The 137,939-nt window shown below is 60.4% G+C and overlaps 2 protein-coding genes and 1 long non-coding RNA gene across 6 annotated transcripts in view; all 3 read left to right on the top strand.

The window, feature by feature from the left end:
• The window catches only part of LOC142821033 (uncharacterized), a 15,929-nt gene extending 2,696 nt beyond the window's left edge, over nt 1–13,233 (top strand). Inside the window, exons 2-3 of the long non-coding RNA XR_012898084.1 lie at nt 11,462–11,785; nt 12,950–13,233. This is a non-coding gene — a long non-coding RNA (uncharacterized LOC142821033). The remainder of the gene's footprint in view (nt 1–11,461; nt 11,786–12,949) is intronic.
• A 13,027-nt stretch (nt 13,234–26,260) lies between these two features.
• On the top strand, nt 26,261–87,888 carry C1QL1 (complement C1q like 1). Its single transcript, XM_075911420.1, has 2 exons — nt 26,261–26,927; nt 85,743–87,888. The coding sequence occupies exons 1-2, from the start codon at nt 26,394–26,396 to the stop codon at nt 85,920–85,922; spliced, it is 714 nt and encodes a 237-aa protein (XP_075767535.1). The 5' UTR covers nt 26,261–26,393; the 3' UTR covers nt 85,923–87,888.
• A 12,794-nt stretch (nt 87,889–100,682) lies between these two features.
• KIF18B (kinesin family member 18B) lies at nt 100,683–137,544 on the top strand. Of its 4 annotated transcripts, none has more exons than XM_075911234.1 (16): nt 100,683–100,798; nt 103,994–104,344; nt 105,424–105,581; nt 105,864–105,968; nt 110,067–110,177; nt 120,469–120,666; nt 121,022–121,198; nt 121,656–121,730; nt 125,546–125,658; nt 126,081–126,213; nt 126,757–126,845; nt 128,094–128,311; nt 133,804–134,371; nt 135,817–135,930; nt 136,136–136,221; nt 136,775–137,544. In XM_075911234.1, exons 2-16 carry the CDS (start codon nt 104,023–104,025, stop codon nt 136,879–136,881), a joined length of 2,574 nt encoding a protein of 857 aa, XP_075767349.1. In that variant the 5' UTR covers nt 100,683–100,798; nt 103,994–104,022; the 3' UTR covers nt 136,882–137,544. The 4 variants fall into 4 exon arrangements, with proteins under 4 accessions (XP_075767349.1, XP_075767347.1, XP_075767350.1 ...); XM_075911232.1 differs by having other exon boundaries at nt 128,064–128,311; XM_075911233.1 differs by lacking the exon at nt 100,683–100,798 and adding an exon at nt 100,908–101,050 and having other exon boundaries at nt 128,064–128,311.
• Nucleotides 137,545–137,939: the final 395 nt, after the last annotated feature.

Raw genomic sequence — 137,939 nt, 5'->3', positions numbered from 1 at the left:
TCCTGCCCTGCACTGCTGCCCACGGTTCGCAGGAAAGCCTCTTGCGTGGCCGAGAGGAGACCCTGCCCCTGCCCGGCGCTGGCTGGCGGAGGGGCGGGGCAGGATGCACAGTGCACCCCAACAGCGTACCCAGCCCGGCCCCCAGAGCCGCACCCCGACAGCCAGAGGTCCACGGCCCGGCGGTTGGGACCCGCTGCGTTAACCCACCACACTCAGCCCGCCAGACCAGGCCCCGCGGGTGCCTGAGTCCCCTGAGCTTCCAGCCATGCGGCTCCGACCCTGCAGGCATGAGGGGCCGAGGCCTGGGGCTGCCTCTGTTCCGGGCTCTGCCGGTGACCTGGGCGGGTCCCAGCACCTGTTCCCCTCCCCCCTCGTGCCCCGGCAGGGTAGGCAGCACCGTGCCCTGGCTCTCGAGCGGCCATAGAACCCCCTGGGCCCGGCGACTCACATCCCCTGCCACGGCCCGTCACACTGAATCAGCCCCCGGGATCTCGTCTCCAGCAGCGTCCAGGGCAGCCTGTGCAAACCCGTCTGCCCTCCCTGCCCGGCGATGAGACGGGGCTTAGCTGGCATTCGGCCAGTGAGCATCCTGGGCCAGGCCTGTCTCCTGGCATTGATTCACCTCCATGTGAAACTTCCCGCCCAGCTCCGGCGACCCTGCCCACGGCTGGGACCTCTGCAGCTGGCTCCCGCCGCAGGGAGGCGACCGGCCCCCGCATGCCACCCAGAGCCCCGGGCACAGGGTCTGGCAGCACCGTCCCGGCCGTGGCCACCGCGTGGAGGCTGCGCCCCGCAGAGCGATGTGCAGACCCGCGTGGGACCCGGCCAGGGCGGCCCCTGGGCTCACCGCTCCTCTGGGGCTGCGGGTTCTCGCGGCGGGAGGCGTTCACCCGCCACTGGCAGCTCTGCCAAGGGAAGGGTGTTGGCCCCTAGGGACCAGCAGCTTCCCAGGTGCCCTTGGCTGCCCACCTGCTGCCCCCCCGCGGATTCCCGGCATGTGCTGAGGGTGGGTTGCCAAGGGGGAGGGGTGACACCTACCCCATGGCTCTGCCTCCTGACCGGACCGGATGAAGGCAGGGCCTAGCCGGGCAGCTGCCCGGGGCGCCAACCTATGGGGGGTGCCTGATGGCAACTGCAAGCAGCTCCCAGTGACACCCTGCAGCGGCTGCCTGGGGTGGGGGTCGCGTTAACCCCTGCAGCGCCGGCCAGCAGCGCCCTTCCCCCCGCGGCCGCAGGGCCTGCATGGCCAGGCTCGGTCTGCCCCGGGCCACGCACCAGCTCCACGTGCCCTCCCCACGCGCCGGCGCAGGGGCAGGGCCAAGCACGCGTCCTCCCCCAACCCGGGGCGCAATTAAACTGTCTGCCCGGGGCGCCGGAATGGCTCGGTCCAGCCCTGCTCCTGACAACCACCTGCCACCTCTGCAGCACCCGCTGAGCCCAGCCCGGCGCTAGGCTGGCCCAGGCAGCTCGCTGTCCGGCCCGCAAAGGGCAGGAGGTGACTGGCAGCCGGAGAGGTGCAGCGAGCGCCCGGGCCGCCCAGCAGGCAAGGGGGAGGGTGGGGCCCAGACCCCAGCTCTCCTGGCCCCCAGCCCGGTGCCCTGCCTGTAGGCCAGGCTGTAACCCACAGGCGCAGGGCACGGAGGCGGCTGAGTGGTCAGCGCTCGCCAGCTGACACCTGCTGTGACCCCAAGCCCGGCTGCTGCCTGGAACCAGCTCTGCCCTCGGGCCATGCAGAGGGGCACTGGCTTGTCCTGCGGCCTCGCTCTGCACTGGCACCAGCCGCAGGGAGCCGGGGAGCAGCGCCAGGCGAAGAGCAGGGCAGCAGAGTCATCCCCACGGGCCACCCCAGTGGCAGCTGCAAACCTGGGCTGGACTCTGGAGGCTGGAGTCAGGTCCCTTTGCCTCCTGCTCCAGAGCGGGAATCGCGAAGGGTTCGCCGGGCGAGGGCTGCAGCCCAGGGAGCTTTCCCTAAGCCCAGACCGAGAGCACGGGGGCTGCACCTCCCTCCAGCCATGATCTCCACCGCCCCTCGCGACACTGCAGTGTCCAACCGGACACTCGCTGTCCTCTCGCTGCCAGCAGCTCCTGCCCTGTGCAAGGTGCAGTGCGCCGACCCTGTGATCCCCTCACTGCCAGTGTCCCTGCCCTGTGCAAGGTGCAGTGCGCCGACCCTGTGATCCCCTCACTGCCAGTGTCCCTGCCCTGTGCGAGGTGCAGTGCACCGACCCTGTGATCCCCTCACTGCCAGTGTCCCTGCCCTGTGCAAGGTGCAGTGCGCCGACCCTGTGATCCCCTCACTGCCAGTGTCGCTGCCCTGTGCGAGGTGCAGTGCGCCGATCCTGTGATCCCCTCACTGCCAGTGTCGCTGCCCTGTGCGAGGTGCAGTGTACCAACCCTGTGAACCCCTCACTGCCAGTGTCCCTGTCCTATGCGAGGTGCAGTGCACAGACCCCGTGATCCCCTCACTGCCAGTGTCGCTGCCCTGTGCGAGGTGCAGTGTACCAACCCTGTGAACCCCTCACTGCCAGTGTCCCTGTCCTATGCGAGGTGCAGTGCACAGACCCCATGATCCCCTCCCTGCCAGTGTCCCTGCCCTGTGCAAGGTGCAGTGCGCCGATCCTGTGATCCCCTCACTGCCAGTGTCGCTGCCCTGTGCGAGGTGCAGTGTACCAACCCTGTGAACCCCTCACTGCCAGTGTCCCTGTCCTATGCGAGGTGCAGTGCACAGACCCCGTGATCCCCTCCCTGCCAGTGTCCCTGCCCTGTGCAAGGTGCAGTGCGCCGACCCTGTGATCCCCTCACTGCCAGTGTCGCTGCCCTGTGCGAGGTGCAGTGCGCCGATCCTGTGATCCCCTCACTGCCAGTGTCGCTGCCCTGTGCGAGGTGCAGTGTACCAACCCTGTGAACCCCTCACTGCCAGTGTCCCTGTCCTATGCGAGGTGCAGTGCACAGACCCCGTGATCCCCTCACTGCCAGTGTCGCTGCCCTGTGCGAGGTGCAGTGTACCAACCCTGTGAACCCCTCACTGCCAGTGTCCCTGTCCTATGCGAGGTGCAGTGCACAGACCCCATGATCCCCTCCCTGCCAGTGTCCCTGCCCTGTGCAAGGTGCAGTGCGCCGATCCTGTGATCCCCTCACTGCCAGTGTCGCTGCCCTGTGCGAGGTGCAGTGTACCAACCCTGTGAACCCCTCACTGCCAGTGTCCCTGTCCTATGCGAGGTGCAGTGCACAGACCCCGTGATCCCCTCCCTGCCAGTGTCCCTGCCCTGTGCAAGGTGCAGTGCGCCGACCCTGTGATCCCCTCACTGCCAGTGTCGCTGCCCTGTGCGAGGTGCAGTGTACCAACCCTGTGAACCCCTCACTGCCAGTGTCCCTGTCCTATGCGAGGTGCAGTGCACAGACCCCATGATCCCCTCCCTGCCAGTGTCCCTGCCCTGTGCAAGGTGCAGTGCGCCGATCCTGTGATCCCCTCACTGCCAGTGTCGCTGCCCTGTGCGAGGTGCAGTGTACCAACCCTGTGAACCCCTCACTGCCAGTGTCCCTGTCCTATGCGAGGTGCAGTGCACAGACCCCGTGATCCCCTCCCTGCCAGTGTCCCTGCCCTGTGCAAGGTGCAGTGCGCCGACCCCGTGATCCCCTCACTGCCAGTGTCCCTGCCCTGTGCGAGGTGCAGTGCACAGACCCCATGATCCCCTCACTGCCAGTGTCCCTGCCCTGTGCGAGGTGCAGTGCACAGACCCCATGATCCCCTCACTGCCAGTGTCCCTGCCCTGTGCGAGGTGCAGTGCGCCGACCCCATGATCCCCTCACTGCCAGTGTCCCTGCCCTGTGCGAGGTGCAGTGCACCGACCCTGTGATCCCCTCACAGCCAGTGTCCTGCCCTGTGCGAGGTGCAGTGCGCCGACCCCGTGATCCCCTCCCTGCCAGTGTCCCTGCCCTGTGTGAGGTGCAGTGCGCCGACCCCGTGATCCCCTCCCTGCCAGTGTCCCTGCCCTGTGCGAGGTGCAGTGCACCAACCCCGTGATCCCCTCACTGCCAGTGTCCCTGCCCTGTGCGAGGTGCAGTGCGCCGACCCCGTGATCCCCTCCCTGCCAGTGTCCCTGCCCTGTGCGAGGTGCAGTGCACAGACCCCGTGATCCCCTCACTGCCAGTGTCCTGCCCTGTGCGAGGTGCAGTGCGCCGACCTCGTGATCCCCTCCCTGCCAGTGTCCTGCCCTGTGCGAGGTGCAGTGCACCGACCCCGTGATCCCCTCCCTGCCAGTGTCCCTGCCCTGTGCGAGGTGCAGTGCACCGACCCTGTGATCCCCTCCCTGCCAGTGTCCCTGCCCTGTGCGAGGTGCAGTGCACAGACCCCGTGATCCCCTCACTGCCAGTGTCCCTGCCCTGTGCAAGGTGCAGTGCACCGACCTCGTGATCCCCTCCCTGCCAGTGTCCTGCCCTGTGCGAGGTGTAGTGCACCGACCCCGTGATCCCCTCCCTGCCAGTGTCCCTGCCCTGTGCGAGGTGCAGTGCACCAACCCTGGGATCCCCTCCCTGCCAGTGTCCCTGCCCTGTGCGAGGTGCAGTGCACAGACCCTGTGATCCCCTCACTGCCAGTGTCCTGCCCTGTGCGAGGTGCAGTGCACAGACCCCGTGATCCCCTCACTGCCAGTGTCCTGCCCTGTGCGAGGTGCAGTGCACCGACCCTGAGATCCCCTCACTGCCAGTGTCCTGCCCTGTGCGAGGTGCAGTGCACAGACCCCGTGATCCCCTCCCTGCCAGTGTCCCTGCCCTGTGCGAGGTGCAGTGCACAGACCATGCCCTAGATCTCCTTGCAGCTGCCCACTGCCCTCCCTTGTGGCAGAGCGCTGCCATGCAGAGGACAGTGTCTAGCAGCAGTGCCAGGCGTCAGTGGGGCAGTGTGAGCAGTGCTGTGCCCCCCGGCTGTGCCCCACAGCTGTGATTCCCACCCCCATCCCCCGGGCAGTGCACTGGCCCCTCGTGCCCGCTCTGTCTCCTCCCCTCTCGTTTTCTTCTCTCCCCCCCTGCACCCTGGTGCTGCGGCAGAGCCTGCGTCTCCCAGGCCCATCTGGCAGCAGGCAGGGACGGGGAGTCAGCGCTCCCGGCTCCCGGCACGCCCAGCTGTCACTTTGGCTCAGGCAGGGCAGCCGGATCTGGGAGGTAAACGAGCCACCTGTAAAGGCCGCGGCTCGGCTCCCTTGCCACGGCGCCCGGGAACGCTCCCGCAGTGTAAGCGAGCCTAACAACTCCAGGGCCTCGCTCCGTGGGGAGCCCTGCTCCGTGTCCCCAGCTGCCTCCGTCCCTTCTTCACTGACGGAATCAAAGCTGCTTGCCGGGCGTGAGGCTGCGGCTGTCGCGTCCGATGAGCCGCGTGGAGGACGAGGCCCCGGCGGCTGCCAGCCGCGCTTGCCGGGATGAGGCTGGGATCAGCTGGCTTTAGGAGCGGCTGGATGGTTGATGGGAAAAGGGCCTGGTGGCCTTGCGGCGGGCGCTGCGGGCGCTGCCCACGATGGGTTTGCTCCTGCCCAGGCTTGGTGCCAGGGCGGGGGGGGGCAGGTTTCCGCCCCCAGTAACCAGCCCTTAGACCAGGAAGTGGCTGGTGAAGGCTCCGTCACAGCCGCACGCCTGGCTCCCTCTGCCTTTTGCGGGCAGGCTCTCAGGAGACGCCCCTGGGCGTAGCCGAGATGGGATAGATCCCGGACACAGGGAACGGCCATTCGCAGGGCCAGGCCGCGGCTGGCGAGTCCGTTTCCTAGCGAACGAGCCACAGCAAAGGGGGGAGGGAAGGCGCAAAAGGAGAAAGCGCAGCGGCTGGCTCTGGGGTGGCTCCTCGCTCTGCTGAGAATCCTAGAGGCCCAGGGCGGGCAGAGCCCTCAGGCGGCACCGAGTCCAGCCCCCGCCCGGAGCAGGCCCAGCCCCGACTCGGTCAGCCCGGCCGGGGTGTGGTCATGCTGGGACTCAGCGCTAGGCTGGAGATTCCACCTGTCCCCAGGGAACCAGCCAGGGCTGCCCCACCCCCAAGGGAAAGAGATTTTCCTACTGTCCAACCTAGACCCCCCCCCCGCAACCTGCCCCCATTGCTCCTCGTTCTGCCACCCGCCCCCGCTGAGACCAGCCTCTCGCCAGCCCCTTGGGACCCCCCTGCAGGGAGCTGCCGGCTGCTCTCGAATCCCCCCTCCCTCTGCTCTGCTGCAGACTGAACAAGCCCAGCTCCCCCAGCCTCCCCCCACAGGCCATGCGCTCCAGCCCCCGCACCGTTTTTCTTGCCCTCCGCTGGCCCCTCTCCAATGTGCCACATCCCCTCTGTACCGGGGCCCCAGACCTGGGCGCAATGCGCCAGACATGGCCTCCCCAGAGCCGAATAAAGGGGAATAATCGCATGGCAGCTGCACCTTCTCCTGGGGAGCCCGGCTGTGGCTAAGGGCTTGGCCAGCAGCAGTAAGAGAGTGCCCAGAGCAGCAGCCAGCGGCGGTGAGGGGGCTGTGGGGTGGCCCGGAGCAGCAGCCAGCGGCGGTGAGGGGGCTGTGGGGTGGCCCGGAGCAGCAGCCAGCGGCGGTGAGGGGGCTGTGGGGTGGCCCGGAGCAGCAGCCAGCGGCGGTGAGGGGGCTGTGGGGTGGCCCAGAGCAGCAGCCAGCGGCGGTGAGGGGGCTGTGGGGTGGCCCGGAGCAGCAGCCAGCGGCGGTGAGGGGGCTGTGGGGTGGCCCGGAGCAGCAGCCAGCGGCGGTGAGGGGGCTGTGGGGTGGCCCAGAGCAGCAGCCAGCGGCGGTGAGGGGGCTGTGGGGTGGCCCGGAGCAGCAGCCAGCGGCGGTGAGGGGGCTGTGGGGTGGCCCAGAGCAGCAGCCAGCGGCGGTGAGGGGGCTGTGGGGTGGCCCGGAGCAGCAGCCAGCGGCGGTGAGGGGGCTGTGGGGTGGCCCAGAGCAGCAGCCAGCGGCGGTGAGGGGGCTGTGGGGTGGCCCAGAGCAGCAGCCAGCGGCGGTGAGGGGGCTGTGGGGTGGCCCGGAGCAACAGCCAGCGGCGGTGAGGGGGCTGTGGGGTGGCCCGGAGCAGCAGCCAGCGGCGGAGGCTGCCCAGCCAGGGGCCCGTGTGCGAAGGCCCAGGGCTCAAACCCCCACCCCTGGCTCTGGGCCCTGCCTGCCTCTCCAGCCACACGCCTCCTGCTGCTCCAAGCCCTGGCCCCCTCCCGCGGCTGCTCCTGGCCAGGTGTCCGAGGCCGGCCCAGCTCTGGGGCCGTGAGCAGGGCTCCTGGGGATGGCTCAGGTGCTGCTTGGTGAGTCCATCAAGCAGGGGCGCAGGCTCCGGGCGGGGGTGGTCTCCTAGCCACATGGGGCAGACACTCGCCCTGTCCCCCGAGCTGGGGAGGGCCCAGCTGGGGCAGGCGTCCGTGGTGCTGTGCCGGCCCGGGGGTCCCAGCACTGATGTGATCGGGAGCGATGGGCGGGCGCGGAGCCGGGCCAGCTGGCATCGTTTCTCCTGCCTTCAGCTGTTTTGCTCCTGCGCTGTCACCACTCCTGGGCTGCCCCGTTGGAGGCTGGGAAGCCGGAGTGACAGGCTGCAGAGCGAAGGGGGCAAGGCACATGGCGGGGGGCTGGGCGCTGGGGGGGGGGTGGCTGGCAGCCCTGAGCTGACAGCTCAGCGTCTCCTCTGCAGGGCACTGTCTGTTGGCAGCGAGCAGCCAGAGAAGGCGGCTGGGGAACGTTTAACCCCTGGCTGTCCGGGACGGCCCAGCTAGCCAGGCCTGGCCGCGGCAGCAGGGCAGAGGCTAGGAGGGGTGGGTGGCTCCCTGGGTGGGGGCAGTGTGGGGGGGGCACTTTCCCGAAGGCCCCGCTCGCAGCCCTGGCCTCAGCCCTCTCCGGGAGCCCCAGGCCCAACAAGCAGACACGGGGCTTCGAACCGGCCAACTTGCGGGTCGCTGAGGAGTCTGCCCAGAGAGTGGGGGATGGGCAGGGGAGTCTCTGGTGAGCCACCTCTCAGGGCAGGCAGCAGGGGCTTGTGGGGCAGGCGCTGGCAGGGGAGCCGGGTCCCCTGGGGTCTGATCCTGCTGCCGGGTACGTTGGGCAGGGCCGCCGGGGCTGGTGTCAATGGGTGTCACTCCACTGGAGTCAGTGGGCGCAGTGCTGATTTGGATCGGGCCCGCGCTGCACTGGGAGCGGCTCCTTTAACACCCAGCCCCTCTCGGCAGCCGGGGCCTGCAGGGACGTCGTGTCACGGGCTCGCCCGGCCGGTGATGGGGACGTGGCGCGCCCCGGGCGCTGGCTGGAGAGGGAGCTCTTGTCCCACTCCCCCCGGACACTGGTGTGTTTCACAAGGGGTGGGAGCTGGCGGACGTGCCCTTGAGGGGGCGGCCGGGCGGTGGGGCAGGGACTAGATGGAAATAACTGGATGAGCCGGGGGGGGGGGCGGGGCTGGGACTCTGCCGCCCACGAGGCGCGTAATCGCTTGTGTCCCGGAGCACTGAGCTGCCTGAGCCGGGCTCGCCTGGGAAAACCCACCGGAGTCCAAGGAAGCCGGGAAGGTGCCTGGGCCAATACGAACCCTCTGTCCTTCCTCAGCTCCCCCAAGCACTTGGCAAAGACTAAGGTCACGACCCCCACCAGGGCACAGGTGTGGAAACTGAGGCACGGGTGGAGCCGTGCCACGCGCAGTGAGCGCGCACAGCAGGGAACGATTTTCTCACTGGGGCCATGGGGCGCCTGCAGGAGCAGCTGGTGTCCGGGGGAGCAGGGCAGATGCAGAGGAAGGATGAGAAGGGCAGCGAGAGTCCTGGGGGGCTGCCTAGGGGCTTGTTAGCTGAATGGAGGGAGGGGCAGGCACAGGGGAGCCCAGGCCAGCCACAGCTGCCTAGGACAGGGAGTGACAGTGGCGGGGGGGGGTCCAAGGAGGCTGCGGGGGGGGGGGGGGGTCAGACAAAGAAGATCAAAGCCGGGGGGGGGGGGGGGGCTCGAGGGAGCAGCTGAGCTGAGGCCAGGAAATCGGAGCTGTTCAGTGGCTACTTCGCTTCAGTCTCCTCCCGAAGCCTCCCCTGGGACGGGCAGAGCAGCGAGGGGGCCCAGACGGGGTGGGGGAGCGAGGCTGAGCGGGGCAGGGAGAGCCCCATGGCCAGGCTGGAGAACTCAAGTCAGGGGGCAGGTGCTGAAGGAATCAAGGAGCCCGTGGTGCGAGCAGTTGCAAACTGAGGCCTGGGCACCGATTCTGCGGGTGCTGGAGCAGCCAAGGAAAAACAGCCAGCAGTGCCGCCTCCTGTGGCTTCTCAGGGCCCAGGGGAGGTGGAGAGGCCCTGGGGGGAGGGCAGGCAGAGGCGGGGCAGGGTGGGTGGTGGCGGGGCCTGGAGCAGCGCAGGGGTCGAGCAGTCCCCGGGGACATCAGACAGCCCCAGGTGACAGGAGAGGTCCGGGCAGGCTGCAGCAGGGCTACCGAGGTGCCCAGCTTCACAGAGGCGGAAAGGAAGCGCTGGGGAACCCTGGCGGGCTGGCCTGAGCTCGGCACCCAGGAAACTACTAGCCCAGGGGTGGGCAAGTCACCTCTCGTGGGCCAGATCTGGCCTGCCAAGCCCCCTGATCCGGCCCATGGACCCCCTGACGGGACCCTCTGGCACGCAGCAGCAGCTGCTTTAAGCACAGGGCTGCTCCAGGTGGCTCTCTGCTCTGCTCCAGTGGGAGGGGCAGGCTTCCAGTGATCTCCCCGCCCCCAGCCTAATCCTCAGCTCCTATTGGCTGGAAACGACCGGCCAATCTCTCGGCTCCTATTGGCTGGAAACAACCAGCCAATAGGAGCTGAGAGATTGACCTGAAGGGATGGGGGCAGCATAAACCCCTCCCCCTCTCAGAGATGAGAGCCACGTGAAGGGAGCAGCCTGCAGTTTCAAGTGGTCTAGAGCTGCAGCAGGCAAGGAGCCCAACCTGCCTTGGGGGTGCTGCAGGGCTGCTGGCCGGGAGACACTTAGGTAAGTGCCTCCCAGCCAGAGCCTGCCTCTGGCACCCCAACCCCTCCTGCACCCCAACTCCCTCCCCCAGGTCGCCACCCCCTCCTGCACCCCTCCCCCAGGCCAGAATCCTCTCCTGCACCCAAACCCTGGACCCAATCCCTGACCCAGGTCACAGCCCCCTCCTTCCTCGGGGAGCCTGGCCAGCCTGAGGTGTGCGTTTGTGCTTGGCCAGGCAGTGAGGCTCAGTGGGGAGTGACGGAGGCATTCGCGGGCCCACCACGCAGACCCTGTGTCACTCCGCCAGGCCGCGGGGGGAGGGCTGTGCCCGGGGTCGGCCCCACCGTGCAGCAAGGATGAGCTGGTTCTGGCATGGAGCCAGGGCGTGCGATGATGACCAGAGGGGCAAAGGCTGAGGGAGCCAGGGATGTTTGGGTTGGGAAGGAGGCGCCCCGAGGAGCTGACTCTGTGGTGCTCCGGGGCTGGTGGGCACTGAGCAGGCCCTGGCAGCCCCCCCCCCATCGGCTCCCCCACCCAGTACCTGCCACCTCCCTGGCAGCCCGCCATCGGCTCAGCAGCAATCCCCCCCCCCCCCGCCCGCTGCAATCAGCACTGGAGAGGCGCGGGGGAGGGGCAGCACGAGGATGGGAAGAGGCGGGTGGGGCCTTGGGGGGCAGAGCCGGGGGGAGGGATGTTAAATTTAGATTCATCAGCTAATCGAGTGGTCGATGGGATTTGCATCGATTAGTCGATAAGGGGGGCGCTCGCTATCCTGCTGCACCGCTGCTTTTGGAAGGGACACGAGCCGCATGCACAGCAGGGACCCCGCGCGGGGTCCCCGCTCGCGCCATTTCCCCTCTGTGCCGCTGCCTCCCCTGCCCCCCCACGGAGAGGGTGCAGGGGGAACCCCAGGACTGGCTCCTGCTCCCCTCCCCCGTGCCTCTGATACAAAGGCAGCAGGGCAAGGGGGGAGGGGGAAGCAACTAGTCAAGTAGTTACTCAGCTACCTTGAGTCGCTTGCATCCCTAGCCGGGGGCGGGCACCCTGAGAGTCGGTGCCCATGGACATGGTTTCAGGAGCCACCCGGTCGCGCTGCAGCCTCCAGACGCTGGCCAGGCACCCTGGGCAAATGGGAAAGCGGCTCTCTCGCGGCACGGAGGGCAGCACAGGGGCACCACCCTTGTGCCTGCCACTTGTTGAACCTAGTTTCGTCTGTAGCTGTGGTACTGGCCAGCTCCACTCTTGCCAAATGCCAAGCGCCGTGGAGTAGAACTGGATGCTGGGCGGTTGGAGCAGAAACGGTGGAAGCAGAACGCAAGCGACGGTTCATTCGGCCACCCCAGACAGGACGGAACTCTGGGTTCACGGCTGTGCGGAGAATTCGGCGCGAACCAAATGAAGAAGGGGCCGCAAGAAATGTGTTTGCAGCCCTCACAATTAACATGCAAGTCGCGGCACTTTGCTTTCTGCTTTTCTTTTTGTTAAAAAACTTGATCATGCTGCATTTAACTTAATTAACAATGTCTATTAACGGCTCTGCAGGCTGAATCCGGCAGAGCTGGCCTTCCTGGCCGAACATGCCATGGTCACGGGCCCAGTGGCGAAGGCACTAAATATTCTCCAACAGAGACCAGTGCACAAATGGGATGGCTGCTTCCTACAGACCTGCACTACGCCAGTTGGATTCAAAACTGCCAAGGCTCGAGATGTCTTCCACGCTCTGTAGGCCACTGGTAGATGCGCTTCAGTGTGGCATTGAGAAGTGCTTTGGTGAAATGTTTGAGGACCCGGAGTTGATCACAGCTGCCAACTTGCTGCCAAAGTTTAAATCTGCTTGGACCAGGGACGATGCTGTGATTAGAAAAGGTAAGAGACTGTGTTAAAGCAGCCCAGTCTGTCAGTACAAGTTCTCCCATGTAATACAGCTGCAGGAGGCTGAACAAGTTTTCAGTCTGACTGGTTGTTTTTAGGTGAGAAAGTTTTTTACCTACCAGCTAATATGTATATGTTAAAAATAAACCGTGTATGTTTAATTAATTTGTCACATGTTTAGTTCCACACTGAAATGTTGAAGCAAAATGCAGGACAATGTAGCACTTTAAAGACTAACAAGATGGTTTATTAGATGATGAGCTTTCCTGGGCCAGACCCACTTCCTCAGATCAAATAGTGGAAGAAAATAGTCACAACCATATATACCAAAGGATACAATTAAAAAAATGAACACATATGAAAAGGACAAATCACATTTCAGAACAGGAGGGGGATGCAGGGGGGCGGGGAGGAAGGAAGGTAAGTGTCTGTGAATTGATGATATTAGAGGTGGGGAGAGTGGGATGTCTGTGAGCTAATGGTATTAGAGGTTATAATTGGGGAAGCTATCTTGGTAATGGGTAAGATAGTTTGAGTATTTGTTCATTCCTTCCCGGAGAGTGTCGAATTTTAACATGAATGACAGTTCAGAGGATTCCCTTTCAAGTGCAGATGTAAAAGGTCTTTGTAGCAGAATGCAGGTGGTTAAGTCATTGAGAGAGTGTCCTTTGTGGTTAAAATGGCAAGAAACTGTTTTTTCTTTGTGATCTTGTCTGATATCTGTTTTGTGGGCATTGATCCTTTGGCGAAGTGTCTGAGATGTTTGTCCAATGTACATAGCAGACGGACACTTTCTGCACATGATAGCATAGATTATATTTCTGGATGCGCAGGAATATGTGTTCTTGATCTTATAACTCACTTGGTTAGGTCCAATAATGGTATCAGCAGAGTGAATATGTGGACAAAGCTGGCAACGGGGTTTGTTGCAAGGGAAGGTACCAGGGTTGGTATTAGTGTGGTATGTCCTGTGGTTGTTGGTAAGAATCATCTTGAGGTTAGGTTGTGAGGGAAAGCAGGTTCATCCTTGGATTGATTTAAAAGAGCCAATCAGATCTGATGGCTCATTAGTTGGCAGCACAATTTTTCTGTAACTTTATATATTAAGTTGCACCCCAGTTTTTATATTAGTTCTCATTAATTTATTTTCCAATACAGGTCCTGACTACCTCAGACAACAGATGGAGCCCCTGCTGGACCCGCCTGCTCCTCTGATGAAGAAGACTTCTTTGCTGTATTGAAATCCTCTTGCACAAATGACACTGCCAGGCAGCTTGATGGGTATTTAGCCTGCTCAGCAGACACCAGGATCTGCTGTGGTCCTCTCGTACAATCAGAGAGGTGTCCATCAGGGCCAACACACCTCTGCCTGCCTCGCCTGCCTGTGAGACTCTTCAGTGTTGCTGGACTCATATTTTGTCCGAGGAGAGCAAGGCTGGACTCTGATCATTTTGAAAATCAATTGCTTCTAAAAAACAAATAGAGTAAAAATCAAAGTATCACAAAAATAAATTACTTGAGTAAAGTACAAATACTGAAAAACTGTGCTTGAGTAGTGTACCGAAGTATTTCTAGTTCCACTAGGTTACTTTCCACCTCTGATTTTGACTGGCTAAATACAGAGCCAGCCTTAAGAATACAAGGAATACAAGCAGGCAGTGTTACTAGTCTGACACGCCGAAGGGTTTCCTCCCTGTCTCCCTTTCCTCTCTTGCTTTTTGTTTGTTTTGTCTGATCAGACAGTTTAGGGCAGGGACTGCCTCCCGGGGTGTCTGTGCCCCCCCATCGCTCAACGGGGCCCTGATCTCCAGTGGGCTGTGGAATGCAAATACGAAATAACAGTGCTAATCAATGCATCAAAATCCCTGTGTGGGACACTTAGAAACCCCTCAGCCGGGCTAGGGGACGTGATGCTCCATGTGACGTCCACTCCCCGCATGCCAGCTGGGCTGGTGCTGATGCCCCGTTACCAGGTCACCCCTTGTGTCAGGGGCCGTGCTGTGTAATCTCCCCTCCAGCAGCGGTGACCCCGCCCTCCCCGCCATGCAGTGCGCTGGCTCGACTGGCTGGTAAGACAAACGGGTCAGTTACTTGGCTCCTGCTGGCTTGGCAGGCTCCGGAGGAAAGGAAACGTTTCACCAGGGAGGCGCTGGGGTGAAGTGGTCTCTGAGTGCAGAGGGGACTCGCTCTCTCCCCGCCAGGTGTACTGGGGGGTAGGGCGGAGAAGCGCCTGTTGCCCTGGCGCACTGAGCATGCTCGGTTTCCCGTGCTTACGGGGGGGGTCTGGGTGCAAAGCCCGGCAGAGTTGGGTTAAATCGCAGGGAAATCTCCCCGGCTGCCAGCAGGGTAGGACAACGGCCCAGACCCCGGAGGGTCAGGCAAGCGCCTTGGCTGGAGGCTGGACAGCCACGTTCCGGGGGGGGCTTAGACCCCACAAGCCTGCATCTTGCAAGGGCCTTGGGCTACACGATCGTGTGTCCCCATCCAATCCTATGGGGTGGGGTCAGCGCTGTGGGGGGTAAGGGAAGTTGGCTATGCAGAGGGGGGAGGGCGGGGGGGCAGTGCTGTAGGACGGGTAGGTGGGGGTTGGTGCCTGGGGGGGGTCAGCGCTGTGGGGGGTAAGGGAAGTTGGCTATGCAGAGGGGGGAGGGGGGGGGGCAGTGCTGTAGGACGGGTAGGTGGGGGTTGGTGCCTGTGGGGGGGGGTCAGCGCTGTGGGGGGTAAGGGAAGTTGGCTATGCAGAGGGGGGAGGGTGGGGGGGCAGTGCTGTAGGACGGGTAGGTGGGGGTTGGTGCCTGTGGGGGGGGGGGTCAGCGCTGTGGGGGTTAAGGGAAGTTGGCTATGCAGAGGGGGGAGGGCGGGGGGGCAGTGCTGTAGGACGGGTAGGTGGGGGTTGGTGCCTGTGGGGGGAGGTCAGCGCTGTGGGGGTTAAGGGAAGTTGGCTATGCAGAGGGGGGAGGGCGGGGGGGCAGTGCTGTAGGACGGGTAGGTGGGGGTTGGTGCCTGTGGGGGGGGGTCAGCGCTGTGGGGGTTAAGGGAAGTTGGCTATGCAGAGGGGGGAGGGCGGGGGGGCAGTGCTGTAGGACGGGTAGGTGGGGGTTGGTGCCTGTGGGGGGGGTCAGCGCTGTGGGGGTTAAGGGAAGTTGGCTATGCAGAGGGGGGAGGGCGGGGGGGCAGTGCTGTAGGACGGGTAGGTGGGGGTTGGTGCCTGTGGGGGGGTTCAGTGCTGTAGGGGGGATGGGTGGGGAGGTCAGGGCTGATGGGGGGGTTAGTCAGGGCTGCAGAGGAGTCAGGGCTGTAGGGGGGAAGGGCGGGAGAGCCTGGTGTCCCTAGTGTCTGTCTGTCCGGAGGTGGGTGACAGGGGAGGGATCACGTGAGGATTCCCTGTTGTGTCCCCCCTCTGGGGCATCTGGCGCTGGCCACTGTGGGCAGACAGGACGCTGGGCTGGGTGGATCTTTGGTCTGACCCAGCCTGGCGGTTCTCATGAGGTCAGGGCTGGCGGGGGGATCAGAGCTGCAGGGGGAAGGGATGGGGGCAGGGCTGTCCAGGGAAGGGATGTGTGGGGGGGGTCAGGGCTGCAGGGGGGGTCAGAGCTGGCGGGGGGAAGGACAGGAGGGCAGGGCTGTTGGGGGAAGGGATGCGGGGTCAGGGCTGCAGGAAGAAGGACGGGGGGGCAGGGCTGTTGGGGGAAGGGATGTGGGGGGGTCAGAGCTGCAGGGGGAAGGGATGGGGGGGTCAGAGCTGGCGGGGGGAAGGACAGGAGGGCAGGGCTGTTGGGGGAAGGGATGCAGGGTCAGGGCTGCAGGGGGAAGGGAAGGGATGAGGGGGTCAGGGCTGGCAGGGGGGAAGGACAGGAGGGCAGGGCTGTTGGGGGAAGGGATGTGGGGGGTCAGGGCTGCAGGGGGAAGGGATGTGGGGGGGTCAGGGCTGCAGGGGGAAGGGATGGGGGGCAGAGCTGTCGGGGAAAGGGATGGGGGGGGTCAGGGCTGCAGGGGGAAGGGATGGGGGGCAGAGCTGTCGGGGAAAGGGATGGGGGGGTCAGGGCTGCAGGGCGAAGGGATGGGGGGCAGAGCTGTCAGGGAAGGGATGGGGGGAGGCAGGACTGCAGGGGGGCAGGGCTGTCGGGGGTGGGCAGCAGATCTGGCTGGGTCTTTCCCCATGGACTCAGCTCCCAGGCTCCTGGCCGGCCGCGGGGTCAGGAAGGCCTTTCCCCTGACGGGACACGCGAACCTGGGTTCAAGGCGCCACCCCGAGGAGCCTTCCGGAGCCGGGGGCGGTGCCGGGCGGGGGGTTCGACTGAGCGCCCGGAGCCAGCGAGCTGCCAGCCCCGCTCCCGCGGGCAGGGCCCAGGCCGCCATCGGGGGGAGCGCCCGGAGCCGCGGGCGGTTCTGTGAGGCCGGGGCCAAGCCCCCCTTTCACCCGGGCGGCTTGTGCCCTGCGCGCTCCCCGGGACTCTGAGCCTGGCGGACACCTCCCCCGCCGGGCCCGGGGCGCGACCCCATGGGCCTGAGGCTCCAGTCTGACCCAGCGGGGGCAGGTCGCTTGTGCGCGCAGCTCCAGGACTCGGGCCGCGCACGAACCCAGCCGCCCCCCCCCCCCCGGGCTTCGGCAGGCAATTGGCTATTCCCCCCACCGGCCCCGGCCCCCTCCCTGCCGCGCCTCGGTCCAGAGCAGCGCCCAGAGGGGATTCCCAGCCAGCAGGGTCTTTGGGGCACAGGGAGACCAGACTTGCCAGCCCAGGACCCAGGAGCAGCCGGTACAATCCGTCCGGGGCAGGGGGCAGCGACTCCCGCAGCCGGGGGCCCCTGCAGCCAGCCCCGCCTCCAGCCTCCCTTGCGGGTACTTGGCTAATCCAATAGACGAGCCATTTCGCATGGAGGGCGCCTCTACCTCTGAGGTGTGGAACCAGCCCTAGGCCTGTTGCTGCGCTTTAAAGGCGAAAGCGATGTGGGGGGAGGGGAGGAGCTGAGGACTCCCCCGTGACGCCAGGCTCCCTTCCGTGCTGCCGCTTTGAAACGCCTCCCGCAGCCAGCTGGGGAAGGATGCAAGCTCAGGCTGGTGGTAGCTTGTGGGGCCAAGGGAGAGAATGCTGGAGCAGGCTGAGCGCAGGATGTGGGGCCAAGGGGGAGGGTGCAGGAGCAAGGTGGGAGTAGGTGTCTGGCTGGGGGGAGGGGACAGGAGTGGGCTGGGGGTGCAGGGTCTTGGAGAGGAGGGGGTGGAGGGTGCAGGGGTCTCGGCAGGGGGGGATATGAGGGGTGGGGGTCTTGACTTGGAGGGTGGGCGGCACTTGCTTGCTTTCATGCAACATCCAGGCTTTGCCTCCCACTGCTCCCATTGGCCGGATTCTGGCCAATAGGAGCAGTGGGAAAAGCCTCCAGGAAGTGCATCGCTGCAAGGCTGCTCCCCCAGGGGGAAGGGAAGCGGCAGCACGTGGCCCCGCCTCGGCCCTGCAAGCCAGATCCAGCGGGTGGCTCAGGGCTTTCTCGCCACCCCTCCCCCCCAGCATACAGGAAGGTGGTGCTGGTGCTCCAATCTCGTGGGGCGGAGGGGGGGCATGAGGCTGGAGCACCAGCGCGGGCTCCCTGCTCTGGGGGAGCAACGGGGGGCTGAGCTCCAGCTGCCAAAGAGCCATGTCTGGCTCCCTACTGAGCCACGTTTGGTTCACAAACCGTAGGTTGCAGGGCCCTGATCCAGGTCATGCCTGGCAGGTGTGTGCCTAGCCTGCGCTAAACGTCTCCAGAGGTGGAGATTCCACAGCCTCCCTAGGGAACCCCTCCCGGCGCTTCCCCACCCACCTAGGGAAATCGTTTTTCCTAATGTCCAACCTAAACTTCCCTTGCTGCAATTTAAACCCATTGTCACCTGGTCTCACACCCCCTACCGGGCTCAGGTTACAGAAAGCATCAGCTGCTGTGTACCCAAGGGAGACATTCTCACCCAAATTCCCACCACCATCTCGCTATTGGTGCAAAGTCAGGGAAACTAAGGCACACACCCGGGGTTACCACAGGACAGCAGAAATCACATGCAGTATAACACAGTCAACAGAGTGAATTCAGCCCCCACTTTGTCACAACAGTCCTTGGGCTTGGCCAGTTGTTATGGTCCCCAAAACAGTGGGGCCATAAGGCTCTGTGCTGGCTGCAGAACGCATAACGCTGTCGCAGCTCCCAGTGCCCAGAATGGCTAACATGCCAGGTACATCGGGCAGGGCAAGTCCCTGAGCCCGGCGCGCAGTGGAAGTGCCCAACGGTATGATGGGGGCAGCAAAAGTCCCTTTCGGGGGGAGGAGCAATTTGCTTGGCTCCCTTGTCAGTGGAATCCATGGACTGGCCTTTCCCCCGAACCAAAAAGCAGTCCCTGGGCATGGCTAATTACTGCAGCCATCTGTGAGGCTCATGACAGCAGCAGGCTGCGCACCAAGGCCCAGGCGGCCCGCAGTGCGGAGGGCAGCGTGGCAGGTGGGCCAGGCCAGAGTCTGACAGGTCTGAGCTGCGCACAGATGCAGCTGACACTGGGTGCGGAACAGTGCGAGAGACAGGAACAAACAGCTGCTCCGAGCAAACACCTGAACCTGCTGAGCAGCAGCCTGCCTGGCGGACAGCGCCCGTGATGGGGGCGGGGTTGTGTGGCGCAGACCCTCCCTGCTTCATTGCGGGTTCAGTGTCCTAACCCACCATGCTCCGGTGGGCTGGCTCCACAGGGCCAAAGGTACCACCCGGCTGCATTGGAGAGTCCCCGCCCAGACCGGGATGTTAAGACAACGTGGCCCGGAAAGCCCATCTGTGCATCAGCCATTGGCTGACCCGACGGCATCCGTGTGCGGGGGGTGACAGGGGTGTCTTGGTGCCAACCTGCAGAGGGCCCGGGGTCTGGCCTCTCCGTACCAGTTCACAGGGAGGGCTGGAGAAGGTCTCCAATGGAAGCCCATGTCACACTGCCTTAGCCTGCCTGGGCACTCATTAGTGCATTGAACTGTAGCCGTTCTCTGACAAAGCAAAGTCAGGAACCAGCCGGAGAGAGAGCCACAGAACCGGCTGCAGTTGCAGATTTGACACTGTCTCCCAGGGACTGAACAGAGGCGTGAACTGGGTGGGCTGTTACATTCAACACCCGCGGGATAGCGAAAGCTAAGTAAGCATGGGACACTTCCAGCCCACTCACTTAGCCCCCGTTAGCACCGGCCCTGCAACTGGCTGGGTTTTCCTCCCCTCCCTCCTTTTCCTGCTTTACATTTGGGGTTTCCCTCCCGCTTGCTCCACTCCTCCGAGGAAGCGGCTTGCGCCCACGAAAGCTCATGACGCCGCGCAGATCGATGTGTTTGTCTCTGAGGTGCTACAGGACGGCCCTTCTCTCTTTTGGTCTTAACCATGGGGTGAGATGCACCAGAACAACATTCCCAAGGTCTGTGACTGCGGGCTGCTCACCGGAAAAGGGGAAACACGTTTCTTTCAGGCCAGGGGTGTCTGTCTGTCTGTCTGCCTGTCTACAGGCAAATGGAGTTTTGTGCGGTTCACAATGGGCACCATTGACAATGATTGCAAAGAGATGCCAAAGGCTACAGGGGTGAGCCTGGCCAAGAACAACCAGACAGCAGGGGAGTCCCCTGGGGCAAGTGTAGACGGTGGATTTCTGGACTCTAACTGCAGGGACAGGGATGCACTGGGCAGCTGTCCATGGAGGAGGCATGAGGGCAGCAGGCTTCTCTCCTGGATGGAAGATCCCAGCCACGCCTGGCCATGAGCCACTGGAAGGAGCTGGGGTGACTGCCCCGAATTTTCTATTTGTATTTGTGTGCAGAATACATTTTGTTGTGTGCACCAAGGCATGTGTGGATGTGCACCACCAGTAGAAACACAGGCTGTGGCTCTGGGTGCTCTGCCAGTCATCTGGGCGGCATTTGAATCTCTTCTGGGTGGCCACCCAAGCACTCAGCTTACAGGGAACACTGTAGCGAGGTGTCACACCGCTGGGCCCCTCGGTGGAGCAGTGCGGTGGCAGGATCACACCCAGCTGAGTCGTTAGCTCAGAGTCACGCTCCAGGCACTTCTGTCCCAGCGATTTTAAATACCGAGAGATTCAGCAGTGAGGCAGCTGGAAACAAAAGCAAACGGCTCCGGTTTGCTACTTTCTCTTTATTTCTAGTACGGGAAACAGAAGCCAAGGAGGCCGGGACGAGCAGAGCAGAGACAAGTGCCGGGCAGCGTGGGAAAGCTGTGTGAGAGCAGAGCGAGGGTTGAGTGCCGCAGGGATGAATCGCTGCTCCTGGAGCAGGAGAAGCAGCAAGGGGATGCGCATGGTCCGTCCCGGGGCTGGATCTACAGGCAGAGACCAGGGCTGACCCCATGCTCACGGAGGCAGCAATGAACTGGAGCAGGCTGAGTTCGGAGCCCCATGGCGGGAGCTGAAGGGAGCGGGAAGCCGCGCGGCCCAAGCAGGAGGTGGGAAAGCAAAACGCGGGAGGAGAGAAGGCTTGAAGCAGAGAAGCAGGAGCAGGCAGCCAGGGACAGAGACGGCTAGGCAGGACACGGAGTATTTCTGGACGAATAAAACCAGATTCCCTCCAGGAACGATGCCCCAGCTGGGACACGCTGGGCTCTAGGTACTGGGAGGAGAGCGTGAAGGCCATTTCACTGCCGTGGGGGAACAATCGCCGACTGGCTGCTCTGCAAGCCGGCGGGGGCTTAACGAGTGTGTCTAACGGACAGCTCCCTGCCCCACGCCCAGCAGGGGCTCTGCTCGGAGCACAGGGCGAGGGGCTCGGAGGAGTCAGACGTTGGAGCAAGGGAATGGGGCCGGCAGGCAGTGCTGGGGGAGAAACGGCAGCTGCTACAGAGGAGGGTTCATACCAGCAAGACCTTTCCTCGGCTTAGGCCCCAGGGGAGGGCAAAGGCCTGAAGTACAAGGGAGGGTTGCGGTTTGCTCTGGGGAGGAGCGGGGACTAGCGCCATCTCTGCAGGCCCAGCCCCCGCCTGCTACCCTGCTGCTCCGAGCCCAGCAAGGCCCAAGGCAGCACCGCTCCGGGCGAAGCAGTGCCCTGCGCGCGAGGCACCCACACGGCCCAGCTCGTGCAGCTGGAGCCCTCCTCAGCTTGTCTGGGGCAGAGGCCTGGTGCAGGCCCTGGGGCGGCAGGCCGGCCACGCTGGAGCACTCGTGTCTCTAGGCCGGAGATGGGACCAGGGGGTATATGCCCAGGGCAGGAGGTAAAGTCCTGGCCTCGGGGCAGTGTAAAGCCACGAACCACGCGAGGTGCATTCCGTGTGGCAGCCTTAACCCTTTCCCTGCCGCTGCGCTGGCTGGAAACGCCGGAACATCCCGGCCAGGAGCGCTGTGGGGGGGTTGCAGCAGGTGCTGCTCAGCCTGGCCAGAGCAGCCCCCCCCGTGGCAGAGCGCAGGCAGGGTGAGGGCTGCTCCAACCCGGCCGAGCTGGAGTGCCGCCCTCCCTTACCCACAGGTAACTGGTCAACCCCCAACCAGGATTTCACATCCCTCAAAGACAGCCGCGTAGCCAGGCCCAGGTTACGGCAGGCGGGCGGGCAGCAGGGTCTCACACCCAGGCGCCTTGCCCCTCAGGCCACGAGGTCACAGTGCAGTCAAGGTTTCCATGTAAACCTGATGGGAAGTTTGAAAACCTGCCTTGGGTGGGATGGTTGCAGCCGAGGCTGGGAGTGAGGAGAGATGGCCCTGGGCATGCCGGGGGCCTCGGCTCCCAGCCCTGGTACCGGGGGCAGCCTGCAGCCCAGCAGAGACTGTGCGTGAGAGCCGGGAGAAGAGGAGGAAAGCAGGCCCGGTCCCCTGTCCACGCTGACAGGCCGTGGCTGCTGGGAGACCCACCGAGGGACACCCCGCAGGCCCGGTCCCCTGTCCACGCTGACAGGCCGTGGCTGCTGGGAGACCCACCGAGGGACACCCCGCAGGCCCGGTCCCCTGTCCACGCTGACAGGCCGTGGCTGCTGGGAGACCCACCGAGGGACACCCCGCAGGCCCGGTCCCCTGTCCACGCTGACAGGCCGTGGCTGCTGGGAGACCCACCGAGGGACACCCCGCAGGCCCGGTCCCCTGTCCACGCTGACAGGCCGTGGCTGCTGGGAGACCCACCGAGGGACACCCCGCAGGCCCGGTCCCCTGTCCACGCTGACAGGCCGTGGCTGCTGGGAGACCCATCGAGGGACACCCCGCAGGCCCGGTCCCCCGTCCACGCTGACAGGCCGTGGCTGTTGGGAGACCCACCGAGGGACACCCCGCAGGCCCGGTCCCCCGTCCACGCTGACAGGCCGTGGCTGCTGGGAGACCCACCGAGGGACACCCCGCAGGCCCGGTCCCCCGTCCACGCTGACAGGCCGTGGCTGTTGGGAGACCCACCGAGGGACACCCCGCAGGCCCGGTCCCCCGTCCACGCTGACAGGCCGTGGCTGCTGGGAGACCCACCGAGGGACACCCCGCAGGCCCGGTCCCCTGTCCACGCTGACAGGCCGTGGCTGCTGGGAGACCCACCGAGGGACACCCCGCAGGCCCGGTCCCCCGTCCACGCTGACAGGCCGTGGCTGCTGGGAGACCTACCAGGTCACCCCTCTTCCGGAGGAGTAAAAGGGCCTTGCGCAGAGGTGGAAGTGTGGGGCAGGCCTGCAATGTGGGGCAGGAACCCAGTGTTGGGGTGAGCCAAGGAGCCACATCTGCTTTTGCACCCACCCCTTTGGGCACACAGCTCAGTGGGGGGTTGATGCGCCGTAGGGCGCCTGCCCCCCATGCGCACTGATTCAACACCCACTCTGCTGTTTCGTTGGTAGGAGCTGGGTGCTGCTGCAGCCGAGAAACACGCCCGGCTCGGAGCCCCTGCACGCTGCCTCCGGGGGGACGTGTGCAGCCATATTTGTGTGTCTATATTCATCTCGCCACATTAAGGACTGGATATTCCTTTCATAAGTTTGTCCCTTATATTTCAATGTATAATTGGGTTGCCTGTCACTCGTTCAGAGCTGCTATCTATCTCTGCGCCTGACCCAGTGGCTTTAAGCGCGATATTGGCTGATGCTTTGAATGGAGGTGCAGCTTTATTATTTATACATGCAGCGCTGGGCGCCTGGAGGGGGGGCCGGGGGCTTTTGATTATTACATTTTCTAATTTAGTGTCTTTCACTTACAGGGTATTAAAAAGCCATAACATTGTTCTCCAAATTGGCCTTAATAGAACATTATTGGGTTAGAAGCTGGTGATTTGGGATTTTCTTTTCCTCCACTGGTGCTGATTATTAGAGGGTGTCAGGCAAAATTATCCAGCAGAAAGGGACATATTCAGAGCTGTTCCCATTGCCGCCCAAATGAGCCCCCGGCTCCAAAGGCCTCACGGGAGCGGAGCAGCCCTGGCAATTAGGAGCGAGGGAGCAGAGAAAAGGCAAATGGAAAGGAAAATTCTGTGGCCAAACACCCCTCAGCTCTCCTTGGCCAGTGAAAGAGCCCCTGCCCTCCCGGCCCCCCGGGCCCCCGGCGCTCAACACAGCCTCTTTGCACAGCCCTCCCAGCACCCCCGTCTGTCCTCACCGGCTGCCCCTCCCCAGCCACGGCCCCTCTCTGTGCCCTGTTCATAGCGCAACAGGTGTCACCGAGGCGGGGGAGTCACCGGGCCCTGCAGCCCCATCTGCAGCCAGACGTGCGACTTAGCCAGCAGGTAGAACAGAAGGTTTATTAGTCGACAGGGACGTGGTGTAAACAGACTCGTTAGCGCAGGAACCAGGAGCAGCCAGCACCATCCATCTCGGGGAGAGGGGCCCAGAGCCAGGGCCCCGGCCCAGCCCCCGCCTCCCAAGCCAGCCGAAACTGACCCACTCCCAGCTCCTGGTCCCAGCCAGGCACCTCCTCTGGCCTTTGTCCTGCCTCCCGGGGAAAAGGTGTCACCTGGTCGCACCCCCTTGCAGCTCAGGGCCGTTGTGTACCTGCAGGAGGCGGTCACACCGAAACGCCCATCACCATCGAGGCATGAGTCCAGGGAAACTGAGGCACGCACACGGCATCATTTCAGGACAGGAGAACTCGCATGCAGCGTAACAAGGTGAACGCAACCCCCACTGCGTCACACAGGGCCCGGGTGCAACACAGCTGGGGGCTGCTCTCCTGGCCCGAGCGCCACAGGCATGTACTGGGCGCCCGCCAGGGATGTAAAATCCGGGTTAATTGGGTAACCAGTTACCCCATTAAAGGGGGGGTATCTCTGAGTGCCTCCCTCGGAAGCTGGGGAAAGTCTGGGCTGGGAACCCGCCACAGATAGGCCCTGCCAACGAGCAAGGGGCTGAGGTTGGCCCTCGCTCTGGGATCCTGAGAGCGGCTGAGAACTTGCTGGCGCCCAGGACCAGGGCTCAGGCGGCAGCAGGGCCTTGGGGAGGTGACTGGTCAAGGCACAAAGCGCCGTTCGCTGGAGTGGGGATGGGCAGGTGCCTATGGGCAGGTGGCTCCCGTAGGGCCCATCCCCAGGGCGCAAGCGCCGGGCTAGTGGGTCCCACAGCTGGGGCAGGATCCCAGGGCACACGGGGGGTGGAGGGGAGGGATGGACTCTACCCCCCGAGTTAGGGGAGTGGCACCGGGGTGGGATGGCAGATGCGAAAGGAGCGTCAGGTCCCGCGCCTGCCCCCCGTGACGGCTGAACTCACCCGCACCGAGCTCTGAGCAGAGGGTCGTGGGGTCCGAGGACAGGCTGGGCCTGGGGGCTGCGGGGCCTCAGGGGAACCGGGAGCCCTCGGGGCCGGAAGAGCATGCCCAGCTCTGGGCGGCTGCGCCAGCCACATGCCAGGCGCTTGGCCAGTTCCTGGGCTCGGGCGCAGCGCTGGGGCCGGGCGGACAGTCAGCTCTAGGGCCAGGCTGGACGCAGGCTTCCTGGTGACGATAAGCGGGGGTGGGGGCAGGCCCCATTACCGGGCGAGCTGTGACTCGGGCGTGCCTGGGCTGGAACCTGCTGCCGAACCCGGGGGGGGGGGGGGTTCTGGCACTGAGGGGCCACCCCTGCGGGTCTCCAGAGGGGCCTCTGGTTTGAATCCACCCGCCGCTGCCTCTCCCCCCAGTCCAGCCCAGGCAGCGAGCTGAGCCCCACTGAGACAGCTGCAGGCTGCCCATGAGCAGAGCCCCCGCCCCCAGCAGCAGACCCCCGCGGCGGGCCTGGCAGGCGCTCGGCTCCCTGGGGGTGACTCACGCGAACCTGCCTCGTAATTACTGGAGGGAGGGAGCAGCCCCCCGCCCCTTCCCTTCCCGTGAAACTCGCCTCAGCGCCTGGCCAAGGTGGCTTTAATTGACGGGCTGGCGCCTTCCCCTGCGAAGCTGGGAGCGGTTATTTTCCACGCCAGCGGAGCGCGGAGCATCCATCTGGGGCTGACAGCGACGGCGCTGGGTGGCGAGGGGACCCCGGGTGCTTCCAGCGCAGCTCGGGGCACCGGCGGCTCCGGGCTGCGGGGAGGCGAGGGAAGGGGGAGGCTGAGGCCGAGCCGGGATCGGACCTGCCCCGGCCGCACTGCGCGCTGGCCCCGGTCACCCTGCTCGTGGCGCTCCGAGTCCGGCCTGGCCCCGCCACCTCGCGGGCTGGACACGCTGCCGGGGGCCGCTGGGCCCAGGCGGGGCTCGCTCCCGGGCCTCCCTCCCGCTGGCAAACGTCCCGAGGGCAGGAGACGCCGCCGCTTTCGGCCCCCTCCTCGCTTGACGCAGCCGGGGCACTGGGGGAAAAGCCACCGGGCTGGGCGGGGGAGCAGGGACCCCGGCACCCCCCCCCCGACAGGCGCCAGCTGCAGGCTCTGGGCTGGGGGGGGGCGGACTCTCGGGGGCTGCCCGCGGCTGCAATTCGAAGGCGGCGCTCTCGGGCCGGGTCCTGCACCGGCAGTAATGGGCGGCGCCCCCGAAATCCGCCCCAGCAACGAGACCCCAGGCTGCCGCAGCCCCATCGGCAGGGACCAGCGAGCCCCGGGCCAGACGAGGGACCGCCCTGCGGGGGGCGGGCGGGGCCGGAGCGGCTGGTCGGGAGCTGGACCCGCGGCTGGCTCCGGCGGCAGGGAGGGCGCAGAGCCCCGGGCACGAGCCTGCCGGGTCCTTGTTTGTCAACAGAGGCAGCCCCCCCCCCCGCTAGTGGTCCCCGACCCCCAACCACTCCCCGCCAGCCAGCGGCTCCCGGGGCTCCCCCTCGCCCCCCGGATCTTCCCCCCGCAGCTCCGCCTCCGCCAGCCCGGGAGTCTCCCCGGGACGCAGGGGGCTCCCCGGCCGAAGGCGAAGGTGACGTCCCGGCCCCCGCCCCGGCTGGGAACTTAGCGGGGCGGGGCAGCTGCCGGCAGGTAGCGGCGGGCGCCGGGCGGCCAGTCCCGGGCGCGATCCGCCCCCCTCCCCGCGCGGTTGCGGCAGCCGAGCCTATCCGGGCCGCGCTCCGGCGCGGGGGGCGTGGGGGGTCCGTGGGCAGGGCCCAGCCTCCCGCGGCTGCCGCGCAGACAGGCGGCGAGCGGCGCCCAGCAGCCCCGCGTCTCCGCCTCGCTGCGCCCCCGGGCCCCGCCCGCCGGCACCATTCCCCCGCCGGGGCGGCCGCTGGCGCGGCTGGGCGCGGGCCGGAAAACTTTGCTGGCGGCGGCGCTGGGCGTGCTCATGCTGCTGGCGCTGGTCATCCTCATCCCGGCGCTGGTGAGCTCGGCGGGCGGGCGCTACGAGATGCTGGGCGCCTGCCGCATGGTCTGCGAGCCCTACCGGGGCCGGGCGCCCGCCAGCGCCAGCGCCGCGCCCGACGCGCTGCTGCAGGGCCCGCAGGGCAAGCCGGGCCGGCCGGGCAAGCAGGGCGAGCCGGGCCCGCCGGGCGCCGCGGGGCCGCCGGGGGCGCGGGGCGAGCCGGGCCAGCAGGGGCCCCCCGGGCCGCCGGGGCCCGCGGGCGGCAGCGGCGCCTTCAGCACGGCCACGTACAGCACCGCGCCGCGCGTGGCCTTCTACGCGGGGCTCAAGAACCCGCACGAGGGCTACGAGGTGCTCAAGTTCGACGACGTGGTGACCAACCTGGGCAACAGCTACGAGGCGGCCACGGGCAAGTTCACGTGCAGCGTCCCGGGCACCTACTTCTTCACCTACCACGTGCTGATGCGCGGCGGGGACGGCACCAGCATGTGGGCGGACCTGTGCAAGAACGGCCAGGTGGGTGCGGGCCGGGCCGGGGGCGCGGGACGGGGACGGGTCCTCGTGGGCTCCAGCCGAGCGCCGGGGGCTGCGGCCCCGAATGGATGTTTAGCGCCCCCCCCCCCATGTAAAGTTTCTGGGCTAAGAGCGGGGCGGCGGCGAAGGGACACTGGGGTCCGCAGGTGCGGGGCGGGCGGGGGCCGAGGAGGGGGGCCCCGGGGCGGGCCCCGGGGCGGGCGGGGCCCGAGGAGGGGGGGCCCGGGGCGGGCGGGGCCCGAGGAGGGGGGGCCCGGGGCGGGCGGGAGCCGAGGAGGGGGGGCCGGGGCGGGCGGGGGCCGAGGAGGGGGGCCCGGGGCGGGCGGGGGCCGAGGAGGGGGGGCCCGAGGAGGGGGGGGCCGGGGCGGGCGGGGCCAGGGAGGGGGGGCCCGAGGAGGAGGGGCCGGGGCGGGCGGGGGCCGAGGAGGGGGGGCCCGGGGCGGTCCCTCGCGTCCCCTGGCTGCGGCGGGGCCAGGCTGTGGCTGGCGGGGCCCCGCGGGGGGGGGACGCCCGGTTGGGGCCCGATTCGGGGGCTGCGACAGCGGCGGGTCCCTGGCCCGGCCCGCTTGGGGCTGGGGAATCCTCCGCGCCCCGAGCGGGACTCTGCCCCGATCGCCTGGCCCGGCGGCTCCCGCCTGCTCAGCGAGTCCACCGGGCACCGAGTCCGCCCCGCGAGCGCGCAGGGGTCGCGGGGCTGCGGGATCCGGGGCCAGTTTACAAGTGCTCAGAACATGGGCCACTGCGCATGTGCAGCACGGCCGAGCTGGGAGATGTGACGAGTTGGGGGGGTCTCGGTAGCTCCGGGGTTTTCACTTCGCCCAACTCGGAGCCGCGGGGGCCGGGACCTGGGAGCGGGATGCAGCCGGCTGCGCTGCAGATCGCTGTGTTGGCTGCGTGCGGGCTGGGGCAGGAGGTCCTGGCTGCGGGTCTCCAGCCTGGGGTAGGCAGCACCGGTCGGGATGATCCGATTTTTCCATCCTTATCTCGAGGGCCGTGTCCCTTGGCCGGGCAGTGCCAGGCAGGGCAGCCCGAGCCCTGGACGCACAGGCCCTGGCCAACCCAGCATCTGTACCAGAGCTGAGTTTCCTCCCCAGCGGAGACTTGTTCACTCTCCTGCCACTGGGCAAGCTGGCCTCTGCCCTCGCTCGCTGCCTGGGCTGGGCCCAGCTGCCTCGCTCCACCCCAGAGGTGGCTGCTTGGAGGTGGTTCTCAGTTTGTAAGGCTCCTTCGGATCCCACTTGGAATGCCCTGAGGCCTCCCAGAAATGTCAGACTGTTTTATGCACTGAAATCTGCTCTGCCTCCCTCTCTCCCGTCCCTGGAATCCCTCCCCCCTCCCTCCCAGAGAAAACCCGCCAGTGATTTAACGCACCCATCACCAGCCTGAGCAGCGACTCTCCCGTCGCACCTTAAATGTCACCTGAGCGTCATTTTCTTCGGTGTCACCCGCTGTGGCAGTGGAGCAGCCGCGCCGCCCTCGTTACGGGCGAGGCTCAGGGAATCGGCCGGCAGGGAGGGAAGCCTGCGGGTTGCCCCTTCCCCTTTGCAGCGTGTGCCGGGGCTTTACGGAGCTGCCACCTTCCAGCCAGGGCCGGGTGTCTGCTCCAGTCGCTTCCCTGCATGGCCCGAGCCTGGGAGCGGCAGGCCCCAGGGAGCCCGCTCTGGCCGAGGGCCTGATGGGTTTTGCCATGCTGGGCTTTGCGCCGGCTCCTCCCTGCTGTGGCTGACAAATGGCTCCTTGTGGCTCAGGAGCCTCTAGGGTGCAGCTGAGCTCGGGCCTTGTGAGGGGCATGGCACCGACCAGCGAGATGGACAAGAGAGACCGGGCCAGAGGGGAAACTGAGGCAGGAGGCAGTTGCTTGCCAAGGTCACGGAGCCCGCCAGAGGCACGAGGGGACCTCAGCGTTGGTGGCTCCCTTGGCCGTCCCTGTACCTGAGTCCCTCTTGTCAGATGCTTTTAGCAGCACAGGCCATGCAGCCTGACAGCTCCGGTGTCTGGGCTGGAGGGGCCAGGTGCTGAGTGCTCCCCCCCCCCAGCACTTAGCAGGTGCCAAGTGGAAGCCTGGGGCCACTGAAGCAGGGCCCTGAGTCATGTCATTAAAACTAATCATCTGCCCGGGTCCTGGAGCTGAGCAGGCTGAGCACGTGTCTGGTGGGGGGAGATGCCCCTGCCCCCTCCGCTGGGCCAGGAACTGGCCTGTGACCCGCCTCTTCAGCCACGGGCCCGCAGGCCCTTCCCCCGGCCGAGCGCAGGCCAGGCTGTGGCGGGGAGGGTTCTGTGGGCGCGGGGGGGCGCTCGCGGCGGCGCCGTGTGGCTGTTCGCTCTCGGCCGCGCCGGCTCCTCGCGCATGCATCAGGACGCAGGGTCCTCCATACAGCTGCCAGGCAGGGGGTTAGCCGCCCCCCAGAGCCATGGGCCGATCCCTGCGCTCGTAGACATTTGCGCACCCTAAGGGCGATTCTGCGCCGTCCGGCCGACCGCTGCTGCCCCTGAAATCGGTGGGGACCTCTCCGGGGTGGAATAAGTCCAGAGTCCCCGCTGAGCCAGGCCTCCCTCCCCCACTTGGGCAGCGCCAAGTCTGCATTTGGCTGATGCAGGACGCTTTGGGGCAGACCCCCGAACTGCTGTTTCCTGCTCCCGCAGACCCAGCCGCACGGGGCGGAGAGCGGGGCCCTGCCAGCGTGGGAAGCTCCGACGCGGCCGCTGCTAGCTACATGCGGGAGGGGGGCTGCAGGCCGTGGGCTCAGGGAAGGCCAGGGGAGCGTGTGGGGGAAGGGAAGGGTGTGGGTCCATGTGACCCTGGAGCGGGGCCTAGACTGGTGGCTCTGCCGTGTGCGTGAGCCTGTCCAGCCAGCGCCGGCCTTTCCGTCAGTAGGGGGCGCCCGTCCTGCACCCCGCTTCCCGATCCCTAGCCCCAGGGTGCTGCCAGCGGCCTTACGGACACAGCGCGCCCCGTGGCTGGGCTGGTCGCTGGGGGGCTCAGTCCAGTGGAAAGTGTCTCCAAGGACAATCTGCCGTCTTTCGTTTTCCTATTGTACAAAACGCCCAAATCCCTCCAATAAACCCCTCTGGGAACCAAGGGTGGGGGTCAGGGTCCTGCCCCGCCCCCGTATCCAGCGTGGGGCCCTCCCCACCCCTGCCCCATCGAGAGTGGCATGTGGGTGAGGAGGGGGTTCTTCCCACGCCTGGCTGCCCTGGCTGTCCCGGAGCCCAGTGCCTGCGTGGGAGCCGTGGCAGCTCTGGGCATGACGCCAGCGCCTGGGTCTCCTGGGTCCGGGTCCCGCCTCTTCTCAGATCTTGTGCAAATTCTTTAACCTCTCCACCGCCCAGGGAGCCGGGCTTTGTGCCCCGACCTGCCGCCTCCTGCCACAAGCAGCCGGACTCCACCGCCTGCCACAGGCTGCGCGGGAGGGGCCGGGGGCAGGGCGGCTGAGCGAGGACGCCCCCGCAGTGGAGAGCTCGGCGCTGCAATGGGAACGCCTCCTCTGCCCCTCCCCTCATCTCCCCCGCCCCCCGTTCTCTCTGCCCCCTGCCCTGCCCCTATTCTCCCTGCCCCCGCCCCCCGTTCTCCCTGCCCCCTCGGCCTGCCCCCACTCTCCCTCCCCCCTGTTCTCCCTCCCTCCTCGGCCTGCCCCCGTTCTCCCTGCCCCCCGCCTCCCATTCTCCTTACCCGCTCGGCCTCCCCCTCGTTCTCCCTGCCCCCCGCCCCCCGTTCTCCCTCCCCCCTCGGCCTGCCCCGGTTCTCCCTGCCCCCCGCTTCCCATTCTCCTTACCCCCTCGGCCTCCCCCTCGTTCTCCCTGCCCCCCATTCTCCCTCCCCCCTCGGCCTACCCCCCACATTCCCCTGCCCCCCTCAGTCTGCTTCTGCTCCCCATTTGTCCCCCGAGTTTCCTGCTCCCTACCTCTGTGTTCTCATGCCAGGCACCTCCACGTTCCCGCTGCCGACCGGCCATGGTGGCAGCAACCAGTGAAACCTGGGCTGGGGCAGATGGCGCCAGAGCAGCCCTTAGGACCATGTCCTGCGGCAGGCACTGGAGCGCGGGGTGGGGAGCAGGGGGCGGGGGGCTGCAGGGCCCAGGCTCGCGGTGCTTTCCACCGCAGGCTGGGTTTGCAGCTGGGGTCAGTGGCTCGCAGCCTTCCCATGTTGCTCCAGCCGCCCGGCCATGGGGAGACCGAGCGGAATGATCCGCGTGGCCTGGCCGCCGGCCGGATTAATCCTGCCTGTCCTGGGGGGCGAGGGGGCTGATACAAATGCAGAGCCCCCAGTTCCCCTCATGCAACCTCAGCAGCTGCTCCCCGTCCGGCTGCGAGCGCTGAGCGGGGCCCCGGGCTGCCCGACTGGGCCCGGATGTTTCTGACCGAACCCAGCAATGGAGGAGCGGGTCAGACTCCCCCCCATTCCAGACCGTAGCAGGGGAAGGCCAGGGCTGAGCCCCGGAGTGGGAGGAAACGGAGCGTGGGCAGCCCAGGTCTCGCGCTCCGCCCCCGTGGGAGAGGCGCAGCTCCCAGCGTTCCCAGAGCCCCGAGTGCGCCTGCTGCTCCGCTCGGAGCCCAGGAGACACTGCACCCGGCAGGATCCGTCCCCGCCGGCGTGTTCCCGCGGCCCCCCCACACGCTGCACGGGGGGCACACCGCTCTGAGGAAGGGCGCCAGGTGGGAAAGCACCAGCTGGGGGCTCCCCGAGAGCAGTGCAGGGAGCGCTGGGCTCCCGACCCCCGGGCGTGACCCCTCCCGATTCCCAGCGCTGGGCGTGCGAACGGCAGACCCAGCACGTGTGGCTTGGCGCCCGTTGGAGGGTGCTGATTCCCACGAGGGGCACCGGGCACGGCAGGAGCTCAGAGGCTGGAAGCTGTGGAGCCGATGGTTCTCTGCTGGACTGCAGCCTCTCGAATTGCCGTGTGGGACCCTCCTCCCTCCAGCCGAGCGTTTACCCTGGTGTTTCGGAGCCCTGCCGGCTGCCGTCAGCAGTCCCCTCACTCGGGACCTCATGGGCGTCTCCTCTAGCGCACGTGGCCTCGTGCAAGCGAGCACTGATGCGTGTGACCCCCGTTTTACACGTGCAGCCGCAACACACGCACAAGCCGTAGCAGGGTCCTCCAGAACACGAGTGACAGTTTCACGGCAGGAATCCGAAGGGCAGGACGCGGGCGGCTGGAGGGGTGTGCCCAGATTAGAAGGCCCGGGGGGAGGACATTGAGCCTCGAGGGTGCCTCTCGCAGTGCAGCCGCTGAACACTTTGACCCGTGCTCAGCACGGCCCCACGCCAGCTGAGCTGCGTCTTTTGTTCCAGGGGAAGCAGCTGACTGCAACTGGTCCCTCCCCGCGGTGGTGGGGGGGCCGTTTAGCTCAGCAGGTGGGAGGGCTGAAGGAATCTCCCTTTGGTGCCGGCACCGAAGCTCAGCCTTGCAGCACAGGGCAGGTTCTGCCCGTTAGCGTCGCCACCCCCAAGGGAAGGGGACGCTCCCGAGTTCCGCTCTCGGTGCCTCTGTCTTGCATAGATCCTCAGGGCTTAGGAGTGAGCCCTTTCTGAACGGGCTCGGCCAATCAGGCCACAGTAGCTGATCCTGCACGGCCTTACGCCCGCCTTACGGCTGGGAAGGTTTTCGCGGGGGGGGGAGGGATCACGGAACGCAGGGCGACTGGTGCTGCTCGTGCAAATTCCTTTGCCTTTCAAGACGTACAGAACGGTTTTGCATTGGAAACGTAACCACGGCCCGGCTGGACCAGCACATAAGAACCAGCAAGTGAAACTTCCTGTGACGGCGCGTTGAGGTTCTCCAGTCTCCTGCACCCCCGTAATGGCACAGACAGACTCCACCAGCCAGTAGAACAGAGGGAGTTTATTGCTTCTCCAGGATACAGCACAGATGTAATCTGGTTCCAGGGCAGGCCTAGGATGCCTCAGTCCCCCTTGAGATGAGAAAGACTGGGCCCCTAAATCCCAGCCCGTTGCCTAGGCTGTCTCCTCCATGATCCCAGCCAGAAACCTCCCTCCCCCACTTCCAGCCCTGCCCCCAGCCAGGACTCCACTCCCCTTCTTCCCATTGTTCCGCTCCCTGGGAGATCACTCGTCAGACTGGTTCAGAGCCCCCTTGCATAATGACTCACCCCCGGCCCTGCTGGGCCGTGCTGCAGCCAGCAGCCAGTGGGGGTCACCCACAGCTCACTGCCCAGCACAGCAACCAGCAAGGTACCCCCCACTACGTCCCACTTACTAGAAAAAACCATTGAAGCTGCCCAATCTGCTTTCCAGTATTGCCCACCCCAAGTATTCAGAAATCACGAGCCAGACCCCCCAGAACCATGAAGCTGACTTCACCGGCTTGGTGTCCGAGCCATGAGGGTCACACTGACGAGGCTTTTCATGCAGCCAGGAAATGCTAGAGGACAAACACCAAATCTCACAAGACTTGTGCTAAAAATGGTGAGACTTGGCCAGGCCTCGTGGGACTCGTCCGGGCACCCTTCGCTGACGATGCCCAGGGAGCGGGAGCACAGAGACGCCAGGCAGCTGCCAACCAGCTTTCAGATTTTGCCCTGTTCTGCGGATACTGCGGCGAGCGGGTAACGTTCTAGTGGCATGAGCTGAGCAGGCCCTGACTGCCGGGTGTCAGACGTGCCCCGTGCCGAGGGACGCAGCATCAAGCCCGACGGGGTCCCCAGACACACAAGTCAGGAGGTTTTGTTGAAGTAGCAACGTTGGTTTCCCGAGAGCTCAGCACCCTGCTCAGGCTGCAATGGGGGCGCCCGGCTCTCTGGGCCCGACCGGCTCTGCCCTTGGGCATGTGCCAGCCGCTGAACTTGGGGTGTCCATGTCAGAGCAGACTCTGTCCCTCGTGTCTAAGCCATTCTGATGTCCCCCCCCCCCCCCCCCGGCTCCTTAGCATTTCTGCTTGGGATCGGCAGGGTTCTGCAGGAGCCGGGGCATCGGGGCAGCTGCATTTGCAGGCGACACGGATTCATTTGGGGTGACAGCCCGGATCGGGGAACTTCCAGGCCCGGTGCCGTTAGCCGAGAGGCAGAGGAAATGCGACGCGAAGGATGGAAGTTAATGCACTTTGGGCAGGGTCGTTTGCACCCTTCCCCCGTCCGTTTGGCCTCAGTTAACTGAGGCACCAGCGAAAGCCACGGCAGCCAACATGATGGGCGAAGATTGGGACAGAGGAATGATCCTAGAAGTGGTAACCCCAGGGGCACCCTCCCCTGGCACCAACAGCCTGGCCCTGGCCCCGTCTCCACAGGGCAGAGGGGTCGGATACTGGCCCTACCCTGGACCGATCCCTCTGATGCAGTGACTTTGCCGGAACTGCTGAGTGTAGGGAGGGGGCAAACGAGAGGCGCTGGGGTAGGGGTTGAGGAAGCTAGACGGGGCTCAGCCGCTCACCTCTGGGCAGGGGATCCGTAACGGCTCACACGGGCTTTCCTGGGCCTCCCTCTGAGCCCTCCAGCGCCAGGCAGGAGCACGGCCTCGCTGCCCCCCGGTGTGGTCCACACCGGCAGTTCCTACACCCCTAGTCGTGGGGGGAAGGGCGTGCACTCTGCAGGGCCGTGGGGGTGTGACGTGTGGGGCGTCCCTGGCGGAAAGGCCGAGACCCAGGACTTGCAGTTGGTGGGCGGATGGGGGAAGATCGGGGTTTCTATGTTTAGAAATGGGGGTGGGGATCCGGTACCGGGAGCACTGCTGAAACCACCTGGGAGTTTGGGGGACAAAACGATCTGGACAAACTGGAGAAATGGTCTGGGGTCAATCGGATGAAGTTTAATGAGGACAAATGCAAAGTGCTGCCCTTAGGAAGGAACAATCCATCTCACACACACAGGACGGGCAGCGACTGTCTAGGCAGGAGTCCTGCAGAAAGGGTGACGCTGTTGCACAAAAATCAAACCTGATTCTGGGCTGCGTTAACAGGAGCGTTGTGAGCAAGACACGAGGAGTCGTTCTTCCGCGCTGCTCTGCGCTGGTGTGACGTAGTGGGGGGACTTGCTGGGCTGTGGTGACCTCTTCTGTCTGGAGCAAGACCCGGCAGGGAAAACCTCATTATGCAAAGGTGACTCCATACCGGTTGAACCAACCCCCCCATGGGGAGAAACAAAGGGAGGTGGATGCTGCCCTGGCTGGGGGCAGGGCTTGGAGAGGGGGAGTTAGTTCCTGGCTGGAAAGCAGGGGAGAAGGAACTGGGGAGGGGGCTGGGATCCCCCCATCTCAGGGGGGCACTGAGGCCTCTTAGCCCCAGTTCCTGTAACCAGATTACATCTGTGCTGTGCTGTATCATGGAGAAGCAATAAACCACCCTCAATTCCACTGGCTGGTGAAGTCTGTTCGTGCCATTTCGGGGTGCAGGAGACGGGGGACCCCCAACGCGCCGTCACAGCTGGTTAGGCCTCAGCTGGAGTCTTGTGTCCGGTTCTGGGCATCGCATTTCAAGAAAGAGGTGGAGGAATTGGAGAGGGTCCGGAGAAGAGGGCCACAAATGATGCAAGGTCAGAGAACATGAGCTCTGAGGGAAGGCTGAAAGAATCGGGCTTGTTCAGTCTGGAAAAGAGAAGACAGAGGGGGCGTGAGAGCAGCTTTCAAGTACCTAAAAGGTTGTTACAAGGAGGGGGAAAATATCCTCCTTGATCTGTGCTAGGACAAGACGCAATGGGCTTACATTGCAGCAAGGGAGGTGGTTGGAAATCTCCCTGCCTGGCGGGGGTTAAACACTGGAATAAATTGCCGGGGGCGCGGGGGAGGGGATGTAGACTCTCCATCGCGGGAGACGTGTGGAGCAGGTTGGACAGACGCCTGCCAGGGATGGTCTGGATCGGGGTTGGCAGCCTATGGCACGCGAGCCACGCACGGCTCAGTGCAGACCCAAACCCGGCTCTTCTGCCGCTCCCAGAGCGCATGCGACATTTGAAGCTAAAATGAAAAATGAATGCAAACATAATCGCTCATGGCAGGCCGCTCTGCTTGCCTGCTCCCCGCGGCCGGGGCGCTCTGCTCGTTTAAAGGGCCAGCGGAGGGCACGCTGTCGGGGCCGTGTGCCCGCTCCCAGCCGGGATAGACGGGAGTCTCCAGCCCCCATCCGACTGCTGCGGTCTGGCCTCAGCCGCTGTGCTCCTGGGGCAGGCCCCGTGGCCCTGCCACGGCAGCTCTGTGACTGCTGCAGCAGTTTGGCCAGCCCCCATCTGGCTGCAGCATCCTGTCCCCAGCCCCACTCCTGGGGCAGGCCCCGTGGTCCGGCCCCCAGCTGGCTGCAGGACGAGGTGCCCCTCCCCCCCACGCGGCACGTGAAATCAAGTCTGAGTGTTTCCTTCCCACTATTAATCATCCGTCAGTAATACCACGTCGTGTCTTTTCAGTCATGCAAACAGGCCTTGTCCGGCTCCGTGTGGGCCGCTTGCTCCGCGTTGTCCTGCAGTCTGGCTCTTTGGCCCCAGGCTAGACGGTGCTTGGTCCAGCCATGGGGGCAGCGGACAGGACTCGATGGCCTCTCGAGGCCCCTTCCGGTCCTACGAGTCGATGCTTTCCTTTGCCTCAGTTTCCCCATCTGCTGTGAGCTCTGTGGGGGAAGAGGGCTGGCTAAGGGCTGGCGGCTCGTATTGTTCCCTGGTACCAGGCAGTCACGGCTCCCGTTAGTGTTAGGAACACACCCGGGGCAGCCTCCTCCCATGAGTCCCTGGGCACATGGTCAGCTCCGCCCCGGCCATGCTGCGGGGCCCCAGGGGCTCTCGCCAGCGGGACAGGCCGGCTTGCCAAGCAGGCTCAGGGCAGGACAGGGAGGGAGGGGCTCCGGTTAATATCCTGGCCTGAAATATTCCTGAACGGCCTCGGCAGCAGGCGGCGTGGAAGAAGCTGCCGCCTCGCTCTGCTGTGGGGCAGGGCTGACCCGTGCTCAGGGAGGGCCCAGCTGGCCTGGGCAAGGGGGGGCTAACAGGCTCCTCCCCGAGGTGCTGGGGCCTTTGGGCCCCGTTGCAGGCGGGGGTGCTGGGGGCAGCGCAGAGCCAACTGGGACTTGGGAGACTCGCCTGGCTTGGCCCTTACCTGTGAGGGGCTGGGCCACGGCCCGGCCCCTCCCCTCCCCCAGCCTTAAGGTGGGTGAGTGCTTGGGACAGGCTCCTGCCACCTGTCACAGCTCACCAGTCGGGGCGGGACCCCCCCTCCAGTGCGGCAGCCCCTTCCCGGGGAGCCCCTCCAGTGCAGAGACCCTCTCCTGGGGGGCCCACTCTCACCGGGGGGAGCTGGCCCTCTGCCTCCGGGACGGCGCCTCTCAGGGCCTCAGCCGCCTGCCTCCGCCGTGAGCCCCCTTGGGGGTCCCCTTTCTCCGGACCCCCAGGGCCTCCCCTCCCGGAGGGAAGCGCCCCCTGTTCTCCAGCCCAGAGCGACTATCAGCCAGCACCGACCGGGGCTTTATTGAGCTTTGAGCAGCAACGGGTCCCTCCGGCCAGTCGGCCTGGCCCCCCCGGCCCCGCACGTCAGTCTCCCCTGCAGCCGGCTGGGCTCTGCCTGCTCTGCCCTCGGCCCCCAAAACAGCCCCCGTCTCCCTGCAGAGCCCCCAACAACCCCAGCAACAGCCCCTCCCCCGCCAGTGTCTTCTCCCCAGGTAAGAGGGTCGCCCGGCCCCTCTTCTCCGCCTCCCTCCCCGTCCAATGTTCTCCCCTCCCTGGGGCCAGCTGGGCCGGTCCCTGGGGTCCCCTCTGCTGCCCCTTGTCTCTCTGGCCGGAACCGGCCGTGTCCTCTGAGCAGGGCTGGGGTCACCAGCGTCCCAGACCCCCCGGCTCCGACTCTGGGCTGTTCTCTGCAACAACAAACTCCCCCCCTTTGTCACATTCAACCAGTAACATCCGGGCACTGAGCCCCCCCGCATGCAGCCCCCCCTGAAGTCCCCAAACTCCCCACTTCCTCGCTCAGCTGGGCCCATAGTGGCCTTCGCCCCCCACTCGCCAGCACAGGCTGGCCTGGCGGTGCCGGTTGGCGTTTCTCTCCTGCAGGGCCCTGGTGCCACTCAATGCCCTGCACCCCGTGGGGAGGTGCCTGGGCTGCGTGTGGGCTGCCAGGCGACCCAGGGAAACCCTCTCTGCAGCCCCGGCCCCGCGGCTGCACGGATTCCCCTCTGCACGGTCCCTCGGGTAGCTGCTGCCGAGGCGCGTGGGCCGGGTGCTAGGCGCCGCACGGACACGGAGCCACGGGCCCTGCCCCGGAGAGCGGCCGAGTGGGGCTGCAGAGAAGCAGCGAGCGGGTCGGCCAGACGTGGGGGCCTGAGCTGTGGCCCCCACCCACCCTGCAGGCAGCTGACACAAGGGGGAATAAACATCCCCTCTCGTCAGGCCTTGTGGCCCCGCAGCAAGTGCAACGTGGTCGGGGAGGGGGGCTTGGACCCGGAGTTTGGAGCCAGAGGATTTCTCTGGCCGGGTGGCTAATGGGCAGTGTTAACTCCGGGCTCCGTGGGGCGGGGCAGCCCGGCTTTGCCCCCAGCTGCAGGGCGGCCGCTCAGTGCTGACGCTTTATAACCGCCCGACCCCGAGGGCCGAAATTGGCAAAGGAAACAGCCACAAGCCCCGCTCCCGGGTTTCTCCAGCAGCGTTTGCCTCCCTCTGCCTGGCCGGGCTCGCTGCCTGTGGCTGCTGGTGGTGTTTTGGCGCCAGTCTCCCGTGCCTGGGCCCGGATGGGCCGTGCGGCTCGCCGAGGCGAACGCTCTTCCCGCTCGGATCCAGCGGATGGAACGTACGGCCCGTGGCCAGCCCGCACCCGGCCGTGGGGCTCTCGATGAAGCACTGCATGCTGGGAGCTGTAGTCTGGCTCGCAGCCTGGCTCAAACAGGCACGTTGCACGGTGGGGCACGTAGCCTGTACCCACCTGGGCAGCCCCAGGCCAACCTGTAGGACTCCCGCGGGCCTGGATCTGTCTGAAGCCACGGACACGTCCTGTGTGGGACCGAAAAGGTTCCTGCCGAGCCGTGGCCGGGCCACCAGTGGGTGCCGGTTGTACCGCCTCTGCCTAGCGCCCGCATGGGACCGGGGCTTGGCTTCTCCTGTGGCCAAGAAAGGGGGATGCACTTCACGGGGCTGCTGCCTAGGGGAGGGGACTTGCTGAGGCCTGGTCCCGGCTCCTGGCCCGCGATGGGCAGCGGGCAGCCTGCAGGGCAGGGCCATACATCAGGCCCTGTTGTGGGAGAAGCTGCCGGACCAAAGCAGTGGAGGAGCCCGAGGGCTGGAGGCTGAGGCCGCGTGTGGGTTTACCAGGCGGGGTCAGAGCGAACTCCCCAGGGGAACCCAGGGGTTCTCCGGCGCCTGGCATCTCTGAGCTAGCGGGTGCCTTGCTGGGAGCTCGGTTCGGTGCAGAGCAGCTGGGGCGTGGAGGGGCCTCTGCCCCACGGACGAGCAAGCCCAGAAGGGCTGTTAGAATCTCACAACATCTGTGACCTGCCATCGATTTCAGGGCCCCGCGGTCTCAGCTGGGCACAGGATCCTCTGCCCTGCCTGTCTCGATCTGCGGTGCAGGGTGTGCCGCAAGTGGCTGCCGGGGCTCGCCCCAGAGGTGGCTGCACTCCGGTGGCGACAGAGACTGTGTCTCCCCGACAGTGCTCAGCGCCTCCCAGAGTCAAACTGGCAGAAAGATGCTTCGCGGGTGCAAGATCATGTGGCCTGCATTGTGCAGGGAGTCAGACTGGATGATAACGGTCCCTTCTGGCCTTAAAGTCTATAGCTGTGTCTAGACTGGCAAGTTTTTCCGCAAAAGCAATTGCTTTTGCGGAAAAACTTGCCAGCTGTCTACACTGGCCGCTTGAATTTCTGCAAAAGCACTGACTTCCTACTGTCTGAAATCAGTGCTTCTTGCAGAAATACTGTGCTGCTCCCGTTCGGGCAAAAGTCCTTTTGCGCAAAAGGGCCAGTGTAGACAGTTCAGATTTGTTTTCCGCAAAAAAGCCCCGATTACGAAAATGGTAATCGGGGCTTTTTTGCACAAAAGCGCGTCTAGATTGGCACGGACACTTTTCCACAAAAAGTGCTTTCGCGGAAAAGCGTCCGTGCCAATCTAGACGCTCTTTTCCGCAAATGCTTGTAACGGTAAACTTTTCTGTTAAAAGCATTTGCGGAAAATCATGCCCGTGTAGACGTAGCCACAGAGTCTATCCTGAAAGTCCGGAGCCGCTCAGGCGCTGTCATCCCGGCCGGGGGGCCGCGCGGGGAGGTTGCAGCTGTCCCAGTGCCGGGAGAGACGCGCGCAGCTTTCCCTGGCTGACGTGGGGCCCTCTGGACTCGTGGCACATCGCCCGCCCTGTTCGGAGCCCACACTCCGCCTGGGCCTGGGCTTTGAGCTGCGCAATAGCGCAGAGGGCAGCTGGGCCAAATCCTCTTTCCACACTGGGCCCTGCGAGGGGCCCTCTCTGGCCTGCTCAGCCCACGCCCTGGATCCTCCCTAGGGAAACGGCCCGTCTGCCGCAGTGGCCAGTGGAAGTGGCGGGATGGGTCCGTGTGCCAAGGGCGAGAGGGTGCGACTCAGGCAGAGCCCTGCCTCGCCATAGAACGTGTTGTGGCCAATTTGCTGTTCCCCCTCCCAGGGCGCTTGGCCTCCCCGTGACTCGGTTTCCTGTACGTGTAGCACGGGGCTGATGGCATCATGCCAGTTCTGCCTGAGCCACCCGGACAGTGCGAGACAGACAGTCGCTGCCCAGGGAACGCAGTCGGACCAGGCCCTGGGCCCCAGCTGGTCCCTGGCAGAGCTGGGAACAGAGCTCAGGTGCTGAGTCCTTGCCCCCACGCTCCAGCCACTAGGCCACAGCGCCCGTATCCCAGTCCCTCCCCTTGGCAGAGGCTAGTGCCACTCGGCAGCTGTTCCGTTTAGTAGTCGACGTTACCCGTCTTACCGACGGGGAGAGGGAGGGACAGCAAGTTGGGGCACAGCCATGATCAGAGCTTAGGAGCCCCAGTCTAGCGCGCTCATTAGCCCTATGCTGTCGCCAGCGAGCACCAGAAATAACTGTCTGTTCGCTGCTAGCAATACGTGGGCTATGACACACAGCAGATGGGCACGAGCAAACAGCCCCTAGGGCTGGGACTTTCTCCCTCTCTGTGGGTATGTCTACACTACAGCGCTAGTTCGAACTAACTTAGTTCGAATTAGTTAATTCGAACTAAGCTAGTTCGAACTAGCGCATCTAGAACTAAAAACTAGTTCGAACTAGCGTTTTGCTAGTTCGAACTAGCGCGTCCACACTGATTGGACGCAGGGGGGCATTTAAGGGCAGCTGAAACCGGTTCTGGCAGGGCATCAGGTCAGCAGTTGCTTTGTGTGGCTGCTGTCTGAGGCTATCTGAGGCTCGTGCTTAAAGGGACCCCCCCTGGACAGCCGGTTCTCAGCTTTTCCTGCTTGCTTGCCAACCTCGCCGAGGGACAGCAAAGCGTCGGTCTCTGTGCCCGTCTGTGTCGGTGCTTCCCTTCGGGGGGGACCGCCGCAGGTGGCAACATGGAGCCACGGCTCGCCCTGCACCTTCTGGTGCACGTTCTGGACTTGCTGCTGCAAGCCTGCCAGCAATGGCTCGAGGCTGCCTGGCACCACCTGGGGAACGTCAGCCCCCTGCCTCTCCGCCTGGCCGCCCTGGGGGCCGTGGAGGAGCCGCGGCGGCGCCCCGGCACCGGTGTGCCCCGCCGCATCTGGCGTCTGGACACCAGCAGCGACTGGTGGGACCGCATCGTCCTGGAGCGCTGGGACGACCGACAGTGGACCCAGAACTTTAGGATGAGGAGGGACACCTTCCTGGAGCTCTGCGAGTGGCTCGCCCCTGCCCTGCAAAGAAGGGACACTCGCATGAGGCCCGCCATCCCCCTCCAGAAGCGGGTGGCCATCGCCCTCTGGAAGCTCTCCACGCCGGACAGCTACCGATCCGTCGGGAACCAGTTCGGCGTGGGGAGATCCACTGTCGGAGCAGTGCTCATGCAGGTACGGCGCTCGTCGGCCACCGAGCCGGGGGGGAGGGGGGCTGCGAGGAGGGGATGGGCCGCCCCAGGGACAAAGGGGGGGGCGGGAGGAGGCGAAAGCGCCCCGCACCGGAGGGGTCGGGCTGTCCCGGCCGTACTACACGCCGCCAGGGGGGTTGCTTCCGGGAGTGGGGCGCGGGGCACTGCCAGGGCACGCACGCTCCCAGCCACCCGGGCGCCCCACTGATTGACGCTTTGCTGTGTCTCTCTCCGCAGGTGGTCAAGGCCATCAACCGGGTGCTGCTCCGCAGGGTGGTCCGCCTCGCCAACCCGGACGCCGTCATCCGGGGATTCGGCGCCCTCGGCTTCCCCAACTGCGGGGGGGCCATCGACGGGACGCACATCCCCATCCGTGCCCCGGAACACCAGGCGTCCCGGTACGTGAACCGCAAGGGGTACTTCTCCGTCATCCTGCAGGCCGTATGTGACCACCGGGGACAGTTGACGGACATAAATGTGGGCTGGTCCGGCAAAGCACACGACGCCCGGGTGTACCGGAACTCCTCCGTGTGCCAGCGGCTGCAGGACGGGACCTTCTTCCCCGACCGCCACATCAGGGTCGGGGACGTGGACATGCCCGTCTGCCTGGTGGGGGATGCCGCCTACCCACTGCAGCCCTGGCTCATGAAGCCCTACACGGGACACCTCAATCCCTCCCGCCAGGCCTTCAATAACAGGCTGAGCAGGGCCCGCATCGTGGTGGAGGGGGCCTTCGGGCGACTGAAAGCCCGCTTTCGATGCCTCCTCACCCGTCTGGACCTGGCCGAGCACAACATCCCTCCCGTGGTGGCGGCATGTTGTGTGCTCCACAATTTGTGTGAGCGGAAGGGGGAGGCTTTCTTGCCAGCCTGGATGGCTGAGGCTGACCGCATGGCTGGACACTACGGTCAGCCCCGCACCGCCGCCGTCCGGGAAGCCCAGCGGGGGGCCATCCGGATCCGGGAAGCCCTGCGGGAGAGCTTCCAGGTGGAGGAGGAGGAGGACTGACCTCTCCCTGCATGCCCCACCGGGGCCTTCTTCCACCCTACCCCCCCCTTCCCCTTTCCCCTCCCTACCTACTGTCAAATAAAGACACCTGTTTTTCCAACAAAAACGTCTGTTTATTTCACAGAACTGGGGTGGGGGAGGGAGGAATGAAGGTGGGAGAAGGGAGGGGGAAACCTGGGACGAGGGAGCTGGAAGGGGAGGGGAGGGAAGGGAGGAAGGGAAAGGAAAGCTCAGGGGTGGGAGTCTGGGTGCCTCTCCCGTCTCGCCACACTGCGGGTCCGGGGGCGTCGGTGGGGAATGGTTGTGGAGGGGGCGGCAGAGAGGACAGGGGGTGTGGAGGAAGCAGGAGCGGAAGCAGGAGGAGCAGGAGGAGCAGGAGGAGCAAGAGGGGGAGCAGGAGGAGCAAGAGGGGGAGCAGGGGGAGCAAGAGGGGGAGCAGGAGGAGCAAGAGGGGGAGCAAGAGGGGGAGCAGGGGGAGGAGGAAATGGAAAGCGGTCTAGCAGGCTCTGGAGGTGGCCTCGCAGGGCACGGCCCTGCTCCTCCAGGGCCTCCAGACTCCTCTGGCGCAGCCTGAGGTCCTCCTGGACCCAGTGGTCCTGGAGACGGAGCTGTCGGTCCAGGAACCGGAGATGCCGCCTCTGGTAGTCCTCCTGGTTCCTGGCTGTCCTGCTTGCCCGGGCGCGGGCGGCTGCTGCAGGCGGTGTGGTGCGCCCTGCAGTCCCCGGTGCTGCAGCTGTGGTGCAAGAAGACCAGCGGTCAATTACCCCAGGGGCCCAGGTGTGTGAAACCCAGCTCCCCTCTGCAAGGCCAGGGCCCCTGCAGGATCCCCAGCTGCTGCTCCGTGGTGGGCAAGGCCCAGGCGCACGGTCCCGGGGCTCCCTCTCGCCCCAGCCCCCCGTACACATAAGGGGAACACGAGGGTACTCACAGGTGGACGCCTCCCCGGCCTCTGATGATGCAGGCGAGCGGCTCTGTGGGGTGCCTCGGGGGTCCCGGGTCCTGGGAAGGCTGGCAGCAGGCTCCTGGCTCTCAGAGCCCTCTTGCTCCTCCTCGGTGTCCAGGAGCGGTCCCTCTGCCCCGGGGTCAATCACGTCCCGGGGGGCAGGGACGGCATGAGCCCCCAGGAGGCGGTCCAGGGCATGGAAGTGGGGGCAGGCCTCCGGGTCAGCCCCTGGCTGGCAGGCCCGGGAGTAGGACTGCCGCAAGTCCTTTATTTTGCAGCGCACCTGCTCCCGGCTGCGCTGGTGGCCCCTGGCGGCCAGGCTGGCAGCCATGCGTCCATAGACGGCCGCATTCCGGTGGCTAGTGCGGAGATCGTGGACATTGGAGGCTTCCCCCCAAACCTCGATGAGGTCCACGATCTCCGCACTTGACCAGGCGGGCGCCCGCCTTTTGCGCCCCCGGGCAGGCTCCTGGGAGCCGCCAGGCTGATCGTGGGGAGCAGTGGAGGGCTGGGAGCCCTCGGATGGCTGGCTCATTGTGTGGCAGGTGCAGGCTGTGCAGGCACGGGTGCTTGCAGCCTTGCAACTGGCACAAAGTGAGTAGCCAGCCCGTGGCCCTTTAAGGGCTCCGGGGCCGGGAGGGGGGCAATAGAGTTTCCCTGGTGTTGGCCAGAGTGGCCACCAGGGAAACCTGGGAAGCCTTAGCCTCCCACTAGTTCGAACTAAAGGGCTACACAGCCCTTAGTTCGAACTAGCTAGTTCGAACTAGGCGTTAGTCCTCGTAAAATGAGGTTTACCTAGTTCGAACTAAGCGCTCCGTTAGTTCGAATTAAGTTCGAACTAACGGAGCGCTAGTGTAGCGCATAGGAAAGTTAGTTCGAACTAACGTCCGTTAGTTCGAACTAACTTTCTAGTGTAGACATACCCTGTGTGTTTTAACTCCATCGTCTTTATGAAACACCTTGCCAAGGAGGGTTTATGTAACTGACAAGCTCATGGCGAGCACCTGCCGGGCAGCTGCTGCTGCGTCTGGCGCCAGTTGCTGAAGCGGGTGGGCTGCGTGGAGAGCCGTGCTCCTGCCGTCCGCCCCCCCCCCCCCCCCCACGAGTCCTCACTCGACCAGCACGAGGCAGATTTCTTCCCTTGTCATCAAACCGGACGGGGCCTCGCGGGCGCCAGGCAGCTCGGCACGTGCTGTGGTAGCTGGCTGGGCAGCAAACCGCCGAGCATCTTCCCTTGTCATCAAACCGTGGGGCAAAGCATCTGGCTGTAGCTCGGGCCTGAGACTGGGCCCCCGGGTCTGTTCCCAGCCCGCTGCTGGGTGAGAGGCGCTCGCCACGTGACTTGCTCCCGCCCTGACGCCGGGGTCCAGGCGCTGTCCAGAGGCGTAAGGAAGCCTGCAAGTGGGGATGGGGAAACTGAGGCAGGACAGGGGCTCAGCTGGGGCAACAACGGGGCAAGGGCTGGACTGGGCATTGGGAGTCTGGCTCGGTCCCTTCCCATTCCTGGCTGTGTCCTGTTGGGGTAAAGCCCCCCCTCACCCTGGCTAGGGGGACTTGGGCCACGCACAGTGCCCCCTGCCCCCCTTTTCTCTGGGAGCACCCCTCCCCCGCTTTCCCGCTCCTTCCCCCCGCCTGGTGGTGGTGGCCACAGGCCCGAGCTAAGGCCTTGCCATTCCCCCAGGAGTCCCAGCCAGGACTGTAGGGACAGCCCTGTCCCGGTGAATCCGCTGGCTCTGCCTGTAGCTGCGCGTGGCCCTTCCTGCCGGGGGAGCGTTGGGTTGTTAGGAGCCAGTGTGTGTCCAGCCGCAGGGACAGAGGCTGAGCAAACAAGCGCTCCGGGCCCCCGGGGCCGGCCTGTCAATACCATTTTGTGTTTGTTTCACCCTCCTGGGGGTGATTCGGTATCTCTGGTAACAGCTGTGACCACCGAGGAGCTTTACAGTCGTCACTGCAGCATGTCACAGCCGCAGACACAGACCCTCCTGAGCTGATCGTCCAGGCCTGCCGCCAGTGTGAGACTCTCTAGCAATAAGGGGGTTATGACACACAGCAGAGTAGTTCTGATTCCAGCCAGCAGGGGGCTGGTGCCAGTCGGTTACATCCCTCCGAGGGAGCAAACGGAGGCTTTGCTCTGCACACAGACCCAGGCGGCGCTGCCCTGGGCGTGGCTGGGTCTGGGTTTTCACAGCCCTTTGCTCGGCCTCGCTCCTGCCAGGCCAAGCTGCAGCAGGGGTGGGATTCTGGGGCCTGCCGGAGGAGGCACAAGTGAACAGCAGCCCGGAGCCATGACTTCATCAAATGAGCCGCCCCACCCTCGGGGTGCCGGGGTCAGTCGCGGCGCCCCCTTGTGCTCACTAGTGGGCATTGCATGCAGCTCCCACCAGTGCATCGTGGGCAGCCACCTGGCGTGGCTACGGTGGCACCTAGTGGCCCCAGCAGAGTTGAGGGCCTGTGGCACAAGGCCCTGGACACGTGTCCAGCGAGGGGCAGCCCCTTGGCAAGCTGATGAAGCAGGCAGAGGGGAAACCGAGGTGCAGTGGGTCGCCCGGCATGTTGGTAGCAGAGCCCGGGGCTCGCTGCCTCCCTCCCCTTGCCAGGAAGCCGCTGTCCAGAGGGCTCCAGCCCCGTGGTTCAGGCCCCTGGACGTGGGGGAGCGTTCCCCCGCGGGAGGTGATGCGGGCTGATGGCGGGGGCAGGGGGATCCGATAGGGACACCCAGACTCCTGGGCCCTGCGAGCGAACGGGGATGGTGGGACCGAGCGTCCCTGTTCAGTACCCAGCCCCCGCCCGGGCGGCCTCCCACTGGGGCCAAGCTTCGTGGCTGAGCGCGTCTCTGCCGTAGAGCCAGGCGCTGGGCTGTCATCGATCGCCGCTCGTTAGGGGCTGATGTCACGGCCGGCGAGCGCTGATGGGTGACCTGGATCCTGCACCATTCGTGTTCGACGGGGCTGCCGGGCCCAGGTCACAGCGGCCAAATGAGTGGCCCTTTCAGGCTCTGCCCCCCCCGCTGGGAACCCTAGGAGAGCCCCAGCAGGAGGGCAGGCTGGTCCCCCCCCCGACCTGCGTGCTCAGCGGGAGGAGAGGCACTTGTCCAAGCCCCTGCGCCTCCTGATCCCAAAGCACTGTGGCGGGGGGGGGAGATGGGCAGGGCCGGCCGGGGGTCTGGGCTCCGTGCCCGGCCCTGTCACCTGTGTGTCGGGCAGGGGGGAGGGTCAGTGTTTCCGTGTGTATCTTGGTAACTAATTGACCATTCATTATCAGTGGGAATAGGTCAATGGAGGGATGATAGGAGTTACTAGAGAGAACTTTCTGGGTGTCTGGCTGGTGAGTCTTGCCCACATGCTCAGGGTTTAGCTGATCGCCATATTTGGGGTCGGGAAGGAATTTTCCTCCAGGGTAGATTGGCAGAGACCCTGGAGGTTTTTCGCCTTCCTCTGTAGCATGGGGCACAGATCACAGCTAGAGGATCTCTGCGTCTTGGGGTCTTCAAAGTATCTGAAGGTTTCGATATCTGAGATCTAGGTGAGAGGATTATTCTAGGAGGGGTGGGTGAGATTCTGTGGCCTGCACTGTGCAGGGGGTCAGACTAGATGATCATAATGGTTCCTTCTGACCTTGGAGTCTATGAGTGTGCTCAGCACCACCCTGCCCCCAATGTCCAGAGCATCTCCGGCCCTCCTCTCCCCTCCCCTCCGTTGGCCGGTGAACTCTCCCGGCGGGGCGGGGCGGGGCGGGGCGGGGCGGGGCGGCGCGCTGGGGCCAAGTGCCGCAGGGCGCAGGGTTGGAAGGACAAGGGGGCCGTGCTGGGCCAGCGCCTTTGCAAAGAACCATTGCAGCCACTCGCCATGGGATAGTGCTTGGGGTGTGTTATAGACCACTAGGATCCAATTTGGATATGGATAGAGACCTCTTTAATGTTTTTAATGAAGTAAATACTCATGGAAACTTTCCAGATATAGACTGGAGAACAAGTGCTAGTAATAATAATAGGGCTCAGATTTTCCTAGATGTGATAGCTGATGAATTCCTGCATCAAGTAGTTGCTGGACCAACAAGGGGGGATGCTATTTTAGATTTGATTTTGGTGAGTAGCGAGGACCTCATAGATGAAATGGTTGTAGGAGACAACCTTGGCTCGAGTGATCATGAGCTAATTCAGTTTAAATTAAATGGAAGGATAAACAAAAATAAATCTGAGACTAGGGTTTTTGATTTCAAAAGGGCTAACTTTAATAAATTAAGGAAATTAGTTAGGGAAGTTGATTGGACTAGAGAAATTATGGATCTTAAAGTGGAGGAGGCCTGGAATTATTTTAAGTTAAAGTTGCAGAAGCTGTCAGAAGCCAGTATCCCTAGAAAAGGGAAAAAATTTATAGGCAGGTGTGTTAGACCAAGCAGGATGAGCAAGCATCTCAGAGAGGTGATTAAGAAAAAGCAGAAAGCATGTAAGGAGTGGAAAATGGGAGGGATCAGTAAAGAAAGCTACCTTATTGAGGTTAGAGCATGTAGGGATAAAGTGAGACAGGCTAAAAGTCAGGTAGAGTTGGACCTTGCAAAGGGAATTAAAACCAATAGTAAAAGGTTTTATAGCCATATAAATAGGAAAAAAACAAAAAAAGAAGTAGGACCGCTAATTACTAAGGATGGAGTGGAGGTTAAGGATAATCTAGGAATGGGCCAATATTTGAACAAATACTTCGCTTCAGTCTTTAATGAGGCTAATGAAGAGCTTAGGGATAATGGTAAGTTAACAAATGGGACTAAAGATAAGGAGGTAGATATTACCATATCCGAGGTAAAAGCCAAACTTGAACAGCTTAATGGGAGTAAATCGGGGGGCCCAGATAATCTTCATCCAAGAATATTAAAGGAACTGGCACATGAACTTGCAAGTCCATTAGCAAAATTTTTTTAATAAATCTCTAAACTCAGGGGTTGTACCATTTGACTGGAGAATTGCTAATATAGTTCCGATTTTTAAGAAAGGGAAAAAAAGCGACCCGGGTAATTATGGGCCCGTTAGTTTGACATCTGTAGTATGTAAAATCCTGGAAAAAATTTTGAAGGATAAAGTAGTTAGAGACATTGAGGCTAAAGGCAATTGGGACAAATTACAACATGGTTTTACAAAAGGTAGATTGTGCCAAACCAATCTGATCTCCTTTTTTGAGAAAGTAACAGATTTTTTAGATAAAGGAAATGCAGTGGATCTAATCTACCTCGACTTTAGTAAGGCATTTGATACAGTACCACATGGGGAATTATTGATTAAATTGGAAACGATAGGGATTAATATGAAAGTTGAGAGGTGGATAAGCAACTGGTTAAAGGGGAGACTACAGCGGGTCATATTGAAAGGTGAACTGTCAGGTTGGAGGAAGGTTAATAGCAGAGTTCCTCAGGGATCAGTTTTGGGGCCAATTTTATTTAATCTTTTTATTGCTGACCTTGGCACCACAAGTGGAAGTGTCCTAATAAAATCTGCGGATGACACATAGTTGGGAGCTATTGCCAATTCAGAAAAGGATCGGGATATCATACAGGAAGATCTGGATGATCTTGTAAATTGGAGTGATAGCAATAGGATGAAATTTAATAACGAGAAGGGTAAGGTTATGCATTTAGGGATTAATAACAAGAATTTTAGTTATAAGCTGGGGATACATCAGTTGGACGTAACGGAGGAGAAGGACCTTGGAGTCCTGGTTGATCATAGAATGACTATGAGCCGCCATTGTGACATGGCCGTGAAAAAGGCTAATACGATCTTGGGATGTATTAGGCGAGGTATTTCCAGTAGGGATAAGGAGGTGTTAGTGCCATTATACAAGGCATTGGTGAGACCTCATTTGGAATACTGTGTGCAGTTCTGGTCTCCCATGTTTAAGAAGGATGAATTCAAACTGGAACAGGTACAAAGAAGGGCCACTAGGATGATCCGAGGAATGGAAAACCTGTCTTATGAAAGGAGACTCAAGGAGCTTGGCTTGTTTACCTTAACCAAAAGAAGGCTGAGGGGGGACATGATTGCACTCTTTAAATATATTAGAGGGATAAATACCAGGGAGGGAGAGGAATTATTTAAGTTTAATACCAATGTGGACACAAGAACAAATGGATATAAGGGGCTAGTAGGAAGTTTAGACTTGAGATTAGACGAAGGTTTCTAACCATTAGAGGAGTGAGGTTCTGGAACGGCCTTCCAAGGGAAGTAGTGGGGGCAAAAGATCTATCTGGCTTCAAGATTAAACTAGATGGGTTTATGAAGGGGATGGTTTGATGAGATAACATGATCTTGGTAACTAATTGACCATTCATTATCAGTGGGAAATAGGTCAATGGAGGGATGATAGGAGTTACTGTAGAGAACTTTCTGGGTGTCTGGCTGGTGAGTCTTGCCCACATGCTCAGGGTTTAGCTGATCGCCATATTTGGGGTCGGGAAGGAATTTTCCTCCAGGGTAGATTGGCAGAGGCCCTGGAGGTTTTTCGCCTTCCTCTGTAGCATGGGGTACAGATCACAGCCGGAGGATTCTCTGCATCTTGGGGTCTTCAAAGTATTTGAAGGCTTCAATATCTGAGATCTAGGTGAGAAGATTATTCTAGGAGGGGTGGGTGAGATTCTGTGGCCTGCACAGTGCAGGGGGTCAGACTAGATGATCATAATGGTCCCTTCTGACCTTAAACTCTATGGCTGTGTCTACACTGGGCCACTTATTCCGGAAAATCAGCCGCTTTTCCGGAATAAGCTGCGAGCTGTCTACACTGGCCCTTGAATTTCCAGAAAAGCAACGACCTTGAACTGTACAAAATCAGCCGCTATTCCGGAAAAACTATTCTGCTCCCGCTCGGGCATAAGTCCTATTCCGGAACACTGTTCCGGAAAAGGGCCAGTGTAGACAGCCCAGTAGTCTTTTCCGGAAAAAAGCCCCGATCGTGAAAATGGTGATTGGGGCACTTTTCCGGAAAAGAGCGTCTACATTGGCCACAGACGCTTTTCCGGAAAAGGGCTTTTCCAGAAAAGCAGCCTGCCAATGTAGACGCTCCTTTTCCGGAAAAACTGAAAATGGAATAGTATTGTGTTTTAAGCAGGTCCGGAAATTCATGCCAGTGTAGACACAGCCCAGGAGTCTATGAGCCTGCTGAGAGCGCCCATCCAGCTCCAGCTGCTGGACTTGATGACCCCTCGAGGGGTCCCGGCGCGCAGCGAGGGCTGATCCCCCCCGGGGCCCCAGAGCAGGGCGGGGGGGAGGAGCAGTGCTCACGGCAGGGGCTGGAGGGGCACATGGGAAAGCTGGAAATCGCGCTCCCCCGTCCCTGGGTCTCGCTTGGCCTGGGGCTGGGGGAGCGGCAGGGCGGGCGCGGGCCAGATCAAACGGCTTGGGGGCCTGGATCCGGCCCGTGGATTCTCTTGTGCCCAGCCAGGCCCCAGGTGCCAGCCCTCGGCATTCGTGGGCACGCCCCGGCGAGGGCCAGGCAGGGTGAGCTCACCGCAGGGGGGAAAGAAGGGGGCCATTATGGGGCCCTTGCCATTGCCCCCATTCCACAGTAGGAGCCAGCTGGGCTGCGACTCTCCATGGAGGCTGCTGGCTCCAGCCAGCCCCGAGCTCCGGCGCCCAGATGCTGGCGATCGAATGGCTGCTGCAGAAACCGGAGTCGGTCGTTGGCCTGGCACGGAGCCGGAGCAGGGCCTGGGGCCAGGCCTGCAGTGTGAGGGCAGGTCGAGGGGCAGCCCGCTGGTGCGTGTCTCTACGCTCGGCCTTGTCCCAATGCCCCGCTGCTGCCAGGCAGTAAATCCGCCTCCCTGAGCGGCACGGAGCCACGGGCCGCGCCGAGTGAGTGTGGCCGCTGCCTGCCACGTGTCAGCCCAGCCGCCCTTTGGCAGGGCCCCGAGGCGCCCGTCTCTGCCAGTGACACCCGTCCGCTCCGCTGCCGGTCACGGGGCCTGCAAGCCACCCCGAGAGCCCCGGCAGGTTGTTGGAACAACCTGACTGTCGGCTTGGCCAGGATGCTCTGGCTCCGGGCACTAGTCCAACCCGGGCACTGGCCTCTGGACCAGCTGTGCAGACTGCAGGGGGTGCAGGGGAAGGGCCGCGGGGGAGCTGCAGGGGCACCAGGAAGCCAGAGAGGCCGCAGATGGCTGCTTTCCCGAGCTGCCCGTCATCCTTGGGGATTTTTTAAGCCGGCTCCCCTTGCAGACCATCTCCTTTCTGGCACCCCCCGCTCTGCTGTGCCGGATACAGAGGCAGCAGTGCAGTGTGACACGGGGCTCCTTGGGAGTGGGGCCAGATTGCACCGGCTGCCAGCCCCGCCCCTGGGGACTATAGACTAGTCGACTAACCGATAAGAATTCATGAGCTTAACCGATATTTAACATCCCTAGGTGGGAGCGCTGGCCTGTGGGTAAGAGCAGTGGCCCGGTGGAAGTGGTGGCCCGTGGGTAGGAGCAGTGGTCTGTGGGTAAGAGCGGTGGGAGCAGTGACCCGTGGGTAAGAGCGGTGGGAGCAGTGACCCGTGGGTAGGAGCAGTGGCCCGGTGGGAGTGGTGGCCCGTGGGTAGGAGCAGTGGCCCGGTGGAAGTGGTGGCCCGTGGGTAGGAGCAGTGGTCTGTGGGTAAGAGCGGTGGGAGCAGTGACCCGTGGGTAGGAGCAGTGGCCCGGTGGAAGTGGTGGCCCGTGGGTAGGAGCAGTGGCCCAGTGGGAGTGGTGGCCCGTGGGTAGGAGCAGTGGCCCGGTGGGAGTGGTGGTCCATGGGTAGGAGCAGTGGTCAGGTGGGAGCGGTGGCCCATGGGTAGGAGCAGTGGTCTGTGGGTAAGAGTGGTGGGAGCAGTGATCCGTGGGTAAGAGCGGTGGCCTGATGGGAGCGGTGGCCCGTGGGTAGGAGCAGTGGTCAGGTGGGAGCGGTGGCCCGTGGGTAACAGCGGTGGCCCGGTGGGAGTGGTGGTCCATGGGTAGGAGCAGTGGTCTGTGGGTAAGAGCGGTGGGAGCGGTGGCCCGTGGGTAAGAGCAGTGGCCCGGTGGGAGTGGTGGCCTGTGGGTAGGAGCAGTGGTCTGTGGGTAAGAGCGGTGGGAGCGGTGGCCCGTGGGTAAGAGCAGTGGCCCGGTGGGAGTGGTGGCCCATGGGTAGGAGCAGTGGCCCGGTGGGAGTGGTGGCCCATGGGTAGGAGCAGTGGTCAGGTGGGAGCGGTGACCCGTGGGTAAGAGTGGTGGCCCGATGGGAGTGGTGGCCCATGGGTAGGAGCAGTGGCCCGGTGGGAGCGGTGGCCCGTGGGTAAGAGCGGTGGCCCGATGGGAGTGTTGGCCCGTGGGTAGGAGCAGTGACCCGATGGGAGTGGTGGCCCATGGGTAGGAGCAGTGGCCCGATGGGAGCGGTGGCCCATGGGTAGGAGCAGTGGTCAGGTGGGAGCGGTGGCCCGTGGGTAGGAGCAGTGGCCTGATGGGAGTGGTGGCCCGTGGGTAGGAGCAGTGGCCCGATGGGAGTGGTGGCCCATGGGTAGGAGCAGTGGCCCGATGGGAGTGGTGGCCCGTGGGTAGGAGCAGTGGCCCGATGGGAGTGGTGGCCCATGGGTAGGAGCAGTGGTCAGGTGGGAGCGGTGGCCCGTGGGTAGGAGCAGTGGCCCGATGGGAGTGGTGGCCCATGGGTAGGAGCAGTGGTCAGGTGGGAGCGGTGGCCCGTGGGTAGGAGCAGTGGCCCGATGGGAGTGGTGGCCCATGGGTAGGAGCAGTGGTCAGGTGGGAGCGGTGGCCCGTGGGTAGGAGCAGTGGCCCGATGGGAGCGGTGGCCCATGGGTAGGAGCAGTGGCCTGGTGGGAGCGGTGGCCCATGGGTAGGAGCAGTGGTCAGGTGGGAGCGGTGGCCCGCGGGTAGGAGCAGTGGCTCGATGGGAGTGGTGGCCCATGGGTAGGAGCAGTGGCCCGGTGGGAGCGGTGGCCCGTGGGTAAGAGCGGTGGCTCGGTGGGAGTGGTGGTCCATGGGTAGGAGCAGTGGTCTGTGGGTCGTCTGTGGGTGGTCTTGGGTAAGAGCGGTGGCCCGTGGGTGGGCGCGCTGGTTGGTGGGTGTGCTGGCAGGTGCTCTGAATTCCCCTGGAGGGTGAGGCAGGCAGGGCGCGTGGCGCGCGATGTGTGTGCCTAGGGTGCCCTTTCTATCCTCCGAGAGACCTTAATCTGCCCTGGAGTCCTCTGCTGCCCTCTCCTGCTGGCTCCTGGGGGTGGTGCCAGCCACGGCTTCCTGGGTGGCAGGACGTGCTCCAGGCCCATCTGCCGTGGGCCCTAGTGACCGGGGGGCTTTGGGCCAGCGCCAGCAGCTGTGCTTCTTGGGGTGAGGTATCGGTTCAGCCCCCCCCGCCTGGGGACCTTGCTGGGCTCTGCAATTGCCCCGTGGGCAGGGGCCAATGTTTTACAGCGTCTGGTGGCGGCGAATCCTGCTGCCCAGCAGGCCGTGCTCCCGGGCTGGGCCGAGGTGCTCCGCAGCGGCAGCGCCCATCAGCGTGGGTGGGACTCCGGGAGCCTCCTGGTCCCAGTGTGACGTGAGTCCCAGGCAAGGGAGAAGGCCCCGGCAGCCCGCACTGCGCCGGCCTCTTACCAAAGGGCCCCCGGCCGCCGGCGCGGCGAAGGGCGGAGACACTAGCAAGAAGTCCTGGCAGGACGAGGCGGGAAGATGCACGAGGCCCAGTGGGTGCGTCTCTGGCAGATCCTGGTTAACCTGTGGGTTGGAGGAGGACTTGCTGGTCGCTGCTTCCTACACCCCAAACAGCGGGGCTCCATGCCAGGGACCACAGCTCCCCCGAGCCACGGCGGGTGAACGTATAGCCACCAGAGACTTCGTCTGGGCACTACCGGGCAGAACTATTTGCTTTCTTTCTAATTTTAAATTATCACCCCATTAAGTTATGTCAAAAAAATTCACGACATTGCCGGTGGGAGATTTTCTGCATTGATTTTTCCCATACAATAAAGTTCCATTTTGGGGGTGGGGGAATCAAATTATCGTTATTAGTTTGCAACACTGAATGGATGGCGGCAGTCACAGCAAATTGTACTTGCAAATGAACACCCAGCACCGCAGAATTCATAGCTTCGGGAAACCACCCGGCCATATTTATAAATGTACCAGCCCACAGCACTCGGGGTGCAAGGACACACGCACCGTGTCTTCATGCACGGCGCACGCTGCACGTTCCCAGCAGCAGCCAGAGAACGCTCCAGCCTGGAATACGGCCGCCGGCCCCGTCACGTGGCTTTTCAAAGCCTCCTTCGACCACACAGCTCCGTGCTGAGCCAGTACGCTGGCCCTGGGATCCGGCTGCTCCCAGGCAGCAGAGAGCCCCGGCCTGCCCTCCGCTCCGGCAGCAGCGTCCCCCTGGGCCCGGCAGACGTTCTGCAGAACTCCAGAAGCAGCCGCGCCGTTGGGATAGCGTCGGTGCTGAAATCCAATCTAGTGAGTAAACACCGCCAGCACCCGTCAGCCTGCCACAGGCCCTCGGAACGGCCACGCCGCGCCGCCGGAGCTGCTCCTCCAGCTGCCCCTGGTGCTCTCAAGGTGGCTGGCGAGCGGCTTGATGAGCCGGCTGGGCACCAGATCCCCCTGGGGATCCATCAGTCGGCAAGCCCTGCTCGTAGCTTCCTGTGCCAGCCTGCACCTTCCCTGCCTCGCCAAGGCTGCTGTCGGTGGAGCGTCCTTGGCCATGCACCGTGTGGCTGGGCTGGGTGCCGTGGTGCTAGACGGGGAGCCCCGAAGCTGGGCTGGGAGCAGCGTCTGAAGGGGTATGTCTACACTACTACTAACGGACGTTAGTTCGAACTAACTTTGATAGGTGCTACACTAGCGCTCCGTTAGTTCGAATTTAATTCAAACTAGCGGAGCGCTTAGTTCGAACTAGGAAAACCTCATTCCACGAGGATTAAGCCTAGTTGGAACTAGCTAGTTCGAATTAAGGAGTGTATAGCCCTTTAATTCGAACTAGTGGGAGGCTAGCCCTCCCCAGCTTTCCCTGGTGGCCACTCTGGGCACCACCAGGGAAACTCTTCTGCCCCCCTCCCGGCCCCGGATCCCTTAAAGGGGCACGGGCTGGCTACGGTGCCCGTGCCAGGTGCAAGCCTGCCAGCACCCAGCCAGCAGACCCTGCACCTGGCACGGCTCGAGCCACCCACCCGATGCCCCCCAGCCCTCCCCCTCTTCCCGGGACCAGGCTGGCGGCTCCCGGGAGCTTGCCCGGGACCGCAAGAGGCGGGCACCCGCCTGGGCTAGTGCGGACATCGTGGACCTCGTCCACGATCTCCGCACTAGGCACAGGAAAGTGGCCGTCTAGGGCAGGAGAGCTGCCAGCCTGGCCACCCAGGAGCAGGTGTGCAAGAGAATCAAGGGGGTCCAGTGAGACCCCCGACCCTGAGCCCTGAGCTTACAATGGCCGTCCTGGGTCAGACCAAAGGTCCATCTAGCCCAGTAGCCTGTCTGCCGACAGCGGCAACCCTAGAGACCCTGGAGGGGATGGACCGAAGATAGTGACCAAGCCATTTGTCTCGTGACATCCCTCTCTAGCCTTCCACAAACCTTGGGCAGGGACACCACTCCTACCCCCTGGCTAATAGCACTCCATGGACCCAGCCTCCATGACTTGATCTCACTTCCCTTTAAACTCTGTTCTAGTTGTAGCTTTCACAGCCTCCTGCAGCAAGGAGTTCCACAGGTTGACTCTTTGCTTTGTGAAGAACAACTTTCTGTTACTAGTTTGAAGCCTGCTACCCATTCCTTTCCTTTGGTGTCCTCTAGTCCTTCTTTAGGGGAACCAATGAAGAACTTTTCTTGATGCACCCTCTCCACCCCACTCATGCTTTTATAGACCTCTATCCTATTCCCCCTCGGTCTCCTCTTTTCTAAGCTGAAAAGTCCCAGTCTCTTTAGCCTCTCTTCATATGGGACCTGTTCCAAACCTCTGATCACTGTAGTTGCCCTCCCCTCTCCCAGCCTCTCTCTTCCCCTCTCCCACCTCCTTTTCCCAGTCTCCCCCAGTTTTGTTTAATAAAGAGAGATTCTATTTTTGACCACACGTTTTCTTTATTTTGTACATCAGGAAGGGGGGCTAGGGAAGGGTAAGTGGAAGGAGGTGAGGGAGGAATGGGGTACGAGCCCCCGATGGGGAGGACAGGGCTGGCTCTGCGGGCTTCTGGGGGTGGAAGCTCTCCTGCAGCCCCCCAATTGCCCCCTCTCCCCAGATGGCAGCTTGCGGCAAGTGCAGCCGGGCTGATGGCCGAGTGCTGTGATGTGCCCAGTGTGGGCACTCAGGGCACCCCAAGCCAGGACTGCTTTGCAAGTGGGGCACCCCTGAGAACTGTCTGTCCAGGGTGGGGGTTGGGTCCCTTTAAGCACAGCCCTCGGCTAGCCTGAGGCAGCAGCTACATGCTTTAAGTCCTCCTCTGATGCCCTGCCGGCACTGCTTCCGGCCATCCTTAACCTCTGTTCAGGGTCCACTTAATGTGGACATGCTAGTTCGAATTAGCAAAACGCTAATTCGAACAAGTTTTTTAGTCTGGATGCTTTAGTTTGAATTAGCGCTGTAGTGTAGACATACCCAAGGAGATTTCGAATGGGTGTCTGCTCCCGGAGCTATGATGCACCCAGCCCTGGGCCCTCTCCCTGCCTGTGGGGGTGTCCCTGCAGCCAGCCAAATGGAAATCCAGTAGCCTGGCCCATGCATCTGCCTTGAGAGCCAAGAAGCACCACGGCAGCCCCCTTCCCTGCGTGGACCTCTGGCCCCGTGATCTCTGCAGGGCTGTGTCACCTGCTGATGCCGAGATCTCTGCGGGGCCGTTTCACCCGCTGGCCCCGTCATCTCTGCGGGGCCATGTCACCTGCTGGCGCCGTGATCTGTGTCACCCCACTGGCCCCGTGATCTCTGTGGGGCTGTCACCAGGCAGGGCAACTCGCCGTTTGCTTGGCGGGGTGGGTCTGACGCCAGCCCGGTGGCATTCCCACGTGGTGTGACAGCATGGCCTTGCCTGCAGAGCATGGCCCGGGTGGGCGAGGGAAAGTCTTTGGGCTGCTCAGCTGTTGCTGGGAAACCTCGACTGTCCCGCCAGCAGTAGCTGGTGCAGTAACCGGCATCGCCTCACCCACCCCATCGCGCCCGCCCGGTGATGATACTCCCCTCCTGGGCATTCTCCGGCACCGCGGGGGCACTTTGGCAGTGGGGTAGGTAGCAGCTGGGGCGGCTGGCTCCGGGGAGGTATGGGCAGCTGCAAGTGATTGTAGGTAAGCACATGCGCGGGGGCTCTGCAGGGAGTGTTAACATCGTCCTGGTCAAAGCGTCAGTAGGTTTCAGAGGTAACATCGCCTGGGGCAGTGGGGCTGTTCCGCCTCCCAAGCTGTGGTGCCAGGCTGCAGCCTCCGGCGGGGTGGCTCCTGCTGGCTTTGCAACGAGGGACGGGGCTTTATTCCTGCCAGAGCTCGGCTCCTGTCACCTGGGGCGGCAGCCAGTGCTGGGCTGTGAGTGCTCGGAGCCTGATTAGGAGCCACGTGGCTCCATCCAAAGCCCCCTCGCCAAAGAAGCGAAACCGCCGCGGCGTTGCCAGGCCAGCCTGGGTCTGCAGCACATCTGCTGTGACGGCCCGCCAGGCAGAGCCCCTCCACACGAGTCAGCACAGTCCAGCCTTGACTCTGCCCCTCCTGGCCTGCCCCCTCGCTGCTGCCCTGCCGCTTCCGCGGGTCTTTGAAGCACCGGACGCCTCAGCACGGCTCTGGTGGCCTTACACCCGCCTGCACCCCTGCGAGCCGGCTCGGGGGCTCCAGGCGGTTCTCCAGGCCCTGCCTCACAGGCGTTGCGCCACGGACCCGGGCCCTGCCGGACACCACGTGGCCACAGCCCTGTTCACCTCTGTGGGGAGCTGCCAGCTCGCTCAGCTGAGAGCAGCCTCCCCGCGGGCTCCGGCTGTGCCAACCCCCGGCCACTTCCCAGTCGCTGGCTTTGGAGTGACACCGACCGCGGCCAGCGAGAGCCGGGCTGCGCTTTGGAACCTGGCACTGAAGCCAGAGGTGCTAAGAACACGAGAACGGCCACACTGGGGCAGAGCCAAGGTCCATCTCGCCCAGGGCCCTGCCTTCTGATGGCCAGTGCCAGGGACCCTAGGGGGGGTGAACAGAACAGGGAATCATCCAGTGATCCCTCCCATCACCCGTTCCCAGCCTGACAGGCCAAGGCTAGGGACACTAAGCCTAGCCCAGCCCGCCTGACTACCAGCCGTTGATGGACCCTGTGATGGCGCGTTGGGGGTCCCCCGTCTCCTGCACCCCGAAATGGCACAAACAGACTGCACCAGCCGGTGGAATAGAGGACGTTTATTGCCTCTCCAGGATACAGCACAGCACAGATGTAGTCTGGTCACAGAGCTGGGCTAGGATGCCTCAGGCCCCCTTGAGATGGGGGAGACTGGGCCCCTAAACTCCAGCTCCTCTCCCTAGGCTGTCTCCTCCATGCTCCCAGACAGCAACTAACCCACACTCTTCCAGCCCTGCCCCCCAGCCAGGGCAGCATCCACCTTCCTTTGTTCCTCTCCATGGGGGGTGTCTGGCCACTGGTTTGCATAGTGACTCATCCTGTTTTGCTGGGTCGTGGTACCCACGGCAGCCAGTGGGGTTACCCCAGAGCCAGCAGCATAGAAACCAGCCAGGTACCCCCACTATGTCACTGACCCATCCTCCATGACTGTATCTAGCTCCTTTTTGAACCCTGTTACAGTCCTGGTCTTCACAAGGGTGACGTAGTGGGGGTACCTTGCTGGTTGCTAGGCTGGGGCTGGGGGTGACCCCCACTGGCTGCTGTCTGTAGCACGGCCCAGCAGAGTAGCTAAAGGGACAGGGAGGTGCCTGTTCGACCGGTTACCCCCCAGGGAGAGGAACAAAGGAAGGTGGAATGCTGCCCTGGCTGGGGGGCAGGGCTGGAAGGGACGGTTTTTAGTTTCTGTCTGGGAAGCAGAGGAGAAGGAGCTAGGGAGGGGGGCTGGGATTGTAGGGCCCAGCCACCCCCCATCTCAAAGGGGGGGGGGGCACTGAGGCCTCCTAGCCCCAGTTCCTGTAACCAGATTCCATCTGTGCTGTATCCTGGAGAAGCAATAAACTCCCTCTGTTCTACTGGCTGGTGGAGTCTGTTCGTGCCATTACGGGGGTGCAGGCAGCGGAGGAACCCCGACACGCCGTCACAACAACATGCCCCCTGCAAGGAGTTCCACAGATTGGCTGTGCGCTGCGTGAAGAAAAACTTCCTTGGCTGCGTCTAGACTGGCAAGTTTTTCTGCAAAAGCAACTGCTTTTGTGCAAAAACTTGCCAGCTGTCTACACTGGCCGCTTGATTTTGCGCAAAAGCACTGACGTTCTACTGTCCGAAATCAGTGCTTCTTGCGCAAATGCTTTGACGTTCCCATTCGGGCAAAAGCCCTTTTCCGGAAATGTTTTTGCGCAAGAGGGCCAGTGTAGACGCTAAAAACTGTTTTGCGCAAAAAAGCCCCGATGGCAAAAATGGCGATTGGGACTTTCTTGCGCAAAACCGCGTCTAGATTGGCACGGACGCTTTTCTGCAAAAAGTGCTTTTGTGTTAAAGCGTCCGTGCCAATCTAGACGCTCTTTTCCGCAAATGCTTTTAATGGAAAAACTTTTCCGTTAAAAGCATTTGCAGAAAATCATGCCAGTCTGGACGTAGCCCTTGTGTTTGTTGTAAACCTGCTGCCTATTCATTTCATTGGGTGACCCCTAGTTCTTGTGTTGGGGGAACAAGTAAATAACTTTCCTTATCCACTTTCTCCACACCTGTCATGCTTTTACAGACCTCTCACATCCCCGCTTAGTCTCTTTTCCAAGATGAAAGTCCCCGTCTTTTTCATCTCTCTTCATATCGCAGCTGTTCAGGGTCAGTTGGGATGGAGCGGCCCATGAGCCCTGCACCCACAGGACGGGCCGAGTGTCACGAGCTGCTGAAAGAAGCCGTACAATCATAGGTCACTAGAGCTGGAAGGGACCTTGAGAGTCATTGAGTCCAGTCCCCGGCCCTCAGGGCAGGGCCTAGCACCCTCTGGACCAGGGGTTCTTAGCCAGTGAGGTGCGCCTCCCCAGGGGAGGTGAGAAGGGGATACAGGGGAGGTCGGAGATGCCTCCCAGAAAATGTATCGCAATTGCCTTGTCGCTCGATACAATTCTAAAGTTTAGATTTCTTCATAATTAATAGTATGAATTAAAATGATAAACCTTAATTCCTTATTAACGCCTAGAGCTCGGCACACTACGATAGCCGTGCGGATCAATCCGGCCTACGTGGCGACACGCTACAATGACAGTGTGTGAGCGTTGCCGACTTTCATCTTCAAATAGTACGTACATGTGTTAGGAAAAGGTTCCGAGTAAAAAGCTCATATTATTCATTTCGGCATCGTAACGGGGGTCATGCCCCACACAGCGCCACCAGCCGTCGGACTTGGGAACTAGCTCGGATGGCTACGTCCAGGGGGTTTGCCAGGTCCCAGGGTTCAGGCAGGCCTCGGGGTTCAAGCCGGGCCTTCAGCTCAGGCCGGTCCTCCGAATCGCCAGGCACCCGTAGAGCCTTGGGCTCCTCTAGGTCAGAGGTAGCCCTGCTGGCCGGCTTGGCCAGGCCTCAGCGGCCCAGGCAGGGAAGCCTTCACTGGCCTGAGGGAAGGCGGCTGTGGAAGGCCTGGGCCAGGTCTCAGCCTCGTCAGCCAGGAGCTCTGGGCAGGCCTCTGTCTCCCTCCAAGGCTGGGCCCCAACTGAGCTTCCTGGCAGAGTTCTTATAGTCCTAGCCACGCCCCTTAGCTTCCTGTCAGGTGAGGGGGCGGGGCTAGGCTGTGCACAAAATGGCTCCCAGGGGGGTGTGAACGTGAAGTTCACTTTCAGGGAGGTGTGATGGTAAAAAGGTTCAGAACCCCTGGTCTAGACCATCCCTGGCAGGTGTCTGTCCAACGGCTCTTGAATATCTCCAGAAATTCCACAACCTCCCTGGGCAATCTATTCCAGTGTTTGACCCCCCTGACAGGCAGGAAGTTTTTCCTAATGTCCAGCCTCAACCTCCCTGGCTGCAATCTAAGCCCATTGCTCCTTGTCCTGTCCTCAGAGGCTCAGGAGAGAAAATTTGCCCCCTCCCCCTTGTGACGTCCTTTGAGATACTTGCTCCATGAGCCAGGCCTGAGCTCTGTGCCTGATTTGCTGTGTTGGGGGAATCAGTGGGGGAACCAGGCTGGTCTTTGGGGCGTGCTGGGAAGACTTCATCTCTTCCCCCCGGGCACGGAGCTGGGAGCTGGGCAGCTCCAGGCCCCTGTCTCCCCAGAAGCAGGGTGGGGTGAGCCCCGGGCAGCGAGCTGGGAGGGAGAGGCATGGGGTGTGTCTGTGGAACTGCAATTTGCTCCTGCTCTGCTCAGGTATTCACAGCTGGCGCAGTATCCAAGTGACCAGCCTGGGCTAGTGCTAGGTCACAGATCACCAGTACTGACTAAGGGTACGTCTACACTACAGCGCTAGTTCGAACTAACTTAGTTCGAATTAGTTAATTCGAACTAAGCTAGTTCGAACTAACGCATCTAGAACTAAAAACTAGTTCGAACTAGCGTTTTGCTAGTTCGAACTAGTAAGTCCACATTGAGTGGACTCTGAACAGGGCTTAAGGATGGCCGGAAGCAGTGCCGGCAGGGCATAAAAGGAGGACTTAGAGCATGGAGATACTGTCTCAGGCTAGCCGAGGGCTGCGCTTAAAGGGTCCCGACCCCCACCCCGGACACACAGTTCTAAGGGGTGCCCCGCTTGCAAAGAAGTTCTGGCTTGGAGTGCCCTGAGTGCCCACACTGGGCACATCACACCACTCGGCCATCAGCCCGGCTGCACTTGCCGCAGGCTGCCATCTGGGGAGAGGGAGTAATTGGGGGGCTGCAGGAGAGCTTCCACCCCCAGAAGCCCGCAGAGCCAGCCCAGTCCTCCCCATCGGGGGCTCGTACCCCATTCCTCCCTCACCTCCTTCCACTTGCCCTTCCCTAGCCCCCCTTCTTCTTGATGTACAAAATAAAGATAACGTTTCTTCCAACATTGACTCTGTCTTTATTGAACAAAACTGGGGGAGACTGGGAAAAGGAGGTGGGAGAGGGGAAGAGAAAGGCTGGGAGAGGGGAGGGCAACTAACATGATCAGGGGTTGGGAACAGGTCCCAGATGAAGAGAGGCTACAGAGACTGGGACTGTTCAGCTTAGAAAAGAGGAGACAGAGGGGGGACAGGATAGAGGTCTGTAAAAGCAGGGGTTGGGTGGAGAGGGTGCATTCAGAAAAGTTCTTCCTGAGTTCCCATAAAGAAGGACTAGAGGACACCAAAGGAAAGGAATGGGTAGCAGGCTTGAAACTAGTAAGAGAAAGTTGTTCTTGACAAAGCAAATAGTTAACCTGTGGAACTCCTTGCTGCAGGAGGCTGTGAAGGCTACAACTAGAACAGAGTTTAAAGGGAAGTGAGATCAAGTCATGGACGTTGGGTCCATGGAGTCCTATTAGCCAGAGGGTAGGAGTGGTGTCCCTGCCCAAAGTTTGTGGAAGGCTGGAGAGGGATGGCACGAGACAAATGGCTTGGTCATTGTCTTCGGTCCATCCCCTCCAGGGTCCCTAGGGTTGGCCGCTGTGGGCAGACAGGCTACTGGGCTAGATGGACCTTTGGTCTGACCCAGGACGGCCATTGTAAGCTCAGGGCTCAGTGTCGGGGGTCTCAGTGGACCCCCTTGATTTTCATGCACACCTGGTCCTGGGTGGCCAGGCTGGCAGCTCTCCTGCCCTAGACGGCCACTTTCCTGTGCCTAGTGCGGAGATCGTGGACGAGGTCCACGATGTCCGCACTAGCCCAGGAAGGTGCCCGCCTCTTGCGGTCCAGGGCAAGCTCCCGGGAGCCGCCAGCCTGGTCCCGGCAAGAGGGGGTGGGCTGGGGGGCATCGGGTGGGTGGCTCTGTGCCGTGCCAGGTGCAGGGTCTGCTAGCTGGGTGCTGGCAGGCTTGCACCTGGCACGGGCACCGTAGCCAGCCCGTGCCCCTTTAAGGGGTCCGGGGCCGGGAGGGGGGCATAGAGTTTCCCTGGTGTTGGCCAGAGTGGCCACCAGGGAAACCTGGGGAGGGCTAGCCTCCCACTAGTTCGAACTAAAGGGCTACACAGCCCTTAGTTCGAACTAGCTAGTTCGAACTAGGCGTTAGTCCTCGTAAAATGAGGTTTACCTAGTTCGAACTAAGCGCTCCGCTAGTTCGATTCAAATTCGAACTAGCGGAGCGCTAGTGTAGCGCATAGGAAAGTTAGTTCGAACTAACGTCCGTTAGTTCGAACTAACTTTCTAGTGTAGACATACCCTAAGGGTGTAACATTGTAGTCAATTAACCAATTAACCGATCAGAAAAGACTGTATAGGTTAATGCTACAGACGACATGCATTTTCCCTGCCAACCTCCAGTACGTTTTTAGCAGCCTGGCCAGCAGCCCTGCTCAGTCTTGGCTTGCGATGGGTCCAGGATCTACCCCGGCCGTTGCCCTGCATGTAAAGTGTGTTAGGAGCCAGGCGGGCAGGCGGCCCGGCTCAGTTCTGGCTTGTGATGGGTCCGGGATCTACTTCAGCCGTTGCCCTGCATGTAAAGTGTGTTAGGAGCCAGGCTGGCAGGCGGCCCGGCTCAGTTCTGGCTTGCGCCAGGTCCAGGAGCTCAGACACCCCCCGCTGCCTCTTTATCAGAGGAAGCAGCGCAGGGTGACGACGGACCAGCTCCCGCCTGGCACCCCGCGGCAGAGGCAGCGGCAGGGGGCTGCTCGGGAGTGGGGCTGGAGTGCACCGTGACTCACCAATAAGAATTCATGAGGTTACTTGGGCCCCGCTCAACTCACTTTGTGTTTGGAAAATGAAATGAAAATATCCAGGTGCCATGGCTGCTGCAGTGGGCACAGCCGGGGGAGGGGCACACGTCCCCCAGCTGGGACAGGTCCAGGTTTGTCTGTACCCTGCGCTCCCCCGCCGGCGAGAGGAATACAGCAAACTGGGTGCTTTCCCCTCGCTCCCTGGCCAAGGGGAACAACCAGCAGCGCCCCCTGTGAATCAGGTGTCGGGGGGAGGCTCAGGGCTGGGGCAGTCTCAGAAAAGTGGGGGGATGCCCCCAACCAGCCCCTTTTGCCGGCCTGGTGGTCTCTTTGCTGTCTGGCTTTAAGAGAGGCAGTTCCATTCTGGGCACGCCCCATTGTCCTGGCACAACCAACCCCTGAGCTGCATCCCAAATGGGGTGGTCCTAGCGCCGACTGTTTCGGAGGAGTTCTTGAATGGACAGACAGACAATCTCTCTTAAATACATAGTAGCTTTGCGCCGCCTGCCGGAGGGCACCGAAAACCCCGCTGCCTCCCAAGGCAGACTCCCAGCGGGCACTTGACAATTGGGCCAGGCCACTGGTCTAGCGCCAGCAATCCCTGGGCAGCAGGAGGAGGGAGAATCTCGTGGGGAGCGAATGCATCCTCCGCCCACAGCTAGTGCAGGCCCACGTGCCCTGGCCCCAGCCTCTGGCAGCCGCCCTGGAGCAGCAGCCATTGACCTCCGTGGTGCCAGCGGTGCCCTCCATGGCCACGCGGGCAGGTGCCCCTTGTTCGCTGGGAGGCAGCTACGCCTGGGAACAACCTAGCAGGGGTGAGGGAGTCTCTGTTGCTAGACCCTTTGACTCCACCGCTTTGTAACACCCCTTGTGCCTGGCTGAGCAAAGGCTCTAGAAGGAGTCACCGCGTAACCGCTCACAATCTCACGCTGCAGGCTCTGCAGTGAAAAGCTTATAGTGCAGAGGCTGCAGGGTGGGGTGGCAGCCGGCACACTGGGAGCGGTGCGCACTGGGAGCCGGCTTTAAGCCTGATCCAGAGCCTGCAGAGTGCGTTGGGAACTGCTGCACACTGGGAGCCAGTGTGCACTGGGAGCGGTGTATGCTGGGAGCGGTGTGCACTGGGAGTGGAGCATGCTGGGAGCCGGTGTGCCCTAGGAGCAGTGCATACTGGGAGCCAGTGTGCACTGAGAGCGGTGTGTACTGGGAGTGATGTGTGCTGGAAACTGGTGTTCCCTAGGAGCGGTGCTTGCTGGGAGCCAGTGTGCACTGGGAGCGGTGTGTGCTGAGAGCTGGTGCACGCTGGGAGCCGGCTTTAAGTCTGACCCAGAGCCCGCAGGGTGGGTTGGGAACTGGTGCACGCTGGGAGTCAGTATGCACTGGGAGCGGTGTGTTCTGGGAGCGGTGCATGCTGGGATCCAGTGTCCACTGGGAGTGGTGCATGCTGGGAGCCCGTGTGCCCTAGGAGCGGTGTGTACTGGGAGCCAATATGCACTGGGAGTGGTGTGTACTGGGAACCAGTATGTACTGGGAGCGGTGTGTGCTAGGATCCAGTGCTGCTGCGAGCACTGCTTCTGAGAACCAATATGCACTGGGAGCGGTGTGTGCTGGGAGCGGTGCATGCTGGGAGCCAGTATGCACTGGGAGCGGTGTGTGCTGGGAGCCAGTATGCACTGGGAGCGGTGCGCGCTAGGAGCCAGTATGCACTGGGAGCGGTGCGCGCTAGGAGCCATTATGCACTGGGAGCTGGTGCGCGCTAGGAGCCAGTATGCACTGGGAGCGGTGCGCGCTAGGAGCCAGTATGCACTGGGAGCGGTGTGCGCTGAGAGCCATTATGCACTGGGAGCTGTGCGCGCTAGGAGCCAGTATGCACTGGGAGCGGTGTGCGCTGGGAGCCATTATGCACTGGGAGCGGTGCGCGGTAGGAGCCAGTATGCACTGGGAGCGGTGCGTGCTGGGAGCCATTATGCACTGGGAGCGGTGCGCGCTAGGAGCCAGTATGCACTGGGAGCGGTGCGCGGTAGGAGCCAGTATGCACTGGGAGCGGTGCACGGTAGGAGCCAGTATGTACTGGAAGCGGTGCGCGCTAGGAGCCAGTATGCACTGGGAGCGGTGCGCGCTAGGAGCCAGTATGCACTGGGAGCGGTGCGCGCTAGGAGCCAGTATGCACTGGGAGTGGTGCGTGCTAGGAGCCAGTATGCACTGGGAGCGGTGTGCGCTAGGAGCCAGTATGCACTGGGAGCGGTGCGCGGTAGGAGCCAGTATGCACTGGGAGCTGGTGCGCGGTAGGAGCCAGTATGCACTGGGAGCGGTGCGCGGTAGGGGCCAGTATGCACTGGAAGCGGTGCGCGCTGGGATCCAGTATGCACTGGGAGCAGTGCGCACTAGGAGCCAGTATGCACTGGGAGTGGTGCGTGCTAGGAGCCAGTATGCACTGGGAGCTGGTGCGCGGTAGGAGCCAGTATGCACTGGGAGCGGTGCACGGTAGGAGCCAGTAGGCACTGGGAGCGGTGCGTGCTAGGAGCCAGTATGCACTGGGAGCGGTGCACGGTAGGAGCCAGTAGGCACTGGGAGCGGTGCACGCTAGGAGCCAGTATGTACAGGGAGCGGTGCGCGCTGGGAGCCAGTATGCACTGGGAGCTGGTGCGCGCTAGGAGCCAGTATGCACTGGGAGCGGTGCGCGCTAGGAGCCAGTATGCACTGGGAGTGGTGCGTGCTAGGAGCCAGTATGCACTGGGAGTGGTGTGCGCTAGGAGCCAGTATGCACTGGGAGCGGTGCGCGGTAGGAGCCAGTATGCACTGGGAGCTGGTGCGCGGTAGGAGCCAGTATGCACTGGGAGCTGGTGCGCGGTAGGAGCCAGTATGCACTGGGAGCGGTGCGCGCTAGGAGCCAGTATGCACTGGGAGCAGTGCGCACTAGGAGCCAGTATGCACTGGGAGTGGTGCGTGCTAGGAGCCAGTATGCACTGGGAGCGGTGTGCGCTAGGAGCCAGTATGCACTGGGAGCGGTGCGCGGTAGGAGCCAGTATGCACTGGGAGCTGGTGCGCGGTAGGAGCCAGTATGCACTGGGAGCGGTGCGCGGTAGGGGCCAGTATGCACTGGAAGCGGTGCGCGCTGGGATCCAGTATGCACTGGGAGCAGTGCGCACTAGGAGCCAGTATGCACTGGGAGTGGTGCGTGCTAGGAGCCAGTATGCACTGGGAGCTGGTGCGCGGTAGGAGCCAGTATGCACTGGGAGCGGTGCACGGTAGGAGCCAGTAGGCACTGGGAGCGGTGCGTGCTAGGAGCCAGTATGCACTGGGAGCGGTGCACGGTAGGAGCCAGTAGGCACTGGGAGCGGTGCACGCTAGGAGCCAGTATGTACAGGGAGCGGTGCGCGCTGGGAGCCAGTATGCACTGGGAGCTGGTGCGCGCTAGGAGCCAGTATGCACTGGGAGCGGTGCGCGCTAGGAGCCAGTATGCACTGGGAGTGGTGCGTGCTAGGAGCCAGTATGCACTGGGAGTGGTGTGCGCTAGGAGCCAGTATGCACTGGGAGCGGTGCGCGGTAGGAGCCAGTATGCACTGGGAGCTGGTGCGCGGTAGGAGCCAGTATGCACTGGGAGCTGGTGCGCGGTAGGAGCCAGTATGCACTGGGAGCGGTGCGCGCTAGGAGCCAGTATGCACTGGGAGCAGTGCGCACTAGGAGCCAGTATGCACTGGGAGTGGTGCGTGCTAGGAGCCAGTATGCACTGGGAGCTGGTGCGCGGTAGGAGCCAGTATGCACTGGGAGTGGTGCGCGGTAGGAGCCAGTATGCACTGGGAGCTGGTGCGCGGTAGGAGCCAGTATGCACTGGGAGTGGTGCGTGCTGGGAGCCAGTATGCACTGGGAGCTGGTGCGCGGTAGGAGCCAGTATGCACTGGGAGCGGTGCGCGCTAGGAGCCAGTATGCACGGGGAGCTGGTGCGCGGTAGGAGCCAGTATGCACTGGGAGCGGTGCACGGTAGGAGCCAGTATGCACTGGGAACGGTGCGCGGTAGGAGCCAGTATGCACTGGGAGCGGTGCACGGTAGGAGCCAGTATGCACTGGGAACGGTGCGCGGTAGGAGCCAGTATGCACTGGGAGCGGTGCACGGTAGGAGCCAGTATGCACTGGGAACGGTGCGCGGTAGGAGCCAGTATGCACTGGGAGCGGTGCACGGTAGGAGCCAGTATGCACTGGGAGCGGTGCACGGTAGGAGCCAGTATGCACTGGGAGTGGTGCGCGCTGGGAGCCAGTATGCACTGGGAGCTGGTGCGCGCTAGGAGCCAATATGCACTGGGAGCAGTGTGTGCTAGGAGCCAGTATGCACTGGGAGCGGTGCACGGTAGGAGCCAGTATGCACTGGGAACAGTGCGCGCTGGGAGCCAGTATGCACTGGGAGCTGGTGCGCGCTAGGAGCCAATATGCACTGGGAGCAGTGTGTGCTAGGAGCCAGTATGCACTAGGAGCGGTGCGCGGTAGGAGCCAGTATGCACTGGGAACAGTGCGCGCTGGGAGCCAGTATGCACTGGGAGCTGGTGCACGCTGGGAGCCAGTATGCACTGGGAGCGGTGCACGTTAGGAGCCAGTATGTACTGGGAGCGGTGCGCGCTGGGAGCCAGTATGCACTGGGAGCTGGTGCGCGCTAGGAGCCAGTATGCACTGGGAGCGGTGCGCGCTAGGAGCCAGTATGCACTGGGAGTGGTGCGTGCTAGGAGCCAGTATGCACTGGGAGTGGTGTGCGCTAGGAGCCAGTATGCACTGGGAGCGGTGCGCGGTAGGAGCCAGTATGCACTGGGAGCTGGTGCGCGGTAGGAGCCAGTATGCACTGGGAGCTGGTGCGCGGTAGGAGCCAGTATGCACTGGGAGCGGTGCGCGCTAGGAGCCAGTATGCACTGGGAGCAGTGCGCACTAGGAGCCAGTATGCACTGGGAGTGGTGCGTGCTAGGAGCCAGTATGCACTGGGAGCTGGTGCGCGGTAGGAGCCAGTATGCACTGGGAGTGGTGCGCGGTAGGAGCCAGTATGCACTGGGAGCTGGTGCGCGGTAGGAGCCAGTATGCACTGGGAGTGGTGCGTGCTGGGAGCCAGTATGCACTGGGAGCTGGTGCGCGGTAGGAGCCAGTATGCACTGGGAGCGGTGCGCGCTAGGAGCCAGTATGCACGGGGAGCTGGTGCGCGGTAGGAGCCAGTATGCACTGGGAGCGGTGCACGGTAGGAGCCAGTATGCACTGGGAACGGTGCGCGGTAGGAGCCAGTATGCACTGGGAGCGGTGCACGGTAGGAGCCAGTATGCACTGGGAACGGTGCGCGGTAGGAGCCAGTATGCACAGGGAGCGGTGCACGGTAGGAGCCAGTATGCACTGGGAACGGTGCGCGGTAGGAGCCAGTATGCACTGGGAGCGGTGCACGGTAGGAGCCAGTATGCACTGGGAGCGGTGCACGGTAGGAGCCAGTATGCACTGGGAGTGGTGCGCGCTGGGAGCAAGTATGCACTGGGAGCTGGTGCGCGCTAGGAGCCAATATGCACTGGGAGCAGTGTGTGCTAGGAGCCAGTATGCACTGGGAGCGGTGCACGGTAGTAGCCAGTATGCACTGGGAACAGTGCGCGCTGGGAGCCAGTATGCACTGGGAGCTGGTGCGCGCTAGGAGCCAATATGCACTGGGAGCAGTGTGTGCTAGGAGCCAGTATGCACTAGGAGCGGTGCGCGGTAGGAGCCAGTATGCACTGGGAACAGTGCGCGCTGGGAGCCAGTATGCACTGGGAGCTGGTGCGCGCTGGGAGCCAGTATGCACTGGGAGCGGTGCACGGTAGGAGCCAGTATGCACTGGGAGCTGGTGCGGCTGGGAGCCAGTATGCACTGGGAGCGGTGCGCGGTAGGAGCCAGTATGCACTGGGAGCGGTGTGCGCTAGGAGCCAGTATGCACTGGGAGCTGGTGCGCGCTGGGAGCCAGTATGCACTGGGAGCTGGTGTGCGCTGGGATCCAGTATGCACTGGGAGCGGTGCGTGCTAGGAGCCAGTATGCACTGGGAGCTGGTGCGGCTGGGAGCCAGTATGCACTGGGAGCGGTGCGCGGTAGGAGCCAGTATGCACTGGGAGCGGTGTGCGCTAGGAGCCAGTATGCACTGGTAGCTGGTGCGCGCTGGGAGCCAGTATGCACTGGGAGCTGGTGTGCGCTGGGATCCAGTATGCACTGGGAGCGGTGCGCGCTAGGAGCCAGTATGCACTGGGAGTGGTGCGTGCTAGGAGCCAGTATGCACTGGGAGCGGTGTGCGCTAGGAGCCAGTATGCACTGGGAGCGGTGCGCGGTAGGAGCCAGTATGCACTGGGAGCTGGTGCGCGGTATTAGCCAGTATGCACTGGGAGCGGTGCGCGGTAGGGGCCAGTATGCACTGGGAGCGGTGCGCGCTGGGATCCAGTATGCACTGGGAGCAGTGCGCACTAGGAGCCAGTATGCACTGGGAGTGGTGCGTGCTAGGAGCCAGTATGCACTGGGAGCTGGTGCGCGGTAGGAGCCAGTATGCACTGGGAGCGGTGCACGGTAGGAGCCAGTAGGCACTGGGAGCGGTGCGTGCTAGGAGCCAGTATGCACTGGGAGCGGTGCACGGTAGGAGCCAGTAGGCACTGGGAGCGGTGCACGCTAGGAGCCAGTATGTACTGGGAGCGGTGCGCGCTGGGAGCCAGTATGCACTGGGAGCTGGTGCGCGCTAGGAGCCAGTATGCACTGGGAGCGGTGCGCGCTAGGAGCCAGTATGCACTGGGAGTGGTGCGTGCTAGGAGCCAGTATGCACTGGGAGTGGTGTGCGCTAGGAGCCAGTATGCACTGGGAGCGGTGCGCGGTAGGAGCCAGTATGCACTGGGAGCTGGTGCGTGGTAGGAGCCAGTATGCACTGGGAGCTGGTGCGCGGTAGGAGCCAGTATGCACTGGGAGCGGTGCGCGCTAGGAGCCAGTATGCACTGGGAGCAGTGCGCACTAGGAGCCAGTATGCACTGGGAGTGGTGCGTGCTAGGAGCCAGTATGCACTGGGAGCTGGTGCGCGGTAGGAGCCAGTATGCACTGGGAGCGGTGCGCGCTAGGAGCCAGTATGCACTGGGAGCAGTGCGCACTAGGAGCCAGTATGCACTGGGAGTGGTGCATGCTAGGAGCCAGTATGCACTGGGAGCTGGTGCGCGGTAGGAGCCAGTATGCACTGGGAGTGGTGCGCGGTAGGAGCCAGTATGCACTGGGAGCTGGTGCGCGGTAGGAGCCAGTATGCACTGGGAGTGGTGCGTGCTGGGAGCCAGTATGCACTGGGAGCGGTGCACGGTAGGAGCCAGTATGCACTGGGAGCGGTGCGCGCTAGGAGCCAGTATGCACGGGGAGCTGGTGCGCGGTAGGAGCCAGTATGCACTGGGAGCGGTGCACGGTAGGAGCCAGTATGCACTGGGAACGGTGCGCGGTAGGAGCCAGTATGCACTGGGAGCGGTGCACGGTAGGAGCCAGTATGCACTGGGAACGGTGCGCGGTAGGAGCCAGTATGCACTGGGAGCGGTGCACGGTAGGAGCCAGTATGCACTGGGAACGGTGCGCGGTAGGAGCCAGTATGCACTGGGAGCGGTGCACGGTAGGAGCCAGTATGCACTGGGAGCGGTGCACGGTAGGAGCCAATATGCACTGGGAGCGGTGCACGGTAGGAGCCAGTATGCACTGGGAACGGTGCGCGGTAGGAGCCAGTATGCACTGGGAGCGGTGCACGGTAGGAGCCAGTATGCACTGGGAACGGTGCGCGGTAGGAGCCAGTATGCACTGGGAGCGGTGCACGGTAGGAGCCAGTATGCACTGGGAACGGTGCGCGGTAGGAGCCAGTATGCACTGGGAGCGGTGCACGGTAGGAGCCAGTATGCACTGGGAGCGGTGCACGGTAGGAGCCAGTATGCACTGGGAGTGGTGCGCGCTGGGAGCCAGTATGCACTGGGAGCTGGTGCGCGCTAGGAGCCAATATGCACTGGGAGCAGTGTGTGCTAGGAGCCAGTATGCACTGGGAGCGGTGCACGGTAGGAGCCAGTATGCACTGGGAACAGTGCGCGCTGGGAGCCAGTATGCACTGGGAGCTGGTGCGCGCTAGGAGCCAATATGCACTGGGAGCAGTGTGTGCTAGGAGCCAGTATGCACTAGGAGCGGTGCGCGGTAGGAGCCAGTATGCACTGGGAACAGTGCGCGCTGGGAGCCAGTATGCACTGGGAGCTGGTGCACGCTGGGAGCCAGTATGCACTGGGAGCGGTGCACGTTAGGAGCCAGTATGTACTGGGAGCGGTGCGCGCTGGGAGCCAGTATGCACTGGGAGCTGGTGCGCGCTAGGAGCCAGTATGCACTGGGAGCGGTGCGCGCTAGGAGCCAGTATGCACTGGGAGTGGTGCGTGCTAGGAGCCAGTATGCACTGGGAGTGGTGTGCGCTAGGAGCCAGTATGCACTGGGAGCGGTGCGCGGTAGGAGCCAGTATGCACTGGGAGCTGGTGCGCGGTAGGAGCCAGTATGCACTGGGAGCTGGTGCGCGGTAGGAGCCAGTATGCACTGGGAGCGGTGCGCGCTAGGAGCCAGTATGCACTGGGAGCAGTGCGCACTAGGAGCCAGTATGCACTGGGAGTGGTGCGTGCTAGGAGCCAGTATGCACTGGGAGCTGGTGCGCGGTAGGAGCCAGTATGCACTGGGAGTGGTGCGCGGTAGGAGCCAGTATGCACTGGGAGCTGGTGCGCGGTAGGAGCCAGTATGCACTGGGAGTGGTGCGTGCTGGGAGCCAGTATGCACTGGGAGCTGGTGCGCGGTAGGAGCCAGTATGCACTGGGAGCGGTGCGCGCTAGGAGCCAGTATGCACGGGGAGCTGGTGCGCGGTAGGAGCCAGTATGCACTGGGAGCGGTGCACGGTAGGAGCCAGTATGCACTGGGAACGGTGCGCGGTAGGAGCCAGTATGCACTGGGAGCGGTGCACGGTAGGAGCCAGTATGCACTGGGAACGGTGCGCGGTAGGAGCCAGTATGCACAGGGAGCGGTGCACGGTAGGAGCCAGTATGCACTGGGAACGGTGCGCGGTAGGAGCCAGTATGCACTGGGAGCGGTGCACGGTAGGAGCCAGTATGCACTGGGAGCGGTGCACGGTAGGAGCCAGTATGCACTGGGAGTGGTGCGCGCTGGGAGCAAGTATGCACTGGGAGCTGGTGCGCGCTAGGAGCCAATATGCACTGGGAGCAGTGTGTGCTAGGAGCCAGTATGCACTGGGAGCGGTGCACGGTAGGAGCCAGTATGCACTGGGAACAGTGCGCGCTGGGAGCCAGTATGCACTGGGAGCTGGTGCGCGCTAGGAGCCAATATGCACTGGGAGCAGTGTGTGCTAGGAGCCAGTATGCACTAGGAGCGGTGCGCGGTAGGAGCCAGTATGCACTGGGAACAGTGCGCGCTGGGAGCCAGTATGCACTGGGAGCTGGTGCGCGCTGGGAGCCAGTATGCACTGGGAGCGGTGCACGGTAGGAGCCAGTATGCACTGGGAGCTGGTGCGGCTGGGAGCCAGTATGCACTGGGAGCGGTGCGCGGTAGGAGCCAGTATGCACTGGGAGCGGTGTGCGCTAGGAGCCAGTATGCACTGGGAGCTGGTGCGCGCTGGGAGCCAGTATGCACTGGGAGCTGGTGTGCGCTGGGATCCAGTATGCACTGGGAGCGGTGCGTGCTAGGAGCCAGTATGCACTGGGAGCTGGTGCGGCTGGGAGCCAGTATGCACTGGGAGCGGTGCGCGGTAGGAGCCAGTATGCACTGGGAGCGGTGTGCGCTAGGAGCCAGTATGCACTGGTAGCTGGTGCGCGCTGGGAGCCAGTATGCACTGGGAGCTGGTGTGCGCTGGGATCCAGTATGCACTGGGAGCGGTGCGCGCTAGGAGCCAGTATGCACTGGGAGTGGTGCGTGCTAGGAGCCAGTATGCACTGGGAGCGGTGTGCGCTAGGAGCCAGTATGCACTGGGAGCTGGTGCGGCTGGGAGCCAGTATGCACTGGGAGCGGTGCGCGGTAGGAGCCAGTATGCACTGGGAGCGGTGTGCGCTAGGAGCCAGTATGCACTGGGAGCTGGTGCGCGCTGGGAGCCAGTATGCACTGGGAGCTGGTGTGCGCTGGGATCCAGTATGCACTGGGAGCGGTGCGTGCTAGGAGCCAGTATGCACTGGGAGCTGGTGCGGCTGGGAGCCAGTATGCACTGGGAGCGGTGCGCGGTAGGAGCCAGTATGCACTGGGAGCGGTGTGCGCTAGGAGCCAGTATGCACTGGTAGCTGGTGCGCGCTGGGATCCAGTATGCACTGGGAGCTGGTGTGCGCTGGGATCCAGTATGCACTGGGAGCGGTGCGCGCTAGGAGCCAGTATGCACTGGGAGTGGTGCGTGCTAGGAGCCAGTATGCACTGGGAGCGGTGTGCGCTAGGAGCCAGTATGCACTGGGAGCGGTGCGCGGTAGGAGCCAGTATGCACTGGGAGCTGGTGCGCGGTATTAGCCAGTATGCACTGGGAGCGGTGCGCGGTAGGGGCCAGTATGCACTGGGAGCGGTGCGCGCTGGGATCCAGTATGCACTGGGAGCAGTGCGCACTAGGAGCCAGTATGCACTGGGAGTGGTGCGTGCTAGGAGCCAGTATGCACTGGGAGCTGGTGCGCGGTAGGAGCCAGTATGCACTGGGAGCGGTGCACGGTAGGAGCCAGTAGGCACTGGGAGCGGTGCGTGCTAGGAGCCAGTATGCACTGGGAGCGGTGCACGGTAGGAGCCAGTAGGCACTGGGAGCGGTGCACGCTAGGAGCCAGTATGTACTGGGAGCGGTGCGCGCTGGGAGCCAGTATGCACTGGGAGCTGGTGCGCGCTAGGAGCCAGTATGCACTGGGAGCGGTGCGCGCTAGGAGCCAGTATGCACTGGGAGTGGTGCGTGCTAGGAGCCAGTATGCACTGGGAGTGGTGTGCGCTAGGAGCCAGTATGCACTGGGAGCGGTGCGCGGTAGGAGCCAGTATGCACTGGGAGCTGGTGCGTGGTAGGAGCCAGTATGCACTGGGAGCTGGTGCGCGGTAGGAGCCAGTATGCACTGGGAGCGGTGCGCGCTAGGAGCCAGTATGCACTGGGAGCAGTGCGCACTAGGAGCCAGTATGCACTGGGAGTGGTGCGTGCTAGGAGCCAGTATGCACTGGGAGCTGGTGCGCGGTAGGAGCCAGTATGCACTGGGAGCGGTGCGCGCTAGGAGCCAGTATGCACTGGGAGCAGTGCGCACTAGGAGCCAGTATGCACTGGGAGTGGTGCATGCTAGGAGCCAGTATGCACTGGGAGCTGGTGCGCGGTAGGAGCCAGTATGCACTGGGAGTGGTGCGCGGTAGGAGCCAGTATGCACTGGGAGCTGGTGCGCGGTAGGAGCCAGTATGCACTGGGAGTGGTGCGTGCTGGGAGCCAGTATGCACTGGGAGCGGTGCACGGTAGGAGCCAGTATGCACTGGGAGCGGTGCGCGCTAGGAGCCAGTATGCACGGGGAGCTGGTGCGCGGTAGGAGCCAGTATGCACTGGGAGCGGTGCACGGTAGGAGCCAGTATGCACTGGGAACGGTGCGCGGTAGGAGCCAGTATGCACTGGGAGCGGTGCACGGTAGGAGCCAGTATGCACTGGGAACGGTGCGCGGTAGGAGCCAGTATGCACTGGGAGCGGTGCACGGTAGGAGCCAGTATGCACTGGGAACGGTGCGCGGTAGGAGCCAGTATGCACTGGGAGCGGTGCACGGTAGGAGCCAGTATGCACTGGGAGCGGTGCACGGTAGGAGCCAGTATGCACTGGGAGTGGTGCGCGCTGGGAGCCAGTATGCACTGGGAGCTGGTGCGCGCTAGGAGCCAATATGCACTGGGAGCAGTGTGTGCTAGCAGCCAGTATGCACTAGGAGCGGTGCGCGGTAGGAGCCAGTATGCACTGGGAACAGTGCGCGCTGGGAGCCAGTATGCACTGGGAGCTGGTGCGCGCTGGGAGCCAGTATGCACTGGGAGCGGTGCACGGTAGGAGCCAGTATGCACTGGGAGCTGGTGCGGCTGGGAGCCAGTATGCACTGGGAGCGGTGCGCGGTAGGAGCCAGTATGCACTGGGAGCGGTGTGCGCTAGGAGCCAGTATGCACTGGGAGCTGGTGCGCGCTGGGAGCCAGTATGCACTGGGAGCTGGTGTGCGCTGGGATCCAGTATGCACTGGGAGCGGTGCGTGCTAGGAGCCAGTATGCACTGGGAGCTGGTGCGCGCTAGGAGCCAGTATGCACTGGGAGCGGTGCGCGCTAGGAGCCAGTATGCACTGGGAGCTGGTGCGCGCTAGGAGCCAGTATGCACTGGGAGCGGTGCGCGCTGGGAGCCAGTATGCACTGGGAAAGGTGCGTGCTGGGAGCCAGTATGCACTGGGAACGGTGCGCGCTGGGAGCCAGTATGCACTGGGAGCGGTGCACGGTAGGAGCCAGTATGCACTGGGAGCGGTGCGCGCTGGGAGCCAGTATGCACTGGGAGCGGTGTGCGCTAGGAGCCAGTATGCACTGGGAGCGGTGCGCGCTGGGAGCCAGTATGCACTGGGAGCGGTGTGCGCTGAGAGCCAGTATGCACTGGGAGCGGTGCGCGCTTGGAGCCAGTATGCACTGGGAGCGGTGCGCGCTGGGAGCCAGTATGCACTGGGAGCGGTGCACGGTAGGAGCCAGTATGCACTGGGAGCTGGTGCGGCTGGGAGCCAGTATGCACTGGGAGCGGTGCGCGGTAGGAGCCAGTGTGCACTGGGAGCTGGTGCGCGCTGGGAGCCAGTATGCACTGGGAGCGGTGTGCGCTAGGAGCCAGTGTGCACTGGGAGCTGGTGCGCGCTGGGAGCCAGTATGCACTGGGAGCTGGTGTGCGCTGGGATCCAGTATGCACTGGGAGCGGTGCGTGCTAGGAGCCAGTATGCACTGGGAGCTGGTGCGCGCTAGGAGCCAGTATGCACTGGGAGCGGTGCGCGCTAGGAGCCAGTATGCACTGGGAGCTGGTGCGCGCTAGGAGCCAGTATGCACTGGGAGCGGTGCGCGCTGGGAGCCAGTATGCACTGGGAAAGGTGCGTGCTGGGAGCCAGTATGCACTGGGAACGGTGCGCGCTGGGAGCCAGTATGCACTGGGAGCGGTGCACGGTAGGAGCCAGTATGCACTGGGAGCGGTGCGCGCTGGGAGCCAGTATGCACTGGGAGCGATGTGCGCTAGGAGCCAGTATGCACTGGGAGCGGTGCGCGCTGGGAGCCAGTATGCACTGGGAGCGGTGTGCGCTGAGAGCCAGTATGCACTGGGAGCGGTGCGCGCTGGGAGCCAGTATGCACTGGGAGCGGTGCGCCTTGGGAGCCAGTATGCACTGGGAGTGGTGCGCGCTGGGAGCCAGTATGCACTGGGAGCGGTGCGCGCTGGGAGCCAGTATGCACTGGGAGCGGTGTGCGCTAGGAGCCAGTATGCACTGGGAGCGGTGCGCGCTGGGAGCCAGTATGCACTGGGAGCGGTGCGCGCTAGGAGCCAGTATGCACTTGGAGTGGTGCGCGCTGGGAGCCAGTATGCACTGGGAGCGGTGCACGGTAGGAGCCAGTATGCACTGGGAGCGGTGCGCGCTAGGAGCCAGTATGCACTGGGAGCGGTGTGCGCTAGGAGCCAGTATGCACTGGGAGCGGTGCGCGCTGGGAGCCAGTATGCACTGGGAGCGGTGTGCGCTGAGAGCCAGTATGCACTGGGAGCGGTGCGCGCTGGGAGCCAGTATGCACTGGGAGCGGTGCGCGTTGGGAGCCAGTATGCACTGGGAGCGGTGCGCGCTGGGAGCCAGTATGCACTGGGAGCGGTGCGCGCTGGGAGCCAGTATGCACTGGGAGCGGTGCGCGCTAGGAGCCAGTATGCACTGGGAGCGGTGCGCGCTGGGAGCCAGTATGCACTGGGAGCGGTGCGCGCTAGGAGCCAGTATGCACTGGGAGTGGTGCGCGCTGAGAGCCAGTATGCACTGGGAGCGGTGCGCGCTGGGAGCCAGTATGCACTGGGAGCGGTGCGCGCTAGGAGCCAGTATGCACTGGGAGCGGTGCGCGCTGGGAGCCAGTATGCACTGGGAGCGGTGCGTGCTGGGAGCCAGTATGCACTGGGAGCGGTGCGCGCTGGGAGCCAGTATGCACTGGGAGCGGTGCGCGGTAGGAGCCAGTATGCACTGGGAGCGGTGCGCGCTGGGAGCCAGTATGCACTGGGAGCGATGTGCGCTAGGAGCCAGTATGCACTGGGAGCGGTGCGCGCTAGGAGCCAGTATGCACTGGGAGCGGTGCGCGCTGGGAGCCAGTATGCACTGGGAGCGGTGCGTGCTGGGAGCCAGTATGCACTGGGAGCGGTGCGCGCTGGGAGCCAGTATGCACTGGGAGCGGTGCGCGGTAGGAGCCAGTATGCACTGGGAGCGGTGCGCGCTGGGAGCCAGTATGCACTGGGAGCGGTGCGCGCTGGGAGCCAGTATGCACTGGGAGCGGTGCGCGCTGGGAGCCAGTATGCACTGGGAGCGGTGCGCGCTGGGAGCCGGCTTTAAGCCTGATCCAGGGCCAGCAGCACGGGCTGGCCGCCAGCTCCCCGGGAGCGGGGCTGGGAGTCGACACGTGACCATTAATGGTAACCGATAAGCTCATGAGTATCAGGGAGAAGGGGAGCACTGAGGAGTAGGACAGGCGAGCCCCCCCCCCTCCCGCCCACTGCGCGAGCTTTTGAAAATTATCTTCATTTTGTGCCTTTTTCTTGACAGACGTGCATGAGAAACTGCCCTGCCCTGGGTTCTGTCAGAGCCAGAGCGAAGTCGGGGCAATGTCACCCGCCTGATTCTCCCTCCTGCTGCTTCTCCCTCGCTGCAGCCCCCTGAGCTCGGCCGCTCACTCCCCATTCAGCGCAGGGCATGAGAGGCAAGCGATCTCTCACCCGCCGCGAATCGTCTGAGGGCATCTGGCCAAGTGCGCCGTCAGGCCCCCGCCGCGGGAACAGAGCTGAGCTGCTTATGTCTTTACCGAGGAAGTTTAAACGGGTTTAAAAATCCAGCCAAGTAACGCTCAGAGGCTAAACCTGCTAATTACAGCGGCGAGCTTTGGCTGGGAGAGACACGGCCCAGCATGTCCTTACTGGTTAACGAGGCGTTACCGCGTTAGCGAGCGAGTATCCCTCCTCGCTGTGACAGGCTGTTTCTAGCGCTGTTAGCGCACTGAGTGATATCCCTGACTGCGCGTCTTTTAACAACCCAGGCACGTCCATCAAATGCTAATAGCTAACAAATGTGGACAGGTGAGCTGGGTTCTTCGCAAGCGCGTCTGTCTCTCATCAGAGCAGTGAGCAAGCGGTAACCGGATCTCCAGTATCTCTCCATCCTCTCTCTCTTCGGCTGGGACCGTAATTGGTGCTTTCATTTCCCCATAACACCCATCGCCCGTGTTCTTCCACTCATTCCTCCGGAGTTGGGCAATTTTTCTTTTTCCAGGGCAGGCTCTCAGGAGCGGAGCAGCTACTAGCAGATGAGAGATTCATTCTTCATTTCCTCTTGTGTAAACAATTCTACTGGGAAGTGCCGGAAGCACTTGGGGTCATTTGGTAATGAATATCCAACAATGTGAGCTCTGGCTACGGATTGCGTCCCTGTGCTCTTTAGTGACTGGCCGCGATAACTGTATAAAATCTCGTCTTTCGACTCTGTCCCTATACAGCCTGCCTGTCTGTCTGTCTCTCACCGGCCAGGAGTGAAGTGCCATTGAAACATTATTGTAAATATATATATATCTATACTTCTTGCTACAGACTGAGGTTGCTGGCCTTCTTTTCCAAATCAAGCCCTTTTCTTTTGGGGTAATTGGTCTATCCAGGTCTTTTCCCCCATGGATCATATCTGGGCATTTTTTGTTAGGGAAGTTATCTGCAAGGACTGATCTACACTCGTTATAATTAGCTTTGTTTCTTAAGTGACCAGTTGCCATTGCTTTGATTAAGGTTCGCTCTCTGTAAAGCAGCGTTTTGAGAGCTGACACACACAGTGCGCAGCTCTAAAGAACTGCTGCCGCGGGAGAGCGAGCCAGCGACCGTGAGCGTTGGTCTCTAGGTAAGTTAGAAGAGTTTCTTTGCTGCCTAGCTGGCCAGGCATTTGCTAGACTTTCGAGCTCGCTGCTTTGCGCTTTGGGTTAAGCTCTGGATGGTTTGCGATGGCTGCAATTGGCAAAGGAACAGGACTTGTGTCTCTTGTCCCGTCCCAAGCCCATAGAGTAGCCTTTGCTAACGGAGGCGATGCATTTCTGGAGGGCACGATTTTCAACGGCTCCTTGGTAGCCTAGCGACCTGTACACTGCCTCAGTTCCTTGTTCAATACAGACCAAGGGTTTGATTGGATCGGGGTGCCCCCCCACCCACTGCTGCTTTGAGCTGGCTGGCTTGATAGACCCACAGACGATCTGGAACTGCCCGTCCCCCCAGCCACCCTTGGCCTTTTCTCATCCCGTCAGTTCTAACCACATTCTCTGCAGCAATCAGGCTGAATAGGATGGGTCCCAGGACAGACCCCTGGGGGACCCCACTAGTTACCTCTCTCCAGTCCGAAAACTGACCATTCTCCCTGCCCTTCTTTTCCCATCTTCCAACCAGTTATGAGTCCATGAGAGACCTTCCCTGTTCACCCATGACAGCATACTGGGAGCCTTTGGGGAGGGTCCTTGTCCGAGGCTTTCTGGAAATCTAAGAACACTGGATCTACTGGATCCCCCCTTTTCACACGCTTGTTGATGCCCTCAAAGAGCTTGAGTAGAATCAGAGAAGCGTAGGGCTGTCTGGAAGGGGCCTCGAGGTCATCAGGTCCTGTCCCCTGCCCTCACGGCAGGACCAAGCACCCTCTAGACCCGTGTATCCCAATGGCGTTCTGCAGAACCCCAGGGTTCCGCAAAGTGAAAATAGGGGTTCCGTGAGAAAATTCCATTGCAGTAACATGTTATGATTTAAAAGATGATTACTATTTAAGCATTTATGAATTTTATTGAAAACAATTTTCATTGGTGTTTGCCACGATACGTGTCTCTGTGTAATGCCAGCTTAGCCAGGGAGTGGAGACGATGGTGTCACTGCTCAGTACTGCGCGCAGTCAGTCGGTGCTGCGATGGCCTGTTCTAGACCGCCGTCAATCCCCGCCCCCACTCTCAGGGAGCGTGGATCACGTGAGTGACTGAGTACGAAGATACTAGCACCGCGTCGGACACAGTCGAAGCGTCAGCCGTCAAAACAGTCACTTTATTTTCTGGACACATTAAATGTGATTTTTGTTTTTAAATGTGCGCAATTAAACTACATGTTGATCTCACGACCTTGTTTAGCATTTGTTTATTATTATCCTTAGTGATTTGTGCTCTACTTTTTCAGCTCCACATATAAGACTGTTATTAGGGGTTCCGCAAAAAGGGTTTGGTGGCCAAATAAAATTGGGAAACCTGGTCTAGACCATCCTTGATGGGCGTCTGGCCAACCTGCTCTTACACATCTCCAGTGACAGACATTCCAGCCTCCCTAGGCACAGATGACTTGTGCCTCCTGACACCAGAGCAGAGGGGACGGGGCAGGCCACCAGCCCGGCCGGGCTTTCAGGAAGCTGCCACGCTCCACCAAGCAATGACCCGAGTGGCTGAAGAAGCAGTGGGACCCTCCCTCTCCATTTCCTGCCCAAACCTGGCTGCCAAGGCCAGAGCCAAGCATGCCAAAGGGAGATACAGTGTGAGAAGAGCAGAGCTCCTCTTCCTCCTGCACCCTGGGGCCAAGCTGGAATCGGGGGAGGGAGGCATTTGACCCCCCCCCACACACACACACACACACACATTCCCTGGACAATTCGTTCTAGTGCTTATTTGCCCTGACACTGAGGAAGTTTTTCCTAAGGTCCAACCTAAATATCCCTGGCGGCAAGTTAAGCCCATTGCTTCTTGTGTCTCCTCATAGGTCATGTGCTCCAGCCCCCTAATCATTTTGGTTGCCCTCCGCTGAACCCTCTCCAATGCGTCCACATCCTTTTTATAGTGGGGGGCCCAGAACTGGATACAATACTCCAGATGTGGCCTCACCAAAGCCGAATAAAGGGGAATAACGACATCTCTGGATCTGCTGGCAATGCTCCTCCTAATGCAACCTAATATGCCATTAGCCTTCTTGGCTACAAGGACTCACTGTTGACTCCTATCCAGCTTCTCATCCATTGTAACCCCCAGGTCCTTTTCTGCAGAACTGCTACTTAGCCGGGTGGTCCCCAGCCTGTAACAATACTTGGGATTCTTCTGGCCCACGGGCAGGACTTTGCACTTGTCCTTGTTGAACCTCATCAGATTTCTTTTGGCCCAACCCTCTAATCTGTCAAGGTCACTCTGGACCCTGTCCCTGCCCTCCAGCGTATCTACCTCTCCCCCCAGCTTAGTGTCATCTGAGAACTTGCTGAGGGTGCAATTCATCCCCTCATCCAGGTCATTAATGAAGATGTTGAATAAAACCAGCCCTAGAACTGATCTTTGGGGCACTCCACTTGAAACTGACTGCCAACCTGACATCAAGCCATTAATCACTACCCATTGGGCATGACAGTCTAGCCAGCTTTCTATCCACTTTCTATCCATTACCGTCCATTTATCCAATCCATACTTCCTTAACTTGCTGGCAAGAATATTGTGGGAGACCGTATCAAAAGCTGGTGACCTGAAGACATGTAACGTGTCCAAGTAATTTTTAATCTGCTATTTCCCTATTTTAGCCTCTGATTGTACTCTACCTTCTCTGTATTCGCAGAGTTACAATCCAGTCTAATTCCTTCTAAGCTTTTTGCTGAAAACTGGAACCAAAAAGGCATTTAGCACTTGGCTGCCATTTACACATCTTCTGTTGCTGTTTTCCTCACCTCACTGAATAACAAGCCTATGCTATTCTTGATCCTCCTCTTGCTTCGAATGTATTTGTAGAATGTTTTCTTGTTGCCCTTGTTGTGTGTAGCTAGTTTAATCTTGGGTTGTAACTTGGCCTTTCTAATTTTCCCCCCCGTACTTGTGTTATTTGTTTATATTCATCCTTTGTCAGTTGCCCTAGTTTCCACTTTTGGTGGCACTTTTTTTGAGTTTCAGATCATTGATGATCTCCTGGTTATGCCAGGGAGGTCTCTGGCTGCACCTCCTATCATTCCTATGCCATGAGAGGGTTTGCTCTTGTGCCCTTCATTGAACAACAACCCACTCTCACACACTGCTTCCCCTGAGATTTGGTTCCCATCAGCTCTTACCTAGCAACTCCCTGCGTTAGCTAACGTCGCCTTCTGGAAATCCATTGTCTTTATCTTGCTGTTCGCCCTCCTACCACTCCTTAGAATCACGAACACTGTCATTTCATGACCACTTTCACCCGACCTGCCTTCCACTTTTACTTTCTCACCCAGTTCCTCCCTATTTGTCAAAATCCAATCTAGAGCAGCCGCCCTAGAAGCTTTCTCCACCTTCTGAAATGAAAAATTGTCTGCAGTGCATTCCAAAAACTGGCTGGACATTCTGGGCCCCGCTGTGTTCCTTTCCTAACAGATGTCTGGGTAGCTGCAGCCTCCTATCCCCACCAAGTCCTGCGCTTCAGATGATTTTGTTAGTTGTTTAAAAAAACTTCTACGTCCATCTCAGCCTCAGACCAAGTAGGTTCATTTGTAATGTATTGGGCAACACCCCCTCCTTCTTATCCCAGCCTGCCCTTCCTGTACCCTGCTGTGCCTGTATTCCAGCCATGTATTATCCCACACCCCTCCCATCTCCTCGCTGTGGCTGGAAATGCTCATCTGAGTGAAGGATCTTGTTCCATCCTCTGGCGAGGAGTTCCACAGGTTGACTGTGCACTGCGTGAAGAAAAACTTCCTTTTGTTTTTTTTAAACCTGCTGCCTATTCATTTCATTTGGTGACCTCTAGTTCTTATATTGTGGGAATAAGGAAATAATTTTTCCTTATTCACTTTTTCCACACCAGTCATGATTTCATAGACCTCTATCATATCCCCCTTAGTCTCCTCTTTTCTAAGCTGAAAAGTCCCAATCTTTTTAATCTCTCTTCATTTGGGATCCGTTCCAAACCCCTCATCATTTTGGTTGCCCTTTTCTGAACCTTTTCCAATGCTAAGAGATCTTTTTTGAGATGAGGCGACCACAACTGTACGCCGTATTCAAGATGTGGGCGTCCCATGGGTTTATATAGAGGCAATAAGATATTCTCTGTCTTATTCTCTATCCCTTTTTAAATGATTCCTAATATTCTGTTTGCTTTTTTGACTGCCGCTGCACACGCGGGGTACGCTGGGGGTACAGCAGAGAGATGCAGATTAGGCTGGGTGAAATTGCTAATGAAGCGGAGATTTAAATATCCCGTGCTTCATTAGCATAAAAATGGCCACCATTTTTTTTGGCACAGAGCTTTGTCGGAGAAGAGCGGCAGTATAGATGCTAATCTATCACTAAAGAAAGCCTTTTCCGATAGGTCCTGTATACCTCGTTTTACAAGGCATAAGGGATCTATCGGAAAAGGCTTTCTTTAGTGGTAGAGCAGCATTACTTTACATTTATCAATATTACATTTCATTTGCCATTTTGTTACCCAATCTCTTAGGGTATGTCACACTAGCTCGTTAGTTCGATCTAGGTAGGGTAGTTAGGGCAAGCAGAGTTGCAAATGAAGCCCGGGATTTAAATATCCCAGGCTTCATTTGCATGTTCTCGGGCGCCGCTGTTTTTAAATCCTCCTTAGTCCGAACTCCGTGCCCGCGGCTACACACAGCACAGAGTAGGTAGTTCGAATTAGGATCTTTAATTGTCCCCAACCCCAACACCCCCCCAGGAAGCTGCTCCTGCCGCATGTGTCCTGCCCCCCAGCTCCTGTTCTCTGCCCTGTGGGGTGGCCCTGGCCCACAGGGCTGGGGGTCACTGTGATGGGCAGGAAGGTGCAGCAGGTCGGGGGGCTGGGCTCGCCTGCGGGAAGCCAGGACGAGGCTGCCCGTGGGCGAGGGCTGACCGTGGTCTTTCCCTGCAGGTGCGGGCCAGCGCCATCGCGCAGGACGCCGACCAGAACTACGACTACGCCAGCAACAGCGTCATCCTGCACCTGGACGCGGGCGACGAGGTCTTCGTCAAGCTGGACGGCGGCAAGGCGCACGGGGGCAACAACAACAAATACAGCACGTTCTCGGGCTTCATCATCTACTCGGACTGAGCCGCCACCGCCGCCCTCGCACGGGGGAGACTGCCCGGGAGGGGCCCTTCCCTGGGGCCCGGCCCGGGCCTTGGCCATGGCCTCCCTGCCCACGCAGCACTGGGGAAGGCATCCGGCTGCCGACAGAGAGACTCTGACACCTGCCCTGTCCCTACTGTCTGCCCTCCCCCGAAATGGCCCCCACGAACCCCGTCCCTCCTCGGCCACATGGTCCCCATGAGCCCCATCCCCCCTCGGCAATGAGGCCGCCACGAACCCCGTCCCCCCTCAGCCACGTGGCCCCCACGAGCCCCATTCCCCCTCGGCCATGCGGCCCCCATGAGCCCCATCCCCCCTCAGCCACGTGGCCTCCACGAGCCCCATTCCCCCTCGGCCATGCGGCCCCCATGAGCCCCATCCCCCCTCAGCCACGTGGTCCCCATCCCCCCTCGGCCATACGGCCCTCATGAACCCCATCCCCCCTTGGCCATGTGGCCCCCACGAGCCCCATCCTCCCTCGGCCATGCGGCCCCCATGAACCCCATCCCCCCTCGGCCACGTGGTCCCCATCCCCCCTCGGCCATGCGGCCCTCATGAACCCCATCCCCCCTTGGCCACATGGCCCCCACAATCCCTGTTCCCCCTCAAGCATGGAGCCCCCACAAGCCCCATCCCCACATGGCCACACGGCCCCCATGAGCCCCGTCTTCCCTTGGCCACGCGACCTCCACGAGCCCATCCTCCCATGTCCACACAGTCCCATGAGCCCCAGCCTACCCCCCCCAACAGCTATGCAGCCCCCACCAGCCCTGTTCCACCTCCCAGTAGCCATGCTGGCAAGCCCCATCTTGCTTCCTAAGAGTTACGCAGCCCCCACCAGCTCCGTTTCACCCCCAGTGCCCACAAGGCCCCCACGAGCTCCATCATGTCCCATCCCCCGATGGCCACACGCCACTCCACAGATCCCATCCCACCGCCCAACAGCTACACGGACCCCCGCAGGCCTCGTCCCCCCCCCCCCATGGCTACAAAGCCCTTAGCAAACCCCGTCCCACCCTCTACGCCCACGTGGGCCCCTGCAGGCCCTGCCCCACCCCCTCATGACCACATCACCCCCACGAGCCCCATTCCCCCAATAGCCATGTGGCCTCCCTACAAGCCCCATCCCACTCTCCCTACTGACACAGCCCCCCAATGACCATGTGGCCCCCCATGAGCCCCATTTCCCCCAATGGAATGTGACCCCCACACAAGGTCCATTCCACCCTCTGATGGTGACATGGCTCCCCACTCGCCCTGTTCCCCCCCAATGAACATGCAGCCCCTTCATGTGCCCTCTTCCGCTCTGATGGCCACGCTGTCCCCTGCCGCCCAACAGCCATGTGACCGCTGCAAGTCCCATTACACCCCCAATGGCCATGCAGCCCCCCTTGAGCCCAGCCCCCCCCATGGCCACACGGCCTCCCACACACCCCTTTGTGCCCACCGACAGCCCCCTGGTCGCCATGCAGCCCCCCGCCCCCCAACAGGGTGACTGTCCCCAGCAGCTTGTCCATATGTGCAGGGTGTGTATATATAGCTAGATATAGACGGGGCCGCAGCTTGAGTGCAGCCCCCCAAAGAATGGGGGCAGGGGAGGAACCACCCTGGGTGCACCAGGCTCCCTAAGGCTCAAGCCGTCGTGGGCCGAGTGAGGCACCCAGCCATGCCAAGCCCCTCCCAGAGCTGGGGGCTGGGGCTGGAGGTCAGGCGGGGGCAGGGTCGATTTTCTTATCAATATCAGAGCAAATCCATGGTAAAGAAGAGCTGTGACCTCCCCTGAGCCTGGTCTCTTCTTCCTCGCGCTCCTCCCCGCCTGCTCCGCTTGGCCGCCCCGCCGCAGGGGCAGGGGGGCGGGGAGGGGCCGAGGAGGAGACGTGGCCTGTCTGAGAATCCGTCAGAGCCTGGACCCAGATCAGCGCCCGTCTGTCTGCCAGCCCTCTGTCCAGCCAGCCCTCTGTCCATCCATCTGTCCAGCCAGCCCTCTGTCCATCCATCTGTCCAGCCAGCCCTCTGTCCAGCCAGCCCTCTGTCCAGCCATCTGTCCAGCCAGCCCTCTGTCCAGCCAGCCCTCTGTCCAGCCATCAGTCCAGCCAGCCCTCTGTCCATTCATCTGTCCATTCATCTGTCCAGCCATCAGGCCAGCCCTCTGTCCATCCATCTGTCCAGCCATCTGTCCAGCCATCTGTCCATCCATCCCTCTGTCCATCCATCTGTCCATCCAGCCCTCTGTCCATCCATCTGTCCAGCCAGCCCTCTGTCCATCCATCAGTCCAGCCCTCTGTCCAGCCAGCCCTCTGTCCAGCCATCAGTCCAGCCCTCTGTCCAGCCATCCAGCCGGCCGGCCCCCTGTCCATCAAGCCCTCTGTCCATCAAGCCCTCTGTCCAGCCAGCCCTCTGTCCAGCCATCAGGCCAGCCCTCTGTCCAGCCATCTGTCCATCCATCTGTCCAGCCATCTGTCCAGCCAGCCCTCTGTCCATCCATCTGTCCATCCATCTGTCCGGCCAGCCCTCTGTCCAGCCAGCCCTCTGTCCAGCCATCAGGCCAGCCCTCTGTCCAGCCATCAGGCCAGCCCTCTGTCCAGCCAGCCCTCTGTCCATCCATCAGTCCAGCCCTCTGTCCAGCCAGCCCCCTGTCCAGCCAGCCCTCTGTCCATCCATCAGTCCAGCCAGTCCTCTGTCCATCCATCAGTCCAGCCAGTCCTCTGTCCAGCCATCAGTCCAGCCAGCCCTCTGTCCATCCATCTGTCCAGCCATCAGGCCAGCCCTCTGTCCACCCATCTGTCCATCCATCTGTCCATCCATCTGTCCAGCCAGCCCTCTGTCCAGCCATCAGACCAGCCTTCTGTCCATCCATCAGTCCAGCCCTCTGTCCATCCATCAGTCCAGCCCTCTGTCCAGCCAGCCCTCTGTCCATCCATCAGTCCAGCCAGCCCTCTGTCCAGCCATCAGGCCAGCCAGCCGGCCGGCCCCCTGTCCATCAAGCCCTCTGTCCAGCCATCTGTCCAGCCAGCCCTCTGTCCAGACCTCTGTCCATTCATCAGTCCAGCCAGCCGGCCGGCCCCCTATCCATCCATCAGTCCAGCCAGCCGGCTGGCCCCCTGTCCAGCCAGCCCTCTGTCCATCCATCGGTCCAGCCAGCCCTCTGTCCAGCCATCAGTCCAGCCAGCCCTCTGTCCAGCCATCAGTCCAGCCAGCCGGCCGGCCCCCTGTCCATCAAGCCCTCTGTCCAGCCATCTGTCCAGCCAGCCCTCTGTCCAGACCTCTGTCCATTCATCAGTCCAGCCAGCCGGCCGGCCCCCTATCCATCCATCAGTCCAGCCCTCTGTCCATCCATCAGTCCAGCCAGCCGGCTGGCCCCCTGTCCAGCCAGCCCTCTGTCCATCCATCGGTCCAGCCAGCCCTCTGTCCAGCCATCAGTCCAGCCAGCCAGCCGCCCCCCCTGTCCTTCCAGCCCTCTGTCCATCTAGCCCTCTGCCCATCCATCTGTCCAGCCACCTGGCCTTCTATACATCTGTCCCTCTCTGCATCCATCTGTCCCTCTGTCCATCCATCTATCCAGCCAGCAAGCCAGCCCTCTGTCCATCTATCCAGCCAGCCACCTGGTCCTCTGTACATCCGTACCTCTGCACACCCATCCATCCAGTTGGCCCTCTGGGCCTTCATTCCCCGTCCTAGCCAGCCAGTCAGCCCTCTAGCCATCCAGCCCTCTGTCTATCCATCTGTCCAGCCACTTGTCCCTTTGTCCATCCATCTGTTCAGCCAGCCAGCCAACCCTCTGGTCCTCTCAGCATCACCTGACTTCCAGGTGCTACATGCCGCCCATTCTCTCCTGGACTGCCAGTGTCCTTTTCACCTGCCCTCCGCTGGGTCCCTGCCCTACCCCTGTTGGGGGGGCCTCCCTAGTCCAGGATTGCTCTGCGCCCCTCCCGCCTCAGCATGGGGCTCACAGGTCCCCTTGGAAAGCTGCTCCCTGGCCAGCAGTGGAGCACAGCAGGCAGCCGGCACAACAGCCCCAGGCATTCAACGGGCAGGAGCCAGGCCCCTGGAAATTGGGTGCGTGGCTGGAGTGTGCTCCGTGCCGGGTTCCTTTGCTTTGCTTCTGGCCCCGGAGCCTGCGGGACATGCGGTGTCACGGCTCCAGCGTTCCCAAGGGTGGAGGCTCGTGGTAAGTTTTCAGCGGAGACTCCGTCTGTCAAGCATCGGGGCCTCAATATTGTGACCAGGAGCGGATGAGCGTGCCGCGGGGCCCAGGGCAGCGAAATTTCGCGGGGCCCCCCCTTTGACACGGCACATGCGTGGGGACTCGGGAAGCGCGGGGCGCGGTGCAGCCACCATCGCCCTGCCCTAGATCTGCTGCTGATTGTGTCCTCCCGAGGGCTGGCGACCCCGCTTTCCTGGGCCCTTTGGAGCTGCTGAGCCTTGACTTTCCCCAGCGGGCGGGTCCCGCGTCAGCCCCCACACAGGAGTCCAGGCCTTCCTAAGGGCCCGGGGCTGGGGGGGGACCCATTGGCGCTGGAGCACCCATTGGTGCACGCAGGCGCAGTCTGCAGAGCAACCGGGGCAGTGAAGTGGCCGTTGGGCCAGTCGAGGCGTTCTTCCCTTCAGCCACCAGAGGGCGCCAACGTGGTCCAGGGCATCCATTTTGACCCCGTGGCCGTGGAAAGCCTGCCTCGTGGGCGGGCGGCACAAGGGCTGCGGGGCGACCCAGTGAGTCCCCTCAGCTCGGTCCCGCCGCATTTTGAGCCTGCCCGTCTGGGGCACGTGGCTCTGAAGACACCTCCCCGCTAGACCCGGAGCATTCCCTCCCTCCGCCTCCCGGTGCCCTGCCACGCGCCCGTCCTCTCCTCCTGCGGGGTGGGCCCTGCATGCGGGACTGGCACCGTGGCCTCATGAGCAGCGCCTCCACTGGACTCTGCCTCCCCCAGCCCCAGTCCTGTGCATTCGCTCCCTCACTAGACGGGGTCTCCCTGGCCCATAGGCAAACAGCCTTCCCCATCTCTGCAGGGGGGTCACTGCCGTGGGCCCTGGGGTGCCCTGCAGGGCTGCCACCCGGGAGAGATTCAAATGCCACCCGGCTGAGTGGCAGAGCGCCCTGGTGCTCAGAGTGGAAGTGCATGGTGCAGGCCGGTCTCCCGCTGGGCGATGAGCCCATTAGAGACACCGTCTAGGTACTGGGTCCATACAGCCACTGTATCATGTATACACATGGGAAAGTGGCCCAGCTGGGCTGCCAGCCGCACGACTACGCTTGGCTGGCAGACTCTTCCGGCCCAGTGGCTCCCTGACGCCTAACCCAGCCTGACAGCCACTCCCGCGTGCTGCGCGGCTCGCCAGGCATTGGCATGACCCGGGGAGGGCCGCGCGGGCCAGTGCGCCTGCCTGCAGCAGGGTTCGGGGCAGGGAAGTCGCGGAGCGTGACGCCCCCTTGCCTGCCCCCTCTGGCCCAGCCCAAGAGCCCCAGCACTCCGGGATGGGCGAGCCGCGTCTCAGCTGCAGTCCAACGCAAGGTGGCCCTGGTGCACCAGCCTGGGCACCGTGCAGCCGGTGACACAGGGAACCCCATGAGCTGCCGACCTGGGCTAGTCCCTGCTTCCTGCAACTGGCTAGCAGAGCAGCTGGTGGGAGGAGGGTGCCTGCAGCATCTCTGGGAGGGCACCAGCACATGGGCATGAGGAACCAGCCCCACCCTCCCTCTGCACACGGGACCAGGCGCTGGCTGCTCTCCATGCATAATAAAGTTGGTTTCTGGGGGCAATGCCAAGAGGATCAATTCAAGGCAAATTGCTCAGACCCAGGGCTACTTACAGCCCCAGACTGGGGGTCCTCCCTAGAAGGCACCAAACCAGCCACACTGAGCACTTCTGTACGCCACACTGGCCAGCAAGAAGCCTCACAAGCAAAACCCCTCAGACACCCCAGCATTCCCCATGCCCCACCCAGCCCCCGCTTACACAGGGGAGAGGTTATAACCCATCCCCCCACCTCCCCTCAGACAGCCCAGCATTCCCCATGCCCCCCCAGCCCCCGCTTACACAGGGGAGAGGTTATAACCCATCCCCCCCCGACACCCCAGCATTCCCCATGCCCCCCCAGCCCCCGCTTACACAGGGGAGAGGTTATAACCCATCCCCCCACCTCCCCTCAGACAACCCAGCATTCCCCATGCCCCCCCAGCCCCCGCTTACACAGGGGAGAGGTTATAACCCATCCCCCCCCGACACCCCAGCATTCCCCATGCCCCCCCAGCCCCCGCTTACACAGGGGAGAGGTTATAACCCATCCCCCCCCGACACCCCAGCATTCCCCATGCCCCCCCAGCCCCCGCTTACACAGGGGAGAGGTTATAACCCATCCCCCCCCAGACACCCCAGCATTCCCCATGCCCCCCCAGCCTCCGCTTACACAGGGGAGAGGTTATAACCCATCCCCCCCAGACACCCCAGCATTCCCCATGCCCCCCCCAGCCCCCGCTTACACAGGGGAGAGGTTATAACCCATCCCCCCACCTCCCCTCAGACACCCCAGTGCTCCCCATGCCCCCCCCAGCCCCCGCTTACACAGGGGAGAGGTTATAACCCATCCCCCCACCTCCCCTCAGACACCCCAGTGCTCCCCGTGCCCCACCCAGCCCCCGCTTACACAGGGGAGAGGTTATAACCCATCCCCCCACCTCCCCTCAGACAGCCCAGCATTCCCCATGCCCCACCCAGCCCCCGCTTACACAGGGGAGAGGTTATAAAATTAGTCTCATCAACTCTGAATAGGTTCTCCCAGTCCCAAAGGACCAGCCACTGTCCCAGGCGTGACTTAGTCCTTTTTAGGCAGCTGCCATCGCTTGCACGCTGCTCCGAGCACTCCCAGCAACGTTCCTCAACTGTGGATTGGTGCTTGCTGAGGTGCACTGTCAGTCAAGTGCTGCCGTTCACTTGACCAGCTGCCTTTCACCATAGGCTGGCCAAGCCTCCTACATCCCAGAAGCAAACCTGTGAAATACAAGGCCAGAGCCAAGACCCAGAACTTCCAATGCAAACATCATAGCTGCAGATGAGCAGTAGAAACAGAATCAGCAGCTCGTACGCTTTCATGAGACCCCTCGCTCGCTCCACTCTGTACACGATTTGGTGCCTGAGTCCCCAGGCAAGGCTGAGCAACCCCCGTGGGGTGGCCTCATGCAGGTGAGTCGTTGCCATGCAACTGCCTCGCTGGACCTTTCCCCTCAGACCTCCCATGGCAGGCTGTGGCTGCATTACAACCCCACACCAGAGAGAGCTGTGGGTTACAGGGCGCGCCCCCGAGGACAGACTGTTGCATGGAGAAATTCTGTGCTGAGTGTAGTTCCCCAAATGGGGCCCAGACACTCTTCGGAACAGAGGATGTGGATTCCATTTCCCCTGAGCCGGGGAGTCCAGTTCCTGATGAGAAGAGAGTTGTGATTTGAATGGAAAGGGAATCTGCCTGCTGCAGGTCTTTTGTGGGAATTCGAGCCAGGAGCTGGGGAAAAAGATGAATTGAACCAGGCATGGAGACCCATGCCTAGGAAAGGGCTGAACCTTAGAACTAGGGATACGTAAGTGTTCAGGGACTGTTTTAGTTAGACGAGATCAGGTTATTTTCTTTGTTTTGTTGTTTGGTTAAGTTCCTCTGTACTGAGTCATAGAATCACCAAATCATAGAGTTGGAAGAGACCTCAGGAGTCCATGTGCCCCCTCCTCCCCAGACACTGTTATTGAAGCTGAATCCCAGGGAAGCCATTCTCTGTGTTTTAATCTGTTTCCTCAGTTGTTCGGTAACACCTGGCAACCAAGTACAGTAAACTTCTGATAATACGGCACCTTTAGGACCCAGGGGGTGCTGGATTATGAGATATGCCAGACTATCGGAAGGGGGGGCTATGAGGGGTCTAGGGTAGGGTGAGGTGGGGGAGATGCCACCCCAGACTCCTCATAGCCCCCTTCAGATAGTCCGGCTCTGCCCCAGGCATCCCCGATTCAGCCGCTGCTGGTCAGTTTCAGCAGCGGATGAATCAGGGATACCTGCGGCAGAGCAGCTGGGATGCTGCCGGGTTAGTCCGGTAGCGCCACCTCTCGGCACTGCGAGAGCAACCCGGCAGCACCCCAACTGCTCTTGGGGACGCCTGGGGCAGAGCAGCTGGGGTGCTGCTGGTTGGTCCAAGGGGCAGCGCTACGGGACCAACCCAGCAGCACCCCAGCTGCTCTGCCGCTGGCTTCCCCGATTCAGCTGCTGGTCAGTTTCAGCAGCGGCTGAATCAGGGAATCCGGGCGCAGAGCAGCTCCAATTGTCCGGCTGCCCCAGCACTTCTGGGTTCCTGATGGTGCCGGACCATCAGGAGTGCTGGAGCATTGGATGCCAGATCGATGGAGTTTTCCTGTAATGCTTTACCGAGCATGTCTTTTTTGTTCTGTTAATGGAATCCCCTTCTTGAGGCTGTGATCTGATTCTGGTGTCTGACAAGGCAGGCAGGTCTGCGTGCAGGACCCTGAGACGGAGGATCAGCTATTAGAAATTACACTTTGTTTGCAAGCCCTCTCCTGAGGGGGAGAAAAAGAGCTTGGGGCACTCCACAGGAAGGAGTTCCCAAGTGAGTCTGCCTGGGTTCAGAAAAGGGGGGGGGGGGTTGCACATGGGTGGTGGCCACGTACCGCCCAAGCCCAGGGCATGTGTGACCTTGGGGAGCTTTTAAGAAGCCTCTTGAGGCAAGGGATTTTTAAGTCCCCTGTGGGCCCCCCCTTCTGCACTCAGAGTGTCAAAGTGGGGAACAGCCTTGGAAAGCCCCCAGTCCAAGGGTTTGCAGCAGCGTGACCTCTTCAAAACACACCAGGGGAATGGAAAGATCAGACCCTTCACTGAAGCTGGATTCACAGAACCACTGGGCCCTGCAGCCTGGGATCGGACATGCACATTCTGTGAAACATTCCTTAGCCCGCTCCTGGCTCTCCGGGTCAGTTGGTGCAGGCCAGCCGAATTGCAGGGCCAACACCCTGACGTAGCTGAGACAGTGGCTTTGTGTCACTTCCCACCATGGTCCCTGGCGCAGGGTCATGACCCCAGAGCTGCTCTCAGCTGCTGAAATGGACCCTTAATGCCGCAGGCTGCTCCATGTAGCTCAGCCGCCTTGGAGGCTGCTTTGTCTCACCCAGAAGAGCAGGGCGGGTCCAGAGATGGCCCTTTGCCCCGCCACGCCCTTCCCCTCCCCATGCCAGTTACCAAGTCCCAAACCGGGCACCCTAGACTGAAGAGACCCAAATCCAGAGGCTGTTTTTGCTCCACGCAGCCTGAGTCACACAGCTCTGCTCTGGCCCCAGCCATTCCCCAGACAGCTCTCTGGGAACCTGGTGCCTCCTGTCCCTTCCCCTCTCGATTTACCCTTCGCTCTCACTGGCTGCAGCACGGCTGCGGTCGCAGGCCCTTCCCTGGCAATGGGAGGGTATATTTTGGAGCACGGGAATCCGAGGTGTGAGCTGCTGTAATCTCACTGGCAGGTATCAAACCTTCAGCTCTCCCCGGGAGGTGATAATGAGAGAGGCACACACAGCGGGAGTATGTTAAAAGTAGAGCTAGGCTCCAGATGTTGCCAAAAAGACACTTCTCCATCTGCCTCCCCTTCCCCACCGCAGAAGAGTCTCCCGCTGTGACAGTACTGGCGGGAGGGGTCGCAGGCCCCCACGGAGAGTCAGCACTCCTCCCGGCCTCCTCCACCTCCAAACAGGAGCACAAGTAGAGCGGGGCAGAATTTTTCAGACAAATCATTTATTCTCTGGAACATGCGGCTTCGGCCAACCTGACCCACTGGGGTCTGGCTGGGAAAAGATTTGCCACGGCCAGTAAGAAACATGCCCCCAGCCTCCCACAGCTGCTGACCTGGGGCTGGGCTGCTTGCCCAGAAGCTAGAAGCCTCAGGGACTACACCCTTCCCCCCAGGTGAGTGGCATGGTGGGCTACCAGCCCCTCCCGCGGACACGGTTCTGCTTTGTGTCAATACGAAACAGTCCGTGGGCCCAGTGTGCGTGAATGAGACCAGTACTGTGGCCTGGGGGGCAGCAGGAGATGTGAATTCACGTCTTCTCTCTGTCAGCCTGACCAGCGCAAACTGGAAGCCTTCATTCCCAGGCTGTAGAAATGCTGCTTCTCTCTCTGGGCCCATGCGTTTTCATGGGACTATTTAAAGTGGACCAGGTTCAGCAGTGGAGACTGAGAGCTCCTCGGTCCAGTGGGGTGGCAGAGGGTTTATGGGAGCTCAGGCAGCCAATAGGGGTGGGGTGGGAAAGGGGAAGCTACCCTGGAGCCCAGTGCAATACAGGGGGGTTTCTGAGGGCACTGCTGAGAGTATTAATTTATTGCTTGGCAACAGGGCTACTTACAGCCCAAGACTGGGGGTCCTCCACTATAAGGCACCAAACCAGCCACACCGAGCACTTCTGTTTGCCACACTGACCATCAAGAAGTCACTCAAGCAATTCCCTTCAGACAAACACTGCATTTCTCTTGTGTCACCACAAGTTCTACTCCCTAGATAGGAGAGAGGTTATGAAAAGAATATCTCACTAAATCCAAAGAGGTTCTTCCGATCCCAAAAGACCAGCCCAATTCACCTTACCCAAAGAAGCACGCTGTGCCAATCCGAACGAACGAAAGAAAGAAAGGTTGAATTCTTGGTGCAGGCTTGTAGCAGAGGTGGAATCATCTTGCTGTCTCCGGAGAATATCCTCTATTAGGATGGGTCAACAGCCCCTTCAAGCTTCAGTTTATAGCAGAGGTCCTCCAGGGGTGAAGAGCCAGACGGAAGACAAAAGGGAGGAACCCGTAGCCATGTGGGGGTTCTCCCATTGTTCCGCTGTGTAAAAGTTTGTCCTAAGATGGAGGTAGTCACATGAGAAAGTCACCCGTCCATGTGTAACTCAGTCCTTTTTCGGCAGCAGCCATTGCTCTCATGCTGGTCTGAATGGTCACAGAAAAGCCCATCGGATGTGGATTGGCACTACCCAAGGTGCATTGTCAGTCAAGTGCTGCTATTCACTTGACTAATAGTCTTCTCACAATAGGCTGGCCAAGCTTCGTATTGCAAACATGTGAAATACAAGGACAGAGCTAATACTCATAACTTCAAACTCAAGCATGATACCTGCATATGAGCCGTATAAAAGAATCAGCAAATCGTCTGCTTTTCATAGACATTCACTTGGCCTACTTTGTACAAGGTTTGATGCAAACATATAACAGCGGGTGCAACGATGATCTGTACGTTCATCTCACAATCCAGCAATGCACAGCCAATGGTATAAGAGGGCCCGGGGCTCCTGGCCACCACTACAGTAGAAATGGCAGGGGCCAGCGGGGCGGAGCACCCCTTCTGCCCAATGCCCTGCCTCTTCAGAGGCCACAGAGCCACCCCTCCCCGCTTTGCCCAGGGGCCTAGCAAAGTCTGTCGGCAGCCCTAAGTTCAAATCCCTGCTAACCTGTTCCCCCCAGCAGTGCGCTAGTCTGCAGCAAAAGATCACAAAGCGACTGGTCTGGACAGAGCTTTGCTGCTTTGCTGACAAATTCCAAACATTTTCAGACCAGAACTGAGTATTTTCCTGGTGGTTTCCGTGGGGTGGCCGAACAGCCGCCTCAGAGTCTGCCAGAGCAGGAGCTGAGATGCCCTGAGGACAGAGGGCAGGTCTGACGACCCGTGGTGCCCAGGGCAGCATGAACCTAAGAAATGCTGCTTTCAAGGGCAAGGCAGGGCAGGGCAGGCACCCTCTAGAACAGTGGTCCCCAACCTTTTGGGGCTGCCAGGCACCCGGGGGCGGGGCCACTCATGTGCTGGGCACCCGGGGGCGGGATCATGCAAACGCCCAGTGCGGGGCCACCCATGCACCGCACTCCCGGGGCCGGCGCCGTTCCTGTGCCACACGCCCAGGGATGGGGCTGCCCATACCTCACGTGCCCGGGGCCGGAACAGCCCATGCGCCACATGCCCTGGGCTGGCGCCGCTCCTGTGCCGCATGCCCGGGGACGCCCGTACGCTGCGCACCCAGGGGCTGGCACCATTCACGTGCCACGCACCCGGGGGCGGGGCCAGCCCCGATCACTCGACGGGCGCACAGAAATGGCCCAGCGGGCACCATGGCACCCACGGGCACCACGTTGGGGACCACTGCTCTAGAAGATGTGAGCTCTAGGCCTGGCAGGTAAGTTGGCACCCTCTACAGGTGAAGTGGGAGAATGGAGGAAGTGGGCCGCTCGTGTTGGGCTAATTTACACGCTCTGCTTTCTGGGTAAATGGGGAAGACTGAAGCTTTGCTGGCAAATTTAATGTCCATAAACCCTGGAGCTGCCTCATGTACCAGTGTGAAGAATCTGGAGTTGCACACTGGCCAAGCTGTCCTGGCAGACACGTGGCAGGGGTAGGGTTGCCAGATGGTTGAAACAAAAATACCGAACACCTCCCATCCCCCAAAAAAAAATTGTGTTGAAGGAAAAAAAAGGGGGGGGAGACCAAAGTTGTCGAGCAAACAAAATAAGTTGGGGGACTGGGGGTGTTGGGAGCAGGGGAAGGCTCGGGGGGGGGAGGGAGGCAAGTTTAAATCTCTGTGGTAATCACAGGGATAGGATCACCATTAGGGTTGCTAGGTAGTCATAAAAAAAATACCGGACATGCTTCATGGGAGGTGTGGGGGAGGGACTGGCTGGGAGGGAAGCAGTGCTGGCCGGGGAGGGGGGGGCCTGGAAACAGAGCTAACAGGGGGGAGCAATGGGGCTGGCCAGGTGAGATGGGGGGGCTGACGGGAAGCAGGGCTAGTCAGTGGGGGAGGGGGTCGGGCAGAATGGGACTGGCCGCGGGATATCAGGGGGGTGGCTGGCGGGGGCAGAGCTGGCCGGGGGATCTCAGGAGGAGGAGGAGGAGGAGGAGGAGGAGGAGGGGAGAACTGGCCGCTGGAAGTAGGGCTGGCGGGGTGTGCAGCAGGGCTGGTCAGGGAAGATCCGGAGCAGGAACTGGCCAGCAGGAGGCAGAGCTGTTGGTGGCGGGGGGCGGGGGGAGGAAGGACTGGCCAAGGAAGACTGGGAGGAGAAGTCGGGGAGAATCAACCAACCGGCCGGCTAGGAGGGGGCGGGGGAGCGAATCAGCCGGCAGGGAGCAGGACTGACCGGGGCTGTGCAGATCCCAGGACACTCCTGTCCCGTGCGAGTCAGTCCGGCTGTGGCTCCACCACGTGCTTGACCAGCGCGCAGGATCATGGACCGGGCTGCCCCTCCTCCTTCTCACATGCAACCAGGGCTCCCAGCGCTGAGCACACCCCGCCTCCTAGTCACTCCCCCGCCCCTGCCAGGCTTCTGTCCAGCGCCCAGCCAGAAAACCAGGAAATACTGGACATTGCACATGTCTGGTATTTTCTGGATTTTTTTTACCGGACAGAGGGCCCAAAAACTGGACTGTCCAGTAGAAAACCGTTGCTTACCTGGCAACCCTAGGCAGGGCGAGGAAGTGCGGACCAGCTGGGGGTTGTCCAGGGTGGAAAGTGGAGCAACCCTAACCTGGGGCCCAGATTGGCTAGTCGGGTTGATTTCACCAAGGAAGTGGGGGCTCTTTTTGAGGCAGGATTTCTGTGGTTGCTCTTCTCTTGGCAAGAGCTGCTCTGGGTGCATTGAAGCTGCGCTAAACGTCAAGGAGTTGGGTCCCTGGGTATTTCAGGGTGTGGAGGGAGGGAGACGGGGGCTTTACATTTTTAATTCCTAAAACATAAAACGGGACAAAGTTTTGGCTGGGGTTGGGGTTTGAGCCATTTACTTTCATCGTGTTAAGTGGAATCGTAACATATTAGAACCAGGCTGGGCAGTCTCAGCAGAGCAGAAAGGGCCCGTCAAACCCATTGTGCATTTCTAATCCCCTGGCTCTGACACAGAGTTTGTTGTCAATTTCACTGTGGTTTGTTTGCTCACTGCAGGGTGGGTTCCCACGTCTGGGAAGAAGGCAGCACAGGAGAAGGCACAGGGCTGAGAATGAGAGAAAGGGCTTGGAAGTGACACAAGGGGAGGCCAGGTGCAGCAGGAGGGGAGCAGCAGCATGTGTATATGGGGGAACACAAGGAAGCAGCTTGCGCAGAGCCAGAGGGAGGAGACACGCACCACAGTTCGGGTGGGCCTGGTGCCCTTCAGAGCTGAACTACCTGACGCGCCAGTGAACAGCCTTTGCTTTACTCAGTGATGCATCTGACCAAGTGGGTCTTTGCCCACGAAAGCTTCTGCTCCAGTAAATGTGTTTGTCGATGAGGTGCCGCAGGACTCCTCGGTGTTTAGGCTTCGCTCGGGTGCATGTTCCCACCAAGGGGGGTCAGCGCAGTGCGCCCCTGAACGGTCATTCCGGGGCGATCCCCGCAGCTTTCGGAAAGGCGTGCGAGCCTGGGCTGCTCCCGGGGGGCGGGGCTTGCAGAGCGCGCGAGGAAAATCCCCACGGAGTGAATGGGGCAGGTATCCACGTGGCTGGGGCAATCCCGCCCGGTGCAGGTAGCGCGGGAGCAGCCGGCAGGCCCGGGGCCAAGCAGCTGGGGGCCCTGCTCTGCGTGAGTCCAGCCCAGCCCCTGCCCCCTGGCGGAGCATCCCCCCCCCCCCCCACTGCAGGCCTGGCCCGCGCGGCCGGGGGAAACTGAGGCACGAGCGGGGCCAGAGCCGGGCGGGCCGCGGGACCCCGGGGAACTCGCTGGAAGGACTACAGCTCCCAGAGTGCTCGGCGGCCGCCGGGCCTCTCCTATTGGGCGGCGAAGGGAGCGGCCGAGCCAATGGGAGGCAGGCGCGCGGCCGGGCCATTTGAACGGCGGCGGGCGGACGCGGCCGGGCGCGCGGGCCCCGCTCCACGGGTAAGAGCCGTTGCGCCAACCGCCCCTTCCCCACGCGCGTGAGTCCCCGGGGCAGCCCCCCCTCTCCGGCGGGCGGAGGCCCCGCCCCTTGGCAGCGGCTGCCCGCGAGCCCCCCCCCCCCCCCGCTGACGCGCAGCTGTTGGGCCTCCGGGCGCGGCGCTGCAGGGGGCGCCGGGGGACTCGAGCGGGCCCCGCAGCGCTTCAAAGCGGCAGCGCCGCGGAGCCCGGGTGGGTCACCCCACAGGCGGGACGGTACCGTGTTGTTTGTGTTTGGAATCCCGGGGGGGGCTTAGGGCCTCTCCGAGTCCGAGTCCCGCCCTGCCTGGAGCCCGGCTGGGGACTGAGCCCGGCCCCAGGCTGCACCCAGCAGGGCCGCCTGAAGCGGGGGTCTGGCTTATGCTGCACTGCTCCCCCCCCCCCCCCCCGCCTCGGATAGAAGCAGCAAGTGGAGGGAAGCGACTAGCGGCGAGGGGTCCTGTGGCACCTTATAGCCTCACTGCAGTGTGGGAGCAAAGACCCACTTCGTCACATGCATCTGGGTCCTTGCCCACGAAAGCTTCTGCTCCCACACTGCAGTGAGTCTATAAGGTGCCACAGGACTCCTCGCCGCTTTTGCAGATTCAGACTAACACGGCGACCCCTCTGATTTGCTTATCAGATAGTCGACAGCGGTTCACGTCACTAATCTAGTGGTTATCTGACTTTAATGGAACGAGCTACTATTAGGCTACGTCTACACTGCAGGCTTTTTGCACGAGCACAGCCATTCTTGCACAGAAACTTGCAGAGCGTCTAAACTGCATGCGCATTCTTGCGCAAGTAAATGTACAGTAAAGCGTCAGAAAACAGGGCTTTTTGCGCAAGAGCTATTCCTCTCCCCAAAAAGGAATAAGCCTTCCTGCACAAGAACTCTTCCACAAGAAGGCAGTGTACACTGACAACGGGTTTCGTGCGCAAGAAAGCCCTATGGCTAAAATGGCTATCAAAGCTGTCTTGTGCAAGAAAGCATCGGCACTGCCATGGATGCTCTTGTACAAAAGCGCATCTCTTCCACAAAAGCACATGGCAGTGTGGATGCGCTCTTGTGGAAGACCTTTTGCACAAGAACTCTTTCACAAAACAGTTCTTGTGCAAAAAGTCTGCTTTGTAGATGTAGCCTTAGGGAAGAGAGAGATAAGAAATCTTAGTACTGCTGTATAAACCTATGGTATGCCCACACCTGGTATTCTGTGTGCAGTTCTTCTCACTTCATCTCAAAGAGAGAATTGTAAAAGTACAGAGAAGGGCAAGAAAAATCATTAGGGATATGGAACCATTGTCATAGGAAGGGAGGTTAAAAAGGTTGGGACTATTCTTTTTAGATAAGATAACTAAGGAGGGGATACAATAGAGGTGTATAACATCATGAATGTTGTAGAAAATATTTACCTCTTCACATAACCCAACAGATGTCTCCTGATTAAAATAATAGGCATCTATAAAACAAACAAAAGGAAGCACTTTTTCAACACAATTAACCTGGGGAACTCATTGGCAGGGAATGTTGTGAAATCCAAAAGATGCATCAGTGGCTTTGAACCAGCATGGTCAGGGATCCAACCCCATGTTTTGGGTGTCCCTAAACTTCTTGACTGCCAGAAGCAGGGACTGGACAATGGGCTGGAGCACTTGAAAATTACCCCATTCTGTTAATTTTTTCTGAAGCATCTGGCACCAGCCACTGCTGGAAGACGGGATACTGTGCTACTGTAGTTGGACCACTGGTCTGACCTTGCATGGCCATTCTTATATTAAATGAACTGGACAGATGTCAGTCCTTTGTTTGAACAGGTGACCCTGTAAACCAGGGGCGGGGAAACTTTTTTGGGTTGGGGGCCACTGATCCACAGAAAAATAGGTGAGGGCCTCTCACAAGTGTGAAGAAAAACAAAACCCAAAAAACCTTCTCACAAACCCAAACACTGAAGACCCCTCACTCCCCTTGTACTCCAGACCCAGGACTGGATTGACTCTTCTGTGGGCCTGGGGCTAGTAGATTTTGTGGGGCCCCCATAGGCTCTAGGATGGGGCCAAAAATGAGGGGCTCTGTGTGGGAGGCAGCAGGCAGGAGGTGTGGTATCTGGGAAGGAGGTAGGGTGCAGGTACGGGCTGGGAGGAAGGGGACTGGGGCGCCTATCTGGTGCAGCTTCTTACCACCATGGACTTGGAAACACTGCGCTGATACTCCTATTGGCCACAATTCCTGGCCAGTAGGAGTAATGGGGAAAGAACCTGCAAGCAAGCACAAGGACAGCTTTCCTGAGCTAGGGCTTGCCTTGGTCCAGCCCATGAGGCTCGGGGGTCTCTTTCCCTCACTCCACCAGCAAGAAGCTGGTGTTTGCACTCCAGCTTCACTCTGCTGCCAGGAGGGGGAAGGGGAGCCCTGGGGTTCTCTGTCCCTGCATACACAATACACCATTGCATTTGGCAGCGCTAGCTGCCTTTTTATCAAGTCACAGCAGAAAAACCAAGGACTGAATTCCTTCTCCCCCCCCTTCTCAGAGGTGTTGAGTACTGGTATTGAGTATTAGGGGGGTCTGAGGGATAGGGGTAGGCAAGGGTCCCATGTTCTGTGTCTGGATAGGCTTCTGACTACAGGGCTGTCCATCTGGCATGTAGAGCATTACACAGTGTGTGCACAGCAAATAGGTTCATAGTTGGGGACATATCACGGCAGTCCGGTATTTTTAAACAAAGGAGATAATCGCCCTGGAGAGGAGAGTTTGTTCCCTAAGGCTACGTCTACACTGCAGCTCTTTTTGAAAAGCTATGCCACATCCAAGGAACACATCCGCTTTTCCGAAAAAACCTTAGAAAAGCAGATGCATTCTTTGGCCAGCCCTGTAAACCTCGTACGAGGAAGAAGGGATGTGCCGAAAGAGGAGGGTTTTCCTAAATTTGGCACTGTGCAGATGCACCAAATTTTGGAAAAGCCTCTTCCAAAAGAAAAATGGAAAAGGATTTGCAATTTGTGTATCTTTTTCCCCACGTTTCTTTGAAGTGTAGAGACAGCCTAAGTTGTTGCTCATTCGGATCCATTTGTCTTGCCAGACCTTCTTGATATGTGGATTGTTGGAAGGGTGGGAACCCAGTGACCAGTGATGGCTGTTCAGTCTCATGCTCTTGCCTGTGCTTTCATTCTCTCTTTGGATGCAGCGTGCACTGACTGACGCTGCTCTGCAGTCATGGTGTCAGTCCTGCCCACAGAGGAGGGCAACGTGGCAGTGGTGGTGCGGGTACGGCCCCAGAATCACCAGGAGCGGGAAGGGTGTCGTCATGCTGTGGTGCAAGTGATCGATGACACCATGTTGGTGTTTGACCCTGAGGAACCCCGTCTGTCAGGAGTCTTTGCAGGCTTCCGGGGGCATGATGCCCCCAAGCGGAAGGGCAAGGACCTGAAGTTTGTGTTTGACCAAGTGTTCGGTGAGAGTGCCACCCAGGAGGACGTATTCCAGCACACAACTAAGGAGATCTTGGACGGGGTGCTGAATGGGTATAACTGCTCTGGTAAGGACCCTGCTGTGGCCTTTTATTTGGCTGCATCATCCAGAGTCAACTGAACGCATTGCAGGATGAAATATGCAATGAAACTACTCAAACACTCAGGGCCTGCGCGAGCTCTGCATTTAAAATGTAGTAGAGCCGGGCAGGTAAGCTACCCGGTTCCTACTGCCTTTTAAATTGGAGAGCCACAGCAGGGTTTGGTCCTGGACCTGGTGCGGGCCGGGACTGCCCTGGCTGACTATTGACTAATCGAGTAGTTGATAAAAATTCTATCAACTACTCGATTAGTAAAGTAACCTCATTTTAACATCCCTAGTAAAACCAGAATGGAGTTGTCTAGTGATTATAGCATAGGACGAGGCATCAGAACTCCCAGGTTGTGTTTCTGGCTCTGGGGTGTTTTAGGAGCATAGATCTGTGACTGGCTCTCTTAACATGGCATTCTTGTGCAAAATATTTGAGATCCTTTAATAAGATGCTGTAGACCTATAGTTAACGGGAGAGACACTGAAATCGCTAGACTGCCATGTCCTATTCTGATGTCAGCATTTCCAAAAGGATGTTGAAAATTGCAAAGGATTCAGAGATGAGGTAGAAGGAATGAAGGTCTGGGAAATCTTCCTTGTAGTAAAAGCTTTAGGAAGATCAATCTTATTGGCTTACTCAAGAGAAGGTTAGCAATGACCTGATCGTGTCTATAATAAGTATCTAAATAGGGAGAAGATTGCTGATATTTGATGGCTCTTTAATCGAGCAGACAAAAAGGATAATGAAATCCTGTGGCTGGAAGCTGATGCTACATCAAAAGACTAGACAATAGGTGCAAATTTCCAACAATGAGGGTAATTAACCATTGAAACAATTTATTGAGGGATGGAGAAAATTCTCTGTAACTTGGAATCTAAATCAAGATAGAGCATTCTTATTTTAAAAACCAAAGCATGCTCTGGCTCAGCCCCACAGGGCTCGATGCAGGAATTATTGGGTGAAATTCTCTGCTCTATATATAGGAGGACAGATTAGATTACAGTGGTGTTTTCTGGCATTTGAATTTCTAATGTGCCTCATCTTTCTCTTTCCAGTGTTTGCCTATGGTGCAACAGGCGCAGGGAAAACCTACACCATGCTAGGCTCTGAGAGGAGCCCAGGCATCATGTTTCTCACCATGGTGGAGCTTTACAAGAGAATTGAGGCAATGAAGGAGGAGAAGAGCTGTGAGGTGCTCATCTCTTACCAGGAGGTACAGTGTCTGACACCCCCCTGACTGGCCTTCTGTCTGCTACCACCTTCAAGTAGGAGTGTTGGGGAGCGGTATGTAGGATTACATGGCTCTACCCCCATGGTGTCAGCAAGCCGCTGGGATTCCATAACACTGAACGGAGTAGGTCAGCTGTTCCTGGCTCCATTTTCCCACTTGCTCTTTAGTGTCCTGTCACTGCTTCACAAACACCCTCCAGTGTCCCCCCCCATGCTTGCCTCAGGGTCACTCTTTAGTGTGTTTACACTTGATTCCTTGTTCTAGGTGTACAATGAGCAGATTCATGACCTCCTGGAGCCGAAGGGCCCTCTGGCAATCAGGGAGGACCCAGAGAAAGGAGTTGTGGTACAGGGTCTCTCCTTTCACCAGGTATGTACAAGGCCACTGTACACCAAAGGAGCATGTGAACTCGGCACAGCCACGGGTCTAAGTGGGCTTTGATAAAGGAAGAATAGCTGAGGAGAAGTAATGTTGCTTAAGTCCCTCCCACTGATCCTGAAGAGCTGGGTGAGAGGGTGTCTGCAGTGCTTCCCGGGGATACTCAGGGTTTTGAGGCACCTTGCTCCCACCACCCATGAGGAAGTCTGATTTGTTCCTGCCATGTTTGTCGACACTACCAGGGCCTGGCTATGCAGTGGCCCTTCCAGGACCCACTCACTCTTGAGAAGTTAGCGATAAACACGCATCAGTCCCCAAGTCCTCTGCGTGTGTCCCTGAAAAAACCCCAGGTCCCCTGGGCACTCTCAGAATTTCCCAATCCCTGTTTCCAAAAGAACTTCATTCCACAGCTTACTAGTTACACAGCTCTGCCTTACACATAGATAGCACTGGGACGCCTGGTGTTAAATGAGTACGTCAGTGTAGTAGGCATTGTGGAATGAGAATGATCGGCACAGGGTAAAACCAGAGTACAAACTATACAGGAATTACAGAGTAGGTCACGCTGGCGGGGGAATGGTGCTATATGTGACAGAAGGCATAGAGTCAAAGTACAAATCTGAAATGAATGAACCTGCACCATGGAATCTCTGTGGATAGAAATTCCATTCTTGAACGATAAAAGTATAGCAGTAGAAATAGCCTACTGCCCACATAGAGATTGTGAAATACTCGGGGGCTACATCTACACTGGCATGATTTCCTGAAAATGCTTTTAACGGAAAAGTTTTCCGTTAAAAGCATTTTCGGAAAAGCGCGTCTAGATTGGCAGGACACTTTTCCGCAAAAGCACTTATTGGGGAAAAGCGTCCGTGGCCAATCTAGACGCGCTTTTCCGCAAAAAAGCCCCGATCACCATTTTCACGATCGGGGCTTTTTTGCGGAAAACAGTATTGTGCTGTTTACACTGGCCCTTTTGCGCAAAAGTCTTTCGGAAAAAGACTTTTGCCCGAACGGGAGCAGCATAGTATTTCTGCAAAAGCACTGACAATCTTATATGAGATCGTCAGTGCTTTTCCGGAAATTCAAGCGGCCAGTGTAGACAGCTGGCAAGGTTTTCCGCAAAAGCAGATGATTTTGCGGAAAAACTTGCCAGTCTAGACACAGCCAAGGAGATTAGAGAGGCTACAAAGGCAGAAAACTAATAATAATATGGGGAGGATTTCAGTTATTCTCGTATTGATTGGGTAAGTCATCGCAGGACAGGTACCGAGAGAGAGTTTCAAGACACCACAAATGACTATTTCTTGGATTTGGTCCAAAAGAAACCACTCAGTGATCATAATGTAATTAAATTCAACATTATTGGAAGAGGGGGCCTGCCAAAGAAATGCACCCTGGTAACAATTACCTGCAAAGAGGAAACTACAGAAAAATGAAAGAGCTAGATAAATAGAAATTAAAAGGAAGAGTCACAAGTGTGAAGTGCCTGCAAACTGCATGAAGCCTATTTAAAAACATTGAGGCTCAAACTAAATGTATGCCCACAAAAAATAACCAGTAAGAGACCCAAAAACCTCCACAATGAAAGTAGAGGTGGTTAGAAGCAAAACTGTATCCTTTAAAAATCAGAAATCAGAGCCTAGTGCGGAACATGGACAGGAGCATGAACTCTGGTAGATTAAGTGCGAAGGTATAATCAATCAGGCCAAGAAAGAGGTTGAAGAGCTAAAGACACAAAACCAAAGCTTTTTAAAGAATGACGCAGCCTGCCCGTGAGAAGGGTCGCTGTATGATCACGGTGCTATGGGAGCACTCCAGGAAGACGAGGTCATTGTGGAGAAGCGAAATGAATTCTTTGCATTGGTTTTTACTGCAGATGTGGGGAAGGACCCCCCCTCATCAAAGCCATTTGTTGTAAGTGACAAATAGGAAGAACTGTATCAAATTGGTGTGTCAATAGCAGATGAAGTTTTGGAAAAACTGAATAATTGATAAGTGACCAGGACTTAGAAAGCAGCGGATATTGACCAGGACTTAGAAAGCAGCGGATATTCACTCGAGTCCTGAAGGAACTTAAATATGAAATTGCAGAATGACTGTGTAATTATGTAACCTATCACTTAAACCAGCCTCTGCACCAGATGACTGGTCCATCTAGCCCAGAATCCTGTCTTCCAATAGTGGCTCATGCCAGGTGTCCCAAGGGGAGTGAACAGAACAGGGAATCAGCAAGTGATCCATCTCCTGTTGCCCATTCTGAGCTTCTGACAAACAGAGACTAGGGACACCATCCCCACTAAGTCTGGCTAAAAGCCTATCCTCCATGAATTTATCTAGTTCTTTTTGAACTCTGTTATAGTCTTGGCCTTCACAACATCCTCTGGCAGGGAGTTCCACTGGTTGACTGTCCACTGTGTGAAGAAATACTTCCTTTTGTTTGTTTTAAACTTGCTGCCTATTGATTTCATTTGGGGACCTCTAGTTCTTGTGTTATGAGAAGGAGTAAATGAATTTCCCTTATTTATTTTCTCCACACCAGTCATGATTTTATAGACCTTTATCATATCCCCCCTTTGTCATCTCTTTTCGTAACTGAAAAGGCAGGGTTTTTTTCCCCTCATCCTCTCCCTTTTTTCTGCTATATATTTGTGCCACTGTGCCCCTGGCTCTATTCATCTGAAAAAGTGGGTTGTGCCCACGAAAGCTCATTATATATTTGATTTATTTTTGTGTTAGTCTCTAAGGTGCTACAGGACCATTGGTTGTGTTTTAGGCTTTTTTGAAAATTTAAGTACTTTATATCCACTGACTCCCCCTTGTCCATGCTCATTGACCCCTCAACAACTCCAGTAAATTGGTGAGATATTCTCTTTACAAAAACCATTTGGACTCTTCCCTAACAAATTATGTTCATCTATGTGTCTGACAGTTCTTTACTATTGTTTCAACCAGTTTGCCCAGTACTGAAGTTAGACTTAACTGCCTCTAATTGCCAGGATCATCTCTGGAGCCCTTTTAAAAACTTGGTGTCATATTAGCTCTCCTCCAGGCATTTGGTACAAAAGTTGATTTAAAGGCTAGATTACAAACGACAGCTAGTAGTTCTGCAGTTCCCCATTTGAGTTCCTTCAGAACCCATGGGTGTACACCATCTGGTCCCGGGGGCTTGTTATTGTTTAGTTTGTCAGTTTGTTCCAAAACCTCCCCTAATGATACCTCACTCTGGGAGAGTTCCTCTGAATTGTCACCTAAAAAAATGGCTCCGATCTGGGAATCTCCCCACCCCCTCCCGCCCCGCCCCATCCTCAGCCTCAATTTACACATAGATGGACTGAAGATCGATATCTATGGCCTGAAAGAAACCTGTTTCTCACCTGGTAACAGATCCAAGTCAAGGACCACACTTAGCCAGACTGTTGCTTTGCCAATGGTTGGGAAGGACAGTGAGATGGGGCTTTCAGCAGAGACCTTAAATCACACCCTTTGCCAAACTAGAGTGTAGATAGTCGTCCTAGAGGTTTCCTGTAACTTTGTGTTGTCTCTGCCTCTACCAGTTGACACCAAGAGCTCTCTGGCTCATGGTGTCGCGCCAAGACACTTGGTTCAGGAGATCTATGATGGGATATTGGTCCCATTCACCCAGGGCACATATTCAGACCCAGCTCAGCGGAAGAGTAACTGGCCACCGTTGCTATCTGAAGTTGTGTGTGAAGTGAGCTTGGTCTGAGTCTAGTTCCAGTGGTCAGTACCTGCTCGTTGGCACTCATCAGGGAGTCGGCACAGGCAGGCGCTGAGGTACCTTGGCATGGTTGCTTGGGGGAAGCTTGCCCCGCTTTTCCCCATGCGGTACCAATTCTGTGGATTGACATGGTTTCTGTTTCAAGGGAGATTAATGTGGCATCTTTTCTCCGTCCTATGCTCGCCTTCCCCACGAAGGTCTGTATGCACCTACTAGGGCATTGGTCGATGTGCTTACCGGTCCCTTGGCATGGGGGAGCATAGCTTCCCTGTATGGGTGCTAGCTGCAAAGACCTCCCATTTGAAGCACTGCATGGTACTAACTCATCTCTCTCTCTTCCTTTCCAGCCCAAATCAGCACAGCAGCTCCTAGAGATGCTGGCAAGTGGGAACAGAAACCGCACACAGCACCCCACAGATGCCAATGCTACCTCCTCTCGCTCCCACGCGGTCTTCCAGGCAAGTGGCAGCAGTGACATCTGCTAGAATGTTGTCAGGACTCTTGTCTGCGGGCTTCCATGCCTAAGTTGAGCCATACGGAGAAGCAGGAAGAAAGTGCCTGCAGCCTTGCAATGCAGGGTCTCCTGTTGCCATTTCTGTTGAGTATAATCAGCAGGGAGACTGTGTCTTTCTCTGGAGAATCTGGCAATAGCTACTGTCAGACAGGACACTAGGCTGGACCGTTGGTTTGTCCTTGCAGCTAGAGCAGACCTAGCTGGGCCATCCACTTCCTCTCTGCCCTGCCAGCGCGGGGTTCTCTTGCACTGTGTGCAGTGCCGGGACTCCTCCCTTCCCTTGAGAGACTCGACTCTCTACTAGATTTCACCGCCAAGAAGCTTTTCTTAACACTCGGCCTAAAGGTTCCCTTGTTTGTTTGGTGTAAATACAAATTATTTCCCTCCCCCTCCCTGCCGTCAGGATTTGGCACGCTTTACATACGGAGCTCCGACTCTCCCCCCGGCCTATCAAGTGCTTGCTGCTCTGGAAGCTTTTCAATTTCTCTTCATACTGTAGTTTCCACGATGGAAAAAACGAGTAACTCCAGGACTGTCCAAAGAGACGTGGATCTCTCTGACTGCAGGCTCTTCTCCAGCTCACACTCAGTCAGCCCAGCTCTCCTCGTTCTTGGCTCCCAGGGTTTCTCTGAGGGACTTTTCCTCACCGGGATTAGCTGTTCTCAAGGTCGAATCTGCCATTGTGCTGACACTGACTAGCCAGTTCCAGTCCAACTTAGGGCACTCAGCCAGGAGGAAGGATTAGCTGTTAGGGCCTGGACCTGCAACTGGCCACTGAAGTCCCTCCTACTGGTGGCTTCTGCTTTTCCTTTAGGCTGGCAATTAAAGGAAGGTACCTCTGTGTACGGAGGTAGGGCTGATTGTTAGTTCTCCTCATAAGAACATTAGAAGGGCCACACTGGGTCAGACTAGCTGTCTGTCTAGCCACGTACCCTGCCTCTGATGAAGGAAAAGGGCAGTTGTCTGGTCATGCATCCATCCCCTGTTGTTCAGCATCAGCTTCTGGCATTTGGAGGCTTAAGGACACCCAGAGCATGGACCTGTCCTCCATGATCTTACCTAGTTCTTTTTTGAGACCACTTTTGGCCTTCGCAACATCCCCTGGCAATGAGTTCCACAGCTTGAATGTGTGTTGTGTGAAGTAGCACTTCCTTGTTTGCTTTAAACCTGCTGCTTGTTAATTTTATCACGTGACCTCCTAGTTCTTGAGTTGTGTGAAGGTGGGAAAAAAGACTTCCCTCTTGACTTTCTTCACACCATTTCTGATGAGATAGCTCTCTATAGTGCTACCCCTTGCTCATCTATCTTCTAAGCTAAACAGTTTCCATCTTTTAATCTCTCCTCGTATGGAAGCAGTTCCATCCCCCTAACCATTTTTGTTGCCCTTCTCTGCACCTTTTCCAATTCTAATATCTTCTGAGATGAAGCAATCAGAACTGTCCACAGTATTCGAGAGGTGGGCATATCATGAATTTATATAGCAGCACTGAGATATATTCTGTCATCTTATCTATCCCTTCCCTAAAGTTTCTAACATTCTCTTAGACGTTTTGACCTCTACTGCATGTTGAGCAGCTATTTTCAGGGCACTATCCAGAATGACTCCAAGCTCAGTTGCTTGAGTGCTAACAGTTAATGTAGAACCCATTGTTTTGGTATGTATAGTTGGGGCAATTTTCTCCTATGTGCATTACTTTGTACTGAACACTGAATATCATTTGACATTGTCACCCAGGTACCCAGTTTGGTGAGATCCTTTTGTAACTCTTCAGAGTCAGCTCTGGACTTACAAAATGACTCAAGATAGTTATCTTCAGATTTTGCCATGTCACTGTTCATCCCTTTTTCCAGATCATTTATGAATATATTGAACAGCAACATTCTTTGCACATATCCTTGGGGAGACCTCCTATTTACCTGTTTCTGCTGTGCAAACTAACCATTTATTCCTACCCTTTGTTTCCTATGTTTTAACCAGTTATTGGTCCTCTTATCCCACTGCTGATTAATTTGCTTAAAAGTCTTTGGTGTGGGAACTTGTCAAAGGCTTGCTGAAAGCTCAGGTGCACTGTATCCACCTCAAGGAATTCTAATAGATAGGTGAAGCATAATTTCCCTTTACAAAAGCCTTGAATGTTCTCTGACGTATTATGTTCGTCTACATGTCTGATAATTCAGCTCTTTACTATAGTTTCAACCAGTCTGCCTGGTCCTGAAATGAGGTTTAATGGCTTGTAATTGTCGGGATTGCTGCTGGACCCTTTTTTAAAAATGGACATCACATTAGCTACTCTCCAGTCAATAGGTTCAGAGGCTGATTTAAGCATTTGGTTACATATGACAGTTAGTAATTCTGCAATTTCATATTTAAGTTTCTTCAGAACTCTTGGGTGATACCATCTGGTTCTGTTGACTTACTACTATTTAATTTCTCAATTTGTTCCAAAACCTCCTCTACTGACACCTCAATCTGGGACAATTCCTCAGATTTGTCACTTAAAAAGAATGGCTGGGGTGTGGGGAATCTCCCACACATCCTTTGCAGCGAAGATCAATGTGAAAAATTGCTTTCGCTTCTCCACAGCAACCCTGTCTTCATTAGCACCTTGATCGTTCAGTGGCTCTGCTGTCTGTTTGGCAGTCTTCTTGCTTCTGATAGTCTTAAAAAGTAACAGATTTTTTTTTCTGTGTCCTTAGCTAGTTTTTCCTCAAATTCTTTCTTGGCCTGTCTTACTATACTTGACTTGGTAGAGTTCATGCTCCTTTCTATTTTTCTCACCATGACTTGGTTTCTAATTTTTAAAAGATGCTTTTTTACCTTTAGCACCTCTTTTACGCTGATGTTAAACCATGGTGGCGTATTTTGGGTCCTCTTACTGGTTTTTTTTTAAATTTTGCATATAAATAACCCTTTATTATTGTGCTTTTCAATACAGGCAGTCCCCGACTTATGCGGATCCGACTTATGTCGGATCCGCACTTACGAACGGGGCTTTTCTCGCCCCGGAGCTCACGGGCGGCGGGTCGCCACCCGTGTCCTCCAGGGCGAGAAAAGCTTCTCCCAGTCTCCCTGGTCTGCTGGGGGAGTCCAGCAAAGCCGCTGGACCCCCCCAGCAGACCAGGGGGACAGGAGCAAAGCCGCCCAGGCGGCGGCTTTGCTCGGGTGTCCCTGGTATGCTGGGGGGGTCCAGCGGCTTTGCTGGACCCCCCCAGCAGACCAGGGAGACAGGAGCAAAGCCACACGGGCGGCGGGGTCCCTCCGCCTGTGCGGCTTTGCTCGGGTCTTCCTGGTCTGCTGGGGGGGGGAGGGGGCGCAGCTAGTGCACCTCCCCCCTCCACCCCCCCCCCCCCCCCAGGAGACCAGGCTTTTGTTGTGGGATGCCTCGGGTAGAGCAGCTGGGGTGCTGCCGGGTTGGTCCTGTGGGAACCTACCGGGCAACGCCCCAGCTGTTCTGTCCCAGGCTCCAGATTCAGCAGCTGTTGAAACTGATCAGGCTGATTCCAGGAAGCTGGGGGCAGAGCAACTCTGCCTCCTGCTTCCTGTAGTCAGCCCCGGTCAGTTTCAGTGGCAGCAGCTGAATCTGGAGCCAGTTCCGACTTACATACAAATTCATCTTAAGAACAAACCTATAGTCCCTATCTTGTACGTAACCCAGGGCCTGCCTGTAGTCTCCATGCTGTTTGCAGGCATGTGACTTGTGACTGTTCCTTTTAATTTCCATGTAACTAACATCCTCATTGTTATGCTGTTTCCCTTTTTAAAAGTTAAATGCTACTGTGGTGGGTTTCTTTGGCATTTTCATCCCAAAAGGGATGTGTGGCAAGGGCTCCTCTTTCCCAGGCCACTGCTTGGGCTGGCAGCTTGTCCCCTTCCCAGGGGCTGGGCTTGCAGCTGGTTTCTGGGGGTAGTGAGCCCAACCGCTCCTTCTGGGACTCCCTGCCCTGCTCTCCAGCTGTTAGGGCTTACTCTCATAGAATCATCGAGCTGGAAGAGACCTCAGGAGGTTATCAAGTCCAGCCCCCTGCCCAAGGCAGGACCAATCCCAACTGCTCTCAAACTCTTGGGCTGTGTCTACATTGGTGCGATCTTGCGCCAAAGCAGCCGCTTTTGTGCAAAAACGTGCTGCCTGTCTACACTGGCGGGGAGTTCTCGCGCAAGAACACTGACGTTCTAATGTGTGAAATCAGTGCATCTTGCGTAAGAACTACGATGCTCCCGCTCAGGAATAAGCCTTCTTGAGCAACTGTTCTTGCGCAAGAGGCCAGTGTAGACAGGCAACATGAATTTCTTGCGCAAGAAAGCCCGATGGTTAAAATGGCCATCAGAGCTTTCTTGCACAAGAGAGCGTTTACACTGGCATGGATGCTCTTACACAAAGGCACATGCCCGTGTAGACGCTCTCTTGTGCAAATACTTTAACGCAAGAACTCTTGCATTAAAGAGTATTTGCGCAAGATCATGCCAGTGTAGACACAGCCTTGCTCTTTGCCTCTCCTCTGCCTCTCACTTTTCCCTCCCCTTCTAACTGGGGAGGCTTTTACAGGCCTCCAGCAGGCCTAAAGTGGAGTCAGCTGGCCCCAATCTGCCATGGCCAGCTCCCTGCAGCTGCTTCTAATTGTCCTATTGGGCTGCCTTTCTCCCACTCTGTAGCAACCCTCTGGCCTGACCCTGCCACAGATGTTACATTTAATTATGTTAAATTAAACCACTATTATTGAGCGGTTCAGCTATAGCCACCTCTTGGACCAGATGTGGAGTTCCACTTAGGACTAAATCAAGAATTGTCTGTCCCCTAGTGGGTTCCAGGACAAACTGTTCCAAGAAGCAGTCATTGGATGTGTCTAGAAGTTTCGTCTCTGCATCGCTTCCTGAGCTGACACACCCAGTTAATATCAAGGGAGTTGAAATCTCCCCTTGTTGTTGCATTTTCTGCCTTCATAGCCTCTCTAGTGTCCCTGAGCATGTCACAGTCACCATCGCCATCTCTGTCAGGTGGCTGGTGGGCTAGTCCACTGCTGACCTCCCCTTTAACGTAGGTAAGGCTGCTGGCCCACAGCCTCAGTGCAGAGAGAACTAGTGAGGTGAGGAGGGAGAGTAGTTGAGAGCAGGGTTTCCTTAGATCAGTGATCTCCAACCTTTTTAAGCACTTTTTGAATTTAAGTGCAATCCAAGAGCTACCTCAAGTATAAATACCCTGGCCCCACCCCCCTTCCGCCCCTTCCCCGAGGCCCCACCCCTGCTCACTTCAACCTCCCTCTCTCCCCCATCCTCACTGACTTTCACCAGGCTGGGGCAGAGGGTGGGGTGCAGGCTCTGGTCTTGGATTAAAGGATCTGGAGTGTAACGGGCTTTGAGCTGCTCTCAGGGCAGGCAGTTGGGATGTAGGAGGTTCTAGGTGCAGGCTGTGGGACGGCATTTGGATTCAGGGGTGCTTGGGGCTGGGACAGGGACTTGGGGTACAAGAGGGGGTTCACTTCTGGGGTAGGAGTTTGGGATGTGGGCTCCAGCTGGGCACTGCTTATCTCAAGGGGCTCCTAGTTGATGCTCCAGTGGGGCTAAGGCAGGCTCTCCCCTGCACCACTCCCGAAAGTGGCCAGCAAACTCCATCCCAAGTCCTGTGGAGAAAGGATACAGAGTAGGAGGGAGCACCCTCCTCGCCCTGCCTTGCCCTGCACAGAAAGCACAAGGCTCCCCATGGGGAGGGGGAGCTCTAAGGCAAAGGGCAGGAGATGCGCAGCAGTGGGGGGAGAGGCAGGTGAAGTGCCGGCACCTCTTGGCCAAACCAGTCCGAGGCTCCAAGATCTACCAGTAGATCCTGATTCACTGGTTAGTGACCGCTGCTCTAGATCATTAGGACGGCCATCCTGAGTCAGACCAGTGGTCGGTCTAGCCCAGGGATGGGCAATCATTTTTGAAGGAGGACCACTTGGAAGGGCCTCGGGTGGAAGGAGCGGGACCAGGAAACTTCCCATGCTCCCCCGCCCACAGACCCTGATTGGCCTGGGGGTGGGGGAGCGCATGAAGTCTTTGTCCCCTGGCACCTAGAGATGTTCTGAACAGCTGACCGTTCCCTCTAGGCGTCGCATGTGCCTGATGGCAGAAGGAGGTTTGCGTGCTCCCCTCACCTCCAGGCCAATCAGAGCTGGGGGCGGGGGAGCACGTGAAATCTTTGCCTCCCGCCCCCACGCTGCAAGGGGTGCATGTCGCCTAGCGTGAACAGCTGACACTTCCCTCTGGTGCCACGTGCCCCTAGCAAGGGGAGGAGACTTTGTGCACTCCCGACCCTGGGTCTTGATTGGCTTGGGGGTGGGGGCGTGGCAGAGCGGCCACAGCTGGATCAACCTGCTTGGTGGGCCAAATGCGACCCACAGAGGCTTGCTTGCCCGGCCCTGATCTAGGCCAATGTCCTCTCTTCTGACAGTGGCTGGTGTCAGGTGCCCCAGAGGGAATGAACAAATAGGGCCATTTATCAAGTGATCCATCCCCTGTTGTCCAGGTTTAGGGATGCCAGAACATGGAGTTGTGTCCCTGACCATCTTGGCTAATAAGTATTGATGGGCCGGTCCTCCGGGGCCTTACCTAATCTTTTAAAACCCAGTTATAGTACATCAAGTATCGATAAACTCCCTTACCTTGCCAGAGCCCAACAAATCTCCTTTCTTAGCCCCCCAAGTGGTAATAGCTGTCAGTCACTCTTCACCGGAGCAGAGGTGGAGCTGGGCTAGAAATGAGAAGCTGCGTGTTTACCACCCTGGGGCTGTGTCTACTCTATACGGTTATTTCAAAGCCAGCCAATTAGCCCGTCATAAGACGGGATTTTCAGGTCTTCTCTCCTGAGCGCTCTCTCTCTCTCTCTCTCTCTCTCTCTGGCCGTGTCCAGACTCAGGGGTTTTTTCGGGAAAAGTAGGCTTTTCCCGAAAAAACTTCCCCTGCGTCCAGACTCAAGCCGCGTTCTTTTGAAATTATTTCGAACGAACGCGGCTTTTCTTTCGATGGCGGTAAACCTCGTTTCACGAGGAAGAACGCCTTCTTTCGAAAGTTCCTCTTTCGAAAGAAGGCGTTCTACAATGTAAAGAGGCCGTCTTCGAAAGAGAGCATCCAGACTCGCTGGGTGCTCTCTTTCGAAAAAGCGGATTTCCTCTATCGAAAGATCCGCCTGCAGTCTAGACGCGATCTTTCGAAAGAGGCTCTTTCGAAAGAAGCCTGCAGTCTAGACATAGCCTCTCTCTCCTCCTACTGCCTCCCCCCTCTCTCTCAGCTCTCCTCCGCCTCCTGCCTCTCTCTGTCTCTTTCTTTCTCTTCTCCTCCTCCTGCCTCTCTCTCCCCTCCGTCTCTCCCCGCCCCCCCTTCCTGTTCCCTCCCGCCGTGGCGCTTGGCTGAGTGCTGCCTGCTCAGCCGGGTTGCCGCGAGGGAGGGGGGCGGGGCGGTGACGTACACGGCTGGGGGCGGGGCCATGTACATCATCGCCCTCCCTTCCCCTCCCACCGCGGGGGAGCCCAAACGGCCCCTTGTGCTGCTGGCTCCCCCGGCGGCCCGGCTGAGGGGCGCAGCACTCAGCTGAGTGCCACAGCGAGAGGAGGAAGGGGAGGCGGTGACCTACACGGCCCCGCCCCCTGGCTGTGTGCATCAGCGCCCCGCCCCCCTTCCCGTCCCACCGGGGCTCAGCTGAGCAGCACAGCACCAGCACCACTCAGCTGGGCCGCGTCAGGGGAGCAAGCAGTGGCAAGCGGCCGTTTGGGGTCCACGCTCCCCATGCATGGGGAATGCGGACCCCAAAAAGCCGCTTGCTGCCCGGGTCCCAACTGAGCGGCGCTCCCGCCAGCGCTAGGGTTGCCAGGTGTCCGGTTTTCACACCGTCTGTCCGGTAGAAAAATTCAGAAAATACCAGACGTGCAATGTCAGGTATTTTGTGAATTTCTGGCTGGGCGCCGGAGGGAAACCTGGCAGGGGAGCGACTGGGAGGCGGAGCGCGATTGGCTTTGGGAGCTCTGTGGTCGCGCGCAAAAGCCGGGTGGAGCAGGGGCTGGGACTCCCAGACACACACACACACCCCCACCCCTGCCTGGCTTTTGCATGGCATCAGAGACTCCCAGTGCCAGTTGTGGCCTGGCCTGTCTCCCAGCTGGGAGCCTCTGGTTGGGAGCAGAAGCCGGGCGGGGGGAGTGCCTCCCAGCCCCGCCCCCGCCAGGCTTCTGGCAAGTAAAGGGAGCACCTGCTGACTACAGCTGTGGCCAGTTGCTGCATCCCCCCCCACTCGCCAGGTCTGCTTTCTGTCCCCCCCCTCCCATCCAGCCCCACGGCCCCCGATCCCCTCCCAGCTCTGCTTCCCGCCCCCTCTACCTACCGGCCAGCCCCACGGCCCCCGGACACCCCTCCCCCACCAGTGCTGCTTCCCGCCCCCCTTCCTCCAGTCCCCCCCATCTTCCCCTCCAGCCCCACAGCCCCTAATCCCCCCCAGCTCTGCTTCCCGTCCCCCTTCCAGCCAGCCCTGCTCTCTTCCCTTCCCTCCGTGGCCCGCTCAGCTGGGCCCCGGCAGGGGAGCAAGTGGCCGTTTGGGGTCTGCGCTCCCCATTCATTGGGACCCCAAACGGCCGCTTGCCGCCGCTTGCTCCCCCGCCGGGGCCCAGCTGAGCAGCGCAGCACTCGGCCAAGCCACTACGGAGGGAGGGGAAGGGGGGCGGGGCCGTGTACGTCAGCGTTACAGACGCACGGACAATGGGCTACTATATAGATGATAGTAACTCGAAATAGAAGCCTCGAAATGAGTCCAAGGCAGGCTCCCTTAATGTGGCTGCGCTACCTGAACTTAGAGCCCCAGGAAGCACTTGGAATGACCCTGGGGAGCAGTTCTTTTGGAATCACAGCAGCTGAGTGTCCACACGGACCCTATTCCAAACTAGCAGTTTTGAACTAGGCGTTATTCCTTGGTGAATGCGGGGTTATTGTTTCGCTATAGCAAGGCCTTTACTTGGAAATCATTCCGAAATACTGGGCCTCCTGTGTGGTGCTCGCCTTGGTATTTCGAAGTAACTCTGTAGTGTGGACATGCCCTGGAGGAGCCCCCCTGTATGGACACTCACCAGGTTGCTTTTTGGACACAACTGTTAGATCCCACATGCTGTTAGGGTGCTTGGATCGGGCCAGAGTCTAGACACTGTCTCAAGGTTGGGCTTCCAGGCACACTTTCAGGGTGCAGATCCTCTGTCTAGTACCCCTTCCTGAGATGGGATTCTGCAGTCCGTCTGCTGCTGGCCTCCCCCGTAGCAAACGCATGTCGCCCGGGATCCACCAAAGCTACAGCCCCTCGGTGCTATTTCACCCTTTGGACAGTAGAGAAAGGGACTCAGAGCATTTCTCAGTCCGTCGTCCTTCACTAATAGACAAAGCACAAGAGCGATACAAACCTACAGCAGGTACCAACCCTCATTCCAGCATCCTCACCCCTCGGAGCCTTGGGGGGTTGGTCCCTGGACGGTCTGCTCCTGCACAGCCTTGTTACAAAGAGCCCTCGGTCAGAGCAGAACTTGTCCTTTTCTACAGTTCCAGTTCCCTCCATCAGCTTCAGGTCCCTTGTCTGGTGCCACTGCTTGGTTAGAGCCCACCTACCACTCAGACTGGGAACACCGGTTCCCCTGACGAGCCCACCAGCCTAAGGACAACTCATTCTTCCAGGAATGGGTCCCATGCAGGTTAGTGACCTGACTGGTCTCTTGTTAACTCGTTGCCAGTGGGCACAGTCTAAGATTGCCCAGTTCAGTGTGGAGAGTAAAAGGCAAACACGAAGGTTCAGTACAAGTGACAGTCAACGTGGAGTTTGTGGACTGCTACACCTGCTAGCCCGTCATAGCCGCTATCTGCTGCAGAGTTCTCCCTCAACCTGAAAGCAGAGTTGGTCTTCTGGCCTGTGAGTTCCTAGAACGGAGTGTGGGGAAGGCAGAGCAGAGTTTTCCCTCCGCCGGTCCCCCAGGCATGGGGAAGGCAGCTGACCTGTAGCGTGGCAAAGTGACACAGTAGATCAGCGAGTGGAGAGGAAACACAGGCTCTTGCTTTCATTGCTTGTGATATGGCTAGCCCCGCAGCGAATCCTCCGAGTGGTGACCTTACAGACCCCTGGAGAGTTCATATTCAGGCCTCTGCTGTCCGTTACCATAAGACATTGCCTGCTGAATGGGCTGAGCTGGTCTTAAGGCTTTGCCTTACCATTCCTCATTATCTTCTCTTCCTGTCCTTGCAGATCTATGTGAAGCAGCAGGACCGTGTCGTTGGCATCACACAAGACCTGCAGGTGGCCAAGATGAGCCTGATTGACCTGGCAGGCTCGGAGCGCGCATCAGCCACCAATACAAAGGGGGAGCGGCTTCGAGAGGGGGCCAACATCAACCGTTCACTGCTGGCCCTGATTAATGTCATCAACGCACTGGCAGATGCAAAGGTAATGGCTCTGCTTCCCCCTTGCATGGCATACCCTTCTTGGAGCACCACCTTGCATTCCTGCAGTACAAAGGGCAAGGGGGGAAAAAGGCATTTGACATAAGGTATTTCCTTGTCTGACAAACCTAAGGAACTCTCTGCTGCAGGATATTGACACATCTAGCTCAGGAGGACTTCATAGGATTAGGAATAGTCTCTGATATTAACTGTGGTGAAACAGGGCTGGACCAATGGCCTCTTCGTGCACTTGCTTCCTAACCTATGTCATGGGAATGAGCCTGAGCACTAGGCTATAGGCATGCTGGGCATCTTAGAAATCCCTGTAACTGAGACGAGGCCCTGGTCTCTCCAAACAGAGCAGAAAATCCCACATCCCCTACCGGGACAGTAAGCTCACACGCCTGCTGAAGGACTCTCTTGGGGGTAACTGCCGGACCATCATGATTGCTGCCATCAGCCCATCTGCACTTGCCTACGAGGACACCTACAACACGCTCAAGTATGCCAATCGGGCCAAGGAGATCAAACTGTCGGTGGGTCCCACACAACTGTATACAGACTTCTGTCGGGGGCAGGAGCTGGCTCCATGAGCTTCACCGCCTGTCATGGGGCCTCTGGATAATTAAAAGGGTCTTATAAAGGGTCCACTAGTAGGCCCTATTTAGACCTCTGAGCGATCTAGTCCTCGTGTCTCTGCCTTCTCCAGACTAGCACAGCTGGAGTTGCTGACAGTGACGCAGCTCAGTCTGGAGGAGACGTGGGCATTGGCTAGTGCCAAGCGTCACTTTGTGGGTTGGCATGAGTGACCATGAAAGGGAGCGTCTCCCTTCACAGGTGTCCCTGCACCCAGCACATCTGCTTAAACAAACCCATAGCGGGACTGGCACTAATGTTACAGCAACAGGGCTGCCTGGCCTCTCGGTTCGCTCCCACAGAGCCACATCTGTTTCTTTAACCTCTCCTCTTCCCAACCCCCTTTCCATCCTGCAGTTGAAGAGTAACGTGCTCAGCCTGGACTGCCACATCAGCAAATATGCAGCTATCTGTGAGCAGCTGAAAGCAGAGGTGAGGTGCCTTGGGGGTGGGGGGGCTAGGCCCTGTTCTGTCTATAGCCGATGCCAGAGAGCAGCGCCACTCTGGGGCTGAAAGAACCATGAGCTCTCACTGGCTGTGCTGCCAGAGCGCTGCTTAGCCCAGGCGTGGCCAGCGTCTTGCGTTAAGGATTGCAGAGGACTGGCATGGACTCCTAGGGCCGCAGTGAGAGCTCTGCCGCTGGACATAGCGGGGCCCAGGTATTCTCAGATCCTGCAGCACTTGCTCCAGATGCCAGTAACGAATCCAAGGGGAATGGCTTGTGACTTCGACTGTGCCATGGGACAGCCAGAAACCGTGGCACAGCAGCGTGAACGGCCCTGTTGCTCCCTGTCATGGCTCAATTCCCCAAGCTGGCACTTCAAATGTAGCTATGGGGGCTGGCTAGCAGAATAAACTCTGTAAGAACCTCTCTGTAACTCCCAGAGACAAACTTGTCTGGTCTCAGTTTCCCTGAGATCCCAAAAAAAGACTGATCGCTGCCATCACCAAGCGTATCTAAAAATATCAATAAACCTTTTTCCAGGGAAGAAACCACTTGGGATCCCTTCCTTGAGGCAAAGTTCCCCCTGCCACAACCTCCCTTTTGCTTGGAGTTGGGAAAACAAAGAGAGAATCTGCAGAGAATAATGGGGCTTTGCTTCCCTCAGTTAACGCATTTCACTTAGGTATGTAGGTGTAAGGACACACAAATTAACCAATACTGGTTAGCCAAAACAAAAAGAAAACATTTGGATTATTAAAACGGCTGTTGCAAGCATCATACGTATAGTAGCCCAATGTCTGACTCTGTAACGCTGAAATGCTGGCTGCTGCCTGAGTCACGTCCTTCGCCTCCAGCTGTGGCACTCAGCTGACTTCTGCGCTGCTCAGCCGGGCCGCTGCAGGGGAGCAAGCGACCTTTTGGGCGCCGCAGTCCCTATGCAGCACCCCTGCAGAAGTCAGCTGAGCGCCACGGTGGGAGGGGAAGGGGCCTGGCTGTGTACATCACCGCCCCGCCCCCTTTCGCCTCCTGCCGTGGCGCTTGACTGACTTATGCGCCGCTCAGCCGGGCCGCCATGGGGGAGCCCGTACGGGCGCGCCGCTTGCTCCCCCACGGCGGTTCGGCTGACCGGTGCAGAAGTCAGCCGAGCGCCACGGTGGGAGGCAAAGGGGGCGGGGCAGTGACGTGCACACCCAGGGGGTGGGGCCTACATGAGTGTGCATCCCCGTCGGAGAGCGGAGAGAGTGAGAGGCAGGAGAGGGAGGAGAGAGAGAGAGAGAGACGGAGAGAGAGGCAGAAGGCAGAGGAGAGCTGAGAGAGAGAAGGGGGGGCAGGAGGAGGAGGGGAGAGAGGCGGAGTGAGAGACCGGAGGCTCAGGAGAGAAGACCGACATGGGACGTGGAGAAGAGACCTGAAAATCCCGTCTTGTGATGGGCTAATTGGCTAGTAGTCAATAAGTCATGGATTGAAATAGACTCAGGGATTTTCCCTGGACTGTAATTCTTAGTTACAAAAGAACAGAGAAAAACAATTAACCAGCTCAGACATGATTTCCAAACTCCCAAACAAGGAAAACAATAAAAGCAGACGGACTATCTAAACTTTTCCCTACTTACACATTTTAATGAATTCAAGGCGTCTGTTCCTGGGAGAGTCTGTCTCTCCTGCTACCTGGGGAAAAATCGTGCTTGCTCCAAAACAAAGGGAAAAAAACCTTTCTCTTTGAAATTCCTTATCTGCATTTCATTGGCTGAATGCCCAAAGCCCCCTCCCTCAGGTGCATCTCCACACTTAGCTTAACCCTTTCCTCGCTCTCTAGGTAAGCCAGACTCTCCTGCAGCTCCTATTCATGACACTCCCCAAAGCTCCTTGTGTTCCCAACCAGCTGCCAGAATCTCCCCGATTCTCCCTTACCTCTCCTTCAAGGCAAGTGCCAATAAGTCTGCAGTACACTAGAAAACGCTGGGGCCAAGTCAGATGGTCTGTCTTACAACTGGGGCTACGTCTAGACTTCATCCCTCTGTCGACAGAGGGATGCAAATCAAGCATATTGAAATTGCTAATGAAGCAGGGATTGAAATATCCCGCGCTTCATTAGCATAAACATGGCCACCGCTTTTTTGTGTGAAACGGAGCTTTTTCGGAAAAAAATGGCAGTGTAGACGTGGATCTGTCGAAAATAAAGCCTTTTTCGACACATCCTGTATTCCTCAAAAGATGAGGTTTACAGAATCTGTCATCAAAGGGGTTATTTTCGACAGATCTGTGTCTAGACTGCCTTTTGTGTGTGTGTGTGAGTGAAAAAGCTTCGTTTCGAAAAAAAGCAGGGGCCATGTTTATGCTAATGAACCTCAGGATATTTAAATCCCTGCTTCATTAGTAATTTCAATGTGCCTAGTCTACATCGCTCTGTTGCCAGAGGTGTAGTCTAGACACAGCCTGAGAGTGCCAATCTCAGGACAGACTGTGAGAAACCTGAGATGGGGGCGGGAGGGTTCTGCAGTTAGATCTCCCCATGCCGAGAAGGGCGCGCTCCTTGGTCACTAGGTCCCTCCAGGGAGCCCCAGTCGCCTGAAGCTCTCCAGCCCTCTTTACCAGCCAGACAAACTGGACTCAGTGACAGTTAATAACCCCCCAAATCTCCTCACATTAGGTAGTTCCCAACCCCCAGAGTTACTTGCACCAGGTCAATGGATGCTTTGGATCGCACACCAAAGACAACGCTGTCGGCTAGCTTCTCTAGCAAATACCCAAAGCTTTTAGTAGTTAACCATTAGACTGGGGAGGTTAAAGCAGATACAATCTATTCACAGGGGGTCGAGGTTTGTAAGTCTCAGGGCTCCCCGGCATTGCTCTGGGGGTCTCTGTCCACTGGTTGAGTACTCCACCTCTTGGAGTCCACACTGGTTCAGAGGTGCAGGATCGTCCCGCTCCCAGAAAACGAGTTGACAGCTTCGGGAGCTGTTGTTGACTCGGAGACTCTTCCTTTGGCGTTAGCCTTCTGCTTCTTTCCATTCCCAAGTAATTTAGCTGCAGTGACACACAATGCAATGGCCTGCCATTCCATTCTAGCAGGGACCGGCAAGTCAAGCCATACAGATCCCATTCCTTACTTCTCATGAGGCTGACACGCCGCGGAAATTCTCACTAACACACTTGTGATGTGGGGTAGATGATACATAATTCTCGGAAATTGTAAACAGGTGAGTGAAGACAATACGCCCGGCACTTCACTCGTTCTCATGCGTTTAGAGAAAATGTACTTACAGGGCATGTGCCGTGTCAATGCAGCAGGACAGCAGCCCCCTTTGTGAACTGGCTTGAACACACCGGGACCTTTTCACTTTTCTTGGCAGTCTGCACACCAGTGAATTGCCCTGAGCTGACAGTCTGCTAGACAGATCACAACGCTGGCAGGTGTCAGGGCAGAGCAAGCAGGGGGCTAGGGCAGTGGCTGGATTCGGCTGGATTGGAGTGCTCAGACTGGAAGGTGCTGCACAGTCTGATACAGGGTCCCGGGGGCTGGCAGACTGCTTGGGGGCAGGTACCAAGGACTCAAGTGTCATGGTGAGGTCTGGCGAGGAGTCTCCTGCGAATGCACCAACTGCTCCAGTCTAGTGTCTGGTGGAGTCTAGCTCCAAGGGGCAGACGGGCCCGGGCATGGTTGGGCGGTGTCCCTCGCTGCGGGGGGGCTCAGCTGAAGGAGGAACACGGCGAGTCCCGAGGACCCAGGTTTCTCCGGTTGCCGGCGAATGCCATGAATGGATGGAGGAGTTGGAGCTAAGTGGGGGAATTTCCCATGCAGGTGGCAAACCTGCGAGAGAGGCTTCACGCTTACGAGAGAAACGCCCAGGATCCAGCCCCCCATGTCCCGGCTCCTCAGGCGCAGTCTAGCCCCTGGCAGGTGGAGCTGCTCAGGTAGGTTTCTTTGACCATCCATCTCCCAGGCCCACATCAGGGGTGTGCGGGGTTCATTTTACCCAGCTGATGCGTGTGAAAGCTGATTGGAAAGCAGCCGCCTTTCTTGACTCGCTGCGCACATGATCACTCCTGCCCGTGATGGAGCCAGATGGTCTCAAGCCCTGGTCTTGACCATCAGTGCTTCCCGGAGCCAGTCGGGCTGAGCGGCTCACTGAGGAGTGGAGGGAAGGGGCCCAGGCTTTTGCCAGACTAAGCACTGAATAGGGCTTGCTAAAGCTGACTGCAAAGGGAAGGTCTCCAGTTCCCTAGAGAAACCTTTAAGTGGTGGCAGCAAGCACCGCGCTTTCCATCCCCTTCTGCGCTGCCCCCAAGGACCTTGTCCTGACGCTCTTGTGGCTTCTTCCTCTGGCCCGCTGCAGGTCAGAGGCTGCACAGGAGGGGTCTCCAGAGCCGGAAGTCCCTGAGGAGGGTAACCAGGAAATGGTGATGCAGCAGCAGGAGCTGCAGGCGAGACCGCCCGTTCAGCACCAGGGGCTGGGAGCAGTGGAACAGGTGAGGGAAGGGCTGCTTGGCAGAGGAGTGCTCAGGCAGGGATGGGGTCTTGGAGAGTGAGGGGAAGAGGGATCGGTAAGGGGGACCCAGAACTGGGGAGACCCTGAGAGGCAGAGCAGGGATGTGGCAGTAACGGTGGAGGAGAGAGCAGCAGGGCAAGTAGAGAAGCTGAGAATTGTGGCCTTGGAAGAGGAACATGATCGTGGGGAAAGGATAAGAGGCTGCTGGAAGCTGTGTTCAGACACACACAGTCCCCCTCCCCCCGCAACTCCTAGCTGACAGCCATCCCAGGGCCTTGGTTCTGCGCTGTAAGGCAAGGGTCCGGCTGAGGAGCTCAGTGAGCTGTGTGCGTGTGACGTGATGTGCCGTGCCTCCCCCAGTCCCTCGTGCTGCTGGGAACGGCCCCATCTGCGCTCTCTGTATTACGGGCTACAGCCAGGTCCTGCTCTCCTCCGTTAAACCTGTGCCTGGTGAGGGTGGCAGGGGCTGGCAAAACTGAGCCAAGCACTGGACACTAACGGCCCCTCCTTGTGATCAACGCAGACTCCAGAGAAGGAACTTCCTGACCGTGCCGCTGATCTTCCGCAGAAAACCCGGAAACCAGGCGCTCTGCCCCGGGATCAGACAGAGAGGTGAGCGGTCCCTCCTGTGGCGGAATGAGCTGTGCAGCACTTCCAGCAGTGGGGCTGTGCCTGGGCTGCAGGGCGTGGGGGCTCGGAAGGGGCAGGAGCAGCCATAGGGATGTAGGGCCTCTGTCCTACCGTAGCCCACTGGAAACGTCAGGTGGGACGCCCCGACTGGATTGTAATGGGGGATCTCTGTGAAATGCCCGAGGGAGACCCAAGCAAGGCCTGGCCAAGGTGCCGTGTGCAGGGGAGACTCCAGAGCAGGTCTCGGCGCCCAGGCGCAATCCCGGTCCAGCCCAGGGCACTTGCGGACTGGTGGCAACAGAGTCCCGGTCAGACAGGCTCGGCCGCAGAGCAGAATCAGATGGCGTGTGAGCCAGAGCTCCCAGGCAGAATTCACCTCGGGGGCCCTCTGCATGTCCTGGGCCGGTGCGTGCTGCTGGGATCCCTGCCCTGGGTTCTGTGGGAAGGTGACTGTGCAGAGGAGGCCTGGGGTGGGGGATTGAATCTTCAACCTGGCAAAGTCTGACCGGCAGCCTGCCAAGGAGCAGAGGCAGGGCCCAGCCCAGCGCCCCCAGCGCCCTGCTCCGGGCTCTGGAACCAGAGGGCCCGTGGCGCTGCGCTGGGGGGGACGGAGCGGGGGCCCGTGGCGCTGCGCTGGGGGGGGGGGCGGAGCGGGGGCCGTGGCGCTGCGCTGGGGGGGGCGGAGCGGGGGCCCGTGGCGCTGCGCTGGGGGGGACGGAGCGGGGGCCCGTGGCGCTGCGCTGGGGGGGGCGGAGCGGGGGCCCGTGGCGCTGCGCTGGGGGGGGCGGAGCGGGGGCCCGTGGCGCTGCGCTGGGGGGGACGGAGCGGGGGCCCGTGGCGCTGCGCTGGGGGGGCGGAGCGGGGGCCGTGGCGCTGCGCTGGGGGGGGCGGAGCGGGGGCCCGTGGCGCTGCGCTGGGGGGGGCGGAGCGGGGGCCCGTGGCGCTGCGCTGGGGGGGGCGGAGCGGGGGCCGTGGCGCTGCGCTGGGGGGGGCGGAGCGGGGGCCCGTGGCGCTGCGCTGGGGGGGGGGACGGAGCGGGGGCCCGTGGCGCTGCGCTGGGGGGGACGGAGCGGGGGCCGTGGCGCTGCGCTGGGGGGGGGGACGGAGCGGGGGCCGTGGCGCTGCGCTGGGGGGGAGGACGGAGCGGGGGCCGTGGCGCTGCGCTAGGCCGTTGGTGACAGCGTTGTCCATCTGACGCAGTGTAGCTCATGTCCCGGCCCTGTGTCCCAGGCTTGTAGTCGCTGTCCTGCAAGTTGCGCAGAGGCAGTACGCTCTGCTCCAGGCTGCCAACCTCCTCACCCCTGCCATGGTCTGCGAGTTCGAAGAGCTGGAACGGCGGGTGCAGAGAGAGACCGGGAGGCGTCGAGAGCCGGCGGGGACTCTGGGCAGACCCCAGGTGACCAGGGCGAGTGCCCCAGCCCAAGAGGGACGGCAGCACTCGGCTAATGGTGAGTGCGGGTGCAGTCTGCAGAACCGCTGCCCCCCTGCCCCCGCTTTCTGCTGCCCCCAGGCTTTGACGTGTGTGCACGAGCGACAGGGCAGAGGAGCCTGGTCGGCTCTGCGCTGGCTCGTACTTTGGGGCCCTCACTGCGCCTCCCTGCCAGGGGGAACGGCCCGGCTCTGGTGCTTCACCCTGCCAGGGGGAACGGCCCGGCTCTGGTGCTTCACCCTGCCAGGGGGAACGGCCCGGCTCTGGTGCTTCACCCTGCCAGGGGGAACGGCCCGGCTCTGGTGCTCCTCCCTGCCAGGGGGAACGGCCCGGCTCTGGTGCTTCACCCTGCCAGCGGGAACGGCCTGGCTCTGGTGCTCCTCCCTGGCAGGGGAAACGGCCCGGCTCTGGTGCTCCTCCCTGGCAGGGGGAACGGCCCGGCTCTGGTGCTCCTCCCTGGCAGGGGGAACGGCCCGGCTCTGGTGCTTCACCCTGGCAGGGGGAACGGCCCGGCTCTGGTGCTCCTCCCTGGCAGGGGGAACGGCCCGGCTCTGGTGCTCCTCCCTGGCAGGGGGAACGGCCCGGCTCTGGTGCTCCTCCCTGGCAGGGGGAACGGCCCGGCTCTGGTGCTCCTCCCTGGCAGGGGGAACGGCCCGGCTCTGGTGCTCCTCCCTGGCAGGGGGAACGGCCCGGCTCTGGTGCTCCTCCCTGGCAGGGGGAACGGCCCGGCTCTGGTGCTCCTCCCTGCCAGGGGGAACGGCCCGGCTCTGGTGCTTCACCCTGGCAGGGGGAACGGCCCGGCTCTGGTGCTCCTCCCTGGCAGCGGGAACGGCCCGGCTCTGGTGCTTCACCCTGCCAGGGGGAACGGCCCGGCTCTGGTGCTCCTCCCTGCCAGGGGGAACGGCCCGGCTCTGGTGCTCCTCCCTGCCAGGGGGAACGGCCCGGCTCTGGTGCTCCTCCCTGCCGGCGGGAACGGCCCGGCTCTGGTGCTCCTCCCTGCCGGCGGGAACGGCCCGGCTCTGGTGCTCCTCCCTGCCGGCGGGAACGGCCCGGCTCTGGTGCTCCTCCCTGGCAGGGGGGAACGGCCCGGCTCTGGTGCTCCTCCCTGGCAGGGGGAACGGCCTGGCTCTGGTGCTCCTCCCTGCCAGCGGGAATGGCCCGGCTCTGGTGCGCCTCCCTGGCAGGGGGGAACGGCCCGGCTCTGGTGCTCCTCCCTGGCAGGGGGAACGGCCCGGCTCTGGTGCTCCTCCCTGGCAGCGGGAACGGCCCGGCTCTGGTGCTCCTCCCTGGCAGGGGGAACGGCCCGGCTCTGGTGCTCCTCCCTGCCGGCGGGAACGGCCCGGCTCTGGTGCGCCTCCCTGCCGGCGGGAACGGCCCGGCTCTGGTGCTCCTCCCTGGCAGGGGGAACGGCCCGGCTCTGGTGCTCCTCCCTGGCAGGGGGAACGGCCCGGCTCTGGTGCTCCTCCCTGGCAGGGGGAACGGCCCGGCTCTGGTGCTCCTCCCTGGCAGGGGGAACGGCCCGGCTCTGGTGCTCCTCCCTGGCAGGGGGAACGGCCCGGCTCTGGTGCTCCTCCCTGCCAGCGGGAACGGCCCGGCTCTGGTGCTCCTCCCTGCCAGCGGGAACGGCCCGGCTCTGGTGCTCCTCCCTGGCAGGGGGAACGGCCCGGCTCTGGTGCTCCTCCCTGGCAGGGGGAACGGCCCGGCTCTGGTGCTCCTCCCTGGCAGGGGGAACGGCCCGGCTCTGGTGCTCCTCCCTGGCAGGGGGAACGGCCCGGCTCTGGTGCTCCTCCCTGGCAGGGGGAACGGCCCGGCTCTGGTGCTCCTCCCTGCCAGCGGGAACGGCCCGGCTCTGGTGCTCCTCCCTGGCAGGGGGAACGGCCCGGCTCTGGTGCTCCTCCCTGGCAGTTCGGGACGTGCCTGCATCGCGCCCGGCTGGAGGAGGGCGACGCCAGAGGGTGCAGCGCTGGGGACCCAGGCAGAGTTGCAGGAGAGGACATGTGGCCCTCGGGGCAGGCGTGAGCGTGGCACTGCCACCGCTTTCACTAGGGCTTCCCTAGACTCCACTGGCGCCCTCCCCCTGCAGGCACCCCCGGCAGCACCCCCCCTTTGTGTGGAGACCCTCCGCGCGTGGACCGAGGGGGCCGTGAGCACTCTTCAGTCGGTGTCTCCCGCTCAGTCCTGCCCTGGCTTAGTGCCCCCGGGCGTCACTGAGCCGGCGGCGGGGTCGTGGCCTGGGGCGTAACCCGGCTTCCTCTGGAGCACTAAGAGCCAAGGGCAGTTTTGTGTCAAAGGAACCTCCCTGTAGCTCCTGCCCTGTGGGGAGACAATTTAAAATGTTGCCTGTGGCCATTTAAATGGCAATTTAATCCCATTCACAAAGCCTGGGCACAGCCCGTCCACCTCCCAGCCCCGCCCGGCCGCAGCTCCGCAAGGCCCCTCTCCATACGCGACAGATCGGGGCTTCCTGGGCTTGCCGGGCAGGGAAGTGAGGGTTAGAGACCTCCCAGGGCTCAGCTGTAATTCTAGGGTTAGACGTCAGTGCTCTTGGTGCGCGCACCCCCCAGTGGCCCCAGGGCTCTTCCAGCTGCTGGCTGGGGAAGCTTACCCCTCGCCCCGAATCAGCATCCGGACAAGGGCCTGGAGATCTGCCTCGCAGCTTCTGCCCTTCGCCAGAGGCACCTGCCAGCTCGAGTCAGTAGCAATACCAAGTGCCTATGGGCTCTGCCGCCGCAGCACCTCCCCCACCCAGGTCAAGGTAAGAGCTCTGTGCTGGGGGTGGGGTTCACAGAGCCCTCAGGAGTCATCGAGTCCAGCCCCCTGCCCAAGGCAGGACCCACCCAACTCAATCAGCCCAGCCGGGACTTAAAGACCTCCAGGGATGGAGATTCCAGCCTCTCCCTAGGGAACCCAGCCCAGGGCTTCCCCACCCGCCTAGGGAAATAATTTTTCCTAATATCCAACCTAGACCTTCCCCCCTGCAACCTGAGCCCATTGCTCCTTGTTCTGCCACCTGCCCCCGCTGAGAACAGCCTCTCGCCAGCCTCTGTGGAACCTCCCTTTAGGAAGTTGCAGGCTGCTCTCAAATCCCCCCTCACTCTTCGCTTCTGCAGACACAACAAGCCCAAATCCCTCAGCCTCTCCTCGTAGCTCATGTGCTCCAGCCCCCGCATCATTTTGGTTGCCCTCCGCTGAACCCTCTCCAGTGTGTCCACATCTTCCTGTAGTGGGGGGCCCAGAACTAGACACAATACTCCAGATGTGGCCTCCCCAGTGCCAAATAAAGGGAAATGATGACATCTCTAGATCTGCTGGCAATGCTCCTCCTAATGCATCCTAATATGCCATGAGCCTTCTTGGCTACAAGGGCACCCTGGTGACCCACTTCTTCAGATCATGTTCTGAAAGTGAATTGTCATGACCATTATATAGCAGAGGGATACAATGGAAAAAGTAAACACATTACAAGCTAACAAATCAGCTACCTAGAACAGAAGGTGGGGGCGAGGGGACAAGGAAGAGACAGGCAGCTTCCCCACCTTTGATAGTCGTAGTAACTCCAGATCAGCCACTCAATTGACTCTTACAATAAGCAATTTTCTCTTTCCTTGTCCCTTCCTTGTCCCCTCGCCCCCACCTTCTGTTCTAGGTAGCTGATTTGTTAGTTTGTAATGTGTTTACTTTTTCCATTGTATCCCTCTGCTATATAATGGTCATGACAATTCACTTTCAGAACATGATCTGAAGAAGTGAGTCTGCCCCATGAAAGCTCATCACCTAATAAACCATCTTGTTAGTCTTTAAACTGCTACCTGACGGCTTTTTTGTTTTCCCAAGAAGGCAGTCAGGTTGGTCAGGCACGCCTTGCCCTTGGTGAATTCATGTTGACTATTCCTGATCACTTTCTTCTCCTCCAAGTGCTTCAAAATGGATTCCTTGAGGATCCCCTCCATGATTTTTCTGGGGACTGAGGTGAGGCTGACTGGTCTGTTGTTCCCTGGATTGTTCTTCCCTTTCCTAAATATGGGCACCACATTTGCCTTTTTCCAATTGTCCAGGTCCTCCCCCACTTTCCACAAATTTTCAAAGATAATGGCCAAAGGCTCTGCTGTCACATCAGCCAGCTCCCTCAACAGGCTTGGCTGCATTAGATCCGGCCCCATGGATTTGTGTGTGTCCAACTTTTCTAAATAGTTCTTAACCTGTTCTTTCTCCACCGAGGGCTGCCCACCTCCTTCCCATGCTGCATTGCCTAGTGCAGTAATCTGGGAGCTGATCTTGTCTGTGAAGACTGAGGTAAAAATAGCCTTAAGTACTTCACCTTTTCCCACATCATCTGTCACTAGGTTACCTCCCTCATCCACTAAGGGTCCCAATATCCTCCCTGAAAACATTCTTATTGCTAACACGCCTGTAGAAACCTTTCTTGTTACCCTTCACATCCCTTGCCCGATGCAATTCCAATTGCACATTGGCTTTCCTGATTATACCTCTGCATGCTCAAGCAGTGTATCTATACCCCTCCCTGGTCACCTGAGCAAGTTTCCACTTCTTGTCAGCTTCCTTTTTGTGTTTAAGTCACCAAGGATTTCACTGCTAAGCCAAGCTGGTCACCTACCGTATTTGCTTTTCTTACTGCGCAGCAGGATGGTTTGTTCCTACTCCTTCAATAAGGCTTTTTTAAAATCCAGCCAGCTCTCCTGGACTCCTTTCCCCCTCATGTCAGCATCCCAGGGGATCCTACTCATCAGTTCTCTCAGGGAGTCACAGTCTGCTTTTCTGAGGTCCAGGGTGTGTATTTTGCTGCTCTCCTTTCTTCCTTTGGTCAGGATCCTGAACTCGACCATCTCCTGAGCACTGCTCCCCAGGGTGCCACCCACTTCTACTTCCCCTGCTAGTTCCTCCCTGTTTGTGAGCAGCAGGTTCCTTCAGCACTTGTACCAGGAAGTTATCCCCAACATTCTCCAAACACTTCCTGGATTCCCTGTGTCCTGCCGTATCGGTCTCCCAACAGATGTCAGGGTGACTCAAGTCCCCCATGAGAACCAGGGGCTACGATCTGGAGGCTTCTCTCAGTTGTCTGAAGAAATCCTCGTCTGCCTCATCCACCTGATCTGGTCTAGAGCAGACACCAAACACAGTATCACCCCCGTTGCTGCCATCTCTAAGCTTTTCTCCCCGTTGTTCTCTAGGCGACTTGGCCCAGGGTAACATCTACTTCTTTATCTTGGTCGACTTGGGTAGGAGAGGGTAACGCCTGGCCTCTGGATTGCAGGAAAGGGAGAGACCTTGGGTGCCCCTCCCTGAGAACAGCCTGCTTGTGCGCAGACCAGGGGCTGGTTTTACACATCGAGCTCAGGCCCACCAGGCAGGACAGAGGCCTTAGAGCCATGTCCCTCCCCCCCGCTTTGGGCTGGGGGCTGCAGGAGACACCGCAGTACTGCTCGGGGGCTGCCCCAGTGTCTGCTCAGGGTGGGCTGTTTCTCTTAACACTCTGCCTATCTACATTCCTAGTGGTGCCATCGGCCGCCTGGCCGCAGGGTCGCCCGGCCGCAGAGTGTGCCGCGCCGATGACCAGGTCTCTGACCCGGTCCTTGCAAGAGCCTTGGTTGCCCCCCGGTCCCTCCTCCGAGGCGCCCTGCCCGCCAACCAAGAAGCGGAGACGGTCGGAAATGAGCAGCCCATCCAGCGCGGGAGCGTCTCCCACGCCAAAACCGCAGGCGAAGCGTCAACGGAAACGCTCCCTTCCGGGCCAGCCAAGGGGCTCCCCAACCGAATCGGCTGCTTCTCTAGCGACAGCCAGTCACGGCACCCCCAACGCTGCGCAAGCCACATCCCAGCGAGTGCCGTCTTGCGTCCCCAAGGCCTGCCCCTCAACTGTCACCAGAACCCGGGTGCCTCTGACCACGTCTGCTGCCCAGAACTGCTGCACTCCAGCTGCACTCCCCGTCCGAGACCTGAACACCACCTTCGACCTTGCTGAGGACGGCTGTCCGTCCGGTGTGGCCAGCCCTGTGACCTTCCCTGGCTGGGAGAACGTCCAGTACCACTTCAAAAAGCCCGAAGGCCCCTTCATGCCCAGGTTTGTGCTCTGGGACTCTCCCACCTTCTCGTTCCACTGCCGCCGAACACCTTAGCCCGGGGGCCTCCCGCTCACGGCCTGGGGCTGCCTGTGGCCTGAGCAGTTCCACCATCCAGCCACGTACGGCGCCTGGCACGAGTCCCTGCGGCCCTGGGCCGGTGTCCGCACCCTTCCCCCAAGCTCTGCCGCTTCCCGCCCCTGCTCTGCCCTCTCCCCCCATCACGCTCCTTCCCTCAAGCCCCCTCCCTGCCCGGGATTACTGGAGTGGGGGGGACGGGGGACAGCAGGGCTCGGGCCCTCCTGCACTCACTGTGGTGGCAGGAGCCACGGAGAAGTGGAGCAACGCAGCAGCCTCTGCTCCCCTGTCACTTCCCAGGCCAGCCCGGTCGCTGTGCTTCACCATGGGCATGCCCCGGCCCCAGCGCGGGCTGGCATGGGAGATGACAGCAAGCTGCAGTGAGTGGGGGTGGGGCCGACCCCCTGCTGCCTAGTGCCCCAGGGGCTAACCTGAGTGTGGGGGACTAGCCCGTCCATAAGACGGGCGCAGCTGTCGCTGGGCCCCTGAAGCTCGTGGCCTGGGATGGCTGGGCCCAACCGTCCTATGGACGGGGTGGCGCTGCGCACACCCCCTGCCACGGGGCCCTGCCGGCCGTGGTGCGGAGCCGCTCTAGCCCCACTGTGCGCTAGTGGTGCCGGAAGCCCACAGGGCTAACTTGCCTTCAACACTCGCTGCCTCGCCCTCCTCAGGGAGCTCCTCTCGCAGTGGGGGGGTTTGGAAATGAAACGCAAGTGTCCGTGTTGCCTTCGAATCAGTGCTCCGGGGCGGGTTCACGTGCCGGCTGCCCCGGGCAGAGGACAGGCCCAGCCTCTCTCACCGCCACAGCTTGGGGGCAGGGGAGACGCACCTCTCCATGGCCGCTGCAGCACCAGCGGGCACAGCCGGGGGCGGGGCGCGTGTTCCAGGTTCAGCTGCCCCTGCACTCTCCATCCAGAGCGAGGAATGCAGCAAGCGGGGCGCTTCCCCTTCATCAGGGAGCAAAGGAAAAGCCAGCGATGTGCCCATACCAATCGGGGGGGGGGGAGTTTCAGCCCCCCAAGGGGTGCCTGGCGAGTGGGAGGCCCAGGGGTGGGGCGCCCCAGCCAGCCCCTTTCACCTGCCTGGTGATTGTCTCTCTTCCGTGGGGCTTTAGGAGACTCAATCCCATTCCAGGCTCATCCCACTGGCCTGGCACAGCCAGCCCCTGCCCTTGCTGTAAGGTCGGGACGGGGAAGCTGCCTCCTGAACGCAGAGGCCCTCGCTCCCGCCGTCAGGAGGCGCTCTTGCACAGACACCGGCCCTCTCCAGTGTCTCGGAGATGGCAGTGCCAGGCCGGGGCAGCTGGGCCTGCGCTTCGGTCTGAGGCTGCCTCAGCGCACGTAGTAACCTGTTGTCCCGTTGCATTCAGAGCCGCGATGCCTGTGCTCGCCGTGAAGGGCTCCTCCCTCCCGCCGGGCAGCACCCCAAAGCCGTCCTCCTCGGCTCCCAAAGCCCTGGGGCCGAAGCGAAGGCGTCCTGAGAGGTGAGAGCAGCCAGCCCACGCCCCGACCCATGTGCCCCTCTGGTTCCCCGGCAGCTGGCTGAGGAACCCTGGGAGCCAGCGAGTCTCATGCCTCCCTTCGCGGCCCGGCTGCTCTCTCGCCAGCCCCACACTGCCGGCCGGGGAGGAGGGGAAGCGCTGCCCTGCAGCGGGAGCTGGGGGCTCATTGCCCTGCCTTGCCTTGCAGCGCTGCCTCCCGCTCCCTGGGCGGGCTGCGGAGCCAGAGCCGCATTGCCAGACTCCAGAGCAGCCGGACGTCCCTGCAGGCCTCAGGTAAGCCTTGCTCGTGGGGCTTGGCTGGGCAGGCTGGGGACGGAGGGGAGGGGATGTGCTCTGGGCGCAGGCAGGTGCCAGCCTGGTCTTGCTTAGTGTAGGCGCCTGATGAACCTCGCCTGCTACGTCTGAGCAGCGACCCCTTCGCTCACCGGGAGGGGCAGGGAGCAGCTGCCTGGCCCCCGTGCCGCGGTACTGGGCAAGCCGAAAGCACAGGCAAAGCCTTGCCTCTCCCGTGCGGCCAGGCAGCCCGTCCGCCCGCCCGCCAGAGCCACCGCTCCCAAGAGCATGCTCAGCCCGAGGGTGCAGAGGGCTGGCCTGGGCACGCCGTCGAGCAGCGCTGGTGGGCCGGACGGTACCCCGCAGCCAGGGAGGGGGCGGATCCTTTCCGAGCCGCAGCTCCGGCACTGCCCCTTGGGAGAGCCAGCGGGTGGGAACGGGGCTCCCGGGCGCCTCGATGGCAGTGTGGGCCTGCTGCTGGGCAGGGAGGTGCCGGGGGCTGCAGACGCAGCGATCCTGCCAGTGGGGCTCAGGCCTCTGCTTTCACCTCCAGCACGTCCCTCCTGCCCGCTGGCCAAGAGGAGCAGAGCAGACCTGGAGGCAGCTGGTGGGAAGATGCTGGCACCACCCAGGCCCCAGCCCATGAAGCTCTTCTGCTGAAGTGTCCTTGGCCGCGTCAGCTCAGCGCTGCCTGCAAACAGCAGTCTGACCCCTCCATCCCCCTCCCCACCCAGAGCGGGCCCCTCGCCCTGGGCATGTGGCAGCCCCCTCAGCGCCAGCTCTTCTGTAGTCTCCCTGGGCGCTCCTGGCTCCGCTGCCTCTGCCCAGTGTCGCACTGAAAGGGGCACGCAGCCCTGCCCCGGTGTGTCCTCGCCCACCCCCCCAGCCACGGGAGGAGAGGGGGCCTGGCCCCAGAGCCACACAGCCCCCCGGCGGGCCTGGCTCCCAGGCCAAGCGGCTGTGGCAGAGCACTGCTGGGCTGCACATCTCCGCCCCTCCCTCCCCCGCAGAGCTAAGCTTCCTGGAGCCCCCTGCCCAGAGCGCTCTGCCTCAGGGGCCAGAAACTCCCGAGCCAGAGCCAGAGCCAGAGCCTGACCTGCTACACCAGCTCTGGGATCGGTCAGGCCTGGCTGCTGCTAATGGAGCCAGCCGGGGCTGGTTCTTAGCCGGGCTCTGGGCAGCACGAAGGGCTGTGAGACTGGGCCGGGCTGTGTCTGCACCCGGCAGCTTATCGCTGTGTGTAGCTCCTGCGCAGACTCCTCTGCGGCGCCGGTGCTAACAGATGGCTGCTGCTCCCCCCTCTCTAATAAAGCTCTGAGGTGCAATTCTTCTCACTTCCCTCCCAGCCGCAGCCGGCGCGGCTCCACGCGGGGATGGGCCCGGCGGCAGCTTCCTAGATGGCCAGTGCCTGTCGCTCGGGGCCAGGCTCAAAGTCTGCACCGAGGCCTCTGCCCCCAGGGCTTCTGTTTGGTGCGGTGGCAGCTGGAACGTCGCCAGGGCCCGGGGCAAAGGGCCGAACCCCCAGGTAACGGCGCTTGGGCGAGAAAACGTGCGGGAGCAGCCCTGCCGAGTGCCCACCTGACCGGGGCGCTGGCTCCAGGACCATGCAGCAGGAAATGGCCCCTCTAGGCTGCCAGCTGATGGCCCAGCCCCCTCCACTGCCCCTCACCCTGCCCCTAGCTCCAGGCCAGTCCCAGCCCTTGGTTCTCAGCTCCCTC

Source organism: Pelodiscus sinensis, chromosome 29 (assembly GCF_049634645.1).
Source record: "Pelodiscus sinensis isolate JC-2024 chromosome 29, ASM4963464v1, whole genome shotgun sequence".
NCBI lineage: Eukaryota > Metazoa > Chordata > Testudines > Trionychidae > Pelodiscus > Pelodiscus sinensis.
Note: the sequence above shows the minus strand (reverse complement) of the source record. Positions and strands in the feature narration are given on the sequence as shown.

Coding starts and splice junctions, on each gene's coding strand:
- KIF18B (XM_075911232.1), top strand. CDS start 104,023: ATGGTGTCAGTCCTGCCCACAGAGGAGGGCAACGTGGCAGTGGTGGTG. Junction 126,846..128,063: donor CCCCGGGATCAGACAGAGAG/GTGAGCGGTCCC, acceptor CATCTGACGCAG/TGTAGCTCATGTCCCGGCCC. Junction 128,312..133,803: donor ACGGCAGCACTCGGCTAATG/GTGAGTGCGGGT, acceptor CTACATTCCTAG/TGGTGCCATCGGCCGCCTGG.
- C1QL1 (XM_075911420.1), top strand. CDS start 26,394: ATGCTGCTGGCGCTGGTCATCCTCATCCCGGCGCTGGTGAGCTCGGCG. Junction 26,928..85,742: donor ACCTGTGCAAGAACGGCCAG/GTGGGTGCGGGC, acceptor CTTTCCCTGCAG/GTGCGGGCCAGCGCCATCGC.